Here is a 144,179-nt window from a genome sequence, read left to right as displayed (position 1 = left end):
GAGCAGGTCATGTTGGCAGTTGTCATGGCCTGTTATTGCTGTAGCACGAATGCAGGTTTCATGTTGCCAGTATCCGTGTGAAGAGATGGACCCACTGGAACTTCACGTGGGTGGTCAGGGCGGGCTGCAGAGTCTTGCTACAAATGGCCCTGTTTGCAGTGGCGAGAAGCCAGAACTTCAGGATTTACAACTTTTCTTTGGCAAGAGCACACTCCTATGCCAGGCAAAGGTCCATGACATGGGGAAGCACCTCTTGGGGATTAGAGACACCAGGGACTCCAGCAGGGCTCAGACAGGTCCATTTGCAGGTCTAAGCAGGTGCAGTTATGGAAAGTCAGCTGGACAGTTGCAGGGAGGCCTCTGAAGTGTGTTGTTTCCTTGTAGTTTAGACAGGAAGGTCAGGCAACTGACCAATGGAGTCACTTTGATTGGCCTGGGATGAAGACAAGCAGGTCCAGTCATCTTTCTCAAACAGGCAGTCCTTCAAGTAGCAGGGCAGTCCTTTACCTTCTGTAACTTTCACTGGTTCTGTTGAGTGGTTCAGGAGGTCCAATATTTATACTTGGTGCCAACCTTTGTGTGGATGGAATCCCTGTCCTAACCCCAAATTGTATTCTGGAAAGTTGCCCCCTTCCCCTGTCAAAGCTCCAAATAATTTGGGATGACAAAAGGCAGGGCAGGCCTGGTGTCAGTTCACTTTATGTGTGCAAGAGGCAAATCCCTTTGAAGTGTAAGTAGGGCTGGGTACAGACCATCCCCAGTCGTCTTGCCAGGATGTCCCATCTCGTCCACACCTAAGACCCTTTCTGTCTGGAAAGAAAACATAAACCCCCACAGCAGAGCCATTCATATTCAGGTGAACCAGGATACTGGCAGAAGGCACAAATGGTTGGGACAAGAAAATGTCAACCCTCTAAAAGTGTCATTTTCAGTACTGTCATTTAAAATCGGACTTTACAGTTAACGGGGACTTTAAATTGCAATTAATTTGAGTTAAAAAGAATACCTCTATCATCTCCCAATCCAAATTTAGCACTTATTAATGTAATAAGGTAACCCAGTGTTAGTCAATCGTAGAGATATGCCTTACAACAATGAAAAACAACTTTACGACTTTCACTGCCACGAGATGTAACACTTAAGTACAAGTGTCCTTACTATAAAATACAATGTATCCTGCACTGTGAGCATTTAGGACCTATCTTGGGAGTGGTCGATAAGTGTTAAAAGGTAAGGTTTAGACCTTGCAAAAACGTTTATTTTGCTAGGTTGAAATGACTGTTTAAAACTGCCTGAGACATGTTTTAAAATGCTACTTTGTTGGGTGGCACAATCTGTGCTGCAGGCCCATTAGTAACATTTAATCTACAGGTCCCAGGCACATGAAGCACCTTCTACTAGGAATCTACAAATAAATTAAATGCGATTATTAGCAGTAGGTCCATTTTACCATGTTTGTAGGAGAGAGCATAAACACTTCAGCACTGGTTAGCAGTGGCAAAGTGTACACAGCCCTTGCACCAACAAAAATGAAGTGAACAAAACATTCGCAATGAAAGCGAAAGGTTTAAGGGAATATCAGGCCCAGGATGTCAGGTCTAGCACATATGTTATAACATGCACTTTTAAAGCGAGCTAACACCAGCAAGGTTGAGCAGAAGTGTGCGTCTAGTCTTTCCTAGTGCAGGGTGTTTAATTGAACAGCCAGATCTTCAGCTTCTTGCAGAATGAAAGAAGGGAGGAGGCTCTACTGTGCAGTGAGAGCTTGGTCTACAACTTAGAAATTATGTAAAAGAAGGCCTGCCTTCCAAATCTCATTCTGTGCATGCATGGAATGTGGGTAAGAATACCTTCTCCTCGCACCAGCCTGACTATACTCGCACCTTCCTGATAGCCATCAAGAATTTCAGCAGCTGAATCATCATCGCATGCACTGACACCCTGGTTTCCCTCAAGAGCAACTCTCTGGTAAGAGCCCAATCACATGCCAGTTTGTACACAGAGGAACTCAGGCTGACAAAATATCACTGTAAGCAACTGGAGTGCAAGTGGAGAATGATCCAAGACACCAGAGACAAAAACAAATTTAAATCTGTCCTAAGACACTACAATAGGCGATCCCGCACATCAAGCACACAATAGTCTCTGATTGCATCAATGACAGCATGAACAGCAGCAAGGAGTTATTCCCCATCATCAAAGACTTGTACTGCACTTCCAGACACCGCCAGCAACAGCACCCCCTTTCAAGACCTCTTGCAACAAAATCACCTTCATATACTACAACTTTGACCCTTTAGTGGACATTGCCACCCTCCAAACTCAACTTCCTATTGTGGCCTAGGAACAAACCCTGACCACATAGCCCTCCATCTCTGCTGATGAAACCGCTACCACCATGAAATCTATGCGGTCTTGAAAGAACTAAATTTGAATCTCATGAGGTAGATTTATAGTATCTCATGTTTGTAATATTTCCAGTCTTAACCAATGCACACAAATATGTATCAGGTAAGAGTGGTCATCACATGGCAAAGTACAAATCAGCACTTTCCATTCACCCTGCACCAGTGGTGCTGAAATAATTTTTATAATGGGGGTACTTGCCAGTGATATCCCTTGCCTAAAGAGTTAGTGGAACTGTGCAAAAACATTTGCATGGCACTTATATATTTTCTTATCCACCTTATGAGAAATTGTGTTGTTGGTTGACTGGGGTGTGAGCCCTGGTCAAGCAACAGCCAAAATCCCTTGCAGGGTGAACCACAAAAAGTCAATAATTTAACCTGTGTTTAGCGCTGGGAAGCGTGGCACAAAAAGTAGTGAGGCTAAACGTAGAGCAAATGTGTTGAGTATTTATGCAGTACACAAGCAGCAACACATTGAAAACACAACATAATAAAAATCCCAAAACAATTTAGTAATATGGAGAAATGTGTAATAAACTATTTAATGCCAAGATCATCAAAATCCTAATAGTAGAACAGGAGGTAGGATTTTTTATAAGTTTAAACTTCGAAATAGCAAGTCTTCAGGTTAGACAATGGCCTTCTGGGTACCTTTAACAACACAACCAAGGGTCCAGGAGGGGATGGAGACCTCTTGGAGGTTCAAGACTCGCTCAGGCAGGGTCCATGTGTGGTTCAAGATGGTGAGAGTCTGCATGCCCCTGTGGCTTTGAACAGGTGGCCAGGTAAACTAGTGAAGTCACTTCTGAAGCCCAGGGTGCAGGTGAAGATGCAGGGCACCACAGAAAGTTCAACGCAGGCTCCAAGCAACACAGGAGTCATTCCAGATACAACAACTGTCTGGTAGAGTGCACAGCAGGTCACAGCAGCAGGCAGTCCTCTGAGAGTTCTTCCGCAGGTCCAGTAGTGAACCGATGAGTAGGTCTGTGAGCCTTATTTTTATACCCTGGTGTCCTGCTCCTACAATTTGTGAGAAGTTTCCAGAAAGGTTCTCTGAAGTACCAGGAGGCTCCTGTCTCCCCTGCCCTGGCTCCTGGCTGGCTGAACTGACAATACAGGATGGTTGAGCTAATTGTGTGGCCGCAGAACTCAGCCTATTCAGATGTAAGTGAGGCTGTGCTTAGCTCTGCCCACCCTCAAGTCAGTTAATGTCCCGTTCAGGCTCTGCTAATCCCACTGTTGTGTGACTGTCTGGGGTGAATTCACAAAGTCTCAACTGTCACTAACACCCAGCCATGCAACCTAAGGCAGGCTAAGACACAGAGGGCTGAGGGCAGGAAAATGCCAACTTTCTAAAAGTAGAAATATCAAACTTTTAATGGGAAATCTGACTTTACCATTAAAGAGGGTTTATCATTGCAGGTTCATAGATACCAAACATGACATATTAGTCACCTCAGGTTTAGGAATTAAGGCTTATAAAATATAAAAGGAATCCTCAATATTATCCTATTAGAGGGGTAGGCCTCACAGTAGTGAAAAAAAAAACGAATTCAGGAGTTTTTCACTACAAGAACATGTAAAGCGTAAAAGTATATGTCCTACATTTTAATTACAAAGCACCATGCCCTATGGGCTACCTAGGGCCTACTTTAGGGGTGACTTATTAGTAATAAAAGGGGAGCTTAATGCTTGGCAAGGGGCTTTAAATGCCAAGTTGACCTGGCAGTGTGGCCACTGCCTTCAGGCTGCAATGGCAGGCCTGGGACATGTTTAAGGTGCTATTTAAGTGGGTGGCTCAATAAATGCTGCAGGCCCACTGGTAGCATTTCATTTACAGGCCCTGTGTATATGTTATACCACTGCACAAGGGAATTACAAGTAAATTAAATATGCCAATCAGGTATATGCCAATCAAATCATGTTTATGGGGAGCGAACAAAAGCATGTTAGCACTAGTTAGCAGTGATAAAGCATACAGAGTTCTAAGGCCAACAGAGCAAAATTCCAGACACGATGGAGGCAAGGAGGCAAAAAGTTTGGGGAAAGACCACCCTAAGTCTAAAAGGTCTAACACAATCGAAACTCTTTCAAACTTTATGGGGCCGCTGCAGCACTTCCCGCACCTCTAGTTCCAGCACAGCTGGAGGAGACCCTATTCATGTGGCAATGGGAGCACTGATCCTAGATCCTCTTCATGGATCTAGTTTGAAACGAAGAATACAGTAACTAGGAAATACAATGAGAAATTCAAAATGAACAATTCACAAAATCAGACGTTTAATTATATATCAGGCTAGAATTAACAAACAGGTAATAAAGAATACCACTGTGAGAAAACTATGACAAGCCTTATCCTTAACCCTTCTCGTGATCGTAACACTGCATCAACACCTTCCTTTTCAGCTACGTGCACATCTAATTCTACACCTGTCTCTACATATGCACAAACCTTAAACATACTGCTACCTTTTCACCTACCTCTAATTCTACACCAAACTCTTTTGCTATACCTACCTCGTCCTCTCCATCTACATCTACCTGTATCAGCACATCTACACATAGTGGGTCATTCCGACCCGCCGGGGATGCGGGAGCACCGCCAACAGGCTGGCGGTGCCCCGCAGGGCATTCTGACTGCGGCGGTTTGGCCGCGGTCAGACCAGGAAAACCGGCGGTCTCCCGCCGGTTTTCCGCTGCCCTGGGAATCCCCCATGGCGGCACAGCTTGCTGCGCCGCCATGGGGGATTCCGACCCCCTCACCGCCATCCTGTTCCTGGCGGTTCCGACCGCCAGGAACAGGATGGCAGTGAGGGGTGTCATGGGGCCCCTGGGGGCCCCTGCAGTGCCCATGCCAATGGCATGGGCACTGCAGGGGCCCCCGTAAGAGGGCCCCACTTTGAATTCCAGTGTCTGCTCTGCAGACACTGGAATTCGAGATGGGTGCAACTGCACCCGTCGCACCTTCCCACTCCGCCGGCTCCATTCGGAGCCGGCTTCCTCGTGGGAAGGGGTTTCCCGCTGGGCTGGCGGGTGGCCTTCTGGCGGTCGCCCGCCAGCCCAGCGGGAAAGCCAGAATGGCCTCTGCGGTCTTTCGACCGCGGAGCGGCCATATGGCGGTTCCCTCCAGGCGGGCGGCTCCCGCCGCCCGCCGGGGTCTGAATGACCCCCATACTCTTTTACTTACCCTCACACCTACACTTACTTGTATCTGTTCACCTACATCTACCACTGTAATTACACCTATTTCTACTCCTACCTCCACACCGTCACCTACCACTACTACCTCATCTACCACTACCACTGTACATCTTTCTTACCACATCAATTCACATTTATAACTCAAAAAGTCTAATAGTCACATCTTCAGAACAACAGGTGGGAAATCCCAATAATGGGATTGAGGAAAAGCTCCTTTTATCACCTATTCTGACAGAGCATAGGAAAACAATGCTGTAACACCCCGGTAATACTGTACAATTCTGATTTTGTCCCCATAGTCCAGCACGATATTCTCTTTTCAGTTGGGATTATGACTCACATTTACCACTTACTTTCGGGGGAGTTAATAGATTGGCAGGGTGAACCATTACATGACCCTACAGTGCCGTCGCTGAGAGTCAGGCTAAGGAAGGAGAACGGGTCCAGGCTACAATGCAGACTATTACAAAAGCAATCTCACGGCCGGATTAACTATCAAGAAAATCTGGTCCCTTTCCCGTGTACTCGATAAATCCACTCCAGGAGCAGAATCAACAGCCAATTTATAATTAAATCGAATTCATTATGAAAATTCTGCTCCATTCAACTCATAATTAGGGCACTGGAGCAGTTCAGTGGCAGGAACAGAAAACAGTCCCAGAAGTCAGCTCCGGTACTATGCAAGCTTCTAAACGCGTTTCCCTCATATAACAGTCCAGGTATTTGGTAGGAGCGAAGTATGCAGAGGAGCAGTGTTCATCACTGTGCAGGATACGGAATATGGATTTAGCACTGCCGTGTTGATGTTATTAACTGTCTTTTGGGTCCTGTTCTTCATTCAGTTGTTTCGGTTTCGTGCCTTTACCCTCTGTGGGAACCAATGACAGTGCCCTATGAACAGATCCTGTCTTCCTCAGTTCACCTTGTATGTCATGACAAGCAATGAAAGTGAGTTAAGCTCTTGTACTATAAATTGCTGATATTGTTTGCTGCAGAGTTTGGCTGTCAAAATCAAACTATGCAAGGGCTTTTTGTCACTTGCTTTTTCATCTCGCTTTCATCAATGAGGCATTTGGGCGTGTGCCTGCACCTTTGTCCATTTCAAACCAAAGTGCTGATCTGTCTGGCAGGGTGCTTTATGTACTCCCTATTAGGCTGTGTGATCCCAGGGCACTTTTCTGTCACCCGTCTCCAGATTATGTCTTTAAATAATGGGTCAGGGAGCGTTTTCTTGGCAGATGCATCCGCGTTGAACCAACAGCGTGTTAGCACTTGCCAACAACCATCATGTGCTTAATCGAATTTACTGATGAAAAGGAATCTTGAAATAAATTCTGTGTTCCCTCAGTAAGTGAAATGGCTCAGTGGCAAACTCACCTGCCACAAAGTGCGGTCTGCAGCTTCACGTTTTTACTCTGGCTAAGCTGATGCTTAAAGTATCTCCTCTATTGAAGGGCAATTCGCTATGTAAGACTTAGGTGACTATTAATAAGAACTGGTATTTAAAGCATTGTGCAACTGCAGAATCATTGGCTGCGAGAGCTATTTTATTACTAAGCAATACAAGAAATGCAATGATTAAATCGTGTGATTAGTATTATTTACACCCAAGCTGTATAAAACAATAACTCACTTATCTCTCCTCTACGCACATCTTTCCTTATTGTTAACTCCAATAAATCACAGCTTATTGACTCAACCGCACTAAGAAAGAGAAGAACCAGTGTAGGTTTAGTTAACATAGCTGGAGAAACTCTACCTGTCATGGAAAAAAAGCAGGTTCCAATTTTCTGGACCTGAGAAGTTTGTTGCAGAGGGCATTCCTTTCCTGATCTGTGTGAAATGACACCTTCACGCAGCATAACTTTTGTGGGACTGGATGGGCTGGGGTAGGTCTAATAACTGGTATCAAAGCTAGTACTAATGGATGAACTTTAATTGTGTATGTGCATGAGGCTTGCCAAGGTACCATTATATCATATTAAGAGACTGTGCCTCAGGATGTATTTTAACCCTGTAATTCTTTATAAGGTTTGTACCTCATGTGCATTTTAATTAATTTAAAATGTTAAATCTTCATACATAATTTACCGGAGTCTTGTGGTAGTGAAGACATGATTTTCTCAATGTCTGCACAGATTGACATGAAATGTATAAGTCTACAGATAGATTTTAACATTAACTTTTAAATTAAAAAGAGTTCTGAAATGAACGGTTATAGATGCAGAAATTCATAAATATAATAATCTTTTTGGAATTGTAAAACGTCCAATAGCTAAACAAAAGGCACAGGCGTCAATAAAACGTTATCATTCTGGGCAGTATATGTGAATTACCTCTTTACAGAAACATTTTCAATTGGTAGTTCAAGAGAGAACTGCTGGCTTTGGGAACATGGCTTTGTTTGCTAGACACAATATGACTCGTGGTTTCAGGAAACATCTGCAGTAGTAAACAGGGATACCTTTCCTCATCATTCAAAAAGTGACAGTTGTCCCGCCCCAAACATGTGACCCTGAGGTCTATTAGCGGCATGGTGCCTAGTAACATATGTAGCGAGTGTAGTAGTATGTACACATAGTCAAAAGACAGCCTAATGTCCAACAATACCACACTATAAGATTTGTATCTAGAAATGTAAAGTATATAATTTTATTCCATGGTAATATTTTTTATGTTTATCAAAACAGCATTACATAAAACTGTTGTCTTTCATTTTATGGTTTGTAACAGTTGACAGCATGTCGAGTGATGGATTAAGGAAGCTTTCTTACGATACAAGTGGGGTCGGTAGATTCGGGGGCACCGAAGCACTGTTTAGAAGAGCTCTAGTTGAAAATGAACTGGTAAACAGAGCACTGGTGAAGACGTAGTTATCTGGGGAAGAGGCGTATTCACTCCATAAACCTGCCAGGAAACGTTTTAAGGGAAGACTTACAATTGTTAATGCGCAAGTAGATTATCAATGGCAGGCAGACACAATCAGTCTTCAAGATTTAGCAAAGCATAATAACGGTGTTTGATACATATTAACGGTTATAGATGTATTGTCCAAGTACGCCTATGCAGAAGCGCTAAGCGATAAAAGTGGTTCCGGTGTAACTGAAATCTTTAAAGCGATCTTCAAGGAAGGGCAAACCCCTCAAAAACTACAAACAGATGCAGGAAAATAAATTTTAAACCAAGCATTTTAGAAATTGTTAACACAGCATGATGTTAAACATTTTGTAACGCACACGGAGGTAAAAGCATTTGTTATAGAGCGTTTTAACAGAACCCTAAAGTCTAAGATGTGGAGATATTTCAAGGCTTACAACACCTACTGGTACGTGGATGTTCTGCATGCTTTTATAGATGTTTATAACGGCACTTACCACAGAATCATCAACATGGCCCCAGTAGATGTAACAGCTCATAATTCGTTAAAGGTGTGGCGAACTATGTATGGGAGTCGGATCGCTGCAGAGATAAAGAATTCTGTTTTAAAAGAAGGGGACCATGTTCGGGTTTCAAAACCGAAAGGGGTCTTTGCGAAGGGCTACCAACAGACTTAATGACGAGATATTCATAGTGGAAAGTGTGAAGCTTAAAGAGGATGTATATATTTATAGGCTAAAGGACTATGGCGGGGAAAAGGTGTCAGATGTCTTTTTTAAGGAGGCGCTACAGAAGGTACCTAATGATCCTCACAGGGTGTACAGGGGACAACCGGGGGATAAACGGGATTGCGGGGACTGTAGGGCTGGATTTAGAAACAACAGGCGTTGGAGTACTTGGAGGGCTGTAAGTAGGATCTTTCAAATTTTCAAACAGCCATCTGTGTTCAGCATTACCACTGATCATTGACGGAACATTGAGTAATGCAGTGGCCTGTAAAAACTGGTCCCAGCTTCTAGGCACTTTCTGAAATGATAGGGTTCTGGGGTGTGTGAAACCTTTGACGTGGTCATACATATAAGACCCAACAATAGGCCGTCCTTTGTAGAAGAATTCACCCCAATTGTTCCACGAGGTTAGATCTTTAGAAGCAGCCGTTTTGCTTAGTAGCATTTGTGCTTCACCTCTGTACCTCAGAATTATATTCTTCAACAAAGACGTCTGGGGGCGGTGGTGATGGGGCCGCCGGATGTAGGGGCTGTTGAGCCTGTGGCACTGCAGGGGCTGATGCTGACATATCAGAGTCAGAGGTATATAGAGTTAGTGCGTTTTTTTCTGACTGCCACTTCTTGTAATAATGTAGAAAGTTTTGAAGAACTCTGGAGTAAATATCAGCTTTGTTGTAAGGTTTTAAATCAGTACAATGTTTTTAATTTCGGCATCTAGGCGCTGTGTTTCATTTTTTTGTATATTCCAAGCGTCGTTCATAGAAGTGCCCAACTGTTGCAGCTGATGGCGCCGTACCAAGTACATCTTTTGGGTGTAATCCATTAGTTCCCGGCTAGGAGGTTTGTAATGAAAGGAAACGATATGCCCAGAAACGCTCCTAAAAAGCCGTCCAATTGTTTTACAAGTCGTTTCTTAGAAACAAGGGAAGCCTTTTTTTTTTTTAACTAACCTTTTCGATAAGGTTACGCCTCTTTTTCAGCATACGGAACTGACTCTCTGATGTAGGGACATTTCCTTTTAGGGTGTTTAGGACGATTTCTGAAATAGCAGCCACTAAGTCATCCGAAGCCATGCAAAGGATGGCCTTTCTTTGTTGGGGGCTAGCTGTGACCAACATTTTTAGGAGGGCTAAATTGCGGCGTAGATGTGCGATCATGGCCAGCACCTTATATTAAGGCTTAGAGTGTGAATGTTGCAAAAATCTTTTTAACAATTCTTTTTATATGATTTAGGTTTGGTTTTAGGTATGTAAGCGACAGAAAGGTCGGGTGAGAAAATATCAGCACGTAGTCTGTAGTCTTCTAGAGTGTTGGGTTTCAAGTTTACCAGCAGATAGCCCTGAGGTTTAGTGGTAGCATCGTTAAAGGCTTGCAAGATAAACTGGGCGTTTCCGGGATACATCTGTTTAGCGATGTTCGATATCTGCTGTTTGTCACGGGAGATTTAAATAGGACCAGGTATGAGGCATTTAGAGCTATAGAACGACTGCTCTCACCCTTGTAAAACAAGTTCTGCACGATGTAACATATGCTTAGATTACGATGGTGTGAATATTGGGTAAAAGCTTTTTCTATTTCGTAATGTTCCCCGCCCTCGCACATAAGATCATCTACAATCTCCATGTTTATAAGGTGTTTAGGTAACAAGGCATTGTCGTTGAGAGTGTCAGGTTTGCCTTCTATAAATTTAATGTGGGGGAACCTTAGGGATAGTTCTGTATAAAGATATTGCCAGCATGAATAAAGCCATACAATATTGTTCGGGGTGCGGGATAAAACCCCTGGGGCATTTTCTAAGAACTTCTTTATGAAAATAACTTTTACCGCAATTTGTGGGGCCTGCTAAAAAGCAGGAGAATGGGTGTTGCAATCTTATGTCCATAGTCATTGGGATTCAGTATTCTAATGCAACTTTAATAACCATACCGCAGGGTTTTGTAGTCTTCAGTAAAGACTCTTCTATCAAACACTACCCGTAAGGTTATGTGTAAAGGCTGGGTTGTAATTTCCCACCGCTTTTTGGACTGCACTATGCTGGGCTGTTGTACAACAATGGTTTTATTATTATCGCCATCCTTCGAAATAGCGTATTCGTTCACCAAATCCTTTAAACTGTCAAAATTGATTTTAACAGTGTTATTAACATTTTAGGTGATACCTTTTTACTTTCATACACACGGTGTTCTTAGTCGTTTTGTAGGAATAGGTCTTGAGTGCTAATGAAGTGAATTATGTAGTCATCCTTATCTAATTCGCTGGGCAAATCTCCTAGATAATGACCTGTGGGTGGGTCTTCATCACAGTTCTTACTCACAAAAATAACAGAGTCTGTATCGTGATACAGGCACCACTCCTGAAATTTATCCAACAACCTGTAAAGCTCTAAACGAGCGCAAGCCATTGTGAAGCAGGCTATGAAAATATTTATGTTGTTACATGTTGTGGGGTACTCTCTAGCATATTTCCAGCAGAAAGCGGTGGTCTCATCATCAATAAACTCACAGCTGGACATGTCATAACTAGGTGAAAAAAGGTACTTAAACAACTCGTCAGGATCTGTTATTATAGTAGTGTTTGGAAGGTTTGTATGTTGGGCAAATTTTCCCCATAAGGAGTTTAGGCAGAGCTTGGCCAACTAATGCCTGGGGGGATTGACTTCTATGAACTCGGGTCTCAATCTTATGTCTTCATAAGCGTGGTAATCATCGATGTACTTTTGCTTAGAGGACGCATTGAAACACCATTCAGGAAAGCCCGAAGCGTCCTATTTGTCTCTCAGAAACATGTTGATATAATTAGAAAAGAGATGTGTTGATCTTCTTTCAAAGTGCAATACCTCAACTATTTTACACAGTCTGTACCCTTTCTTAAGGGCCCTTTGTACCTCGATGCTACACCAAGTACTGATGATCATCCTCTGCTCGCCAGTGTGTCTACACTTGTTAGTCTCTTTCCTTTCGGCGCAGGTGCAACATAAGAGGAACATGAGCTTGCTGTCGACTCTGCACGGTAGCACTGGGAAGTAAAGCTGCTGTGGTGGGTAGATTTGGCACTTAATGAGCCCAAAATATTCACCTACAGGCTTAAAGTCCCAATAGATGATGGTGGGGTGGCCTATAAGGTATAACTTCTGTTTGTTCACAAACGGGTACAAGCTCGTGAAGTCATAGTAGTGTATTTTTCACCCTCCCCACAGCCCTGTACAGTTGAATAGCACTTGTATGACCGCCAAATAAGACGTCGCAGGGTTCCAAAGGCTCGGGTAACTGTCGCCTCTTAATAAAAGAGGCAAGTTCCGCATCCAAAGCTAACATGTCTAACCACTCGTGTTCCCATAAGGTTCTCAGCACAAAGCCACGGATTTTAACATATTCAGCCTTTATCAGAGTATGGTGGTGCAAGTGTTCATTCAAACTTGATGCCCAACAATCTGTTAAACTCCCGAGCCTTGTAACCTCGGGTGACAACCGTGGTAAAAACAACTGTTGTACTCAAAAGCCATAGGCACACCATTAATTATAGCGTAGCGGTCTAGATAAAAAGGCCCCATTCGGTATTCACCACCCTGTAATGCGTGTTGAATGAAGATGTTTTTCTTGTCAGAGATGTATATGAGCCATTGGATGGAGGGGGTAGAGTAGCGCTTCTGTTTACCGTTATATCTGGGACATTTCATACCTTTGCATTTATGCTCATAGGCGACGTAGCGCCCGCATCTTCTGCAGTCTACTTTAGAGACATAGCGAACAAGTCTGTTATGTACGCTCAAGCATTTTTGCGAGCGACAAAACATATTACACGTTCTGCACCATATCTTCTGCCCCGTGACCTCAATACACCCGTTTCTCTGGTACATTTTACAGTCCATTTCACATTGGTGCTCTGTGTGTGTGTTGTAAATATGGTCGCAATGGATGCACACGTACTTGGCTCCTAGAAAAACCCCCAGGTTCAAGATACCGTAAAAGTAATTTTCCTGATGGAGAACATACATGGTCTTATTTTTCTTCCGCTCCGCAGTTGTGAAGTACTTCCAGGAACCATTGTGGTAAAGAACGTTTACCGTAACGGCAAAATAGTTCTCAGAAAGACCATCCGGTTGTGTGGTATTTCAAGCACCCTATGGGCTTGAGCAGCACTAGACAGAATGAGAGCATCAGGCGTAGAGCGATCCATCAGAATCCCCGCTATGCTAGCAGCAAAACATGTGTTGGATGCCCCTGTGAGTAAGTTGAGCAACCATCTTTGTTTCTTTCCAATAATCTTACGATACAAGATGCTCTTTAAAGGTCTGGAACACCACCTTCGTGACCCGTGACATCTATTTCAGCCGTACTTTGTAGCAGGCTAGAGAGGTTTTCTAGAAATTCTACAGCGTCAAACATGTCACGGGGAGTTTAACAGGTGAACAAGGGACTATCAGTGCACTGCCCCTGGAAGCGTAGTTGAAGGAAATCATTGGGGCCCACATCTTGTGACAGCCTTTCTATGAATTTTTGTACGGCTTGAGGGATAGCTATAATGCCATGATCAGAAGAATTTATGCAATCCAGATTAACAAAACGGAATTCTTCATAATGCTCTGTAGCGTTAAACCTCTCTACAGTATGACTGTACCTTCTAACACTTTCTGAAAACACCTGCTCTGAATCCTCGGGTTGAGGATCGTCACAAGATGGGGAGCTCACAGATGTATCATTCACTGATGGCTGACTAAGGCTCAGTGCTGACGTATTTTCATACCTCCATTTAACACTTAGTTTGGCTTTCTTTAATTTCCTTATTAAGAGCTTACGGTTTCTAGCGCTACTAGCCCACTTCTGTTTCTTACAAGCCCAGCTGTTTTTAGGTAACCGACCGCAGTCTATTTGAACAATAGTTGATGTATTTACGAGCTGTGTCCTTGCCACTTCAACTACTATGGGCTGGGAACTTGCAGGTTGTTTGGGGGTAACCTTGCTCTGGACTCTAACCCCTGATGTCTTAAAAACCCCTATGTTTGTGATGTTTTCTCCTAACTTTATGTTGTGAGCTCTAGTGGGGGTAATTTTATATGTTGCAGGTGTTGATGTTTTTCGGGTTGTGTGGCTTTTGCGTTTTTTTGATTTTGACCACTTGTAAGAACCTTAGAGCTTTAGTGAGTATATCCAGGGTCCTCTTTTTATATTTAGACCTGTGGACACTAGTATTAATAAATGCGGGTCTTATGCTCCTTAGGCGACTCCGCACGCCTAGTCACGCCTGTATATTACTTATGTCTGCAGCGGCTGATTCACAGACTTGGACCACCTCCCTCCTACACAATGCCAACCTCTGGGTTAAAGCCCTGAGACCTGCTCTGGAGGACGAGGTATCGCAACCCCCCTGGCCAAGTTTTAAAGTCTTCAGGCATAATCTGAATTTTAGCTTTCGAACAGATTGGTGTATTTCTTTTATATAGGTATCCTGGACTCTAGTATGGTCCAAAGCACCATGTTCTGGGTCATTACTTGAGGCATTAGATGTGTGGTTTATATTTCCCTGAGCTATACCATCTGCAGTTTCTTTGTTAACAGCAATAAATGGTGATCGTAATAGCTTAGGGCCGCAGATGTGTGGGATGCGCAGGGGCTAGGATCGGGTGATTGCTGACCTGAAGATTGCTGCGGCTCTGCGTCTATGCTCGAAAGTCCTTGCGTTCACTGGCTCCTATTGTTTCAGAACCCTCAACCCCACCCACCAGTGCCCTGAGAAGCCCTATACAGGCGGCATAAGGGCCCTCTAAAGGATGATCATTTTCAAACCTAGAGTCCAAAATAGTTATAGGAGTTTTTGGGACCTGTCTGTTGGGAACCACCTCTTCATTACCTGTTTCAGCCTTAGACCTCTGTAGACTACGGGGTCCTGTCAGAGGCGGAACTGTGTTTTTAACTGAGAGATCTAGAGGTTCTGTTTGTAGCTCTGGGACATGTTGCTTCTTCTCACGATTCTTTAAGGAAAGACAGTTTATTTTAGGCTTGTTGCACTGTTTGGGATTCCCCTCAGCTGTTTTAAACAGTAGTTGATGTTGTATGCCTGCGTCTGTAACGCCTCAATCGTCTGTGTGTCCCAACCCTTGAAGAAATTTACTTTCAGTAGAAGAGGTTGTTGTACCAGTGGCAGTGTTTATTTGTAAAGTAGTGCAGTGTTTAAGGTCTGTACCTGGTCTATGTCGATTATCTGTAGACCCTGGTCCTTGTTTGTCTTGACGCCCTGCGCCGATCTCCATGGCTGTTGATGACTTTGTGTTATGCAAGACTCCTGTGACGTCCTTTAAAGGCGACACAGACCGCTTGGCTTTACAGCGGACGCCTTCTGAGATCATTTGTGATGGTTCTGTGATGTGAAAGATAAAAAATAAATTTTAGGTATTGCTAGAACCGCTATATCCTAGAGGGAGAAAGAAAATAGTTAGATAGAGAGAGAGAAAGAGAGAGGTTAGGATTCTTTAGGCTCTGCATTTTTAAAACACACTTGATGTGCTCCTGTGGTTGGGGCGTTTCTTTATAGGTGTTCCATGTTTAGGTGATGTAAGCTTCCTTTTCCTGCCTACCTTTTTAATGGCTTCTTCCACATTTTGCGCTGATGACGCGCTGCTCGTGCGTGCCCACAAGGGCTCTGTGCAGAAGTGGTGAAAAAATAAATAAATGTGACACTTACAATATAAACTCCATGACTATTACCGTTCTCTGAGGCATAGGATAGTTTTATTTACCTGTAAGAGCTGTATCTTTTTGCACTGAAGACTTTACATCTTGAGCCTCTAGGATCAGCTGTAGAACTTTCACAGCTGTCTGTACTTTGGTGTATATCCTGTATAAAGAAAGAAAAGTATCAGAAAACATTGTTAGAAATAAAAGCAAAATAGGTAATAAGAGTAGATAGTTGACACAGTTCTCTAACTATAAAACTACAGATAGCTGTACCTTGATGAAAGGCATCCATTTCCTCGCAGGTCGACGCTTGCTCTTGGAGATCCTATGTACAAAAAGATACACACTTGATTTTAGAACGCCATTCATTTTTATGGTGCCGTCATAACACAATCATAAATAAATATACTATAAGCCTGTAAAAACGTTTACTCCAATAATTACATACACAATTAAGTCAGCTCACTCAGAATGTTAGCTAATAAGTACACTATCATCCCTTTACATTGTTCTGAAGGTACAATACACAAAGTCTCTTGTTCACATTTCTCAAAAACCATACACTGTTTATTAAAAAAAAGTCCACAGGGCAGCGCTGCTGCACAACATAATATCTAGGAATCTCTCAATAAGGCATTATTTAAATAGTTCCAGGGACTCCGCAGCTTTCTTTTGCTCATATTACAATACCACCTCCAGTCTTTAAATTGCAGGCTGTGGAGGTAGCATGTGGGTCCCTGCATCTTTCTCAACACCTACCAGGACAACAGGACCCTGACCTAAGGTGAGTGGATGGGGGTTTGTGGGGCTTGAGCCTGCTGCTCAATGCCCCCACCATTGATACGTTGTGTGGTTGGGCTGGGGGGCTACAAGGAAGAGGACACAGAGCACAGAAGGACATACACACACAGTGTGCTCTGTGTCCTCTGCCCTGTAGCCACCCCAGTAATTGCTTTAAAAAAAAAAAAAAATTGTTATTATTATTATTATTTTATTTGTTATTGATTTTATTTTGTATTTATTTATTTATTTATTTTTTAATTAAAAAAACAACACTGCCAGGTGGGCCCCTGGGGACCCTGAGCCTCCTGCTTTGGGTCCAAGGGCCCCAACCTTATTTTATACTGTAAGGGCCTCAGGGCCCAAGTGTGCAAGGCTAGGGCCCCCAGGCTCGTACCTTGCGCCATCTGCTTTGTCCTCCTGCACCATATGGTGGCAGGAGGCCTTGCACCTTGCGCTAGAAACCCTCTAACCCAAAGGGGGGTTGGAGGGTGTCGAACACGAGGTGCGAGGCCTCCTGCCACTAACTTAGCAGGCCTGTTCTCAGAGGCTACAGGGTACATTAGGCGGCTCCTGCGAGCAAGTCTGCTAGGTTAATAACAAAGATCGCCGAGCTGCAAAACGCTCGGGGATCTCTGTTATTAACCTAACAGACTTGCTCTCAGAAGCCACGCGTGTAGCCTGCGACCTCTGAGAGCAGGCCTGCCAAGCTTATAATGAGAGTCCCGAGTGATTTGCAGCTCCGGGACCATGCCATTAACATAACAGATCTGCTCTCCGAGGTCGCGTGGTCTCTGAGAGCCGGGCTGTTAAGTTAACAACGGGGGTCGTCGTACCACATAGCACAGCGGGGACCCTCGTTATTAACTTAACAGACATGCTCTCAGAGACCACGTGGTCTCTGAGAGCCGAGCTCTTAAGTTAATAACAGGGTTCGCGGAGCCACATAGCGTTCGGGGACACCCCAACTTTATAAATACCTGTTCTCAGGGGGCCGTTGGCACACAGCCATCAGTCCCCTGAGAGCAGTTTTTCGTATTAATAACGAAGGGTGGCGAGCCTCACGTGCTCACCACCCAGTTCTTAGTTTGTAAAAAAAAAAAAAAAATGTGTCAATGGCCAAAGCCCTTCTCTTAAACACACAGCTACTGCACTTAAATGTGGGTACATAGAATACTGAGGCATCTTTAATACATTAAAGCCCCTCCCTGACCCTTCAGCTGACTCTACATGTTGCTGCTTTCTCCCATTGTAGCGCTTTTTTTCTTTTTTTTGTTCCACCATCTTTCCCAATTGTTATCTTTTTTACGCACAGCAAATTCTTAAGGCAGAAGAATAAGTGCCAGCCCTAAAAAAATAAGTGCAAAAGCTCAGCACCCGAACCAACAAGCACGAATGAAGAATTGCCTCCACTCTCCATCACGTAACTTTGCATGTGTTATCTCAGAGGGCCTTGGGCTCACAGCCTGTGGCCCCGTACAAAAGTCTTTTTGGCACCACCTACCCCACCAATAAAAACATTGTACCCCCACATCTCACCACAGTCCTCCTTGCACATACATTAATATCATTTTAAAAATCGTTTGTAGAGGCTGGCTTTACCTATCCGCTCAGCTATCCATATATAGTACAGTTCTTTGCAGCAAGCGTCTTAACCCTCGGCACTACTTTATGGAGAGTCAAAACTACAGCTCTCAGTAGGCACATTAATTATAAGAGGTATCTTGACAATTTTTGTTATTTCCAGAAGGCTGCATGCACAAGGAACTTTTCAGCATGTGCTTTTAAATGCCAAGCTTCCTCAGTTAGCCCCTCAAACCACCCCATAGGCTTCCCCCAGTCCTTTAGGGTGCTGGGGTCTGTAGTGATCCCCAAAGCGCTCAATAACGCAGGACACACCTATACCCCACCTTTAAGGTAATGGCCAGTTGGGGTGACCTGGTTCTGTGCGCCCACTGTCCATGAGCCTAGCCCCTGGGGCTGCTGAGGGTGCAAGGACTCATGATGGGTACCCCTAGCCCCTTTTATCATAATTAAAACACATTTGGCGAACCACATAAATAGAATACAATAATAATAATAATAATATATTAAAAGAAAACATGGCTTTAAATAATAGTATTCAAAGTACGTGGCACATATGCTCTGTGTGTCCTAGGGAAAGGGGCTAGAGACACCAGCAAGTTGGAATCACATTACAAGCAAAATATACAAGCAGGTCATAGGTATTCAATAGAAGCTGGTTTGCATTACCAGTTTGCGCTCTGCCCTTCATATTTTTCTCCTTAATGGTCTGGGGTAATCCTGCTGTCCGCAAGCTTCAATTTGCCGCTCACAAAATCAGTCTTGTGAGATGCCTGTGTGTATGATACCTATGGGGTGCTTTTATACTTGCTACACCAGGCTACTTGTGCATAGGCATTGTGAAGGGGTGGGCTCTGAAATATATTATGTTTTAAGGTTATGCTAGAATTTCATAACACTTCACCTGGTGGGCTACCTCTTTCTACGTGGACATCTAGTAAGCATGTATGGGTCAATCTGACTTGCAAAAAACAAGTTGAAAGTTCATTGCTTTACGTAGGCAGTAACAAGAAGGCCTGATAAGATAATAGGGGTGGTGGGCACCAGCTTCTCTAGGTACTACATATCGGACTGAACACCCTAGCCATGGCCTACAAGGCCTCACTTATCTTCCCCTTACACAGAGCTAACCTCCATAGGTAACTATGACTTGTGTTTTTAAAGGTTGTGCTCTATGTCCATATACCCCATGCTTGGCCCTTTCTATACCTGTAGGCTTCAAGATTTTTGTTTTTCAAAAAGGTCACCATCGTACATTCCCTCTAGGTTATGCAAGGCTTTGGGAGAGTTGGTGGGGGCTCTGCCCCTGTGCCTCCGTCTGAGGAGCCACACTGCAGCCCAACCAGCTTGTCGGCATGAACATGCCCAGACTTGTCCTCTTAGGTGCAGAAATACGGGGCACACCTGCAAGGCTGCCGTTTTACACAACAGGTCCACCTAAAAACTAGGGACAGCAACAGGGCGCATGACTAACATGTCATCACACTGTGTCACAACACACGTGACTCACCTACACATACATCAGTTCCGGGGTGGGCTCCCAGTGGTCACCGGTAATGGATGTGATGTCATTTCAGGGGCGGGACAACTGTCACTTTTGAATGATGAGGAAAGGTATCCCTGATTACTACAATGTGCTTTGTGAAGACAAGACTAGCTTTGCGAGTGCACAAACTCAGTTTAGGATGCAGTCCACCATGTACCATTGTTTGCAGGATCGGGCTATGATTTGATGCTCTGTAAAGAATCCACAGAATATGATACTGTGGTAAGAGAGGTATATTTTGTTTTGAAAAATCTATTAATTTATTAGTTTTCCTAATTCAGTGCATGGGAAGAAATTGTCCTAAATCTTCTGCAATCCACTTGTTCACTTTTCATGATTTTTATCCAGAAGCAGCACTGGACTACCCCTTCCACTTGCAGGATATATTAGGGGAGCTTCTCCAGTCTTGCACCTGATTTCTTCTAGTAGAGAAGCCTGGCTCTGAGACTGGACTCTATCGATCTCTTGTGTGACCTCTAGTATCATAAAGATCAAGTCTGCTTGAAAGGTTGTGGATCCCATTGGAGGCTTTTAGCGTCTTGAAGCTGTCACCTGAAAAAGGTCCAGTTAATCCTCCAAAAAAAAGGAAGGGATGGAATCCTGCAGGGGTCTGCACCCAAATCAGGGTGGGTGGGGTTGGGGGGGTCGGAGGGTGATCCGTTGGGGACTGTGTTATTTTTCAAGAAACCATTACACTGTTTTCTGCAAATGGATGCATTAACAGCTGAGTGCCTTCATTTCAAAACCTGTTTTCAAAATTGTTAAATCAGGCGCCTGTGGTTGAATGGGTCCTCTTGTGAATTGTATTCAGGGTCAATGGAGCCCAGAATAAGTATTTGTATGCTTTGTAAAATTTTGATGGTATCTTTATAATGAAGCCAGGTATCCTAATAGTGCCTTTTTATCTCATAGAGCCCAGATCATGCACATCCCCAAATTGGTTCTGGTCAACCTTATAGAAATCACTTTTTCGTTTCCAATACTTGTTTCTATTGTTTCCATTTTTTTTCAATATTTTCCACCATTTTCCTCAATTTTCCTTTTAGATATTGTGTTTTCCCTATTTATTTGCGGTGATGCCATTCATTTTTAATTTGAGACATATTTCATTAATCTTTGTTTTTTATGCAACCTTATGGTAAAACTTTTTAACTTTTATTTTTAAGATAATGTTTTTCATTGTTTTTGATATGAAACTAATTCTGGAAGTGACATCTTTTGTCACTTGTGCATTATGATAGTGCCTTCTCCATTTTATTTGAGTTCCATATTATCCATTCAATTAGAAAACCCAAACCTTGTAGGTAGGTAAAGTATTAACATTTTACAGTTTAATTTTGTACTGCGTTCTATTTTTAGTTTGCAAATCATGCTACCTATGTGCACTCAGGCCAGCTACAAAAGTAAGCAATGGTTTTCCTCATTAAAACCAGATTGTCTGTGAAAGCTGAGCGTGAGGAGTAGTAGGAAGGGATACCTTTAATCACCATATTAAAAATGACAGTTATCCCGCCCCGGATATGACGTCATATCCGGTGGCTGGGACTTCCGTTGTCCCTGAAAGCCCTCCCCGGAAGTGACGTGTGTGCATGGCGGTGTCAATTGGGATGGGCCCTCATGGTGCCATGTGTTAGCCCCCCCCCCTTTTTTTTTTTTTTTTTTTTTTTTAAATGTTGCATATAAGGAGCTGGTTAGAACCGGCTGTCAAACCGCGAACCAGGGCTGAAACAGTTTGGCAAGGTGCCATGAAGAGATACAATCCGATCGCAAGAAAAGCCGCCTCTTCAGGGGTCCTGAACACTCTTGGTAGATATTACCGGACCCTAGCCCCTCTTACGATGGATGAGAATGCACAACAGGATGTCCTTGCCAGATACCGATGTTACCGGTTTTGAAGAGGAACTTTGCTACCGGCTTGAAAAGCTCAACCTCAAGGATGTGTCGACCCAGATATCCCCTATTAAGGGGACCGACAGCGACAGCAATGCCTCGAAAGATGAATTAAGTGTTGCATCTAACTTCATAGACATCGAAGATGTTGAAGAATGTGTAGCACCACTGAATTCGCCCATCTATGAAGACATGGGCGTCATGGAGGCCACCGAGTCAGAGGCCGTTATTGTACAGCCATCAGGTGTAAGCTCCGACGATGTTTCTGCCCCAATGGACCTCTGCGACTCCCAGGATTTCAGAGGAGCCTCTGAGTGTGATGCGAATATGGAGGTTGGTAATGACAGTTTTGTTAATTTTTTTATTTTTATTTTTTATGTCTGTATACTCTAATGTCATACATTTAACTAATAATGTGCCTTGTGCTTTCTGTTTGAACCCTAGAATGTAGCTGAAGAAAGTGAGCCTCTAGAAGGGTCAACTCCAAAGGTTAACGCCGTAAATTTTTACTGCTTATGCTGTTCCAGACAGTCTGGAAGTGTTACAAGCCAGAACAAAGAGCCTCGTAAGAAATGTGTCTGCACCTACACTAGCCGCGATTTTGAAAAGAAAGCTCCGGGCGTACCCTGGGCCACCATATGGCCAGTTAAAGGTTTTGCAGTGGCCGCTGTGAACGCTTGTGTTAAACGGGATTATTATGATCTTTGTTACGGGCATAAAATTAATGCGCCTCAACAGGAGGCTCATGAATGTTTATACGATGCATACACAGCAAGAATAATTCGCCACATTTGTAGTCGGATAGACCCTTACCGGGTATATAAGTTGTTAAGGGTTGTGTATGGGCTGTCTGCTGTGAAGAAAGGTGTTCACAGTGATATGATTAAGGTCTTGGCTGCGGCTGTCAATGAGATCCGATACGCTGCTGAGCCCTGCTCAAAACTCGACCGCATGCATGGTATGTGTCCCCACTTTGACATAAGTATGTTAGAACGGGTTATAAAAAGACGAATGTGTGACATTTATTATAAAAACAGAAGAATGAAGTCTTTAGCCCCACGAAAGCTGTTTTAGAAAAATAAAATAAATTAATTAATTTAAAAAAAAAAAAGTAGACCATCAATGTGTTACTTAACGCTCCATACTTACTCACTTTTAGGCGGGGAATCCGGGTATCGAGATGCAAGATGCCTATGAGTTACAACCGGGCTACATCTGTATCGGGAGATTGATTTTTGTGCTGGTTAAAGAAAGAATAGCTGAAATACATCCTATGACTCTGCGGTATCTGAACATTTCGGAACCTTCAGCCTTGTTGCAATGTAGCAGTCATATGTGTATCGCCAAGTGGTGTATCAATGGGCGGCTAAACGCATCTGTTGAATGCCAGACCTCGGACAAAGACCACATTCGAGAGTTAAGACTTTCACCTGAGACGGGGATACACGAGGCGTTGGTGAACATGACTGAAGATTATGTCACAAATAAAGGTTCGGAATGGTCCTGGTTAGAACTGTATGAACTGTTGAATTCTGTCAGTATCCTGAGTGTTCAGAGTTATAGGCGTGGGGAGCGGGAAGTCCTGTCTAGAGCTATTGAGAGTATAGCTATAAAAATATCAAAGTTTGTGACGCTTAGCGTTTGTGAAAGGCCATACTCTGAGTAACATGTGTAGTGGGTGTTGTACTATGTATACGTTTGTAAAAAGACCACAGCGATCCAGCGTTATGACATCTATAAACTCTGTAGCACAAAATGTCAAATACACGATGGTTGTGTAGCCCAGCCGCATTTTTATGTTTTTCATGTTTAATAAAATGACCTTACACAAAACAGGCGTCTTTCATTTCGTGGTGTTGGTGGGAGACAACATGACGGATGCGGATTTAAGGAAGCTTTATTACGATAAACATGGGGTTGGAAGTTTCGGAGGCTCCGAAGCTCTATTTAGAAGGGCTCGAGCTGAAAATGAATCTGTAAAACGTGCCAGTGTGAAGACTTGGTTAGCTGGGGAAGAGGCTTATTCGCTGCACAAACCTGCCAGGAGACGCTTTAAGAGGCGGGCCACCGTTGTTAACGCACAGCTCGATTATCAGTGGCAGGCCGACATAATCAGTCTTCAAGATCTAGCAAAACATAACGATGGCGCCATGTATATATTAACCGTCATAGATGTCTTGTCCAAGTAGGCCTATGCAGAGGCATTAAACGATAAAAGTGGTACCAGCGTTACAGCTGCTTTTAAAGACATCTTCGCTAGCGGGCGTGTGCCCCAGAAACTACAAACAGACGCCGGAAAGGAATTTTTAAACAAACATTTCCAAAAATGATTAGACCTGCACGCTGTTCAACATTTTGTAACGCACACAGAGGTAAAGGCTGCTGTTGTAGAGCGTTTTAACCGTACTTTAAAGTCGAAGATGTGGCGATATTTCACCGCCAACAACACCTACAGATACGTGGATGTTCTAAAGGCTTTTATAGATGTTTATAACGCCACCTACCACAGGACAATCAAAATGGCCCCTGTTAAGGTAACAAGGGATAATTCGTTAACGGTGTGGAGAACGGTGTGCGGTGGGCGTCTCACGCCGAAGGTCAAGAAACCGAATTTAAAAGAAGGGGATCAAGTCAGGGTTTCAAAGTTGAAGGGGATCTTCACCAAAGGCTACCAGCAAACATTCAGCGATGAGATATTCATAGTGGAAAGTGTGCAGCTTAAAGAAGGGATATATATTTACAGGTTAAAAGACTACGCTGGGGAAGAGGTATCGGGTGTCTTTTACACCGAAGAGTTGCAAAAGGTGCCCTACGATCCGAACAGGGTGTACAGGGTTGAAAAGGTTCTGAAAAGGAAAGGGAGTGGTGCCCGGAGACAGGCGTTGGTCAAATGGTGTGGGTGGCCCGAGAAATTTAACAGTTGGGTCCTGGCCAGCTCATTTCACGGTGTGTGAGGTCAAGCTGTAAGCGCCATGATGGAGAACTCCCCTTTTTATATCACGCTGCCATCCAATGCTTCGAAGGACATGTTCCCAGACAATCAGATTTCGAGTTATACGGTGAAACTTGCAAAACCAGTGGATTTGAAAGGTCCGTGGGAGGTGGCACTAACGGAAATACAGTACCCTAGAACTTGGAATACCTTTACAAAGGCCGATGTTAAATTTCATATAAAGCGCCCTCAGGATACCCTGACCTATCACCTGTCTTTCCCACACGGCTATTACCCCACTGTAGCGGCGGTAGTCGAGGCCATCAACAAAACTATAGGCAGCATCGAGACGTATGCGAATATATATCTGGTGTTGGATTACGTTAGAAGAAAAGTGTTTCTTAAAGCCCCAGAGCTCAGTACTGTGTTTAAATGTAGTGGTAAATTACAGCGGGTTTTAGGGACCGTACAACATCAACAGAGGCAGGTGGATCCAGACCCTACATGTCCCGATATTAACGGAGGCTTTTATACACTCTACGTTTATAGCGATATTGTAGAGCCGCAGAGGGTCGGGGACAGTTATTCACCTTTGTTGAGGTGGGTCCCTGTGCAGGGCAAAAATAACACAATGGTTAATATACAACATCACAAACTCGACTATGTTGCAATTTCTAAAAACCATTTTGACACTATAACCATCATGGTGTACAACGATCAGTCGGAGCCGGTTGCCTTTAAATACGGGAAAGTTATTGTCAAGCTTCATTTAAGGCCACGGCCCGAAGGTGACTATTAGAGAGCTGCAATGGTCATCATGAAAACCTACGGGGATCCCTCTATGTACAGGGACTATTATAGAGTTCAGGCGGGGTATGGAGGCCCCCAGCCCTACTTTCAAGGGGCTCCGGTTATGTATGGGGCGGGATTGGGTGGTTTCTTCCGGAGCATGTTTAGGAGAGCCATGCCCTTTTTGAGAAGAGGGTTCGAAATTGCAAAACCTCATGTTAAAGCGGCTGCTACAAACATCGCCCAGGATGTCGTGGGTAGTGTAACGTCTGCGGTAGCTGAATGCATGAATAGACAGCCCCAAGAAGGAGCGGGGTTGCTGTATAAAGCGCATGGTGGTGTTAAAAGGAAGCGCAGGGCTTCGAGGCGTAGGGGTCCACCAAGGCCCTATAAGAAGCGCCGGACTACTTCAAAAGGCCCTCACAAAATAAGAGCCGTAAGACGGAAGAGATCGACCAGGAAGAAGAGAACTCGTTCTAGTGCGAATATTTTTTAAAACATCGATCATGGCCTTCGTACACTGTGCATCGGGTGAATGCGCCAAATCTGAGTTAGATCTGTTTTCTCTCAAACCCACACAGACTAGCATTGAAAACAGTTTTTTCATGGAAGTGTCGCCGATGGCCGCTCTGACACCCCTTGCACCGATAGAGTTTTATGTGTCGGGGTCCACGGATATGTACCTTGATCTCAACAACACTCTCCTGCACCTCGTCTGTAAAATAACCAAAGCGAACGGTGACAACATCGAGGATGATGCTAGAGTGGCCCCGATAGCCTATCCCATCGCAACAATGTTTAATCAAGTGGACATTAACCTAGGCGATCGCCTTGTCACACAGAGTGATAACATGTATGCCTACAGGGCATACATAGAGAGTATTCTAAATTATAGTCGCGATGCGCTGGACACACATCTTTCAGCGGGACTCTTCTACCGAGATACCGAAGCGCATTTGGAGAACACGGCTTTGGACGGTGACAATGAGGGATTTAAAAAAAGAGCCAGCTTCGTCGCCGGCAGTAGGCATTTTGACCTCCTGGGACGCGTACATTCAGACCTTTTCTTCCAGGACAAACTGTTAGTCAACGGTATCGATCTTAAGATCAAACTCAATCGTAACAAAGACGCTTTCTGTCTCATCAGCGGTGATGCATAGCAGTATAAACTGGTTATATTGTCAGCGAGCCTGTTTGTAAAGAGAGTGAAAGTGTCCCCAAGTGTCAGACTGGCCCATGCTGAAGCTTTACAATTATCGAACGCCAAGTATGCCATTGAAAGAGTTGCTCTGAAGATATTCAGCATCCCCGCCGGAACCCGATTAACGCAGCAGCAGAATCTATTTCTGGGGCAATTACCGAAACTCATCATCATAGGGTTTGTGGACAATACCGCTTTTAGTGGCGCCTACAACTCAAACCCTTTCAACTTCAAACACTATGATATCAACTATGCTGCTCTGGTTCACGAGGGCGCCGTGATCCCCGCAAAACCTTTCACGCCGAATTTTGGAACATCAAATTTTGTCCGGGAATATCTAGGACTGGTCTCGATAACGGGGAAACAGCTGAGGGACTCTGGAGTAGTTGTTTCAAGAGAAGGGTATGCTGCCGGCTACACTCTGTTTGCGTTCGACCTGACGCCGGACATGGAAGACGGCGACCATTACAACCTGATCAAAAACGGAAATCTAAAAGCGGAAATACGTTTTACACAGGCGCTGGCGGCCAATGTGAACATGGTTGTGTTCTCGGTATTCGACAGCGTTATCCAGGTCAACCACGCCCGTCAGCTTATGTTTGACTACCATTGAAAGAGTGTAAAAAAAAAAAAAAAAAATTTTTTTTTTTTTTAAATATATAAAATGGACACTACGGAGTTACGGGACTTCTTAAGTAGACATAAACATGCTAAGAAATACTTTCTAGTGGTATACCCTAGCGATGGACTACCTGAAAAGATAGGTCCAGAAAGGCCCTGCACCCTCGTCTTTAACACCGATCCCCATTACAGGGGTGGTGCACATTGGGCGGCTCTGTTTCTGGATGTGGACAAGGTTATAGTGTTTGATAGTTTAGCCGAATTCCCTGAGCATAGTATTTATACAAAGCCGATATTCAAATATGTAAAAAAAGCATCACCCACTGTTGTGTATAATAAACTTCGGGTACAGGATCCTATGGCCATCACATGTGGGGAACACTGTATATACTTTATTAGTAAAATGTCTGAAGGTATAACGTTTAGAATTTTTTTAAATCTGTACTCAGACGATCTAGTAAAGAACGATGATGTTGTTATGAAATATGTGAATGAAAACTCCAGGACAATGTCGCACGTTGTTAAAGCAGAATATGGTCTTTGTCAAAAGTGTAAGGTACTGTAAAGCTGTTATTTGTACTTATGTGTGCCTAAAATAAAAAAATAAAACATCTTAAACATACTTTCATCCGTTGCATTTTTTTTAAGTCACACTGCGCACATTTTCAAAGCATTTATAAACAAAAAGATGGCAGACTCCTCATGAAAATTTAAAAGTGTTTATTACAAGCATGTTTCAACACTAACATTTACAAGGTTAAACATATAAAATGAAGCATATTTTTCGAACCGTAAAAACTTTTAACAAAAACTGTACAAGTGTGCAAAATTAGAGCGGTAGCCAGGTGTTCATTTTGAATAGGCTCTTTTTAGGCTCCATAGAAAGAGCAGCACGGTTCCGAACGGGTGTTAGTTGTGGAAAGAAAGGTGATGTCGATATAGCGGGCTCCTTGTAAAAACAGCTGGGGCCGGATCTTTTAATCTTTCAAGCTTACGGCAGTTCTCTGCATTACCGATAATCGTGGAGGGAATGTTGAGTTCCGCAGCTGCACTTAGGAACTGCTCCCAGCCTCTAGGAGCGTCTTGTGTCGATAGGGTTTTACCATGTGTGAGACCCCGGACCAGATCATACATATGGGAACCAGGAATCGGCTGCCCTTTGTAAACGAATTCGCCCCGGTCGTTCCAGGTGGTCAAATCTTTAGTAGTAGTCATTTTACTGAGCAACATTTGAGCAGCCCCTCTATATTTCTGACTGATATTTTTTAAAAGGTCTAAGACAAAGGCATCCGTTGTGGTTGTGTGGCCTATGTCTTGAGACACCATAGAGGGTCCTGGCTGCTGTTCAGCATCTGGGGTATACAGCGTCAGTTTGTTTTTTTCAGAGGTTAGCTGCTTGTAGTATTGTAGAAAGTTTTGAAGGGCTCCTGAGTAAAGCCCTGCTTTGTCGTGGGGTTTTAAATCAGTTCGGTTCAAAATGGCTTTGATTTCAGCATCGAGACGCTGCGTTTCGTTTTTGCGTATGTCCCAGACATCCGTGTTAGAAGGGCCAAGATGTTCCAGTTGTTGCCGTGGTACGAGGTACATTTTGTGGGCGTGCTCCATCAGGACCTCGACAGTAACCCTGTGATTAGGGGTATAGCTATACCTAACAGCGACCCTATAAAGCCTCCTGACTGTTTGAACAGTTTTATTTTGGAAAGGAGCGATGCCCTCTTATTGCTGAGCTTCTTAATAATGTGGCGCTTCTTCTTCAGAACGCGGAACTGGCTCGTTGATATCGGGACATTACCTTTTAGGGTGTTTAGGGCTATTTCTGAAATGGCGGCCACTAGGTCATCCGAGGCAGCGCAAAGGATTGCTTTTCTTTTAGAGGGGCTGGCTGTGATCAACATTTTTAGAAGGCCTAAATTACGCCGCAACCTCGCAGACATTGTGGTGTCCTTATACAGTATTACAAGGTTTAGAGTGTAAATGTTATAAACATCTTTTTACTTGTTCTTTTTATAGGTTTTGGGCATTGTTTTAGGCGTGTAGGCGACTGGGAAGTCAGGTGGTAGTATGCTGGCTCGTAGTCTGTAGTCTTCAAGAGTGTTGGGTTTCAAATCCACCAGTAAGTAACCATGGGGTTTTGCTGTAGCATCGGTAAAGCCTCCATGAAAAACGGGGTGTTTCCGGGGTACATTTGTTTAGCTATAATTGAGATCTGAAGTTTGTCTCTGGGGTTTTTAAATAAGACCAGGTATGAGGCGTTGAGAGTTATGGATCGGCTGCTCTTGCCCTTGTAAAATAGGTTCTGCACTATATATCATATGCTCAGATTACGGTGGTGTGAATATTGCGTAAAAGCCCGCTCAATCTCGGGGTGGTCCCCGCCTTCACGCATGAGGTCATCCACCACGACCATGTTTACAAGTTGTTTTGGTAGCAAATCATCGTCGTTGAGATTATCGGGGATACCCTCTATAAACCGAATGTGGGGGAACTTTAGGGTGAGCTCCGTGTAAAGATCCTGCCAGCATGAATAAAGCCACACAATGTTGTTTGGGGTCTGAGATAAAACACCGGGAGCATTTTCTAGCAGTTTCTTTATAAAAAAACTTTTACCGCTGTTGGAGGGACCTGCTAAAACGCAGGAGAATGGGTGTTGTAGTCTAGTGTCCATGTCTGGGTGGAGTTCGCGCCTCTAATGTCATTTAGTAACCGTAAGGCAGTGTTTTGTAGTCAGATGTGAGGACCCGTTTGTCAAACACTACTCTTAAGGTTTTATACATCGGTTGGGTTGTAATTTCCCATTTTTTCTTGGACCTGACAATGCTCGGGTGGTTTACAACAATGGCTTTGCTATTTTTGTGATCGCTCGAGGCGGAGTATTCGTGCACCAGACCCTTCAGACTGTCAAAGTTTATTTTAATCGTATTGTTGACGTTTAAAGTGATACATTTGACTTTCATGCAAACCTTGTTGTTTGAGGTCTTATAACTGTACGTCTTAGGGCCTGATGAGGTAAATTCCTGTATATACTCCCCCTTTTCGAGCTCGCTGGTCAAATCCCCTAGATAATCACCCAGCGGAGGATCTTCATCACCCTCTTTACTCACAAAGATAACCGAGTCAGTGTCATGATACAAACACCGTTCCTGAAGCTTGTCCAGCAACCTGTAAAGCTCTAGCCTGGCGTGAGCGGTTGTGAAGCAGGCTATAAAGATGTTTATATTGTTACACGTTGTGGGGTACTCTTTGGAGTATTTCCAGCATAGAACGGCCGTCTCGTCGTCAATAAATTCACAACTGGATATGTCATAAACAGGTGTGAATATGTACTTAAAAAGCTCATCTGGATCTGTGACGATGGAAGTGTTTGACAAATTGGTACGTTGTGCGAACTTTCCCCACAAGGAATTGAGACAGAGCTTAGCTAGCTGACGGCGGGCTGGGTTAACCTTAATGAACGCCGGTCTCAGTTTAATATACTCGCGAGCTTTGTAATCAGCGATATACTTTTTCTTTGAGGGCTCATCGACACACCATTCTGGATACCCCGAGGCCTCCTGCTTGTCTCTGAGAAACAAGTTGATGTACTCAGAAAAGAGCTGGGTTGTTGTGTTTGGAAAGTGCCAGACTTCCAGGATTTTACCTAGGCGATACCCTTTCTCTAGGGCCGTCTGCACCTCGATGGTGCACCATGTCCCCTCCAGCACCCTCTGCTCATCACTATGCCGACACTCGCTAAGCTGTTTACTTTCAGCGCAGGTACGGCATAGGGGGAACATTAGCTTACCCTCGACTCTATAAGGGAGCACCGGAAAGTAAAGTTTCCGCGGTGGGTGAATCTGACACTTAATGATTCCAAAGTACTCTTTGAGAGGTTTAAAGTTCTGGTATATGATTGTAGGATGGCCCATAGGGTACAACTTCACCTTGTTCACAAACGGATACAGACTTGTGAAGTCGTAGTAATGTATTTTCTCACCAGGGCCAGCTACACGGTACGATTGAATGGCGTTTGTACGCCCACCGAATAAGGCGTCACAGGGTTCCAGCGGTGAAGGTAACTGCTGGCTCTTAATAAAAGTGCTCAGTTCACCATCTTTCGATAGCTCAGTTACCCAATCATGTTCCCATAGAGTTCTCAAAACAAACCCACAACTCTCAATATACTGCGCCTTCGCCATAGTCCTGCGGTGCAGATGTTCAAACGAGGTTCCCTGCAGTCTATTAAACTCATGGGGCTTGTAACACTGAGGGCAGCCATGGTAAAAACACCAGTTGAACTCAAAGGCCGTTGGTACGCCGTTAATTAATGCATACCCGTCTAAATAGTAGCGACCCAGCCGGTATTCGCCGCCCTGCAGAGCGTGCTGAATGAAGATGCTCTCACTCGCAGAGACGTACATGAGCCACTGAATAGAGGGGGTGGAGTAACGTTTCTGCTTGCCGTTATAGAGGTCGGGTGGTACTAAGGCGATAGTTTCAGGCAATAAAAACATGTGTTTATAAATAGACATGCACATTGAAGCCAGAGTAATGTTTTGAAATGGGTCCAGGTATACAGTTATTTTTTTTTTTAACTCTTGAGTGATTTGGTTTCAACAAACAGGACCCGCTTTGTCATCGCCACCACAACATCTCTGAAAAGGTTGCATGCTTTTCGCAATATCATAACATCCGCCTGACAGTATGCTTTCAATTCAGTTTGAAAATGAAACCATTTTTCACGGTTTTCATCGTACCACTGTAGAAAACTCTCTTTTTCAGAGGGCATCATGTACTCGCAACCATAACTGTCGGGCGGAGGCATAGGGCCGCTGTAATTCTGGTTAGCCCAGGTGTTAAAAAAGTGAGGGAAATAACCTTTACAGCCTTCAAACCCAAAGGCTTTTGGCAGTTTGCTCAACTTCATGGGCAGAAAATTCAAGGTGTCTATGAACCTAATGTCAAAAGGTCCAACCTTAAGCAGCATTAGTTTGGAACCTTGGGTTATGAGACTAATGGGCAACTTTTCATGTATCAGGTCACGGATAATGAAGAATGAGTCATATGCTTTGGAGTTGTGAGCCAGAAATGTATAATCCTGGTATCGAGGTTGCATGAACGTGATGAGGAAATCATTCACGCATGACCGTCCTTCAAACTCCCAGCTCTCATCACCTGTTAGATGGTGGGCGTAAATATAGTTTGGCTGGTGCACACCCGTCTCTTGCGTACACTCTATATCAAATACGATATAGTCTTCTGTTTTTTTTGGGTAGTGACTTCTGAGCATGTAACACTCATGTGTTGTTCCGGCTATAAAAGCAGCGGTACACCTAGGGCATTCCATGCCTTTACATTCATGGTCGACAGGTTTATAGCGACCGCACGCCCCACAGTCGGCTTTAAGAACACATTGGGCTAGGCCGATGTGCGTGATTAAGCAGTCTTGCGACCGACAAAACAGCTTACACTTTGTGCAGTTCACTTTCTGAGCACTGTCATTGACACAACCGTCCCTCTGACACATTTTACAGTGAAATTCACACTGGTGTTTGGTCCGATTGTTGTATATATGATCGCAATGCTCGCACACATACTTGGCCCCTAGAAAACCCTTCAGGTTCAAGACACCGTAAAAGTGGTTTTCATGTTGCAACACATACACGGTCTTGTTTTTCACACTTTCATTGGTAGTGAAGTACTTCCAAGAACCGTCATGGTATAGAACTTTAACCGTCACAGCAAAGTGGTTCTCAAAAAGGCCCAGATCCCCAAAACCGACCATTTTGTCAGTCGGTATCTGAAGTGCCTCATGTGCCGCTACAGCCATCGACATAATGACTGCGTCTGGGGTAGAGCGGTCCATCAATAAGCCCGCAATGCTTGCGGCCAGACACATGTTGGTAGCTCCGGTATTAAAATCGAGCAACCACCGAGATTTCTTGCCAATGATTTTACTGTACATAATGCTCTTTAAGGCTCTGGAAGCACCACCCTCGCGACCCCTAACAACGAGGGCGATGATTCTAAAGGACCCGTACGCCAATAATTCAGCCTTGCTCTGTAAAAGTTTAGATAGGTTTTCTAAAAACGTTACAGCGTCAAACACATCCCGAGATGACCGTCTGGTAAACAGGGGACTATTGAGACCCTGTCCCTGAAAACGCATCTGAAAGAAATCATTAGGACCCACATCGTGTAACAATCGTTCGATTAGCGCTTGCACAGCCTGATGTATAGCTATAATGCCATGATCTGAGGAGTGTAGGCGATCTAGGTTAACAAACCTAAACTCCTCATAGTTCTCTGTAGCGTTAAACCGCTCTACAACTCGACTATACCGTCTCACACTTTCCATAAATACTGGTTCTGAAGCCTCAGTTTGAGAATTACTGGTTGTTGGAGAGCTCACAGGGGTATGGTTAGATGTAGATGTGTTTTTAGACCTTCTGGTAACGCAGAGTCTGGCTTTCTTTAACTTTTTTATTACAGCCTTGCGTTTTCTAGAGCTACCAAGCCACTTTGGCTTCTTATGGGCCCATCTGGTTTTTGGTAACTGTCCCCCGCCGATCTGAACAATATTTGTGTTGTTTACAAATGGTGACACTGACCCTACACCTACTTCGGATGGGGCTCCTCCAGACTGCTTAAGGCTGAGACGGCTCGGACCGCCATCCCCAGAGGACCTGTAAAGACCATAAGCACCTCCTAACTCTATATTTTGAGGTCTTATGGGTGCTGGTTTTGGGGGTTGACATGACCTCTGACTATTGAGCGCTCGTAAAACTCTTAGAGCTCTACTAAGTAGGTGCTGTGGCTTCTTTTCATATTTAGACCTATGGCCCATTGTACTGGTAAAGGTACCTCTAACATTCCCCGTGTATGTACGCGCGCCTAGTCATGATGGTATGTTACCCAGGGCTATAACTGTTGAAGCGCAAGTTTGGGCCATTGTGTTTCTACACCGAGCCATCAGCTGTCTTAAAGCCTTTATGCTAGCTCTGGATGCCGCTATATTACCGCCGTTCTTACACAGTTTTAACGTTTTTAGACGGAGCTGGCATTTTAATTGTCTGAACGACTGATGGATTTCTTTAATGTAGCTGTCTAGAACTCTAGCACGGTTTGAAAGGTTGGATTCAAGGCCCGTACTTATGACATTAGAGGTATGATTGCCAACTCCCTGAGCCACCCCGGTTATAGGACAATGGCTGGCGTTATCACCACCACTCACTGTTGCTGGACCAGGGCGGGACGTAAAAACAGGGTTCCAGTGTGAACACCCAGGAGTTTGAGAGTCCTGATCATCGCTCGAGGGTGTTCCAAAACTCAGATTTTGCGTTCCGCTACACCCTATACTGCTGTCGGGGTATATTGATGAGGATGGTGAAGACCACTGCGCACGGGCACTTGGCGCAGGACTGGTGGGGTCGTATGCCCCCGGGGGTGTATCGGGGGACATCAGACATGGGGATGCCGGGGCTTCAGAACTTTGGGTAGTACCAGCTAGAGCCTTAAGAAGCTCTATACAGTGGGAGTAGGGATCCTCTGCAGGGTGATCATTTTCCAAGGAGGGGTCATATAACACAGAGGGGATAGTTGTACACCCTGTAGGGGTTGGGGTGTGGCCAGACACCCCGGTATTAGAACTCTGGGCCCTAGGGGGAGCCGGTTGTACCTTAACAACATTTTTAAAAGACAGGTCTAAAGGTCCAGATTGCAGCTCTGGGGTCTGGAACTTCTTCCTACGACTCTTTAAGGACAACCGATTTATTTTAGGACTGCTGCACTGTTTTGGGGACCCTCCAGAGACCTCACACGGTACAAACAGTTGGGCGTTTGGTGTTGTACGATTGATACTGTCCGTTTGTCCATGCCCCATCCCCGGGATAGCTGTTGCAGAAGTGTTCGCTGTACTAGGCATTCCCTTTATGACGGTTGGTGTGGGGCCGTTTACAGCCACCGATCATGGTCCAGGTACAACTCTTGAGAGGTTGCAGGGTGGGTCTTGATGTTCGGGTTGGTTCACGTGTACCGATGACGCGGTGGGGTTTTGAGCAGTCCCAGTGCAGACCTTTAAAGACGACATCCGCTGCTTAGGCTGAGGGCCGACGTCTCCGGAGCTCTGGGGTGATGATTCTAGGATGTAAAGATAGCAAAATACATATTAGGGTTAGTTATAGCTGGTATACCGGTGGGTGTGAAAGACGTTTAGACACACTAAGGACAGTATACATCAGACTCTACATTTTCTAAAAAATCACCTTTGGTTTTTCGGCTTGAGGGGCCCTTCTTAATGGGCGGGCCGTCCTTAGAACCAGGGGACCTCCTTTTGCAGGGCTGGCTTTTAGGCTTTGCATCCAAATTCCGGATCGCTTCATCCACAGGGACCCCTCGGAATAAAAAACATAAAAAATAATGTTATACATACAAGATAATACATAGACTATACGAACTCACTATGATGACCAAATATAGGTCTGATTGTAGGGCTTGTTAGGTTTTCAGAGGGGGTTACAAAAAGAACCCTAATATTTACCTGCCGAAACGTTATCCTGTGACAAGGTGTTTGACCCATCTTGAACATGAAGGATTTGTTGGAGAGAGGCAAGCGCACACCTGAGTTCAGCATCATAACCTATGCAAGCACATGGGTTCCCATTAGCAGTAAAATAAAAATAACATTCCTGACAACGTCGTTCAGAACGACCAAGGGCCTGTAACTCACCTTGCTGCACGGTTTCCATTTGCACATGGGGTTCCCCAGACTCTTGACAGTCCTGTGTACAAGAGAGACAGATTTACCTTTAAGCACCCCACAATTCATCTTCTAGGGCAGAACCCTTCATAAAAGCACACCGAGTGTTGACATTTTTATTTATTTTTTTTATTTTATTTTTTTAAATTTGAGAAAAAAAAAAAAAAAATAATAATAATAATTACAAAAATGTATATATATATACATATATATATCAAGATTCAAATTGTTGAATCCCTATGTTCTGTAAGTATAAATACATATTGACAACTGTAAAACTTTTCTCAAAAACTATACACGGTTTAATAAACAAATTCCACATGGTGGCGCTCTTGCATAATACGAGCTCTAAGATTGTCTCTATAAGACATAGCCAGGAAAATGGATCCTAGGAGCCATGCCTGGTTTTCACCTTAGCTGAACAAGGCTGTGAACCATGTGTGGGGGCGGAGCTCAGTCTAAACTCCTAGCTGAGCCAATTCCAACACCACACAGTCTTTGTTTAAAAAAAAAAAAAATGGCCGGATGTGGATGCAACATGTGTGAGGTCCTGGGTTTTTTCAAGGCAACAAAATCAGATCCAATGCCATCCTGAACTACGGTGAGTGGTGTGGGGTACTTGAGGGGTCTGAGGCCCCCTACCAGGGATAGTTATTTTTTAATCATTATTATTTTTTATTTATTTCAACAGCTTTTTTTTTTTTTTTAATTTATGTGATTTTCTATTTTTAAAATGTTCTAGACTTCAGGGTCTCCTAAACCCCTGGTCACACTTGCCATATATATATATATATATATATATATATATATATATTTTTATTATTTTTTATTTTTTTAAAGCATGCCTTATGGAGACCTGGGGTCTCTGAGCCTGGTGCTCAGGGCCCTCATGGCCACCCAAACTTTCATGTATTTTTTTTTTTTTTAAATGCTGCCCTAAGGTACCCTGGGAGCCCCAATCCCAAGGCCCCCAAAACGCTATTCATTTAAAAAAAAAAATATTTTATATATGTGTATGGGCCCTTAGGGCCCTAGCGCGCGTGGTCAGGGCCCCACAGACCTTGGCCACGCGCCATTAAACCTTCTTCTTTTAAAAAAAAAAAAAAATGCATTTCAAAATGCTTAGTAATGGCGCCCACGCGCCATTACTAAACATTTTTAAACTATTGCCGCACTTTGGTGGCTAGCGATCGGCTCTCAGAGACCCCAGGGAACACCCCGAGGTCTCTGTTAGCCAGTCAGAAGGTTTAATTAGAGAGAATGCCCCGCTGAAACACGCACGGCATTCTCTCTAATTAAACTTTCAACGCGACTCTCAGAAGCCGCGGGGGTGTTCCCCAGCGGCTTCTGAGAGCCGCGTTGTTAATAATCCCGTTTAAAAAAACAAAAATGCCGGTAGAGGTCTCCGAGGCTGTAAACGCTCGGAGACCTCGTTATCAAGTTAGGAGATCTCTTCTCGGAGGCAGCGCGACCTCCGAGAAGAGATCTCCTAACTTGATAACGCTGTCTCCGGGCGTTTACAGCCTCTGGAGACACGCGTTATTAACTTAACCAGAGCTGCTTTCAGAGACAGCCAGGTCTCTGGGAGCAGCTTTGTTAAGTTAATAACGCGGGTCCCCAGAGCCCAGGACGGCTTTGGGGACCCGCGTTATTAACCTAGCACAGCTGCTTTCAGAGACCTGCAGGTCTCTGGGAGCAGTTTTGTTAAGTTAATAACGCGGGTCCCCAAAGCCGTCCTGGGCTCTGGGGACCGGCGTTATTAACTCAACAAAGCTGCTTTCAGAGACCTGCAGGTCTCTGAAAGTAGTTTTGCTAGGTTAATAACGCGCGTCCCCAGAGCACAGACCGGCTCTGGGGACCCGAGTTATTAACTCAACAAAGCTGCTTTCAGAGACCTGGAGGTCTCTGGGAGCAGTTTTGCTGAGTTGATAACGCGGGCCCCCAGAGCGCAGTATGGCTCTGGGGCCCTAGTGATTAACTCAGCAAAACTGATCCCAGAGACATCCAGGTCTCTGAGAGCAGTTGTGCTGAGTTAATCACAAGGGCCGCAGAGCTCAGGCCTGCTCTGGGGGACCAGCGTTATTAACACAATAAAGCTGCTTTCAGAGACCTGGAGGTCTCTGGGAGCAGTTTTGCTGAGTTAATTACTCGGGCCCCAGAGCGCAGTATGGCTCTGGGGACCTAGTGATTAACTTAACAAAGCAGCTTTCAGAGACCTAGTGGCCTCTGAGAGCAGTTTTGCTAAGTTAATCACAAGGGCCCCAGAGCTCAGGCCTGCTCTGGGGGGCCCTTGCTATGAACATTTTGGCGCGGCTCTCAAGAGAGCCGCGCTGAAAAGTTCATAGCATGGGCACCCCAGAGCTATGGTTGACCCCTTGGAGCATAGTTATTAATTTTAGAGCTCTGCACCCCGGAACTCATTGCGCTGAGCTCTAAAATTAACAACTATGCCACCCCCAAAAGCTCACCACTTAAACACACTATTGCGGCCATATAATACTGGCCCATACCATAAAATACACATTAAAAAAAATACCTAAAGAGCCCCATAACATTTCCTGTACAAATTAAATACAGCCCCACCACTAATACCATTAGCTACACAACCCCTGAACCATGACGTACACAATAAGCCCACCATACAGCCATCAAAATAAGCGCAACCCCACAAAAATACCGGCCCTGACATAACACAAGACCCCACATGTACTAATTAAGCATGGCCCGTCGCCCCCAAAATAAGTGCAGACCCCCAAAAATACACGCCCATACACAACCCCTGAAACATCGAGTACAATTTAAGCCATGGCACCACTCCACAAAACAAGTGCAGCCCTTCAAAACTACATACAAATGCATAACCCCAGAACCCATAAGTACAAATTAAGCATGGCCATCAGCCCCCAAAATAAGTGCATACCCTCAAAAATACATGTCCATACATAGCCCCAGAACCACCATGTACATATTAAGCCGTCCCAATACACCCCACACCGCAAGTGCGCTCGCGCTGAAATACATGCCTATGCATAGCACATAACCCCCACAAGTACCAATTAAACAGCCCGACCCATAAAACAAGTGCAGACTTTAAAAAATACCTACAGATACACAAACCCAGAACTAGCATGTACAAATCAAGCAGTACCAACACAATCCCCAAAATAAGTGCGCCCCGCAAAAATACCTACAAATACATAGCACAAGCCCCTACAAGTACCAATTAAACAAAGCCAACCCATAAAGTAATTACAGTATCTCAAAAATACACTAATAGCTTTTAAATTTGTATTTGTTTTTTATTTATTTTTTTAAAAGCAGACATTTTACATATCTATGTATAGTTAAACAGGTTGGTGCTAATGTCATTGTTAAACTTTAGTAAAACACATACACACACCACACTGTTACAGACCTTAAGTAGAAGATGTTCAGCATCACCAGTCTGAGCTCTGCTCTTCATGTTTCCAACCATGATGTCCTGATACAGCCCTGCTTGCCACAACTGTCAGTATGTAGTTCAGAAAAAAGAGGTCTGTGAAGGTGGGGGGCTCTTATACCATGCTCACTGGGGTAATTATGCCTGTGCTCTATGTTTGGTGGGACCTGGAAATAGACATCTGTTATAGGTTAGCAATAGCTGGCCTTTGTTGTGTTTCAACTTTTAATTACTGGGTCTGTTTTCTAATTTAACCCCACCTCTGTCACCCCTGGAAAGAATGTAAGCCCATCTCTGTTTTAGATTAGCCATGCCACAACAACCTCTGTTGTGTTTCAAACTTTTAATTACAGGGTCAGTTTCTAATTTAACCCCACCTCTGTCACCCCTGGAAAGAATGTAGGCCCATCTCTGTTTTAGATTAGCCATGCCCCTCAACCTCTGTTGTGTTTCAAACTTTTAATTACCGTGTCAGTTTCTAATTTAACCCCACCTCTGTCACCCCTGGAAAGAATGTAGGCCCATCTCTGTTTTAGATTAGCCATGCCCCTCAACCTCTGTTGTGTTTCAAACTTTTAATTACCGGGTCAGTTTCTAATTTAACCCCACCTCTGTCACCCCTGGAAAGAATGTAGGCCCATCTCTGTTTTAGATTAGCCATGCCCCTCAACCTCTGTTGTGTTTCAAACTTTTAATTACCGGGTCAGTTTCTAATTTACCCCCACCTCTGTCACCCCTGGAAAGAATGTAGGCCCATCTCTGTTTTAGATTAGCCATGCCACAACAACCTCTGTTGTGTTTCAAACTTTTAATTACTGGGTCAGTTTTTAATTTAGACACCACTGTGTCCCTGGGAAAGAATGTAGACCCACATCTGTTTTAGATTAGCCATGCCCATCATCCTCTGTTGTGTTTCAAACTTTTAATTACTGGGCCAGTTTCCAATTTAGACCCCACTGTGTCCCTGGGAAAGGCTGTAGGCACACATCTGTTTTAGATTTACCTCTCTAAATTGATAGGCTGGCTCTAACAAAAGCAGCATTTGACCATTCCCACTTTTTTGGATTAGCCAACAGTGTGGAGGTTTGACCAGACCGCCCACTTTGCAGCCCTATGCAGAGGCACCCTAACAGTCACTTGGGCATGAATGTCTGACATGTCCAGACCTGTCCCTCTCCAGCTCTGAAACCACGTGCACATCACTAAGTCATACTTTTTACATATCTCATAGGCCAAAACCCAGGGGCTAGGACCCAGACACAGGGCTAACACGTGACACCATGAGGGCCCATCCCAATTGACACCCCCATGCACACATGTCACTTCCGGGGAGGGCTTTCAGGGACAACGGAAGTCCCAGCCACCGGATATGACGTCATATCCGGGGCGGGATAACTGTCATTTTTAATATGGTGATTAAAGGTATCCCTTCCTACTACTGTGAGGTCATTCAAAAAGGACAAGGTTCTTCTCACATTCTGAGTGTCCTGAAGGTTCAGTATAGTTCGTCATTGAACTGTGTTCTACTTCTATTGTGCTGTACCTTTCTTTACAGTGATAAGATTGCTGTGCTATGTCAGGAGTTACAGATAGTGATTCTGGAGACATCTCACAACTCTTACATGGATGTTGAAGACACCTGTAGATATACTTTCAGCTGGGGTATTGGATGACAAGGTTCCCTTTTTAGGGAGATGACGTTGCAAAGACAGTATTATCCATATCTTTCCCTCCTTCCATGGCTCCATTAATCACACATATAGAAAAATCAAAGCTAGGAGGAGAAAATCTTTTCTTCTCCGAGATGTTATTAGCAACCATGCAACTATGTAATAGTTTATTATCTAATTCAATCATCCACTTTGTCCAACCAACACATTTAAATACCAAAATCCATCTGAATCTCTCAAAATATTGATTTCCTTGTGAAGTGCAATTACTTTATTTACATGCCCTTGTTCCCGCTTTCTGTGTTTATAAATTTAATCAGGCTTGAATAAGCTTCCACTGACAGTATCACAGGCAGTGAGAAGCACAAAACAAAGGAGACCCGTTCTTCCTGTGATGAATTGCCTTCCTGTAAGTCTTTCGGTGCATTGGGGAGGGACTGGCTGTGATCTCCTGCAGCTTGCAGACGTTTTTGGTCTATAATGAGATTGGCCTAAATAGCAAAGCATGGACTCCCTGCCGAAAACTCGATGTCACAGTCTGATAGACTTGGAAACCATCGCTGCTAATTCATATCAATCACTAGAATGACCCAGGTGGAAGCTAAATTGGAAAGCAGCAGTGATCTGTCAAAAGAGCGATTATCTTAAGTAAAATTACCATCACCTGTCCTACTGGAATTCCCCGCACTTGAGCAAACATAGTGAGCTAAAAATGCTGCTCTGTCACTATACAACATTTCCATTGCATATAAATTTAGCATTTATAGTCAGTGATTAACAAATGACAAGGCAGGGATCACATCAGGGTCGTTCTCAAACACAACTACCTCCTCTTATGAGTACTATGAAGTGGCTGGAAGGCAAAGATTGCCTTCTGCATTCTAAATTAATTACGTGGGGTGAAATCAAATATCTTGGCCTTCACAGTTTTGATTATATAAAATGGCAGAGGCCTTATATTATCAGGACCCTATTATGGAAAGACATTGGTCCTTCATAACAACTTACGAGTCTATAAACGCTCCACATCCAGACTTGATAATTAGAGAAAGAAAATTTTATCTTATAACTCTTATTCTCTGCTTGCTGCACTGTTTCACTTTAGAGACCAGATCATTTTGTATGTTGACTTGCTAATCAAATGAGTAATTCTTCACATTTATACTCAATAGCTTGCCTCCATTTTGACAATCTGTCAAATTTCACAGTTGTAGAAATGGTGTCTTTGGGGTCTCAGGTTACCCCCTGTCCAAGCAAGGACCCTCACTTTAGTCAGGGTAAGTCACACACAATCCAAATTATCCTGTGCCCACCCTCTGGTAGCTTGGTACTGAGCAGTCAGGCTTAACCTAAAAGTCAATGTGTAAAGTATTTGTGCAATAAATCATGCAATAACACAGTATAAACCCCATAAAAATACACTAGACAGGTTTAGAAAAATATGTAATATTTATCTGATTAGATTGAGGTCAAAACAATCAAGATTTGCAATAAGTACAAGTTGAAATATGAATTTCAAGAGTTGTAAAATAGTCTTTGGATAAGAAACAGACAATTAATGCTTGGTTTTTCAAAGTACCAGGTGTGTGTCAAAAGATTACACTCCCGAGGATCACAGAGGAGGAGGTTCTGGGGAAAAAGAGATGGCATGCATCAGATTTTCCGGCGCCCACAGATGATGCATTGTTTCTTTTCCCGGAACACAGGACTTGTGTTGTTTCTTTGGCGTGAGGTCCAGATTCCTCACTGAGGTGTGGGGATCTTCGTTGCACCCAGGGACGCAGCATGGGAATCCTGGGCGTGCGGGGGTGAAGTCACAGGCTTGTGTCGTTCCAGTAGCACGATGCGTTGGATTTTCAGGTGCATGGCAGGTGCCGTGTCGATTCTCTGTCCAAGAAGTCATGCGGCATCGTTCTGGCTCGGCTCTGCGTCGATCCAATGGACTGTGTTGCAAATTTATGGTTGCAACGCAGGCGCTGCGTCGATCTTCACTCTGAAAGTTGGGCTGCGTCATTCTGGCTTGGCTGTGCTGCAATTTCTTGTTGCGGTGCAGGCTGTGTGTGGTTTCCAGCAGGCTGGGCATTGAATTTTCAGCACACAAGGATTTCTTTGCAGAAAGTGAAGTCTTTTTGGCCCTGAGACTTCAACAACAGGAGGCAAACTCAATCCAAGCACTTGGAGAGCACTTCTCAGCAGAGCCAGAGGCCAGCAAGGCGGCAGGGCAACAGCAAGGCAGCAGTCCTTTACAGCAAAGCAGTCCAGGTGAGTCCTTTGGGCAGCCAGGCAGCTTATCTTGGCAGGTTCAAGGTTCTGGTTCAGAATTTCTTTCCCAGGAGGTGTCTTGTCAAGAAGTGGCTTAGTTGGTAGGGTCAGGGACCCAGTTTATAAACCCAAATGTGCCTTTGAAGTAACATCCCAAATGTCATACTGCTCAGAAAACAGCATTGAGGGGGGGGGCACATGTAACTGGTCACTGAAATACACCTGCACAGTCAGAGGAGGAAATAGGACACTGATACGACAATCAGGTCAATCCAATGTACCACACATTCCCCAACATCAGCAGTACATATTACCAATGCCAACATCCATATCGTGTCATAACATTGCTATGCATAGGATATGCCACATGTCAAATACATTTAAGTGGATGTGAAAGATCAGAGAGTGGGGCAGGTCCAGATTGTTAAGTGTGCTGCCAGTGCCATCAGAGCACCCACAGCCATGAGAATGGATGTAGACGGAGGCTTGAGTAGACAAGAAGGTGTTGATTCTCGATTTGGCCAAAACCAACACCTAGAAGAGATGATGCCGACAAGTCTAATAACTCAATAACATACATGTGACATGCAGGTGGGCCATAGGCCTGGGAGAATGCCCATCTGAAGGACTGGAGCAATGAACACTAAACAAGATCACAATGTGAATTCATCACAAGGCAGGCATGTCACATCACTCATGCCACAACACAGACACACTAATTGTACCCTGTTTCATTGCAGAGAAAGATGGATCTCCTGCGGATATGCCTGTCCCAGATTACCCTGATGACATGGATGACGAGCCGATAAACATTCCCCAGGAGACTATCCAAAAGGTCCTTAAAACCCTCCAGACCCCACCTTCAGTCACAAGGAGGAGCACATAACAAGCAGCCATCGCAGAGGATCCACCCACCACCCCAATTGTAAGACCTGCCAGCTCCAATACAGCTGAGGACTCAGACGACACAGGCACCAGCTTTGAGAGAACTGTAGTTGGAGTACAGCGGGAGCTGGCCAAGGAGATGCGGGTGGGCATGAAAACTATGGCAGCCAGCCTTGAGGGGGTGTGTTCGTGCATGATGTCATCTGCAGATCAGGCAGCAGCTATGCAAGCCCTAACATCTATCTTGCAGGAACAGCAAAAAACCCAGAAGGAAATCAGCACAGCTGTAATACAGTTGACCCAACACCTACAACAGCAATCCTGTCAACGCATGCACGAATGCAACATTGAACCCCTCAGTGCCGACCTGGCTGCCTACCATCGTGATGTGGCTGCCATTCTCCAAAACCAGCAGATCCTCCTTGCTGCAGTACTGCCCTTAAGACCTTCACAGGTAGCAGCGACCGGGATGTCTGACTCCACGTCTTCTAACACTGAGGTATGTGTTGCCCCTTCACAACCACCACCACCAAGAATAGAGGAGGCAACACAAACATCAGAAAAAGAAGACATGGAACAGATCACATTCACAAGGAAAAGTACCCGGAAGCACTAGTCCCTGCCACATGGTCAACTATTACCAAGGTCCTGCGCTTTGTAACATGCCAGTCTTGCAACAACTCTACTTAATGACTGTTCTGCTTACCACTGTATATCTTGTCAGCCTGCCCAGTAATTGTCTCTCTCCTACTCAATGGCAAATCCTGTCCCTCTGCACTGTCTGAAACATCAACCCCAGCATGTCAAAAGCATTTCTGTAACCCCTTGTGTACGATCACAATGTAAGATGTCACTATAATGGACTCACAATCGTGGACAATGTACAGATAGCACTACAGCACTTTTCAATAAATAGCACTTACACAAGAAATCTGTCTCTGGGTAATGTGACATATCAACTGTGCAGTAGATAACTGAAATGTGCCTACTGTCAAATTACATAGCCTGTCAATACAACTGTCCTGATACAATGTAGTCAGATAAATCTGCACAGTGCCCATGATTGCATCATACTCTGCATCCTGAGGGACATATCTGATGAAGTGAGAAACCATACACCATCATGCTGTATTGGACAGAAAAATGCTTCCTCAAGGGTATATCTAAGTCATCAAATAGTGGCCACAAAATGTTGTCACCATGCAATACTAACACATGTAACAGTGCACACTAATCTAAGCAAACAGTACAAAAACTGCATAAATGAAGGTGTCTGAGTTTACATCCAATTAGGTAATCATGCTGAACTGTGTCACAAATTACGTATGAGAGTCATGAAGACAAGAATACAAGAGTGCCTACGAGAACTCCTCTTATAAGGGTGTCCTTGATCATCACACTGCAGTCAGACCTAAAACTGTTCCCCCAATACCAAGTCTGGAAGCACTGTTTGTGACGTAGAAAACACACTTATCAACAGAAACACGTTGTCATCCATATTAACTGTGATTGGTGGTTGCAACGAAGGGTGGACACTTTGCAAGGTAGCTCTGGGCTAGCTGCCAATCGTACAGCTCAGTTGGGATTTGTTTGTAGCATAGGACACAAATGTAATAGTACAAAGTTCATGTACACTGATTCCAAACCCAGGATCAAGTACCATTTAACACATACTGTTAAGGGTTAGCCAAATATTTATTAAATGCTAATCACAGAAGAGGAAACTGAGGGAAAAATCGTACCTACCCTAATCTACCCTGATTACTCATTACCCACAACTGTCCCTAACTAACCTAAGCTACACTTACTTATCACATGTAACGAAATGTCCTAAATATCCACCCCCACCCCCTTATGAGATGGGACACATGGAGGACAACACATACTAACCTAAACACATACTATACTATCCCAAACAAATATATATTTTTTTGTAATTGTTTTTTTAATGTATTTTTTTAATTAAACACACAAGAACCCCAACATAGACAACCCACCCACACACTTAATAAGTAAAAATAGAAAGAATGAGGACCCCCCCACCCACTAACACTAACTAAACTAACAGCCTATACTAACCTAACACTAAGCCCCCTAAGCCCACTAACTATAAGAACAAGGAAAGAGGAGGGAGGGGACGGAATCATGTTCATATAAAAAACTGTCTAGAGGTTGGCCCTGCAGAGGGTTCTCTTGATCGACTTCACACGCCGGTTAATGTGGCGCACATCCCGGCTCAGGTGGCTTAACTTGCGCAGCACACAGTCCATCTTCCGTTCCATGTTGTAGAAGGCTGCAGGGTCAACAGATGGAGCTGGGGCAGTCTGGGTACCAGTGGAGGAGGTCTGTGTGTGTGTGTAGCCAAGGCCAGTGGGCTGTCCTTCACCTATACCAATGCTGGGGCCTGGAAGTCCAGCAGATGTAGGCATAACAGTCCCAGCTGTGGGTGGGGCCACCTGTCTTGAAGTGGTGGTTGTGCTGGTGGTGGCTGTGGTGGGCAAAGTAGGGCCACCCTGTGGGAAGGCCCTCCATGCCCCGGAGGCCTGTTCATGGCGATATCGACGGGCCATCCTCCTGAACCCCGACTCCAACAGCAGGATGTGCTGGTATCTCATGGCCCGGCGCTGGAATTCACGGACCTGGTCTGGAGTCATGTTTGCAGCTGTGAAGACAAATGCAAATATTCTAAATTAGTAACTGCATTGTGTGAAATGGCACAAGAAGTAAATCAGACAATACATCTACTGTACTTGTAACAGCTCATATCACAATACAGATCATTGAATGTCCCTGAGGAAGTACATGGCAGGCCAGTCTACAAAGGTCACATCACACATAGCACATCCATAACCTACAAGATAGATGGTAAGTCAAAGCCGGTTGTTATCCGAGTGCTGCCAGTTATCAGCTAACAATCATGCTGCATATCCTCCGCCAAGACCTGGGCTACAAGTGTCAGTGTACAGAATGCAAAACTAAAGCCACATGGTCTGCAAGTTGTAAGCTGCCAGTATAGTACCAAGTGCCAAACCTGAGTGTGTATTCTAGGTTACTACCAAACAGTCACTTATTCACATGTATGTGAAACATACTGGTAGCATCAGTACTAGGTACCCCATTCACAAACCCATGCCTGTGCTTGAGGGTGGGGGGCTGGATAAACAACTATCAATTTCCAACAACATGTACACCGAGGAGTGTATAGAAAACTCCACACGTGTTTGGCTCTACACACACACCACAGGTAAGGTCTATCAACAATGAGGAGCCAGCAAACCCTAGACCAATCATAGGGCCACACATGTCAGAAAATGCAGAACTTGGTACACAACATATACTTCCAGTAAGGCCTGACTTACATCAGACACAGAGTTGCAAGAACACCCATGATCATGATTAGCATGCACACCTAGGCCATTGCACTCAAGTTCCACATACTTGTAGCACGACATGTGGAAGTACGTGCTGCTAGGAGGTTCTACCTACAGTTTCATAAGTACCTTGGTAAATAGGGAAGCAGAAGTCTATTGGAAAGCAATTTGCTGTACCAATCGTGGAGAATGTGGGTCTGACAGGCTGACTAAATCGGAGCTGACTTCCAGTGCGACTCTTGTTGATACAAGTGTCATCCACATGACTCATCCCAGTACTCACTGTGCGGCATACAAGAATGGCCTACAATCCCTAGATAATACCATTGGATACGCATTGGCCAACTCAAAACATTTGAGAAACTGAAATCCCACTCATGGCACAAGAGAAATGATTGCCCAACGCATCTCACCTTGCTATGCGTTCAACACACACGAGTCAATAACCAGCAAACACAACACATAACAGACATATCAACACTTACTGGAGTGGTCGGGGTCCTCAAATGTCGCCACCTCTCCCACAGTGTAGGGTGCCGGTCCACCTGTAAGGCATGGAAGGAAGAAATGTGCTCAAAATCTGTGCACAGAGCAACAATTTCATAAACACATACAATATGTAGGCTGAATAAGGAAATGGCAGCCATTCAGACATGATGATACTGCATCTGATATATCACGGCCAACTTGTACATAGCATGAGTCTCCTGTGACAGATAAACACATATCTGCACACATACATTGGCCCTAACTATCATGTGGTGGCAAACATGCCCCGTCATTGGTGACCAGAAAAAAATATGGAGTGTAATCGTCTCATCATGTGCATCCAAGAGAGACATCCAAAGCCTGGTTACTTGAGGACTGCATTACCAGTCAAACATGCTATGTGGCCATGACACATTTATGACACATAGGTACAATGTACAGAGGGAGGGGCAGGGACTTTTGTAAGCCCTCCTGTTGTTACATTTTATTCAATTGATGTGGCCCAGCTATGGTGATTTGCACCAACCATGGAGATGTGAACCCATGTGCATACCTTTGGACTGCCATCCATATTTGGAATGTGGCACAACTAACTCCAACAAACATTCTAAGATGTTAGCTGAGGGCAGTTTACACCTTTTCACAATGTTTTCAAATCCAGATCTGACATGTATCCAAAAAGATAAAGGACCACAATAATCCCAAACATTTATAGTACTTCCGTGAATGCTTTCCTTCCACACTCACCAGACACACATGAGACATATGTCTGAGCCACTTTGCTATAATCAATTGACGTGAAGCCAGCACTCATTTTCTGCATCACGTAGTGATTCTAAAGTCAGTCTAGCTATAGCGTCAACAAGGTTAGCCAATATGTTGGTACATCTTTACGTCTCTGGCAAAAGTGCCCTATATAGACATGATTGGCTCCTATTTTGTTTGATTGTCTGACACAAAGGCAGCACCAATTTACTTCATGGAAAAGTATCCTGTACGTTTGCTGAGCACGTGCTACCTGACAGCTAGCAATTGTGATCCTTACCATAGTGCATCAATTATCCCTGTATGTTTCCCCAGCATTACACACAGTCAGCAAGTTAGCTGGCAGACATAGTACAAATCATCTGATGTCACTACAGAGCATTTAATCGTGCACATTTACATGATTAGTACTCACCAACAGGGCCACCAATCATGATTCCCAGGTGGTCCAAGAGATCCTGCTCCCTGGTGATGAGGTCAGCCCACCGGTGCTTCAGCTGGTGGTCACTCCTCTGGCTGGCATACACATGCTGCAGGTGATGCAGCACCTTTCCCCACCGGATTCTGCGCGCCTCTGTGTGATACCCCTGTATCACTCTGCCCGCTGCCTCAGTCATCAGTGGCAAGAAATGGCACACAAGCCAGATGAAGCCCCCCAACTCCTCTTCACCCATCCTGCCAAGACGTGGCCTACCAGACATATTAAAAATGTGAAAGGGAATAGGGGTAAAGAAATAGAAAGGGGAAAAGGGGGAAAGTAGGGGTACAAAATACAGAAGAAAAGTAAACTTAACCACTAAAAGAGCACAACTATCCCCAAACTACCACTACCCACAACAGACTCCCACAAACAACAAAAACACTAGATACATGGACAAATGTACACAAAACACAGTAGGACAGTATACACCAACAATATTTATTTCACAAATTGACAATAGAGACAGCACACAGGACATAAAAGCACAAAATCTTAGGACACCACTCTCTACACAGCCACACAGTCTAGAAGAATCATAGACTGCAAAGTGAAATTGAAAGTACACCCACTGTACATGATCTGTAAACAGGATATCCTATTACATCACTTCTTGTATGAAATGTCCACCCTTTTTCGCGTTATGTGTCATTTTTTGTCCACCAATACTGTATTTGCGTAATTTTTTTTGGAATGCACAGTAGTGAAAATTAGCCTGCATCCAAATAATAGTACATGGCCTGTAAAAATATCTGGATGCGGCCTTAGGTTCACTCCTGTGCGTCAAAAAAAATGACACAAATACAGTATTGGTGGGCAAAAAATGACGCATAACGCTAGGAACGTCAAACTTTCTGTGCATTAACTGGTTTTGGGCATTTTTTCTGTTTTAATGTTATGTTACATTTGGGACACATCAGAGATAGGCTGATTGCACCCACTATGGTGTTGATGGTGTATGTTCACATGTGTGACATCATATTGCAGCCGACCATGATCCACTACTCCCTTCACAGTATTTTTACAGTTGGCTGACGCAATAGGTGGTCATAAGTATGGCCTACATGTATGTGTTGCACAAATTGGGCATGTTTGGCATAAGAAGAGGATAGCAATGTGACGCACATATGTACAATACCTAAATGCCTTTGGCTCAAAGTGTGTGCTTTGTCAACTAATGTATTTGTTGACCAAGTGTGTGTGTATCACATGAAGCATTATTGCACATATGCTTGTATGAATGTGACGTCCATGTGTCCAATCCTTAGATGCAAGTCATTGTGGAACTGAGAGAGGGCATGAGTTAGTCATACATGTAGCAACATCCGTAATGTGGACTTCCAAGATTTAGCGTAACGTAGACACCAAATGCGACAAAGCATACACTAGATAGATGGCAGACACTTGTTCATGTCAATGGTCCACATTTTCAACATCCTATGTCCTAGAGTTTTGGTAACAGCTTCCTAGGCACTAGTTGGTGAATCCCACAGTGAGTCATACACATGCATTGAGGAAGTGGGTACCATGTTGTTTGCCCAGACAGACAAAGGTGAATCACAAATGTATGATGACACCACAGTTGAGGTCATAGAAGTGAGCCACAACTCTCAAGTGGCTGTGGTGGACCAGCAGATGATGCAGCATGTGTCCACATATTTCCAGTGATCAATTTCACATAGGTGTCTTGTTCACGTGTGTGGTCCAATGATGATCATGTATATTGTTTGGGGTGTAATTTGTCACAGTTCGGTCCAGGACTCATCATGAGTCAGTGGCAGCTATTCCTGTATCTACTGAGTATCCTTGGTTGATCAATGTGAGTAAAGTGGATGAGGACATGAGAACCTACATGGGGATGGTCCCACCTGTCACTAAAGACGTGTAATGAGACAGTCAACAGGGAAACCTTGGTGTGCTGAGTGAGGTAATGTCTCAGGTGTCATGTTCCAGCAGGTGTCATTACAACATTTGTACACAGGTTAGTCTCTGCAATTCCCACTGCATCTGGGAACATCATAGCCTCTGTGCTGATTATTCTCACAGCTATTAACCACACACGGCCCATCAATATGTTGTGAGCACTGTGAATCTGTGTGTGAACTGCCAGGGTCCTGACGTGTGGATTTTCCATGGACATTATCAGAGGTTGCTGGTTCTGCTGAAGGCCCCGTACCCAATCCCTGCATACGGCCCTGGGACACTGTCACACTTTGTCATTCATGCATAAATGAGACCCAGGCAAGGGATGGGCCATGAATTTTGCTTTTCACAGAGGATTTAACTCAAATGGTACAGTTAAAAGGCAAATTATGCTATACAATGAATTTGGGTATGCATTGAAGAAGCCCATGCCCAATACCCCCTGATGAATGAAAGGTTTGCTAATGCAAGTGTGGTACATATGTAGATACAGGGTTACTTTAGTGTGACGCACAGACAGATGCCAGTCAGGCTGACAGAATGCAGGGTGATTCAGGATCCAGCAATTTGACAAGTTACATAATCAGTGGTCTGACTCAGACTGTTTGGAGGACGAACTAGACAGTTGACATGTCAAACTGTGTATGTCATGTGTTTTTGAAGGTGACAAATGAACCCAAGGGCTGTGTTACACGGCTTATTTAGTATCAATGCTTAACAGTGTATTTGACATAATGGCAACTCCTATGTTGTTCCAGGCATCAGCAGGGGCAGTGCTTGTTGAAATGAGTGGTGTGCTTGGAGGTGATCACAGGTGTGGGCTGCATCTGTTTCTCACAAGTCCTGTAGGTGAGATTTGCATTCTAAGGGCCAACATAGTTTTTCACATGGGAAGCAATCTACAGGTGCTAACAGGGCTTAGAAACTAGAAGACAGTGTATAAATTGACCTGACATCCATGCAGTCAGATGTTCTATGACAATGGCATACCATAGGAAAGGGTGTAGCACACTAGATTGCTATTGTTAGTCTGTGTGTGTAAAGGAGGGAATATCAGGGTACACATCTTAGTATTCCAGGGACCTCTTCAGACAGGCGGGTTGTGATCAGGTGCATGGGTGTGTCAGGAGTTAGGAAATGGGCTGACATGTACATGGAATGCCATGTGCGCAATGCTGCTCATCTGAGTGGCACTTATGCTGTCTATATTCTGCTTCTATGGGACTCTGGTCACAGATAGTCCTTGCAAATATTGGATGCAGTTGGACTTAATGCTGTCAAGGGTCTGGTCAGACATTCCTGTTACTGATGCAAAAGCACATTGACTGCCTCATGTATTATGCTTGTTTTCCCCTTATTGAGTGATGGTGTCTTAGTTGTCTGCCATATGCTGCGTTGGACCTTGATTTCAACATGTATGTGTGAAATAGGTGTGGTCCTCTGCTATTGGCCTTCAAAGAAGAAATGTACATGATATATGTCATTTACAGTGTGTATGTATGTGACCATTGTATGTTACGCATCACATTAGCTCTGGGATTTTCAGTGCCCTAATCAGTATATCAGCAATGCTCCATGAGGCAACACTCTCATTCTGATAAGTAGAGATGAAGGTGTGCAAAAATTATTAGCCAGACCATGATATGGTGATTATTATAGGTGTTTATTTAAATTAGTTCATTATAGTGGTGATGGAGATTATATTTAAAAGAAATTGTTGACGATATGTTGCCGTCTGCGTATACCAGCGGCTGTGTTCTGTAGTTCCCCCTCATGTTGCAGGCCAGCATCCTCCTCTTCCTCCTCTTCAGGCATGTGTGGCTCCGGTTCCAGGAGGGGAATGTTCCTTTTGATGCAAATGTTGTGCAATATTGCACATGTTAGGATGATCTTACAGACCATCTCCGGGGAATATAGGAGGCTACCACCAGTTATGTTGAGGCACCGGAACCTTGACTTGAGGATGCCGAAGGTCCTCTCGACTATGGTGCGTATCCTCCTATGTGCGTCGTTGTAGGCATGCTCTGCTGCAGTACTCGGGCTGGCAATAGGTGTCATTATCCATGGCTGGATGCCATACCCCTGATCAGCTGCAAGAGAAAATGAATGGGATCATGTTGATGTAGCTATCCCCATTGAAATCACCTTTCATGGCAGTAGTTGTCTTGTGTTGTCTGTGACTCCTTTGTGTTATAATGTTGCATCCTAGGCTTGTAGGATGTACCATCTGCATTGTGTTGTTTCCTTGGCTGAACAAGTGTTTGTCTGCTGACCATTTGTCAGCACTATGTTTTGGGATTTGCAGTACAGTGTGCCCTCCCTAGCATTGTGACTAGTGATACAGGTGTCCCTGTGTCTTCACTGGGGGTGAGATGACAGTTCCATACACAGGTTAAAATTGACAGTGTTGTTCACACGTTCATATAAATGTACCCTGGACATCCCATACCTTTAGACTTATGCAATGGATTAATGTAAATGTCATTGGGACACTTACATTTTGCAAGGTGACATTTAGGCAAACCACTCCACAAGTTGTGATCATTGACCTCTTAACATTAGACTGTACACTCATTTCAGATGTGTGACAGGTTCACTGCAGACCTAAGAAACATGGCTAGCGATGTCACGTCCTCAGTGTGTTCCTGTTCACATGTTGCTGTTGTGGTGTATGTGTTGTGTGTCCTAGAGGGTTGCTGTGCAGTGTGTATATAAGTAGGTTTTTGTACTTACCAACAAGTAGTCCAGTGCCATAACGTCCATCCTGGAAGTGTTCATTGATGGTGCAGTGACGGAAGATGAATGAGTCATGGACACTCCCAGGATATTTAGCCACGATGTTGGTGATCAATCCCTGGTGATCGACAATGGCCTGCACATTGATGGAATGTGTGTGCTTCCGGTTGCGGTAGAGGTGTTCAGTTGCAGCAGGTGGCACAAGGCATACATGTGTGCAGTCGATTGCACCAAGGACATGTGGGAAGCCACTAATGAGGTAGAACTCCTGTTTTGTTTCCTGCTGCTTCTGCAGTGTGTTAGAGAAGCAGATGTGTCGGGTGTAAGTCCAATGACGGCATCCAGTACTTTGGTCAAAAAGGCAGAGAATGATGGTTGTGAAATTCCGGCAACCAGGGCACCAGTTGTTTGAAAAGAGCCACTTGCCAGCATGTGAAGTACGGCAAGCAGCTTGGTTTCTGTTGGGATGGTGCGGGGTGTCAGCAAAGTGGGTGCCAACTGCGGTTCAATGTTTCGCAGCAGCTGCTGAATGGCCTGCCAGTTCAACCTGTACCTCTGGATGATGTTGTGTTCCCTGAGGCCATGAAGGGTTGTTCTGGGGCGGAATATTCTCTCCTCCCTTCTGCGCTGCCTTTGGGGTCCCTGCTGGTGTTGTTGTAGCTGCTGTTGTTGCTGCTGGGCTCTGCGTCTGCATGCACGCTGGATAAGAATCACCTCCATGTCTTTCTTTTGCTGCTCTGCTGTTGCTTCTGTGTGTTCTGATTAAATACAGGTGTGTTTGCCCCATTTTAATGCCTGCCCTGACCCAGGCGTTCATTTTTTACGCAAATTGGGCTGTGTGTCATTTTCCAGCTCCTCCTCCCGGCCGTGCGTAATTTTTGCCCGAAAGCATACATACGACGCACGGCTGTTTAAGTCATTTTTTGGACGGGAACGCCTACCTTGCATATTATTAACACAAGGCGGGTTGCCACATCCATAAAATTACGCACATGGTGGAACTTTGACGTCCGTGGGCTCGGGCGTCAAAGTTTAAATACGGGGCAACGTTTGCGCTGAATGTGCGTCAAAAATTTTGACGCACATTCGGCGCAGACGGAGTATTAATATGCCCCCTAGAGTCCTACAGCCAATAAAAACTGGTCTGATAAAATAGGAGGAAGGAGGCAAAAGGTTTGGGGATGACCTTGCAAAAAGGGCCAGGTCCAATAGTATCTGTCTCATATTGAAGAGTTCTGCATTTTGGTACAATGCCTTAGACATTGACAGTCCTGCCAAGCACGTTCAAGACCAGAACTATTACAAATTTGTGATCTGTGTTTAAAGCAGAGAAAAGAGCTCTAGGCAACAGTATTTTGGGTATTTTTGTGAATGTTTTTCACAAGAAGATATGTGTGTTCTTTGTGGAGGCAAAAGCAACAAAAAAGTTAATTGACAAATAATTAAGTTCCATCTGACATGAATCTGCTTCAAAGCAGTACAAACTACAATGGAAGTTGCAAGAAAACTTAGAAACATTAGAAATGTTTTTGGCTAATATATTTTAACATTTGAGTTTGCCAGTGCTACTAAAATATAAATATATTAGTAGAGATCAGTAAACAAGACTATTGTTATGCAGTTTCTACAGGACACATCAGATAGTTTATGAAAGTAAGCTGTTTTCTGTAATTTCTTCTCTGATGCAAAGATTTGGATAATATAAAAATTTTGGAGATGAATTAAAAATATACGCGTGTATGAGTATAAAGTTAAAACAATTTATTGAGGGCACTGAAAATGGCAGTATGACATTTAGCTTTCCCATCCAGCTGGAACAATACAAACAGTTTATTTCTATCCAATGATGTTCAACATTGGTATTGCTCTTTTATAGCATATGGATACATGTATTTGGTCAATTATACACACATGTGTACTCAGAGACAACATAGATACAGACATACATTGGCAAAACATGCATGTGCAAATTCACACATAGTCAAATTACATAAAGGCACATATGCATTCAAAGACAACAGAACAAGACTATAGAAACCATGCATATGGATATACATTCAACCACTTACATAACGTAAAGGCCCACATGCACACAACACATACAAGTCCATATGCACACAAAGACACATAAATAATATAAATACTTATCCATGTCCAAACAAGCACAAACAAACAGACTGCTACTCTCACCACATTCCATTTATGGATTATTTAATCTAATGAATAAATAATGAATGCTTCTAAAGGTAGTGGCATGTGTGTGAGTGGCAGAAATCGAAAGGGGAAGAGTAGAATTGAAAGGCACTTTTGATCAAACCAAAATGTGACAGGTATTGTTCCCCAGAAGTGATGCAGCTTAAAAGCCCCATGAGCATGGTTGGGTGTATGACTGCCGGGGGGCATGTGATCACCTGGGGGTTACATGACTGGTGACCATGATGTCACCATGGTCAGGTGACACAGGCTGGTCACATGCCTTAGACTGTGATGTCACTTACGAACTCTGACCCCCATAGATCATATGACCGAGGTTGTAATGTTAACTTTGAACCATGACCCCAGAAGATCATGTGATCCAGGTTGTGATTTCACCTACAAACCCTGACTGTGGAAGTTCATGTAATTGGGGTTGTGATTTCACCTGCAAACCCTGACCCCTAAATGATATGTGACCAGGATATGACGTAGAGGAGTTTGCCCCCTTTTTGTGTAGCAAATACATATAAAGAGACCCCTACACAGCTAACGCCAAACCCTGGAGCTCCTACAGGAAACAAAGCCCACCATCATTTTGGAGAGAAATAATTACATGACCAAAATGATGCCCAATACAGACTGTGTGAGCACTATTGATAAATATTACCCCAGCATGACATCTACGCCAGTGGCACAGGCCTCTTAGCAGAGTGGTTCTAAAGATGTGGTACACAATGTCACTAGTTTTAATAAGGACTTTAACAGCAGAGAAACCTGCAGTAATAAACTTTGGATGAAAACGATATCGCCAAAATGGAAGATGTAGAAGAATCTATTAAAGATTCTAACTTACAAGTGAATGAAAATAAGGAGTTTCTTGACAAACCAGCTTGTGATGTGGTCTTCATACCAGAGTAGAGCAGAAAAACTGATGTGTGTTATGTATTGATGCATCTGAAAACTTCTGTAGATTCTTTTTTGAACCACAGTAGGCATTTGCAAATATCGCTTGGGTAGAGGGCACACCACCAATGGTTAATGTGGTTAATTTTTACTGCTTATGCAGTTCAAAACAGATTTAGAATTGCTCAATCGGAAACAGACAGCAGCATAAGAAATACAGATTTATATCACCACTAGTGCCAGTTTTGGAAAGGATGCCCTGGTCGTATTCTTTGAGGACATATAGCTTGTCAATCGTTTTGTATTAGGTGTTGTGAGTGCCTGTTCCAAACATTACTTTTATACTCTTTTTTTATGGCCATAAAATCAATGATCCACAGCAGGAGGCTCACAGGTGTCTACGTGCCTCATACACATCAAGAACTATCCATCAAATGTGTTTTTATTGTTAGCCTTGCACAATGTATTTGCACTTTTATGGTTATAGTATGATTAGACAGTGGAAAAATGTCCATCCAGATATCAAACACATTCAGAGAGATCCAATGTGCATGGCACACATGTGATAAAAAGCTGTGCACATGCAAGAGCAATGTTAGGCTTTTTAAAAAAAAAAATCAACATATAAGCACATTACTCCCCTGAAAGCTGTATGAAAAAATGCTGTGGCTCCATTATAGCATTAAGCATCGTTATGTACTGATTAAATTTTAGAACAAGCAGCAGGATGCTGGTGTGAAATCTTATTCTGAAGTACCACCCGGATACTACTCAAAATTGATACAAGTGTTGCTAGAGAAAGAATAGCTAAAACACATCCTGCAATTCTGAGCTATTTCAACTAGCTGGTGTGTCAACATTTGGTTAACTACAACGGATGAATATTGTGATGCGTACAAGTAACATATGAGAAGATTCATTCAACTTCTGGTGATTAGCTTGTAAATAGCTTTCAAGGTTTTGGTTGAAGATTATTTCAATAAGAAAGGCAATGTAGAGAATTGTATGATGAATTACATACCACAACCTCTCCATACAAAGTTATAGGTTGAGTGATAAAGAAGACAAAAGGCCTGGTTTGGATCTTGGTGGATGGAATACTCCGTCATAAACATGACAGATCTCCTGTCCGCCGTATTACCATCTCCATAGAATATAATGGGATCTTGATATGACAGATGGGATATCAGTCACATTTGTGACAGAGTATTCCCCTCCACCAAGATCTAAATCAGGCCCTTATTTAGAGCCATTGATATCAAAATTCATGGCTCTGTGACAACTCATCTGCGCCACCAAAGTGATGTTTATAGTGCATTTCATACTATGTATACATAGTGAATATCTACATAATCTCAAATAACAACAAGCCTTATACCAAAATGCTGTAAAAATTATGTGGTCTTTGTGGTGATAACCTTCTTTGTTTAATAAAATTGTTGTTACATAAAACAATTCTCTCCGACATATATATTCTGATCCCTTTTTCTAAAATAATCTACTCATAAATGGTATCAACCTTAAGATGAAGCTTACTTGCAACAAAGATGCATTCTGCTTCATCAGCAGCAATGCTGAACAATATAAACTGGTGATACTGTCTGCTAGTTTATTTTAAAGAGAGTGAAAGTGTTACTTAACTGGCGCACACTGAAGCTTTTTGCTGACATACATTAAGTACACCATTGAAAGAGTTGCTCTGAACATATTCAGCATACCCTTCAGGACAAGGTTACCCTAACATTTTCCGCTGGATCCCCGCCGACACTAGAAAAACCGTGACCCACGCCCTCGTCACGAGCCGCCTGGACTACGGCAACACCCTCTACGCTGGGACCACCACCAAACTCCAAAATCGCCTGCAACGCATTCAAAACGCCTCGGCCCGCCTCATCCTCGACGTACCCCGCAACAGCCACATCTCCACACACCTGAGACACCTGCATTGGCTCCCAGTCAGCAAAAGGATTACCTTTCGACTTCTCACCCACGCACACAAAGCCCTCCACAACAAGGGACCGGAATACCTCAACCGACGCCTCAGCTTCTACGTCCCCACCCGCCTCTTCCGTTCCTCTGGGTGCCGTCCCTCGCATCTGCCGCTCCACGGCGGGTGGGAGGTCTTTCTCCTTCCTGGCAGCCAAGACCTGGAACTCCCTCCCCACCAGCCTCAGGACCACCCAGGACCACTCCGCATTCTGGAGACTCCTAAAAACCTGGCTTTTCAAGCAGCAGTAACCCCCCCCCCTTTCCCCTAGCGCCTTGAGACCCGCACGGGTGAGTAGTGCGCTTTATAAATGTTAATGATTTGATTTGATTTGATTTCTTTCATATCACGCTCCACACTTACAAAAAACATGGCTGATGATGCGTTTAGGAAGATTTATTAGGTTAAAAGCAGGGTTGGAAGTTTGGACATGCATAAGGCTTATTTAGGAAGGCCCAGGTGGAAAAAGAGCCACTAAGCAGAACACTGGTAAATGCATGGTTATCTGGGGTATTCTCTCCAGAAGGCTACTAAAAGCATTTTAAGAGAAGACAAGCCATTGTTAATATGCAAATAGATTATCAATGGCAGGCAGACATAATCAGTCTTCAGGATCGAGCCAAGCATATTAACTGAGTGCAATAAATATTGCTACTCATAGATGTATTGTCCAAGTACAGCTTTGCAAAAGTACTACACAATAATAGAGGTCATAGCATCAAAGCGGCCTTTAAGTTTATAGCCTACAGTGTACACATGCCTCAAAACCTACAAACCGACTCTGGCAAATACATTTTATATAAGACATTTCAGAAATTCATGTCATAATTTTGTAATGCACATTGAGATCAAAACTGCAGTGATAGATTTTAAAGTTCTGTTAAAACATTTTAAGACATGGAAATATGTTATGGCTTAAAACATAAACTGCTATGTTAATGTATTCGAAAGATTTATAAATCCTTATAGTGCAAGTAAAAATAGAACCATCAAAACAGCACACATGTGCAGAAAAACTGCATAATCTTTTCACAGTGTAGAGAATCATGTATGATAACTGGTTTGCATTCAAAGTAAAAAAGCCCTTGTAAAATAAGGTGATCATATCGGGGGGGGTGGCTGAGAGAGGCCTTTAAAAAAGCTACCAATTGACTTTCAGCAATTAAATTTTTATAGTGGTAAATGTAAAGCTTAAAAAGGAAATGTATATATTTACCATTTAAAATATTATGATGGTGAAGAGGTTTCGGGGAGCATTTACAATGAACAGTTAAAAAGAGTGCTGGTCAAGCCACAGACGGTTCTATTGACCTCAACAAGATTCTGAAATAAAAAGGTAAAGGGGCAAATAAACTGGCATTAGTCAAATGGAGGGGCTGGCCTAACACATTCACCAGTAGGGTGCTGGCCAGCACTCTAAAGAATGTGTAAGTATGGAGCTCTTTGAAGAAGAAAAAATATAGAAACAACATTATTTTATATCACATTGCCTTCCAATGGACATGTTCCGTAAAATTCTAATTTCTAATTTTACTGTGAAACTGACAGAAAGTTTTTTTTAGAACTCTTTGACTTGATACTGAGTTTATCTGTCTCTGTAAATTAAGTAGGGCTTAGGTACTGTACAACATATAAAAAGCACTGTATCACCAGATCCTATTTGCCCCAATAATAATGCTGGGTTCCATACTTTCTACTTATATAGTGACATTATAGAGCCACAGACGATCAGGAATATCTCTTCCACTTTGCTAAATGAGGACAGGTGATGAGGGAATATAACATGATTGTTAATATTCAATAGATTAAACCAGACTATGTGCTGATTTACAAGAATCACTTTGACAGCATCGTCATCATGACATTTGACATCCAGTCTGAGACAATGACCTTTATGTATGGGAAAGTGATTGTCAGGTTTCATTTAAGTTAAGGACAATCATGACAGCAAATATTAAGAGAGTCATCATGGATTTCTTAAAAACAAATGGCAGCCCCACCCTGTACAGGGAATATTATGGTAACCAGGCCAAATACAGCAGGCCCCCATTATATAATATGCCCTGTTACGAACGGCACACAATTGGGAGGTATTTTTAGAACAGCTATGCCTTCATTGAGAAGTGAATATGAAATTTCAGGACCCCCATGCTAAAGCAGCTGCTGCAAACATCGCCCAGGAGGTGGTGGCATCTTTGGCATCAACTGTGGCTAAATGAATGAACAGGCAGCCCCAAGATAAAGTGGGGCTTTCCTATAAGCAAACCACAGGTACTAAATGGAAGCAAAAGGCATCAAGGTGCAGATAATGCACAAAATTGGAGCAAGACTTGATTTAACTAAAACCTAGGCAGACCAGCATTGAAAACAGCGCTTCATAGCAGTCTTGTCTCTAGCTGTTTTAACACCACTAGCAGCAATATAGGTTTTGTGTCAGGGCCCACAGACATGTACCTGAATCTCAACAACACTTTATTGCATCTGGTCTGTAAAATCACAAAAGCTAAATTTGCAATGCTTGCTTATCCACAGCAACCATTTTTAATCAAATGGACATTATAGTCAGTGATGCTTCATCATGGAAAGTGATAACATGTAGCCCTACCGAGCTTTTATCAAGAATATTCTCATTCACAACAACAACACCACGGACACATAACTTTCAGATGTGCTCTTCTACATGGACATCTTCCCATATTTTGAAGACAAGGAGGTGGGAAGCGACAATAAAAACTTTACTTCCAGATGCAAAGCTTGCTCTGTGTACAAACAGTTGGACTCCTCGGACATATATATTCTGATCCCTTTTTCTAAAATAATCTACTCATAAATGGTATCAACCTTAAGATGAAGCTTACTTGCAACAAAGATGCATTCTGCTTCATCAGCAGCAATGCTGAACAATATAAACTGGTGATACTGTTTGCTAGTTTATTTTAAAGAGAGTGAAAGTGTTATTTAACTGGCGCACACTGAAGCTTTTTGCTGACATACATTAAGTACACCATTGAAAGAGTTGCTCTGAACATATTCAGCATACCCTTCAGGACAAGGTTACCCTAACAGCAAAATGTATTTTTAGGACAACTACTAAAAACTTAGCATTTGGTTTGTCTATAACAAGGCTTTCAGAAGTCATTATACCTCAAACCTTTTCAATTTCAATGACTATGACATCTACGAAGTGCTGTTCCACAAGGAGACTGTGATTCCAGCAAAACCTTACACACTCAGTTTTGAGGTTGATTATTTTATTAGGGAATATCTAGGATTGGTTTAAATAACAGAAAAGCACCTGTGAGACTCTTGAGTTGTTGAGTCAAAAGAACGATATGGGAAGGGGTACAAATTGTTTGCACATTTTGGAAGATGGCGACCACTATAACTTGATCAAAAACTGAAACCCAAAAGCTGAAATATATTTTAAGCAACTTCTGGTGGCAAATGTGATCATAGTTTCATTTTCTGTGTTTGACATTGTCACCGAAATCAATAAAGGCAGACAGATTGTGTTTAATTATCTTTACAATAGCATAAAAAATGACAATCATAAGCAAACATAAATACACCAAAAATACTTTTAAGGTGTTTTTTAATGACCACGCTGCCTATTGAATTCAGGATAGAAAGACAGTTCAATCTTGTTTTTAAGACGGATCTGCACTATACAAAACAATTTCTCTGCTCAGTTTTCCGACAAAGACAAGGTTACAAAGTTCAAAAGTGATGAGTCATTTCTCACACACAGCCTCTGTACAAATCATCTAATGGCATATTTTAAGAAAGCTATGAAAAGTATATAGTATAACAGAATACAAGTCCAGGATACTATCTGTGTCACATCTGTTGGGCATTGCATAGATCTTATTAATTCAAGGTTAGAGAGTATAAGGTTTAGACATTTTAAAAAACATATTCGAATGACCTAATGAACAATAACTGTCTTGTTATGAAATATCTAAAGAACATTTGTGCTCTACAACAAGTACGACTAAAAGCAGTTACACAGTTTATGAAAAGTGTAAAGTTGCATAATACATTTTTAATAATGTTGTATGTGTAAAATAAAGTTGTTAAATCTGAATACTAGGTCTGCTTCATTTATTCATATCTAAGTATGCATATGTGAAACGTGGTGAAAAGTCAAATAATTCTATATTCAACACAGTTTTTAGTACAAGTGACACTCAAATATAATTTACTAAAGAAATGAAAATGTAAAATGCTAACTGAAACATATCTGCATACACAAATATGTGGAGTTTAAAAATTCACTTATACATGAAAGCATATGATGAAATAGTAGACAAGAAGCCACATCTTCATTTTGATTAATTTAATCGCGGATAACAGAGGTAGATACTTAGCACACATTTCAGCTGATAGTTGTGGAAAGAAAGACAATGTGGATGTTTGAAGAATGGATGCAAAACAACCAGTGGTAGTTTCTTTGGAGGAATAAATGCTAAATCTTTCAAGCTTTTAAGGTGTTGTGTTTAGCAATACCCTACAGTCATAGAAGGAGTTTTCAGTTCTGCAGAGGCATGCAGAAATATTCCCATCCTCTCAAGTCTTCTAGTACAATAACGTTTTGGGGTGAGTAAGGACTTTGACTAGGTCGTATTTGTAGCAACCTACAATAGGGCACTCTCTGTAAAATAATTCTCCTTTCTCCTTCCAGGAAGCAATGTCTTTAATTCCAATAATATTATTTGGCAACATTAGGGTGGGTCTTCTGTACTCTTAGTCTTATATATTTTTGCAAGTTCTGGAACAGGAGGGCCTATTGTTGGTGGATGTTCTTGAGGCACTGGAGGCAGAGAATTTGAAGAGCTAGGGGCTTATAGGGTGAACCTAATACTTTCATCCTACCTTAACAATAATGTTTTTAAAACGTTTTGAAAATTGTTTAAATACAGTTTGGCTTTTTCATGAGATTTCAAATCTGTGTGATTCAAAATCATTTAAGTCCAAGGGCAGCATTTAATTGTTCCTAATGTCTTATCCATCGGATGGATGTGCTTAGCTGTTCCAGCTGATGCTGGGGTACCAAGTACATAGTTTAGGCATGCTCTATCAGTTCCTTCTCAGTATGCTAGTGATTAGTAGAATAGCAATGCCCAGCAAAGAATCTATTAACTAGCCTCACTGCTTCACCAGTCTTTTCTTCAAAAGGTGGGTGTTTAGAGTGATTTCTGAAATTTGGGCCACCAAATCTTCTGAAGCCACACACAGAATGGCCTATCTTTCTTGGGAATAGCCATAATTACTATCTTTACAAGGCTCAGCTTTCATGTAGACGCACTGAAATCACTGATTCATGTGTGCTATAAGGTCTAGACCATAAAAGTCATGGTGTACCTTTAACAAATCTTTTATAGGCTTTGGGATTGGTTTTGAGTGTATAAGCAATAGGGCGACAGGTAGAAAGAAATGATATGCAGGCTATAATATTTTTTTTTGCATATACTAGTAAGGCGATGAGGTTTCTGGGTAGTGGCATTAAAGGCCTTAAAGAAAACCTTTTTGTGTTTCCAGGGTACATTTATTTCATAGTAAAAATATCCACTGTTTGTTATGGAAATTTTTCAACAACACTAAGTGAAAGAAGTGGAGAGCTATAGAACAGATGCTGTTATCTTTGTAAAAGAAGTTCTGCCAAATGCATAATTTGGATCTCGGCAGTGAGAATATTGCATGAAGGCTATCTCTATCCCAGGATGAACCCCCACCTTTGCTGATAAGATTCCTGACAATTACTAGGTTTACACAGCTTGCAGGTAGCAAACCATTGTCATTAGGGCTAGTCGATATTTCTTCTATAAATTAAATGTGTGGGAACTTTAGGGATAGTTCTGTATAAAATTCTTGCCAGCCCAAATAAAGCCACAAAGTGTTGGTCAGGGTTTCTGGCTTTCTGTCTTTATTAGTTAAATGACTAAGAAAATCTAAAATGCTTTCTATAAAAGAGCTTTCATCGCTATTTAAACAGCTTGCTAAAGCGCATGAGAAATGGTGCTGCAGCCTGGTATCCAAGAATGGATCAAGGCACTTCTGCTCAGCAACATTCATGCCAAAGTGTTTTGTAGTCATCAGTCAGCACTCTTTTATCAAACACATGTACAAGGTTTTAAACAAAGGCACAGTTGTAAATTGACACCACTTTTTGCACCTGAAAACGATATGCTCTTATGCCAGAATAGGTTTATATGTTTCGTGGTCACTTGCAACAGACTATTCAACAGTAGGTCTTCTGAACTGTCAAAATGTATTTGGATGCTGCTGTGACCATTTTGGGTGAAACCATTAATTGTCACAGAAACAGAGAAAAATGTAAAGATTTGCAACTATAAAGCAACAGTATGAGAAGTGAAATGGGAGACTATAAATGGAAGTCAAGAATCTGCCCTTAAATCATTTCTGAGGTGCGGTGTCAACTGCAAAAGTCACCTTGAAGACACATGAATATGTAGGACCACATGAATAAAGGGCCATCAAAGCTCCATGACCTTTTGCTGGGTTTGCTCAGTCATTGGTGCCACGGTTATGGGTAAAAGGGACCTGAAAAGATGCTGCATTTTTAGTTATTGAAGTGTCTGAGAGAACACATCTGCCAGGGAGTTTACCAGTTTTGAGCCTGTAAAACCTGTGCTGTGAGGGATATCAAGAGTCTGTGTGTGTGTATATGCCCCCTGATAAGTAGGAACAGTGCTTCTCACCAATCCATGTTTGTGCTTTCATTCTCTGCTAAATGCAGAGAACCTTTTGCCCAGGTAATCTTCTGTAGCATGAATCTTAGTGTTCTCATCACAGTCCTTTATATTTTGATGTTTGCCTTATTGTACCCACAGAAATGGGTAGTCCCGACCAACTGAAGGGAGCCCTGTGCGAACCGAAGCAGTACAGCTTTACCTTCAACTTGCCTTCACCCTGCCTCTAGAAAGGACAGTGCTGGAAAGCTTTGCTCAGTTTAAGAATGGATGATTTCTCTTTTTCCTCCCCTAACAAAGTGAGAGCAGGATAATGACCCTCTTTTAGCCTACTTCCAATGAGATCATCAAGAATATGGAAGGTTGGAATATCTCCCATATAGAAAGCACTTTTTCAGACTTATAAACAAATGTTTTTATTGACAGTAAATGTTAAAAGTGCATCAATATAACATCATTTTTATGTTTCGGCTATATACCACTACTATCTGTGTGTTGTTAAAGACCTATTTTGTGCAGTACCAATGCTTACTTTGAGCTTTGGGACGGCCAATTGCTTACCATTGTTTGGCCTTTCTTGTCAATCTCATTGCTTCATCGTATTTGAAGGCTTTCCTTCCTCCTCTTGTCGTCCCTCCAAGAGCACGGGCCACTTCATCATCCTTTTCATTCTATGACGGGTATCCTTTTACTACTCACTCTTAAGGCACTAAGTTTTTTTAACTTTAGGCACTGGGAGTGTATGTGAATTCTCACTTTCTCCCTCATGTGTTGCTTCTCTCCTTAAAAAGAGCACCCCATGCTGCTGTCTCCTCCTGACCTGATTTATTTTTAATCTCACTCCTCTCCTGCCTTGAAATCCAAAGAACTCTTTCCAAACTCTTCCCTTCTCTATCCACCCCTTTACCCTATTATTCAATCTAGCAGGATCTCTGACTCACCCTAAACCTCTTTTACTTCTATGAACCCCTAAATTATCCTTTCTAAACTCTTCCCTTCGCTATCCATCCTCTATCATATTCATCCAACTACCAGAGTCACATGGTTACCACTGCCACAACTCTCAATAACTATTTATATTTCCATACTAATCCACCAGTAATCCTCCTTTGGGTTCCGGAGTAGCAGGTTACTCACCGAAAAGCACTTCAAAGCCTTGTCAGGGTTGGTAATCGCTATGTAAATACGACTCCCTGTTAGGAGGCCCAGAAAAATAGTGCAGTGAAATTTACGAGATTTCACTGTGCCATTTTTCCCGCCATTTTTAACTCCTGCCCAAGGCAGGCGTTAAAGTGGCGCTCACATTGTTTCCATTGGGCCTCACCACGAATTACTGGACTAACATAATCATTTTTGGTGCTAATCGACCAATGCGACACAAAAGCGTCAAAAGTTTGACGTTATTGTGCTACCGCGCGTCATAGTGCACCGTATTGTAAACACAGCGCTACGGTGACGTTAGCAGGGTACAGGGGTGTACAAGAAAAGTGGCACATCATAGCTGATGTGCTACTTTCTTGTAAATATGCCCCTCTGTTTGGCATCACGGCTTAAGACAGCTATTCCACTAACTATTGCTGTCAGCGATGAAGGAGGTGGGAGTGTCAGGACTTTTGGAAGCTTCAACATCTGCACATGAAGTAAGTTCAGGTGGCGAGTATGCATGTGGAGGTGTGTGAAGAGAAAGCATATGGCTGCAGCTCTCACTGCTGGCTCCAACATTCAAGATCTACAGCGATTTGTGAATCACACGGAATGAGAGTTGCTCGTGGGTGATTCTTGTAGTACACATGAAAATTCAGAATTTTAGGGGGTGATGCTGCGGAGAGGGTGTCTCAGAAAGCTAATCTGCTACAATTAGATATATGTATAAATAAGTAACAAAGGTTCTATGTTACACGCCTCTACATACACATATGTCAAAAACGATTTCTGGATGTGCTCAAACGCTATTAGCACACCTGTTTCCACGTGACAGTGCACCAAATCAACAGAACGAGCGCAAGTTTATTAAATAAATTTGTATAGCGGAGCACCAGATGATGTCAGAAAAAAAGAAACACCAATTGCTTCCAACTTCCAATGTATCCGTCAAGAACCAATACCAATGTATTTACAGTACTGTTAGAAAAAGAGAACAAAACCTATGTACAATATCAAGTATTGGTCATATAATTATTTACTCCAAAAGATGTTTACAATAAGTCCATGATTCATGTTTCACAAAAAACGAATTCTCCCAAATTCCCAAGATTGGGTATATTTCTTTCGTAAGCCAGTTAATATCTAATTTGGGAGCGTATGAGTGTGAGGTTATCTATTCTTGAGTGTATATACAGGGAGTGCAGAATTATTAGGCAAATGAGTATTTTGACCACATCATCCTCTTTATGCATGTTGTCTTACTCCAAGCTGTATAGGCTCGAAAGCCTACTACCAATTAAGCATATTAGGTGATGTGCATCTCTGTAATGAGAAGGGGTGTGGTCTAATGACATCAACACCCTATATCAGGTGTGCATAATTATTAGGCAACTTCCTTTCCTTTGGCAAAATGGGTCAAAAGAAGGACTTGACAGGCTCAGAAAAGTCAAAAATAGTGAGATATCTTGCAGAGGGATGCAGCACTCTTAAAATTGCAAAGCTTCTGAAGCGTGATCATCGAACAATCAAGCGTTTCATTCAAAATAGTCAACAGGGTCGCAAGAAGCGTGTGGAAAAACCAAGGCGCAAAATAACTGCCCATGAACTGAGAAAAGTCAAGCGTGCAGCTGCCACGATGCCACTTGCCACCAGTTTGGCCATACTTCAGAGCTGCAACATCACTGGAGTGCCCAAAAGCACAAGGTGTGCAATACTCAGAGACATGGCCAAGGTAAGAAAGGCTGAAAGACGACCACCACTGAACAAGACACACAAGCTGAAACGTCAAGACTGGGTCAAGAAATATCTCAAGACTGATTTTTCTAAGGTTTTATGGACTGATGAAATGAGAGTGAGTCTTGATGGGCCAGATGGATGGGCCCGTGGCTGGATTGGTAAAGGGCAGAGAGCTCCAGTCCGACTCAGACGCCAGCAAGGTGGAGGTGGAGTACTGGTTTGGGCTGGTATCATCAAAGATGAGCTTGTGGGGCCTTTTCGGGTTGAGGATGGAGTCAAGCTCAACTCCCAGTCCTACTGCCAGTTCCTGGAAGACACCTTCTTCAAGCAGTGGTACAGGAAGAAGTCTGCATCCTTCAAGAAAAACATGATTTTCATGCAGGGCAATGCTCCATCACACGCGTCCAAGTACTCCACAGCGTGGCTGGCAAGAAAGGGTATAAAAGAAGGAAATCTAATGACATGGCCTCCTTGTTCACCTGATCTGAACCCCATTGAGAACCTGTGGTCCATCATCAAATGTGAGATTTACAAGGAGGGAAAACAGTACACCTCTCTGAACAGTGTCTGGGAGGCTGTGGTTGCTGCTGCACGCATTGTTGATGGTGAACAGATCAAAACACTGACAGAATCCATGGATGGCAGGCTTTTGAGTGTCCTTGCAAAGAAAGGTGGCTATATTGGTCACTGATTTGTTTTTGTTTTGTTTTTGAATGTCAGAAATGTATATTTGTGAATGTTGAGATGTTATATTGGTTTCACTGGTAATAATAAATAATTGAAATGGGTATATATTTTTTTTTTGTTAAGTTGCCTAATAATTATGCACAGTAATAGTCACCTGCACACACAGATATCCCCCTAACATAGCTAAAACTAAAAACAAACTAAAAACTACTTCCAAAAATATTCAGCTTTGATATTAATGAGTTTTTTGGGTTCATTGAGAACATGGTTGTTGTTCAATAATAAAATTAATCCTCAAAAATACAACTTGCCTAATAATTCTGCACTCCCTGTAATTTGGTCATTTGCACCTGAACAAACAGAACATAATTGTCTCATAACTTCACGAACCACCATGAAATGCTTGTTTTACCATTTAAATATATTTTGATATGAAATACATTGTTGAGCTACTAAGTATTTTTACTATGATGTGAATATGTACTGTTACGGATAATGTAAAATTGATAAGTGGTATGTGCCTTCTCTAACTACCAGCTCAGTCTTATTGAGCCACACCATTTGAAAAACTGTTTTCTTTCATATATATATATATATATATATATATATATATATATATATATATATATATACACATACATACATATATATATATATATATGTATATATATATATATACACACACACATATATATATATATATATATATATATATATATATATATATATATATATATATATATTTATATGAGTGAGACATCAAAGTGAGAGGCATAAAGATGTTTAGCATATTATGCAATGCCCTTAATACGAAGAGTTGCCCCTTCAGGAAACAGTGTAAAGTAAGGCACACTTGTTCCACGTTGTACAATTGCCCTTTGAATATCGTGATCTCTTCACTTATATTAGATGTTTTGCTCAATATCTGCAAATTAGAAAAAATTGCATACTTTATTATACCACGGATAAAATAAATACATTAGATAAGTAAGGATTTCAACCAACATAAAAGTGCTACAACACCCAATATACCACTGTGTGTGTGCCCCGCACTACCCCCCAGAAAACGTTTCTTAAAGAACGTTTGGGGTTTCAAGAAAAACTCTTTTGCAGATTTTTAAAGTATAAAATAAACATGATTCATGTAAACCTCCTAAGGATTGTTTTAACCTGAGAGATAAAATGTGTGTGTCATGTCGTTTTTTGCTGTAGGGCTGCGTGCAACGTGTCTGTGCACTTGTCGAAACAGTCCCAGCAATCTAGCACTGTAATTCGTCTGCTTAACATAATTTACAGTTGGGTCTGTACTTGCATACGTATTTAAAAGGTACTTTTGTGTACTTTAAGCATGCCAGCATTATTTTATGGTATGTTCACTAAACCAAATTCAATGAAATTTAAAACAACCATCTCTACTTGTCGTTTCGTTTACTAAGAAGAATAAATGAGCCCGGTTGTTCCCTATGAAATGAACCTGCAGCAGGACATTATGCAGTTTGCTCTTGCCTGAAGATGAGAGCGATTGTAACGTTTGCTTTCCACTTAGATGCAAAGGAGAGTAGCGGTAATTACAATTTTCAGAACGCTTGCAGGACCACTGACTCATTAAATGAGTATGAGAGTAACAACTATAACTGATAAATTATTATTGAATATATTAAATTAACCTTTTCTGTTATGGAAATTAATAGGTACATATGAGGTAAATCTTTGATGTTCACTATCAAACACTGCAGATTTATGATTAAAGATTAAATTCTCTTTGCGTACCCTCACATTCAGTACATTATTTGTAAAAGAAAACTTGCCAGAACTCAAAACTTTGCTCAGTAGGCCGCGGCCAGCGCTGTCGAAGGTCGGGTGCTGAATACCTAGGCTGTGCTGTCTTGATTCCACCTCATGCGGGTTTAATCCACCACCACATATTCCCTGTCTCTTTTTCTCATTTTTGCAGGTTCTACTTCGTTGCTGCACTCGCCCTTTGCTACTATTTTCAACTCTCTCTTCTTCCTTCTTTTCACATTTTGTGTTTTTATCTCACTTACTCTAGATCAAAGTATGTTGAGGAAAAATAGATGCTGGTCCCCATAAATACATGCCAGTGAGCCCTACCAGTAACCACCAGCTCAAACTAAGCACTGTTTACCTGCTTATAAAGACAGTTTGTTAAGAGAGCCAAAAAGATTTCGGGGTAACAAAATGTTTTCTCCTCACTAGCTTCACCATTCCAATTGCATACGATGCCCCAGAATTGTGAAAGAATTCTCCATGCTGTGGTTGATGCCCTTCGTTTAAAATAGAAGGGCGTTTCCTGCTCCCTACTCCTACTGGATCTCTTTTCTGCATCTGATTCCACTGACATCGAGCCCTGATCAACATGCTGTAAATAAATTAAATGATTTCCTGACACAATCATAAGCTGGTTCTCCTCCCACCTCTCTTTCAAAATACACCTGCTGTGGCTTTTACAAATTCTAAATCTCAAATACCTACCACAAACAGAGCCACTCAAAGACTAAATGCATTCTCATTGCTAACAGCACCAAACAAGCTCAAATACAAGAATGAAAAGATTCATATACCAGCACTCAAGCAGACAATCATCCAAATTCCTCATTACAGCAATGTCACGTTAAGGGTGCACACTATTAAGCAAACAAAAAAATATAAATATCAAATCTGTAAACAAACAAACCAAATCCTGATATGGATGTGGGAGCCATCCTGCCATGTACCTTCCCTAACTGAACCATAGCAACATCCTACTTAGCCACACCCTGAACTCTTCATGTCCATCAAAGAGGGTGCAGTGTGCTGCTGCTTATCCAAATAAAGGGTTAAAAGTATTAACATGTTATGCTGTCTTTGATGGACCAGTGCTGGTTCTCCCTACATCCTTAGGAGGACTTTCTGCTTTAACACCACGGCATTAAAAGTCAATGTGTAACCCTCCCTGAAAGAGCATCTCACCATAACAAGACACTAGGGAGATAATAGTGGTGTGATGACAAAATCAGTCATCAATAATTGAAGGTTTTAGAGCTCGGCATAATAAAATGACATTCTTCGATTTGGATGATGCCTCTCAACGAGGGATGCTCTTGAAGTTTGTCAAAGTTAGTGTGAGCCTTCCTTTCGCTATACTTTTCCAGGTGGTTGTCCTGAAGCTTCTTCTGGTACTTTACTCAATACTGATGAGTTTTGTCTCATATGGGCTCCACTAATGGACCTATAATTCTTGAAAAACGAACTGGGGGGAGGGCGCTAGAACGCCACCAGGAAGATGGCCTCACTTTAGTGCGGCTCTGCTGGCCAGGGTTATTAATCAGCCCATAATCCTGAAATCGGACTGGCATTGACTGCTGTGAAAGGGTATTTATTGCCCTCCAATGCCCTGCAAACTGATACGAGTACAGAACTGACTCGAACAGGCTGGATTAGAGGAGAAAAATGCATTGCAGTGGAGACCACTGCGCTACCCAATGCAACAGAAAATGGTGCTGTCAGCCCGCTGCTGAGGCGTGAAATAACTTGTGGGGTGCTGCTCTCCCTGTTGCTGATTGGGGAGACAGGAGAGTGTGCCTGCAACCCGGCCCTGGTCGGAGAAGATCGCAGAGTGGCATCTCTGAAACTCAGTGCCCGGCTACTACTGTGCTGCTCCACTGTGGACAGGATGTGAGTACTGCCGAGAGAGAGCCAGGGAACTGCCTGTGGGAGTTGAAAGAAGACGTGGAAGACCCAGGCACAGCTCTGCGCTACTCTTGGACAATTGTGCCCAGATCTGACAGAGGTCTCTGCAGAGGACAAGCCGCCGCTGCAATGACATGGCACAGTGCCGGATGCCAAGATATGATTCCAGCTGTGAGCGTGGGCCACGTTACTGAGGAGCTTGTGGTCGGGCTACTGTGCTACATCACCAGAGCACCAATTGGACAGTATCGCTTGTAAACAAATGATTGTGTTGAAGGCCCACCATGTGTACGGGTGGCAGCCCCTGGCTCTGGTGTGTATGCATGATCATTGCTGCAGGAGATACTGAACATTACATTTCATTTGGGCCCTGCTATAACTGTGTGCTGACAGAAGATATTCAATTGAGGCTGTATTGAACCATTCGAAATTGTAAGTGTAGGCTTAAGATAAGTTTGACCAACAGATTGAAATTCTGCCCAGGAACATCACAACACGATACAATACTGCAAAACAGCTCATGGGAGATCAACTATAGGCCAGACACTACACCCCAGGTTAATGTGTGACTACCTTGACGAATTAGAGTGACTGTGAAGAGGCATTGAATGGTAAACTTGAGCTATGTCTGGCTCCCCGGGAGAGTATATAAGTAATGCTGATAAGGCCTACACGCATGAGAGTAGGCTACATAGCCATGGGCTGTGGTGGAGACGCTGGATGCCAGGATTGTCTGCTTCGGCCCCCAGATCATATTGGATCTCCACCAGAGATGGCCCTAATCCTTGTCTGGACATGTGCCACTTACCAACGTTCAGGAAAGGCACAGACAGAATGGTTATTACTACATCACGGTCACCAGCACGGGATTTAGGGAGGAAATACTACTAACCAGCACCTTAGAGGAATGCAGCGGCCTGGCTGACCCACGGGCTCTAAATTGGTGCTGAGGGGTTCAGTGGGCCGAGGTGCGCAACCTCTAGATGGGGAAAATCAACAAACAACAATTGCAGCTCATGTTTGAGTCTTGGTGCTCCACGAAGGTCAGTGCTGTCAGATTCACAACATGACCTGCTATACAAGGGCAACATGCCACTAGACAATAAACTGCTGGTCCTGCAGCAAAATCAATTGATGGCAAAATTGACTCACTGAATCTGCATATGGACCATACGGCAACCAAACTGGATAAGCAGGGCACTCACATTACTGAAACCAAACCACGCATTTCCACAGCAGAGGATGGGCTGAGCTCTTTTAGCATCAAATGTCTAAATATGGAGAGGGTGCTAGCAGTTATTCAGGTCAAAAATTAGAATTTAGAAGCTAGATCATGCCAGAATAGTCTACTGATCACAGGCGTACCGGAATCCAGAAAGACAGGCAGGCTAGAACATTACATGGAAAACATGCTGAAAGAGATGTTTGGTGTGGAACACTTCTCTGCAATTTTGATTGTCGAACAAGCACAGAGATTGCTCACAGTCAGGCCAGTCCCAGGAGCACCTCCCTGTCCCATTGTCGCTAAACTACTGACTTACTGTGATCGTAACACAATGCTTTGTCTGGTGTGTGAAACGCAAAACATGACATATCAAGGAAATGAGGTGGCGTTTTACCCTGATTTTACAGCAGCAGTCCATTCACAAGACATGAGTTCTGTTAGCGCGTCTGACCTTAATAAGTAAACTTACAAGCAGACGCGAATAGGTCGATGAACCTTTTGACTCGCAATTAAGATGTTCTTTCCATAACTCCAGTACAACATCAATAATCAATACACAATGATCAATCATTAGCAATCAATAAAATCAATAATCAATGGAGTCAGTAATTTTCACACACCATGACCTTTCAGTCATGAATAACCACACCTTTTAGTAAAAGTTTAGAATGTTTATTTCCCTAAATTAACAATGCTAGGGTCATGTAGATGAATCTCAAAATCAGATGAAACACATGCAGAAACAATACTGATTGTCCAAAGTGGCTGAAAAAACGCAATCTAATCAAAGCTTGAACTACAACACATTTGAAGGTTATGGTGCAAATCAATAGCAACGTCAGTTGTGTCAATGTAATGATGTACATGAAGTTTAGCAGAGAAATTCACCAAAACATTAGTCCTGGTTATCACAATTCCATTAGTGAGAATTCTTAACTAACATCGAATTAGCATCAGCATTTTGGGCTTCATGCAAAACAATTTAGTAACACAAATTTGGAAAAACATCTAACTATGGCTCTTATAAAATAGCGCAGTTGGTACCTGGGGAAAAAAAAGCAAATATGCATAATAATCACGGTTAGGTTACAGTACCTATCCTCAGTATGGATCAGCAAAGCAGAGTCAGTCTTTGTCCTCAGGACATCAGTTGAATAGCAAAGCATCATCAAAGTTCAGGAAAGGCAGAGTCTCTAAGCAATAAAGTTAAGCACGTCTCTTGTCAAGACGCATAAGAAAGTAGTAACCTTTCGGTCAGGAATAAAATGGGCAATGGGCAGAATGCATGTCTTCTCTCCGTGTACTCTTGTTAAGTCAAAACTGTCAAAAATACCCCCCAAATCCCTATTGGTCAGTTAATCGTATGTTCACACTTTGTCCAATAAAACTAAAATCCCAAATCTATGAATTCTAACATTACTCTGTTCACATGTCATTGATTGGTGTGTCTTGCAATGTCCTCATCATCCGGCTTTTAAGGTAACAATATTGTTGCAGCTTCTACTTTAGTCAGTATCTTCATTGTCCTTGTCCTGGGAAAGTCAGTCTCACACACATTAAACATAAAATGTTGCATTAGCAGGAACATCATCTCCTAGCAGCCAGTTCTCATGAGAAGCATCCATTTTGAGCACATTTAAACAATACAATAGAAATTCACAGTTTACTTTCTTTGGAACATCCATTTTATTGAACGCTAAGAAATACAGCTTTTACATGAGGCCTGGTAAGTAGGCCAAGACACTTGCCAAGTTAAGGCCTAGAATTAAAAAAACTAAAGCTTAATTCATCAATCAATCATTAAATTTATAGAGCGCGCTATGTACCAGTTAGGGTTTCGAGGCGCTGGGGGGGGGGTAGCTGCTATCGGTCGAAGAGCCATGTCTTGAGGAGTCTCCTGAAGGTGAGGAGGTCTTGGGTCTGGCGTAGGGAGGTCAGGAGTGAGTTCCAGGTCTTGGCAGCGAGGTAGGAGAAGGATCTGCCGCCGGAGGTCTTGCGCTGGATTCGGGGAACAATGGCGAGGGAAAGGTTGGCAGAGCGGAGTTGGCGGGAGGGGACGTAGAAGTTGAGTCTGTTGTTCAGGTAGGTGGGTCCAGCGTTGTGTAGTGCCTTGTGCGCGTGGGTGAGAAGTTTAAAGGTGATCCTCTTGTCCACGGGGAGCCAGTGGAGGTCCTTCAGGTGGTGGGAGATGTGGCATCGGCGGGGTATGTCGAGGATCAGGCGGGCGGATGCGTTATGGATGCGTTGGAGTCGTTGGATGTCTTTTGTTGGGATGCCTGTGTAGAGTGCGTTGCCGTAGTCAAGTCTGCTACTGACGAGGGCTTGGGTCACCGTCTTTCTGGTTTCCGTCGGGATCCACTTGAAGATTCTGCGGAGCATGCGGAGGGTGTTGAAACAGGAGGAGGAGACTGCGTTGACCTGTTTGGACATGGTGAGAGCGGAGTCGAGGATGAAGCCGAGGTTGCGTGCGTGGTTGGCTGGAGTGGGTGGGGGGCCCATCACCCTTAATATGACATATTACTGCATTAGTCTAACATACATTCAACATTTCATAAGTAATAAATCATTGATTAGTACATTTCATTAACATTGGTGGCCATTCTTTGTAATCACATTTTCAAATGTGTGCATTCTTTTTCTACGTTATTATATTTTCTACATTAACTTATTATTCAAAATACCTAAACATTCATTAACAGTTTTTTATAAAAACACCAACGCTAGCAGTTCCTACCAGTTAAAAAGAAATTGCAAGCCTCAAATGTGCAGTATGCAATGCTGTACCCAGCCTGCTTACAGATCCAGCACAAAGGCAAGCCCAAAATTTTCACAACATCGAAAGAAGACACGAACTTCATCAAAACGTTGGCCCGCCCTGACAGAAGTCCCCATGAGTCAGGCTCAGACGACAATGCAATTTACGCAAGATGGTGGTCAGCCATGCAGGTTTCTAAGTAGCAAGAGAGCATGGGAAATGGTAAGGCCTAGGAACTGAGACATTGGGCCCGGCACCTGTTGATACCCCCACACATTGACTTGCATTGATTTTCAGTAAAGTTTAACTTTTATGATATAAATTGTTGCCAATTAAGCAACATGGTGGCTTATTGTTAAATGCCAATTGTGCGTAATAAACCATGATCTAATGTAAGGGTTTGAACTATTATCCACATGTGTTACACCCTGCTCTGTCATCTGGCCACCTCCACTCTTGGGGAGGAGACTTGGCCTCTAGCGACCTTCAGAGGGTGCTACTCAAATGTTTCCAACTTACGTTTTACTCGGTTGTGTAATCATGATTTGCCATTTTGAATATGGTGTAAGTTGGTTGTTGATTGCAAATGGGGACAGCTTCAGCATGACTGGAATGCTGAAGTGGGTGGGGTGGAAGTTTGTATTGCCCAACTGTTTTGCCATTATGCTGATGCATTACCAAGAATATTATATTTTCACGGCAACATTACTACATTTCTTGCTTATTGTTATTGGCTAAGTCAACACCACACTAACTGTGGATGCAGGTCACATTGCCCTCATTACATGAAACGTCAGAGGATTTAAAAACCCAATCAAAAAGGGCTTAACAACCCTCCCCCCCCCCCAAAAAAAAAACATCTAGATAGACACAAGATACAAGTTGCACTAATGCAGGAAACAAATCTCACTCGGCACACAGAAGGCAACATAGGCCCCAGATGGCCTGGTGTCAAAGGGACTTTATGGTACTCATGATACTGACAAGCGGAGCAATGCTGATGATTAAAAAGGTTGTGACCTTTAACCTGACACTCTCAGAGAACAGCGACCAGGAGAGATGTATAATAATGCAGGAACAGCTCACTGATAGCCAGCGTTAACGTGTACAGGCCCAATACAGACGATCCCAAGTTTTATGTCCGAATCTGTCATCGTCTGCATACACTGACATCATCTGTTGTTATCTGAGAGGGGACTTAAACTTGTATCTAGACCCCCACAAAGACCAATGAGTCACTGTGAAGTGAAGTCATAAGCAGGAAGCAAAAGTGATATGCGAAGGAATGCAGGACAATGGTCTCTTTGAGTTTTGTAAGTTAAGGAATCCAGAGGGTAAAGAGGGCACCTTTAAATCAACTGTTCACACCACATGGTCTAGACTAGACTACTGGTTAGTGAAGAGAGAAGTGAAAGTATGGATGAGTGCCATGAACACATGCCCAAAACCCTATCTGACGACGTACTTGTCCTTTTGGATGCCACTATAACTACACTCACAGATTAGAGTTTACAGGCCACATCCCTATTAGATCAAGCCTTCAAAGAGGAAGTGAAGACAGCGGTAGTTGAATAATTTGAACACAATGTGGGCCCAGTGGAAGATGCTGAAATTATATAGACCTGTTTAAGGTGACCATTACATGAGTATGCATAGGTCTCCAGATAGGGGTCATGAAATGCATACGCACTCAACTCAAGATCATAGAAACCTCACTCATAAAGCTAGAAAGAGTGTGTGAAATTAATATGAGGATAGCTATCCTAGCAGAGATATGGAAGCAGGTAACTAATAACAATGATACAGCTGAACAGGAGGTTCAAAACATTTCCAGGCATTGGAAGAATAGAGCATGTGGGGAGTGGGGCAGACCCGGCCGAAGCCTAGTTACCACAGTTTAAGAACCCTGGGAATGGTGGCATGTGGTGGAGACAGTGGCTAAGTATGGTACAGTGTGTCATGATACTCTGGGAATACTTACTTCTTTTGTACATTTTTATGAACGTCTATACGCAGACAGCACGTCTGCAGAAGAGGCTGAAACTGCAAAATATCTAGATGACATTGCTATAGCATGGCTCTCTCTCAGACACAGAGAATTTCTGGTACAGTATATCATGGTTGAGGAAATTAAAGAGGCTATCCACACATTACTCAATGGAAAGGCTTCTGAGAGCGATAGATTGCTGAGCAAATGTTATTAAGAATATGCAAGGTTACTAGCCCCACATCTGCATGCAATGTATCATGAGGCCTATCAAAAGCAAATGCTTCCCTGGACCTTAAAAGAGGCCTTTATAATCGCACTATTGAAACCTGGCAAGCCCCCAGAGAAATGTGAATCTTATTGACCACTGTCACTCATTAATAAGGATGCCAAAATACTAGACAAAATGATGGCTGCCAGGTTGAGACATCTACTCCAAAACATAGTATTGCCGGACCAGTCAGGCTTTATGCCGGCACCTTCCACCACTCAAAACCTACCCACATTATTTGCAGTACTTCATCAGCCTAAACCAGCACTCCTGGTTGCAGTGGTTCTTTTAGATGCCCCCAAAGCATTTGATTTCATCCACTGGAAATATATATTTGGTACACTACCTTGAATGAGAATCCCCCAGGCTCTTTCACGTTGGATAAAATTACTATACACTGCCCCTGCAGCTAGAGTGAGAGTAAATCGACACATGTCTGAGGCCTTTCCCATCTATAGGGGCATGCGTCAGAGGTGCCCCATATCGCTACTCCTTTTACTGTGGCATTGGAGCCCATGGCCTGTACAATATGACAGAAACATGCCGATTTAGCGCTATGTTTCTATCAGCAGCCTCTGGCTGTTTCGTTATACACAGATAACAGGAACCTATATGTCAGGACCCCACCCCTAATCTGGAACACCTTAATATGCAAATATATACAATACAAATGGTACTTGGGGCTAGGCATTAACTGGTCTAAGTCGACGGTTTTCCCTTTAGCACAAATCACCGCACGCCACACGCTGGAATACCCTGTTAGGTGGTGATGAAGCAGAAAAATGAAGGTTTTACATTTATTAGCGCATAAACGTAGTGTGAAATAATCATGTGTGACTTTAACCGAACTAATAAAGATTGTACGGGGACAAAATGTGCCCTCAGAGTAGTTTGCCGACATTTATAAGCGGGCTTTATATAACGTGATGTATTAGAATTGCACTAATCCGACATAATTATAAACGTGTGCTACGATTTGCTTGCTTGAAATGTTTTAGCTTAGCATTACTTTAGTGCAGGCTTTGGCCTAGTTGCCTGGTCTCACGGTTTAGATGCTCGTATTTTTCCAATGTGCTATTAAACGTGTATTTCTGCTTGAAGCTGTACTTTTCCATTGAGATCGTTCACATGCTTATCTTAAGGTTTCGTGCCAGCCTGGCATATTTTCTCTTTACTCCAAGGTCGATCTGCAGGTGCGGACAATGGAAGCTCTGAAAGTGAGTTAATTGGTATAAAATGTTGCAACTTGCGTACCCATCTCCAAGGATAATGTATGCTTAAGTAAAAGCTTGAGAACTGTTGTTTTTGATTGGACAATTTGAAGCTAACCTATGAACCCTCCAATAGAAGACCCTACTGGATTTGAACTGTTGTCTATAAAACCCAGGTGCACGAGAAGAAGGTAGCTTTTTGAAGCCATTACCAGCTATTGCCCGACATTGCGTCATTCCGTAGCTATTATGGCCCACCTTGCTGCGACGCCATTTTGAAAGAGACTTTGATGCTTTGTCTAATCGAGAGAAAGAGACTTTAAATGATTCTTGCCCTAGAGACTTTAACTTTGATCCCTTTGCATGAAGTAGTAGTTTTATTTTGCCGCCGTGAGGCAATTGCCCCGTTCACCCCTGCCCCTTTGCCCCGTCCCATGCTGATTGAAACGGTACCCACGCTGATCGAGAAACGGTACCTGTGAGACGAAGACTTCCTTGAATGCTGATCGTAATTGGTAAATATGAAAGGAAATTGTAAAATTGCATTGTGTTTCTTTTAGGTGACCAACTGCTGATTTTTTTTTGACAAGATCCCTAGCTAGGAGATTTTCTAAATTAATGTTGCTAAATTGTTTTTGCATGAAGTCCCACATGCCGATGCTAATTCGAGGTTAGATGAGGATTCCTTTTGTTGCACGATGCAATCTGAGACCTTGTTATGCTGACTAAATGTATGAAATTAGCTCATTACAGATTATAGTTCTAGTGATTTGCATTGCTATTATCGAATGCCTTGTTATTCAAATGCTACATAGATTGCACCTCTTTCGCCGTTATGGACAGCTATTAATGTTCATATATGTTTATCATTTGGTGTTGAGACACATCTATATTGTGCTAGCTTTGTTAATATAGGGAAATAAATTCACTAACTTTGAATAAACTGGTGTGGTTATTCCTGACTGAAAGGTCAGGGTTCGCCGAAATGTATTCTGGATTAATTGTTAAGTGTTATGTTGATCAGGGAATTGCTTATGTTCGTTATTGATTATTGATTTAATGAAATTGACTGATTAAGGGTGCCGAGGGTCCCACTTAGCCAAAAGATTCATCGGCCTAAAGAGCGTCCCAATACAGGTAAAATTATTAGTACGGACCGCTCTATCAGTAGATGGTAGCAGAGGACGGTTTCGTCTTTTGGGACCCCGTACTCTTAAAGTACATGGTGTTGAATTAACGGTTACGCCCTTTGAGACCCCATTCGAGAAGTTGAATTAGATTTTTCTTGAATAAAACTGATTGGGAAAATGATGATGGGCTAGGTCCACCACGACTTTCCCGGGATCTCGGAGCTTGCGAATGGAGAGAACGGAGATGTGGAATCGGCGTTGGCGGTACTAGTGATGGTATGAGTGAAGCTAGGGTTTTGCGCTTGCACAGCTTATTGCCGCAGATTGTGTGAAAAGGTTGCGAGGAATTTTTTTTTTTTCTCTTTTTAGAGGATAGCGGAGGTGCGACTCCGAGTGTAGAAGTAGGGAAGTCGTCGAACTTCATAGAAATAGCGGAGGTGCGACTCCGAGTGTGAGAGTAGGGAAGTCGTCGAACTTCACGTGTATGTGGCGCTTTGTGCATAAAAAGGTCCACGTGGTTGTTGTTGTTGAGACGGGCCCTGCGAGGTCAAGAGACTCCGGAGTATGTTGTTTTATGTTGTGGTCTGGGCGGTTTAGTAGGTTGATCGGGCGTGGTCAACGGGTCGGTACGTGTGTTAAGGGAGTGAAAGGAACTTCGACTTCGGGCTTTGACAAAATTCTAAGTGCACTAGAATAGATCACTGACAAGTTGAGAGTAGGTCTGCGGGTCAGATTTGCTTGCGAACGTGGGGACCGAGAAAGATGGAATAACTGCTGAGGCTAGTGAAAAATCCCTAAGGTCCTGAAGCGATTGTGTTACCCTTCCTGTAGTAAACCGACAGATCTGTTTTATATTTTTGGTAGCTCGCGATACATGCAAGAAGTTGTTACGAGAGGAGCTGAGTGAAGGAAGACTAGCCGCGAGGCTTTGTCAGCCGCAGTGTGTGTGAGTGTGACGTCACTAGGAGCCGCGCTGGGATAGGTTGGTTGCAGAGAAGGGTCGCGCACGGATTGGACGCAGTCCGTGGGGCTTGATTGGAAGGGGGAAAGGCAAGCGAAGAGTATTCCGGGAATTAAAGTCACCTATTGATTACAAACTTTGTGAAATAAAAAATAAAAAGACGAGAAAATGAAATTTTTTAAAGCATTCAAGAGTGCGATGAAGGGGGAGTCTTACATTAAAGCGAGCGTAGGAGAGGAGACGCAGCCTGAAGGTACACCAGCTTACATTGTAATGGAGGAAAAAGGGGTAGCACCGTGCCTCTGGCTAAAGCAATGGCACAAGCTGACAGAGAAACATGGGAGCGTAGCGTTCCCGATCCATGGGACATTCAATATAAGGATCCTAGAGAATTTGAGATTTGCGATGTACGACATGAAGGTACCTCCAAGGCCAGCTCAGTTTGAGGCTCTAGCAATTTGGGAACTAATGGCTAGACAAAGGCAGCAAAATAAGTTCGAGACCAGGATAAGGAAGGTAGAAAAAACACTAGCGGACGCTAGGTGGGATAATGCACAGAAGGTGTGGAGGTCAGATGTATTGCAGGGGATAAAATTGTTTCCCGCAATTACTAAGGAAGAAGAGGAGACAGGTAAGAAAGCTACTTGTAAGACAAACAGGAGGTGTTCCAAGGATAGGGAGGACGAGGAAAAGTTGAGAAGAGAAGAGGAGTTAGAGGATGAGGAGTTAATCATGCAATTGCTGAACGACCGTCCACCACCTTATGCAGAGAGTGGACAAGGTCCAAGTACCAGTTCTGCCCCTCCGGCACCGGTACAGAACGGTGAAACTCAGAGTTCAAGAGCATCATCGGGATCTAAGGACCCGAGTTTACTGTTCACCCCGCAGATACCGCAGGTTAGGAGAATATATCCAGATGTGCCCATGTTGAAACCAGCAGAAAATTATCAGCCGCAGATGGCAGGGTACTACAGCAGTGACAATAATACGGGAATGATTCTAGATCCAACCACAATGGGAGGACAGAATGGTCACAACCCAACATTGGCACAAGCTGAATCAACTCAGTTTTTGATGCCTCAAAAGCAGATGCAGGGGGGAAACGCACATGCTCAGATGACGGGGAGTCAGATGGGCATGCCGGCAATGATGACCCATAGTGTGGGAATGAACGTGCCTCAGAACATGGGAAATAGACAAAACCCAGATGCGATATCACTACCCATTACTGTAGGTCCACCGGTACCTTTGTACAGTCAGCCTAACCTGGGTATGAGCAGTCAAGGATCAATGCTGCAGAATGGGACAGAAAGGAGGTGCATAGAAAACACTCCAGGGATAACTCCGATAGCGGCTCAGCCAACTGGATCTGGGTCACTGATGGAGTTTAGTCCCATATGTGCTCAGTCAACACTGGTGAGGTCGAGTCCCCCACTGATAATACCTCTAACATCGAACACTGAAAAGTTGCCGCAACCATCAATGGCAGTCGATGTGAACGCTACACTGATGGGGTTGAATGCGCAACAGCTGACACAGTGGTTCAACAGTCTGAATTCCACACAAAGCTCGGACAGTGGGAAGGGAGAAGATTATATGAATAGGATGAGGTTGAACATGGAAGCACAAGAATTGGTGGAAGGGACTATGGGTGTGAATAGGTTAGAGTCCTACTCGGAAGAAGAGCTGAGATATCTATGTCCCAGGATTACAAGAGAAGTGAACAAAGTACATAAAAGCTTGCAAGAAATAGCTGACAAGAACGGGGTGAATATAGGCAAGACGAAACACTTGAGCAGGAGCTATAGGTTGGATTTCGGGACCACAGATTTCGAACACATGAGGTCAGCAGGCATGAAGGCGCACCTTAGAGAATTGCTGCAGAGTGCACAAGTGTGGAGGTGTTTGGACAAGTGGGAAAGCAGGTGGGTAAAGAGAAAGGAAAAGAGGAGGGACAGTGCTACAGAGCTCAACGAGAAAAGACCACAGAGTAGTGATACAGTAACTATGTTACCAATGAGGGAGACAGCAGGGGGAAAATTAATACATGTACCATGGCACAGAAGCGACATTCAGTCTTTTACGGATGATTTTCCTAAACTGAGAGAGAAACCGATTGAATGGTATCAACAGACTGACAGGTTTGTGAAGCTTGCAAAATGTCTCTGGGAAGACCTGAACACTCTCTTTGAGATTGTGGTTCCGGCAGATTTGTGGGAGGATTGCAAAAGAGCTGTAGGTTGGCCGACAAGTGAACCGGAGAGAGACAGGGATACGAGTGCACCATCACCTATGGTGATGAGCTTGTACTATAAGGTGATTGAGCATTTGAAGACGAAGGTTGCCGCGAAAAATGTGGATTGGCAGAAGATAGATCGAACTGCCCAAGAGGCTAAAGAGTCGATTCATAGTTACTATGAGAGGTTGTTGAAGGCGTTCAAGAACTACAGTGGCACGGAAACAATAGAGGCGAAGGACATGCTTCATTTTGTGTTTAGATTTGTGGAAGGGCTGAGACCAGAGATAAGTCAGATGATAAAGTCGCATTTGATTTGCTGGCAGTCGAAACCAATTGACGAAGTGTTGAATTATGCGAAATACTGTAGCGACGAAATTGAAGTGAAACAGAAAAGGTTGAAGGAGAAAGTGATGATGATGCAGCTTAAAGCAGCTCAGACAGGTTTGCAAGGTCTGCAAGGGTTGCAAGGGTTCCAACAGCAGGTACCGCAACCACAGCCGCAGTTGCAGGGAAACATGGCGTTTCAGCCACAGGCGAGAGGCAGAGGCAGAGGAGGTTTTGTGAATAATGGTCCGGATTTGAACACTGTTGTGAATGGTGTGCAGGCAATGAAGAAGGTGATGCCGTGTCACGTGTGCGGAATTGTCGGTCATTGGAAACGCGAGTGCCCGATGGTGGTGCAGGAAGGTGCAGGTGCAGGTGTTGGTCAGCAAAACAATGATGTCAATGCATTTCAGACAATGAGGGGACCGAAAATGAGAGGTCCAAACCCAAATTTTCAGACCATAAATCAATTGCAGGGATTACAACCTATGCAGCCGCAGCAGATGCAGATGCCTCGTATGCAGATGACGCAAATGCAGCCAATGCAGCAGCAGTTACCCATGGTACCTAATCAGCAAATGCAAATACCTTTGGCACCAATGAGTCAGCAGCAAGTGATGGTTCCTCCACAGGTCTCGGGTCAGGTAATGAGTACAAATGGCACCGTACAACAGTTCCCATTACACAGTGAGAGTGGAATAAACAATGTATGGGAGAGTGAAAGTTCAGGAGAGGAAGGAGATTGTGTGCTTGCAGCATCCTTGGAAGTTGATCAAAAGGGTCCGTACGTAGAGGGAAGAGTAATGGGTCATCGTGTCTCATTCTTGGTTGACATGGGAGCCACACGTTCAACAGTTAAGAGCAGTGAAGTACCAAATTTGCCACTCTCAGGGAGTACAGTTCAAGTGGTGGGAGTAGCAAACAGGCTCCTGACAAACCCAATAACAGATCCGGTACCAGTCAGCATTGGCAACTATCAAGGGTTACACAAATTTGTGGTATGTGACTCAAGCCCGATAGCACTGTTAGGGAGAGACCTATTGTGCAAATTGGGATGTTCGATTATGTGTTCGAACGAGGGAATAAAAATTCAGACGAGCAGTGATGGGGAAGAAGAGGACAGTGTAGAGGGGGATGAGATGGAGACTGTCGATGAAGACTATCCTCTGATTTGTCTTTTCCCGATGATAACTGAAGAAGATATTCCAGCTGAATTACGGGAAACAGTCGGAAAGGAAGTGTGGGATATGACAGGGAAAGAGGTGGGATTGATGAAAGGAGTGGAACCAGTGAAAATGACTGTAAAGCCCAATGCGATCTTTCCCCAGACCCCACAATACCACATGGCACAGGACACCCTCATGAAAGTTGCCCAACTCATTGACGAATTTGTAAAACAGGGAGTACTGAAAGAAGTGTTAAGCAGTCCATGTAATTCACCAATCATGGGACTAATAAAGCCGAGTGGAAAGGTCCGACTCGTGCAGGACTTGAGGAAAATAAATGACATCATAGTCAAATGCTGCCCTGTCGTACCGAATCCAGCTGTGATAATGTTTCAAGTCCCTTGCGATGCTGAGTGGTTCTCAGTCATCGACTTGTCACAAGCATTCTTCTCGGTGCCTCTTCATGAGGACAGCCAATTTCTCTTTTGTTTCAAATTCTTAGACAGAGTGTACAGTTGGTGTCGAATTCCTCAAGGGTTTTCTGAGTCACCGTCAATATTCAATCAGATTCTAAAGAAGGACTTGGAAGCATTAGAATTGCCATTCGAGTCAACCCTAGTGCAGTACATCGACGACTTACTGATTGCGTCAAAGACAGAAAGTGGCTGCACAGCCGATACCATTGCTCTGTTGAACCATTTGGGAAGGAATGGACACAAGGGCCCGTATTTATACTCCGTTTGCGCCGAATTTGTGTCGTTTTTTTCGACGCAAATTCGGCGCAAAACTAACGCCATATTTATACTTTGGCGTTAGACGCGTCTAGCACCAAAGTATTGGCAAATAGCGTCATTTTTTGGCGTGAACGCCTTCCTTGCGTTAATGAGATGCAAGGAAGGCGTTCCCGTCTAAAAAAATGACGGCGACGCAAATGCGTCGTATTTATACTCCCGTGCAAAAATCACGCCCGGGAGTTGGCGGGTCAAAAAAAATGCGGATTTGCGCCACTATTTAACGCCTGGGTCAGGGTAGGCGTTAAGGGGCCTGTGGGCTCAAAATGAGCCCACAGGTGCCCTCCCCTGCCCCCAGGGACCCCCCCTGCCACCCCTGCCCACCCCAGGAGGACACCCAAGGATGGAGGGACCCACCCCAGGGACATTCAGGTAAGTTCAGGTAAGTATAATTTTTTATATATTTTTTTTTTTTTTGGCTGGCATAGGGGGGCCTTATTTGTGCCCCCCTACATGCCACTATGCCCAATGACCATGCCCAGGGGACACAAGTCCCCTGGGCATGGCCATTGGGCAAGGGGGCATGACTCCTGTCTTTACTAAGACAGGAGTCATGAAATGGCGTCTGGGTGTCGTAAAAAAATGGCGCAAATCGGGTTGAGGCGATTTTTTTGCCTCAACCTGACTTGCCCCATTTTAAGACGCCCTAACGTCATTTTTGCCCAACGCCGGCGCTGCCTGGTATACGTGGTTTTTTTCCACGCACACCAGGCAGCGCCGGTCTGCTTGCGCCGGCTAACGCCATTCCATAAATACGGCGCCCGCATGGCGCTTCAGAATGGCGTTAGACGGCGCTAAATTTTTTGACGCTAAACTGCGTTAGCGCAGTTTAGCGTCAAAAAGTATAAATATGGGCCAAGGTGTCTCCTTCCAAATTACAGTTCTGTCAGAAGAAAGTTAAATACTTGGGTCACCAAATAGAGAAAGGGTCACGGAGAATAATGAAGGAAAGAATAACAAGCGTACTTCAAATGAGTCCACCAAAGACAAGGAGGGAGGTGAGGAAGTTTTTGGGAATGGTGGGCTACTGTCGCCAGTGGATTCCCAACTTCTCCACTCTGGCAAAGCCTTTACTGAAACTGACCCAGAAGGATGCCTTGGATCAAATTGAGTTGAAAGGAGATGAGATGGATGCTTTTATTGAATTAAAGGAATGCATGTGTAGGGCTCCAGCTTTAGGTATGCCTGATTACACAAAGCCTTTCACATTGTTTTGTCATGAACGTGATGCATGTTCTTTGTCTGTCTTGACTCAAGCCCACGGTGGCATAAACAGACCAGTAGCGTATTTTTCAGCTACTTTGGATCCGGTCGCAGCAGCACTTCCAGGGTGTTTGCGCGCCGTAGCAGCAGTTGGTATCAGCCTCACTCAGAGTGAAGGAATAGTGATGGGACACCCAGTAACAGTCATGGTCCCTCACTCAGTTGAGATACTTTTGAGCCGCTCCCGAACGCAACACATGACTGGAGCAAGGCTCACAAGGTATGAAACGGTAATTCTGGGCTCACCGAATGTGCAGCTGAAAAGGTGCACCACGTTGAATCCAGCAACCTTGCTTCCTGGAGAAAATGCTGAAGTTGAGAACGCTGAAGACGTCGAGCATGACTGCCTTCAGGTGACTGAATTTTGCACCAAACCCGACCTGACATTAAGGATACTAAGCTTGATGAAAATGACCAAATTGTTTTTGTTGATGGTTCATGTCTAAGAGATGGGATGGGAATTTTGAAAGCAGGATATGCTGTATGTACTGTAACCGGTGTTTTGGAAGCGGGCTGGCTTCAAGGAGTCTATTCTGCACAAGTAGCAGAACTTGTAGCCCTTACAAGAGCATGTCAACTGTCTGCATTGATGAAAGTCACCATTTACACTGATAGTCAGTATGGGTTTGGGATTGTGCATGACTTTGGACAACTGTGGTCACAGAGAGGTTTTCTGACTTCTTCAGGATCCCCAGTGAAAAAAGGGGAGAGAATAAGGGAATTGTTACACGCCATTCAAATGCCAGCTGAAGTTGCAGTGGTAAAATGTAGTGCTCATACAAAAGGACAGGATTATGTCTCTCTGGGAAATGCATATGCGGATCAAGTCGCAAGATTTTGTGCCTTGAACTGTATATTACTCAGAGATGAATGGAATTCGATAAGTGAACCAGAACTCGAACAAGCTGAAGCATTTGCCTTGAAGGTCGTAGATACAATAGATGAATTAAAAGAATTACAGAATAACGTCAGGGAGGATGAAAGAGATTCCTGGATTAAATCACAATGTATAAAGAGACAAGATGAGTTATGGGTTTCAAATGAGGGAAAATTTGTTTTGCCAGATAGTCTCTTATCACAGCTTGCGCGGTTCTATCATGGACAAGCTCACCTAGGGAGAGATGCCATGATAAGATTGTTCAAAACTGATTGGTTTAACCCCAGATTTCGTCAAGCTGCAGAAGCAGTTTGCCATCGATGTGTCACTTGCCAGCAGATGAACACAGGAAAGGGAACAGTTGTGAACGCGAGCCACATTGGCAGAGCCAGTGGCCCGTTTAGTCGAATGCAGATGGACTTCATTGAGATGCCTGTGCATGGAGGATTGAAGTATGTGTTGGTGATTGTGTGCATTTTTAGTCACTGGATTGAGGCATACCCCACACGTAGAAATGACAGCCTTACAGTTGCAAAACTATTGTTGAGGGAGTTAATACCACGTTTCGGATTCCCGATCTCTTTAGAATCAGATAGGGGAAGTCACTTCAATAACGAGGTGATAAAGTTACTTTGCGAAGCGCTGAACATTGAGCAAAAACTGCATTGTAGCTATCGCCCTGAAGCATCAGGACTGGTGGAGCAGATGAATGGTACACTGAAATCAAGAATGGCGAAAACATGTGCATCAACAAATTTGAAATGGCCTGACGCATTGCCCTTGGTGTTAATGTCAATGAGAAACACCCCTGACAGAAAGACTGGATTGTCCCCGCACGAAATTCTCATGGGCAGAGCTATGAGGCTTCCTGCAGTTCCCACAAATGCGCTTTTGAATATTACAGATGATATGGTGTTAGACTACTGCAAAGGTCTAGCTGACGTGGTTCGCTCTTTCTCTCACCAGGTGGAAGCGACCACCTTGCCACCGATCCAAGGTCCAGGACACGCACTGAAAGCAGGTGACTGGGTTGTGGTAAAGAAGCACGTGAGAAAGTCGTGTTTGGAACCCCGTTGGAAAGGCCCTTTCCAAGTGATCCTGACGACAACTACCGCTGTGAAGTGTGCGGGAGTTCCCAACTGGATTCACGCCAGTCACACAAAGAAAGTGTTGTGTCCCACAGATGATGAAGTAGAAGCGCTGAAACTGCCAGTGCCTGATAAAACAGTGCTGAGTGCTGAGACAGAGCAAAACCGAACTGAAAGCGAACAGGCAGAAACAGAGGAGAGAGAAATATTCTCTGGGGACGAAGCAGACTCACTTGGGGAAGACCAAGGGGAAAGTTCAGACAGTGACGAAGCAGCTGAAGGTGACAAAGATCCTGAAGCAGCTGAGGGTAGCAAAGAGCCTGAAGCAGCTGAAGGTGACAAAGAGCCTGAAGCAGCTGAAAGCGATAAAGAGCCTGACGAAAGTAACGGTGACGAAGGGCTCGAAAGAGGTGAAAAAGCAGGAGAGCCTGATCAGAGGAGGGCTTTCCCAGAAGCAGACGATACAGAAAAAGAAAAGGAGAACGTGATTGATTCCCCAGAAGGAGGGGACAAGGCAGAGCAGAACGAAAAAGTTCAAGCTCCCACAGAAAAGATCGCAGGTCCATCAAATGGACATGGTGCAAAGAGGAGACTAAGCATATCACCAATAAAAGAAAGGATTAAAGAAAGTTTGAACGACGGAGAAAGGCCGAAAGTGAAAGAGAAAAGAAAGGAAGCGACTGTCGTGGTACCATCCTCAAGTGAAGGAAAAGACTTGGCCAAAGAGGAAAGTACCAGTGAGGCAGAATCAAAAAGAGAAGCAAAATTGAAAAGGAAAAGGATACCGAACAGGAGATATTCCGGTCCAGAATGGGCATATGTAGCCAATGACGATTGGACTGACGAGTTTGTATCTCTAAGCCTCGAGAACGAAGAAGAAGAGATACCAATAGAAAATAAAAGTTTTATGGACTCTGTTGATTGAAAGGGTGATAAATGACATTGCTCGCTACAATCTAACGTGATACAAACAACCAGCTGAGACATTGCTAAACCGGATGAGACACTTGCTGAACTGATAAAAGACTGAGTTATTGCCGAATTGAGACAAATGCTGCTAACCGATAAGTGACTGGCCTCTTGAAGAAAACTGTGTGAACATTGCGCTCGTTCAGCTTTGTAACTGAATTGCTAAATAGTTTTATAGGTGCTTCTAGCTCTCTGATTCTATACAGATCATGACGCAAAACAGTAGAAAGAGATATTGCAAATATGTGTGTATAGGCTTGGTAATTGCATGTGTACTAATAATAATGGCAATTGTGCTTGGAATGCATGGAAAGGGTGAGAATGAGAGAATTGCTGCTTCTACTTTTGCTCCTGTTACTGTCACTGAACTAACCGCATTGAAAAGACTAGAATTGGATGAGAGGCTCTTGCATGATAAGAAAGAGCTTTCGTATAATGTTTTCTATCGCTTGCTAACAGAATATGTTGAGACTATGGATGCGAAAGATTGTTATGTGTGTACACAGATACCGACATCGGTAATGGAAGGGGTGACTTATCACCACATGCCTCTTACATACGGGATCACGTGTAGTATAGTAATGTCTAGGTTTTATGGTCAAACTAACATACAGTATTTTTACTCAAATTATGATGTTACCTTTGCATATGTTCCTATAATAGCGCAGCTAAGTCAGATTGCTAAAGATTGGGATGCAAAAATAATGAGGGAATTTTTCGAGCCAATGCAACCTTTTGAAACGGCTCACGCTCATAGGGAAAACCTTACCTGCTCGCTCTCAGCAGTAGAAATAAGCTTTTTAGATCGCACAGATGATAGAAGGGCACAAATGAATGCGAAGTTAGAAAAAGAGCTACATAAGAGGACTTCAGTAGATAATTATGATTTTGCCGCAATAAAGACACAAGGGAGAATAGCTTTAGATGCTTGGCATGTAGGGAAATTTTGTATATATAGAGGTGAATCTTATTATGACAACATTTTTGTAGGAGCGAGTGAGTGTAGACATACGTTTATCTTTAAGGCCAAATGGACATTCATGATGAACGGACTTGACCCTGTCATTCCAGGTGTATATTACATTTGTGGGTATAATGCCTATTATCGTCTTCCAAAGGGATGGTGGGGGAGATGTTATTTGGGTATAGTGTTCCCAAAGGTTTATCAACTGGATGACCTATCGATGATTCCAAAGACATCTGGATCCCATCGTATCCAGAAAAGAGAGACCGCAGCTGCTGTGGTAGGAGATATATTTGGAGCCATGATTCCTTCGTTGGGAGTTGTGTTGAATTCCATCAAAATACGAAAGTTGTCTACTATAGTGGATAACATGTTGACAAAGTTTTCAGGTGCTATAATCCTGATAGATGCTGAACTTGCAGCGGAAAGAGCTATGACTCTTCAAAATAGGCTTGCTTTAGACATTCTTTTAGCAAAGGATGGCGGCGTTTGCAAAATGCTTGGTGCACGACACTGTTGTACGTATATTCCAGACAATAGTGTGAAGATTAAAACTATGCTTGCTAATCTAACAAAAGAGAGTGCAGATTTGAAGGAACTGAAAGAACCAGGAGTGTGGGAGAAGGTTGGAAAAGGACTTGCTTCAGTGGGAAATTGGCTTGGTGGAATTTGGAATGGAATATTGCTAAAAATAATAGAGGGAATTCTAATAGTTATAATTTGCATATTTGGAATTTGGGGAATAAAAAGGGGAATAATAATGATTATGGAAAGAATTAAGAGAAGAAAGGAAGAGAAAATTATGAAAAGAATGGCAGAAGAATACAAAGCGAAAACTAGGGGAATTAAAAGGAAAAGAGAACTGACAGAATTTTAATGGAATAAAATTTGTGGGCATGGTTTGGTGTGATGACAAGTAGTCATCAGAGGAGGGATTGATGAAGCAGAAAAATGAAGGTTTTACATTTATTAGCGCATAAACGTAGTGTGAAATAATCATGTGTGACTTTAACCGAACTAATAAAGATTGTACGGGGACAAAATGTGCCCTCAGAGTAGTTTGCCGACATTTATAAGCGGGCTTTATATAACGTGATGTATTAGAATTGCACTAATCCGACATAATTATAAACGTGTGCTACGATTTGCTTGCTTGAAATGTTTTAGCTTAGCATTACTTTAGTGCAGGCTTTGGCCTAGTTGCCTGGTCTCACGGTTTAGATGCTCGTATTTTTCCAATGTGCTATTAAACGTGTATTTCTGCTTGAAGCTGTACTTTTCCATTGAGATCGTTCACATGCTTATCTTAAGGTTTCGTGCCAGCCAGGCATATTTTCTCTTTACTCCAAGGTCGATCTGCAGGTGCGGACAATGGAAGCTCTGAAAGTGAGTTAATTGGTATAAAATGTTGCAACTTGCGTACCCATCTCCAAGGATAATGTCTGCTTAAGTAAAAGCTTGAGAACTGTTGTTTTTGATTGGACAATTTGAAGCTAACCTATGAACCCTCCAATGGAAGACCCTACTGGATTTGAACTGTTGTCTATAAAACCCAGGTGCACGAGAAGAAGGTAGCTTTTTGCAGCCATTACCAGCTATTGCCCGACATTGCGTCATTCCGTAGCTATTATGGCCCACCTTGCTGCGACGCCATTTTGAAAGAGACTTTGATGCTTTCTCTAATCGAGAGAAAGAGACTTTAAATGATTCTTGCCCTAGAGACTTTAACTTTGATCCCTTTGCATGAAGTAGTAGTTTTATTTTGCCGCCGTGAGGCAATTGCCCCGTTCACCCCTGCCCCTTTGCCCCGTCCCATGCTGATTGAAACGGTACCCACGCTGATCGAGAAACGGTACCTGTGAGACGAAGACTTCCTTGAATGCTGATCGTAATTGGTAAATATGAAAGGAAATTGTAAAATTGCATTGTGTTTCTTTTAGGTGACCAACTGCTGATTTTTTTTTGACAAGATCCCTAGCTAGGAGATTTTCTAAATTAATGTTGCTAAATTGTTTTTGCATGAAGTCCCACATGCCGATGCTAATTCGAGGTTAGATGAGGATTCCTTTTGTTGCACGATGCAATCTGAGACCTTGTTATGCTGACTAAATGTATGAAATTAGCTCATTACAGATTATAGTTCTAGTGATTTGCATTGCTATTATCGAATGCCTTGTTATTCAAATGCTACATAGATTGCACCTCTTTCGCCGTTATGGACAGCTATTAATGTTCATATAGGTTTATCATTTGGTGTTGAGACACATCTATATTGTGCTAGCTTTGTTAATATAGGGAAATAAATTCACTAACTTTGAATAAACTGGTGTGGTTATTCCTGACTGAAAGGTCAGGGTTCGCCGAAATGTATTCTGGATTAATTGTTAAGTGTTATGTTGATCAGGGAATTGCTTATGTTCGTTATTGATTATTGATTTAATGAAATTGACTGATTAAGGGTGCCGAGGGTCCCACTTAGCCAAAAGATTCATCGGCCTAAAGAGCGTCCCAATACAGGTAAAATTATTAGTACGGACCGCTCTATCAGTGGTGTGAAGAACCCTTTCAAATACTTGGGTGTGCGCGTGAATGAGATCCCGATCTAGTTATAATCATGGCAGAGCCGCCCAAGCTTGAAGACCAGGTATTATAATGGGCCAGGCTTCGATTGTCTTTCGCAGATATAGGGACACTTATGAAAATGACAGCATTTCCGAACTTCCTCTACCTCCTCATGAATATCCCTGTATCTCTAACCCAGGCTTTCCCTTTTCACGCGCTACGCTCACTGCTAATTAAGCTGGCCTTGGCAGGCAAACAGCCTAGAGTCACTTGGGGGTACTCTCACACTGCAATACCATCAGGGAGGGTTTGGAGCCCCTGATTTGTAATTGTACTATCTCTGCGCACAAGCCCACTATTGTCACTCCCGACCGTGATACACCGCGCATGTGGTAATAGAAAGCAAAGGTGCATATCCAATCCCACTTAAAGCGATGAATCTTCACAGATGCACAGATATCCCTCACAATGAAATAAACACAATACACTGTATCACCCAAGCATGGAAGAGAGTTTACAAGCGAGCAATGGTGGAGCCGATCTATACACCAGCTTTGCCTCTTACACTACCCAGCTGTCTAGGTGATGCAGGAACCTGGGGTGTTAGTCATACTGGAGCAAGCAGGTCTGACATCACTGGGCAATGTATACCCCAAGGGGAATTTCCTATCCCTTCTAGAATTACAGCAGAATAGCCGTGCATCCCCAATGCTGACTTTTATATACAATAAGCTTTGTGCAGCTCTCTGAAACCTATATTCACAGTTCCCTGCAGCACCCCAGACTCTAGGAGCACTACAAATAATACAACTGATTTACGAAAGAAACTAGGGCCATATGTACGAACACATTTTCCCATAAACATAGTATGGGGAAAACCCTTTCCTACACCTGGCCCATAGTCACAAACTTGCACAATGCACCACAAATGGATAGGGGCTGGACCCAGACAGGGCCACTTGACAAATAGAGCAACAAACTTGAGACACCGCTTAGTTTAGAGGACTGGGGCTTCTGCTGCACATTAAGCTCACGTCCAATTGTAATCTCAGAATTATATATTTTAAATATTTGCATCAAAAGTACTACACTCCTGTTCAGCTGTGTAATGTTGGTCCCCGAGAAGGAGCAAACTGTAGTAGATGTGGGGCACCTTCAGCTGACCTCATACATATAGCATGGAACTGTCCTCCAAAACGCCAATATTGGAAAGAAGTGACACAAACGCTCACAGCCATAATAATGGAAAGAGTAGAGAGAAACACTCAGATGTGTTTAATAGACCTTGTTAAGTCTCTGCAACCAGTTAATCGTAAACTGGTGGCAATAGCGCTGCTCCTGGCAGAGAGAAGAATCTCCATGCCCCGGGGTAAAACCACCAACACTGGTTACATAATATGGCATATTGCCGTTATCAACTTAATTGTAATGCAGTGGAACTCCCCCAAGCGTCCGGACCAAAAGACATTTTGAGCCCTTTCGCCACCTATCTGCTTACGATCCAAAAATAATTTTAAAATTACTGTATCTGATAACACTCCCAAAAATGGGTAATTGTCCTGTATTGATTAATTCATTAACTGTGACTTTATACCAACAATACGTTTTGGTAATGAGATTAGTACCGATGGTATTGTATGTTGTTTTGTTATTTATCTGGAAAATTCATAAATAAACTGATAAAAAAAAGAAAATCTTTCTTTCATCCAAGAATGCATGTATTTTCCTGATAATTGCTAAATGTTCTCTTGGTCGTCCAGTGGAGGCCTAAAAAAGATTAGGAATATCAGCTTAGTGATAAAAATTTAGTTTACCATAAAGATAAAGGCACATTAGTAAAGCTGTTTTTTTTAGATCATCAGTACTGGCGTCAGCAAATCCAACACATCCAAAGATAGCTGGGCAGAAGGCTTTCTCTGATGTAGGATTTTTTAACATACAGGAAGCTCTGAACGTGGATCTCGAGATAGGCTATAGCTTTCCAAAAGGGGAGACTACATTCCAACTGGAAGTAAAATTAGTGTTTGCTCTCAGTGGCCTGGGAATAGATGCTTCAATAACAAAAGTCAAATGCAGGCGTGGCCAGCTCTCTTAGGATTTTCTCAAGCAGGTGAAACGTGTTCATGTGACCCCTCTCTTCTTTAGGCTCGAACCAGGCATCAATGTGTCCAGCAATTGCTTTGTAAACAGAACAGGCTAGGAATTTTTTTTTAGGTACAAAAAATAATACTTAGATGTCACTTAGAGTTACATTCCCACATTTGTAATACAATTGTGAACTATAGAGCAGCTCCACTCACTCATTTGAAAATAGTCATGATGCCACTTGTAGTTCATGCAGAATCCCACTTTTAAACCAGGAAGGAGTTCATATTCAGTGCAAGCCTCTTTCATGTGTTCCACACAAGACTGAGAAATTCTTCTCCTATCGCTGACTAAGAAACATATCTATCTATGATGGTAGTCAAATATCTGGCAAGGTGAGTGAATTTCTCTCTCCCATGTGTTAGAGATGGCCCTTTTCACAGGATTTCCCTGAAATGTTTTGCCTTTTACTCATGGTCTTTTGCTGACTCTCTTTGCGTGGCCTTATGACTCTGGGAACTTTCCCACTGTATTCCAGTGGTAAAGTACGTTTGCCTTGCCTACACATGTTAGGAGGGGGCGATTACGTGATTGGTTCAGGTGCTGTACCCTGGAGGGCCCTATAAAAAGGTTAAACTACATACCCAGGGCGGGTAAAGCCCTGGCTTCTAGTGGGACGTTGCACTGAGTGTGTCACCCACCAGAATAGCCTGTAAAGCACAAGGCGGGCCAGCCAATGCAGGCCTGTGGAGGCGCAGTTGTGTCTAGGCTTAGGTTGGCACTTCTAACGCCATAGTCAATACTGAGGGGACCCTCTGCTAAACTTAGAGCATCACCTGGAGGGAAGGGTAGGTGGTAGATGGGAGGCTGGGCAGGTACACATGGGTGTTCCACGCCCAGTAGGGAAGAACCCCCACTTAGAGGGGGTTAGTTCTTCAATAGGTTTTTGCTGATTCCGTACATGGTGGCCTTAGAGCCCTGGGCCCTATCCCTTGTCAATACAGTGTGAAGGTGGGTGCACCTTCCTACATATATGAGGATGTGGTACTGGCCAGTGTATGCGCACATGCCTACCGGTGCGCCAAACATGTGCTGGGCCTGTCAAGGCAGGCCTGGGTGTGTACTTGTAGCTATGGCATGTTTAAATATGTATCCAGAGTGTCATAACAGACCTGGGTGTGCATGGTAGCAGCTATGGTGCTTTAAACCTGTATCCAGCCTGTCGTAACAGCCCTGTGAAAGTGCACTAGCACCTAGGGGATATTAAATATGTATCCAGCCAGTCATAGCAGGCCTAGGTGTGTGCACTAGCACCTATGTGCTTTAAACATGTAAGTGGCCTAACGTAGGAGGCCTGGGTGCGCACTTGCACCTTTGGTGCTTTTAAACATGTGTCCAGTCTGCCAATGCAGCCACGTACGTGTGCAAGGGCAGATATGTCTAGAGACTGAAGAATACCTGTGCATGTTTTCACTGCATAGGAGAGCTGCTCAGTCCATAGGTATTACAGGTACTCCAAGCGGTAACAGTGGATTACAAAAGAGCAGCCTCATGTTGTTAACTCTCAATGGATGTATCCTGCCCATTTCTATGGTTAAGGTGGTTTCGTCAATAATCATGGAGAAATACCACTTCTAGAAAGTGGAAGTTTTTCTGCCCTAAAAACATTCTGTGTGCCTTTTAATTCAACTCGAGTCCACACTCGGGGATGGAGGAGCCCATCTGTGCATTACCTAGCGACAGCTATAAAAACTTGATCACACAACTGGAATGAAAACCTCTGCCATTTGTGGGCCTGGCTGGATATATTGGAGAAAGAGGTTCTGACACTTAGCCTTTCGGAACCAGATCATGGCCCCATTAAAGAATGAGATCCGCATTCCACAGCTCCTTGGCATGCAGGACTGAAATTTAGGGAAGACATCAGTGGTCCAAAGGGGAACCCTCTGAACCTCTCAGAACTTCAAAGGCACACTACAGTATAACTAATGGTGCCCCACTGCAGCAAAGTTGAAATACACTTACAGGAACACGGTGCACACTGCCAGAAGAATCTGTTGTGCACAAAGAGTAATTACTGCCCTAGGAAGCCACTTCCTGCATAGTGGTTGTCCTGGGCAAACTGGTTGTTGCTGAGTGGCACTCTGAGGTTTGCTCTCCAAGGGCTTGTTGGCTCGACTTCTGTTCTCTGTGGAGTTCTCCAGGACATCAAAGATCTCCCTCAAGGGACCTACACCTTTTACCTGTATCATCTGGAGAGCGGTGCCCTACATTGTCTGCTGGACTTCATCTGGTAGCAGTGGTGTGGGCATGGAAATAATTATTGCATCTGGAGACCGTATTTGCCTGGTGCAGAGCCTTCAAAGTACTACCTGCATTCAAGGAGTGTGGCCCTTCATTGTGGGGCCACAGCACGCGCAAGCGTCTTGTTGGTAGTGAGTGGAGTTAACAGTTGTGGGACCCTGCATGGCCTGCCTTTGTCGAGCGTGCCACATTCCTCTTGTGCGACACCTGACTGCATGCTGATTGCATGTGGTGTCTGATTCACTGGTTCCTCGGAGGAGTGGGTGTATCCAGAGCAGTTGCATTCTACCTTGTGTGGCACAGCTGAACTTGCATCTGTGGGTGTGTCACCAGATTTGTCTGGCGTGACTCAAGTCATCACACACCAGACGTGCCTCATTCCAGGGAGGTACGGCATTGGCTACTTTCAGTGTGCGATCAGATTTGTCTGGTGCGACTAAAGTCATCATACACTAGACATTGTGCCTTAATCTAGGGAGGTACAGCATTCATAACATTCTGTGTGTCATCGGATTTGTGTGGGGCGACTCAAGTCATCATGCACCAGATGCTGTGCCTCAGTCAAGGGAGGTACACCATTGGTAACTTTCCGTGTGGGATCTGACTGGTCTGGTGCCAGTCAAGTCATTGCGTACTGGACGTTGTGCCTTATTCCAGGTAGTCCCGACATTAGTAACTTTTGGTATGATACCAGAAATGTCTGGTGCAACTCAAGTCAAATGTGTGCAAGACGTTGTGCCTCATCCGAGGGAGGTACGACGTTTGGTAACTATTCCTGTGCGTCCAGAATTGTCTGGTGTAACTCAAATCATCACACACCAGACCTGGGGGCATATTTATACTCCATTTGCGCCAAATTTGCTTTTCTTTTTACACAAATTTGGCGCAAAACTAACTCTATATTTAAATTTTGACTTTAGACATCTAACTTAAAAATATTGGAGTTTGCACCATTTTTTAGATGCGTGAACCTACCTTGCGTCAATGAGACAAAAGGTAGGCAATCCCATCTAAAAAATGGTGTTAACCCCAGAGCCCCATATTTACACCCCTGTGCTAGAATGACGCAGAGGTGGGAGGAGGGGATAAATAATGGGGCAAAGCTTGGGTCAGACTAGGCGTTAGGGAACCTGTGGACCCATTTCCATTGTTAAACACCATGGAATAGGTCCACAAGTGCCCTCCTTAAACCTCAGGAACACCTCCACCCTCACCAGAGGGACACCGGAGGATGGGGGACCCTTTCCCAGGTAAGTAGGGTAACTATTTTATGTTTTAAATCAAAGTGCCACTGGGGTCCCAAATTGGGGCCCCCTGCATGCCACAGGGTGCAATGGCCATGTCCAAGGGACACTGGTCCTCTGTGCTGGCCATTGGGGTGGTGGGCTTGACTCCTGTCTTTTCTAAGACAGGAGTCATGTGGTATGGATGGTTTTGCGTCAGAAAATGACACTAGGCTGGTTAGAGGCATTTCTTTTGCCACTCACCAGCCTAACATCATTTTTTGGTGCAAAACCTCCTTTTCCCATACCGCCACCCCCACTCGGCTAATGTATTTTCTTTTTTACAATAGCCCACCATTTGAGCCGGCTTGCACCATTTCATAAATATGGCGCCTGGCTGGTGTTCAGGAATGGCACAAGCCGGTACTAAACATTTTGTGCAAAACAGTGTTAGTGCAGTTTTGCATCAAAAAATATAAATACGCCCCATTGTGCCTTACTTTAGGGAGGTGTAGATTTTTTTTGCCATGTCTTGCTATTCATTTTTCACAGTTATAACATTAGCATGACTATTTTCATACATATTATGAAAACAACCATAACTCAATCCCCACCCCTCCCTGCCCAGACCTCCACTCAGTCCATAGACTATGGTGTGCCAATCGATCCATTCCCATTTCCCCATGTCCATTTTATCCATAAGCATGCTAGTGTCTATAATAGCAGTCCCCTCTGTTGAGGGGGGGTGAAGGTATTCATAACTGAGTCCATGTTCTCTGTACCCACAGGTTATTCCCGCTAAATTCCCCATTCGCCCCACATTTTCTCAAATTTTTGTGCACATCCTCTTCCTTTATATATATCTCTTTCCAGCACCCTACATAACTCCATTCCCCTTTCCCACTCTCTAAGTGTGTGGGGGGGGGGTTTGTTACCCACTTCTGTGTCACGTCTTGCTTCGCCACAACATATCCCAGGTTTATCAGGTGTTTTTGATAGCTTGTGTGATCTGTGTCCTCCCATACACCCAACAGCGCCGTCTTTGGTGTTAGGTCTAGTGCCTTACCGGTGGCTGCTTCCAAGGTTTGACTCACTCCCTCCCAAACGGGCCAGATGCGAGGGCAGGCCAAAAGAGTATGCAGGAAAGTGCCCTCCGAACCACATGCTCTTAAGCAGTGCGTGGCTGTTATTTTACCCATCTTATAGAACAGGGTATGGGTATAGTACATTCTGTGTAGAACTTTCAGTTGGATCAATCAAAGCTGGCTTTAATGGCTACCCCAGCCGGGTGTGCCAGCGACTCCTGCCATTCCTCCTCCTCTAGCTCCTCTAGTTCCCTACTCCATTTTGCTTGTAAAGAAAAAACTGGTTTTTGCGTGTTACTGATGAGGGTGCGGTATGTCAGCGGTTATTTCCCCATTAAGGAGTCTGGTTTCCAGAGGGGATTCTTCCTGTGTTTCAGTATCAAGTGATATGCATGTCCTGAGTGCGTGACAGAGTGCTGCGTATTGTAACCATTGTGTTTCAGGCATCTTATATGTTAGTTGTAAGTGCGTAAAAGGTACCACCCGGTTTGTGTACCACACGTTGGCTAAACTCGATATTCCAATGGCTGATAATCCCTTCAATGCCACAACCTGCTTTAGTCTAGATCCCCTCCCACAGTGGTGTTCTGGAGGTGAGTCTACTCTTCCAACCATCTCCAGCTTTAGCCCCTCGCACATTGCCACTACTGTTTTGATTGTCGGGCATGCGTACAGTGATAATTTACCAGCATAGAGTGCATGCATATATCTGTTCTCCCCAAGCATTCTCCTGTCCTGTCTAAATTCCGGGTTGTCCCAATCCGTGTGTGCCCATTCATTTAACACGTTAACATGTGCCGCCTCATAATATTTTTTAATGTTCAGCAAGGCTATACCTCCCTCATATTTGGATCTCTGCAAAGCTCTCAGATTGATTGTAGGCTGTCACCGAGCCCATAGTAGGTTGCGAAGCAGGGAGTACACCCTGCCAGAGAAGTGTTCTGGCAGCCGGTATGGGTAGTTTTGTAGGAGCCACCATCTTGCAGCTTTGCCTAGCAGCGAGAGTGGGAGTGTCCGCCATTGTCCCACCTCCTGCTCCAATCGTTTAATCTGGGGTACAAGGTTTGCCTTGCATGACATGTCTGGGTCCCGGGCGATCCATGTACCTAGGTATTTGAACTGCTGTGTATCCACCCTCAATGGAAGTCGCAGGTCACGGTGCCATGTCCCCACTCCCAGCGGAAGCAGGAGAGACTTCTCCCCATTCATGGCTAAGCCAGAATGGTCCCCAAATAACCTAAAAAAAAACCTTCCTGTAGATTGGTGCACCTTAGAAAAATATAACAGGATATTATCTGCATATCAGGAGATAATCTCCTCCTTCTCCCCTCCGCCTGGCCACCCCTACACCAGCTGATCCGTTCCCACCCAAGCCACCAGCGCCTCAATAGCAAGAGTGAATAACATCAGGGATCTTGTGTACCCCTGCCTCGGGCATCTACCAATAATAAATTACCTCAATAAGTGTCCATTGACCATGACTCTTGATAAAAGTTTGACCCACTGAATATAGTTGGGTCCAAATCCCATTTTAGCCAGTATCCCAAAGAGGTAGGGCCATTCGATGGAGTCCACGCAAAAACCCTACCCTTCAGTGAGTCTCCAATCGTGGCCAAATTGTTGTTTAGCCGGTATAAATCTGGTTTGATACGGATGTATCAAGTTGTGGATTACTACCCATAACCTCTTAGCCAACACTTTGGCTATGATTTTGATATTGGCATTTAATAAGGATATGGGTCTGTAAGAGTCTCAGTTGTCCAAATCTTGCCTGCCATCAGGACCCACTTGCCAGGCCTAAACCTTCCCTTTTCTTACATATAAGACACCCCTAAGGTAGACCCTAGGAAGCCCCAAGGGCAGGGTGCAGTGTATGGTTAAGGTAAGACATTAAGGCCCTCATTATGACCTTGGATCTGAGCGCCGGGCGGCCGCCAATGCGGCCGCACTCCCACTGCGGTCATTTTGAGATCCCCGCTGGGCCGGCGGGAGGAAACCTGGTTTCCACCCGCCAGCCCAGCGGGGATATTGGCCGCAACACAGGAGCCGGCTCCAAACGGAGCCGGCGGTGTTGCGGCCGTGCAAGGGTGCAGTTGCACCCATCGTGCTTTTCACTGTCTGTATAGCAGGCAGTGAATAGCTGCACGGGGCCCTGTCAGGGGGCCCCTGCACTGCCCATGCCAGTGGCATGGGCAGTGCAGGGGCCCCGCGACTCCCCATACAGCCAGCCTTTTCCTGGTGGTTCACACTGCCAGGAAAAGGCTGGCAATACGGGGACTCGTAATCCCCTGGTGGATTAGAACCGCCGGGGCCAATATGGCGAAAAACCACCGGCCCTGGCGGTGCGACCGTGGCACATCTGCTGCGGTCGTAATGACCCGGAATGCACCGCCAGCCTGTTGGCGGTGCTTCCATCACAACAGCCCTGCGGTCTTGGACCGCCAGGGTTGTAATGACCCCCATAGTAATGTGTTTTATATGTCCTGACAGTGAAATATTGCAAAATTCATTTTTCACTGTTGCAAGGCCTGTAGTTTAACATGGGGGCTACCTTTAAATCTGATTAAAGAGTGGATTCCCTTTGGGAGCGGATGGACATATGGAGTTTCGGGTCTCTGAGCTCACAATTTAAAAATACACCTTTCTGTAAAGTTGATTTTAAGATTCTGTGTTTGAAAATGCCACTTTTAGAAAGTGAGCATTTTCTTGCTGATACCATTTCTGTGACTCTGCCTGTTTGTGGATTCCCTGTCTGGGTCAGTTTGACAGTTGGGCTGGTTGCACCTCACAGTAGATAGTGACAGAAAGGGAGCTGGAGTGTAGCCTGCATTTCCTGATGAGCCATCTGTGCTAGGAGGGAGGGGATGAGTGGTCACGAACACTTGAAAGGGCTGTGCCTGCCCTCACACAATGCAGTCTCCAGCCCCCTGGTGTGTGTCTGGGGCCTGGCCTGGGCACGGCAGGATTTCACAATCAAGAGAGACTTTCCTTTGAAGTAGGCCTACTTCAAAGGGCAAAATGGGTATAAGAAGGGCACCCTAAACCACAGACTTTAGAACAGTTCTGGAAACCAAAAGGAACCTCTGCCTGGAGAATAGCTGAAGAGCTGAGGAAGAAGAGCTGCCCTGCCTGTGACTGTGCTTTGTGGAGCTATCCTGCAGTTGCTGCTTCTACCAGAGTAAGAGGGCAAAGACTGGACTTTGTGTGCCTTCAATCTTGTGAAGAAATCTCCAAGGGCTTGATTTTGAGCTTGCCTCCTGTTGCTTGAAGTCTCAGGGACAGCAAAGACTTCTCTCTGCAGCACCTGGAGTCTCTGGAGACACTCCTACTCTGCCCTGTAGTGCCCATCCAGTTCCTGGGACACTGAAAGGAGAAGCTGGCAGCCTAAGAGGAAGAAATCCACGCACAGAACGTTGTGCGGGGAAAAGATTGACGCAACTCCGATCTGCGGCTGAAAAATCGATATGCCGCCGGCTTCACAGCTGAAAGTCGACGCTCGCCTGCAACGCAACCAAAGAATCGATACACGGAGCTGGAGAAATGATGCACAGCATCGCTGACCGAGGCTGGGAGATCGTAACCCTCGCTGCGTGGTTTTCAGATCATTGTGCGGCTGGATTTCTAATGTAAAAACCGCTGGGCGTGTAAAAACAACGCAAGGCCTGCCTGGATCCAAGAGTGCTGAGCGGATTGATGCATCGCTCTCCTGCGGAGAGAAGAAACTACGCGCCCGACCCAACAGAAGGAGAAATGATGCAAGGTCTTGCCTGTGAGTGAAATCGACGCATCGCAAGCCCTTTTTGACGCACACTCACCTGTGCGGGGTTAGTGTTGATGCACCCAAGTTAAATTTTCACACTAACAGTGTTATTGTGTGTTTAGAACTACATGAAGACTCTTTTTGCTTTTTAATTGATAACTTGACTTGTGTATTGTGGATTTTTGTCGTTCTGGTCTTGTTTTGTTTAGATAAATGTTTTCAAATTTTCTAAACCTGTGTTGTGTCATTTTGTAGTGATTTCATTAAGTTACTTTCTGTGTTGGTATAAATACTTTACACTTAGCACTCTGAAGTTAAGCCTACTGCTCGTGACAAGCTACCAAGGGGGTAAGCAGGGGTTAGCTGAGGGTGATTCTCTTTTATCCTGACTAGAGTGTGGGTCCTTGATTGGACAGGGGGTAACCTGACTGCCAACCAGAGACCCCGTTTCTAACAGTGGCCTTTTGTCGACTATTGCCTGATCAGCCATTATCTGATAGTGCTGTAACAATGCTTTGCACATTGCCCCCGTGATAAATCTGACTGCTCTATGCCAAGCTACCCACGGGTGAGCGCAGGTTATACATTGTATGTTATCACCCACCCCTGATAGGAGTGGTAGAGTCTGCCAGGCTAAGGCCTCGCCTCAGCCAACCAGGACGTGCTGCCTCCAACACCATCCCAAAGGTATGATTAAACCATTAAGCCACTACCTGATTAGATCAATCAATCAGGTTTTTTAACGTGCAGCTAATCACCCGATAGTGTATCTAGGCACTTTTAAATAGCCCATTTGAATAGTTGATTTGATTGACTTAGCTGAAATGTGTTTTCAGATGTAATGGTTTTGGATCAACTCTGTAAACCTTAAGAATTTTTAAGTGATAGCCAACATCAGAGCAGTAATAGTGATACATTATTAAATAGTTAAATTCCGAAGAGAGCCAACTGCAGATGGAGGCATCACAGTCTCCTGTGATGAATGCAAGGCAAATATGTGACACATTTAGCTATTGAGGAAATCCATATTCTCATAATCCAAGTGGACATCTGACCTGACATGGTTGGTTCTGTGCAGTACTACCAAGTTTAAGTTAATATTTGACACCTCACAGCACAGCATTATGCCCAACCAAAGTGGCAGAAAAGACACTAACCTCTGGGGCAGCAAGCATAGGGACTCGACTTTTGGAGCATATTTTAGGTGAGGCTTTGTTTTCACAACTTGGGCAACAACACAGTTTAAAATTCTGATAAAACTCTGAAGGGACACCTTAAGCACATAGAATGTGCTACAAGAAGATTAGGAGAACAACATATCTTCACATTCTCTTTAGACTCCCGAAGTTTCTTCTCTTGTCAGGGCACAGGGGACCGTTTAAGAGACATTTCAAAATAACACTTACTCACTTCTTTATCCATAGGGCAGTGAGAATAACACATCCAGGTCACAATTATGTCAAAGGATATATCCAGCTTAGGTTCATTTGACCATACAAGACTTACAAATTCGAAATTGTGCCCACAATATGTACATTTTAATATTATGTACCGACTCCATGTACCGACTCCATGATAGCTACCAACATGTTGTCAAGGTAAGTAGATAGGGAGTTAAAATAGTAAACCTATACTATATATAGGCTCTCATTACAACCCTGGCGGTCGGTGTTAAATCGGCGGTAAGACTGCCAACAGGCCGGCAGAAAAAGAAAATGGAATCACGACCGTGGCGGAAACCGCCAACATAGACAGCCATTTTAACACTCCGACCGCCACGGTGGTACAAACACACACTGCGGCGGTAACCGCCAACAGACAGGCAGAAGACAATGTACCGCCCACAGTATTAAAACAGTCCAATCCACCACCTTTTCCGGGGCGGATTCACAGCGAACAAAAACACGGCTGAAACAGGACTTGGAAAGGAAAACGTTCACCTCTACACACCCCACGAGGAACCAGGACACCATGGAACCGGAACTCCAGATTCTCCCTGCCTTTTTCTTCCTGCTCTTCTAAAAGGAGCATGAACGACGGCGGCGAAGACCACGGTGAGTACTGCATCTACGACACAGGAGAGGGGGGAGGGAAATAAGAGTGACACACACATGCAACACCCCCACCCCCACCCTCACCCACTACAACACACACACCAATACATCTTGATACATTACAGTTACACCCCCCCAAACCCCCTGGGAGAATGCAAAGACAAAAGGAAATTATTTGAATGTCTGTAATCTATTAATATCCAGTACTCAAAAATATATATACAATATAAACAAATATATACACCAAGAATACAAGTCCAAGGTATTCCACCATTAAAGTCCGTGGACCACTGGGCCCAAAATGCATGGGCGAGGCCCACACAAGATACCCGATCAAAACAGAGAGAACACTGCTGGGGCATCAGATAGAAATACAACAGGCACTTCAGGGGGAAGGGAAGGGGGGGCACCTCAGCCGGATGAGGGCACAGCGCCAGATCCACAAAGGGGCTCCATGCCCACTGCTGTATCCTGGGGAGTGCAAAGCCACAGTCTCTCAAGTCTCTCCAGTGGGTGGTTTGCACACTGCTTTATCCTTGGGAGTGCAAAGCCACAGTCTCTCAAGTCTCTCCAGTGGGTGGTTTGCCCACTGCTGTATCCTGGGCAGTGCAAAGCCACAGTCTCTCAAGTCTTTCCAGTGGGTGGTTTGCCCACTGCTTTATCCTGGGGAGTGCAAAGCCACAGTCTCTCAAGTGGATAACAGTCTCCACTGGTTCTGGAGGGGGCTTTGTGCCCAGAGTGCTTCATCCTGCCAAGGACCGAGGTAGTGGATGTGAATCTCCAATGGTTCTGGAGGGGGCTTGGTGCCCAGAGTGCTTCATCCTGCCAAGGACAGAGGTAGTGGATGTGAATCTCCACTGGTTCTGGAGGGGACTTTGTGCCCAGAGTGCTTCATCCTGTCAAGGACAGAGGTAGTGGATGTGAATCTCCAATGGTTCTGGAGGGGGCTTGGTGCCCAGAGTGCTTCATCCTGCCAAGGACAGAGGTAGTGGATGTGAATATCCACTGGTTCTGGTGGGGGCTTGGTACCCAGAGTGCTTCATCCAGCTTGTGGCATCCTCAGTAGCGTCTGAGCTTTTGGCGCTCATTGGCCTGCGGTGCATGTGGCGGTGGTGTCCTGTGAAGCGGTGCTGGTGGCGGCGGTGTCCTTGGCAGCGTGCTTGTCTTTCTGTGCCCCTTCCCCACCTTGGATGGTGGTGCAGCTGTCTTCCGACTCCATACTGTACTCTTGGGAGAGGTTTTGGTGGTAGATGTTTTGCCTTTCTCCCGCTGGGCAGTGGGCAACTTTTTATGCTTTTGAGGTGGGGGACTGTCCGTGGTCTGGCTCCTTGGCACACTGGCTGCCCTGCTGCTTGGCGCACTCCAGAAGCCGGTTACTGCTGGCACCACTTTTCCCGCTGATGTTGTGGCTGAGGTGCTGGGTTGGGACCTGGAAAGGCGGGCCCTAGGGGACTGGAGGGGTGGGGGAGGTGAGGGGAAGAGGTCAAGGTTGGACAGGAAAAGTTTTTTAGATACACTGGGACGGTTAGATGGAGGGGGTTTGGGAGTGGAGGAAGAGGTAGTGGTTGTCGGAGGTGTATGTTTGCTGACTTTGGGTGAAGGTGCATGGGCTGGAGGCTGTTGTGAGGTGGATGGCTGCGTTTGTGTACCTTGGGAGATGGGCTCACAGACACACTGGGAGAGGACACAGGGGATGTGTGAATGGTAGTGGGGGTGGAGAGTGCAAGTGAGCGGGGTGTGGTGATGGGTGTGCTGGTGATGGACGTAGTGGCTGAAGATGTAGTGCATGCAGGTGTGAGTGGAGACAAGACAGGGAGGGAGTAGGGAGACAGGGAGGGAGTAGGGAGACGAGGAGGAGGGGGACACAGTGGAAGCAGTGGATGTTGGTATGTGTGCATCGTTATGATGCTTGTGTGAGTGCCTGTGGGATGTGTGGTGCTTATGTGTGCCTGAGCTTCCCTTGTGTGTTGAGGTGTGTGCATGTTGGTCTGAGGGTGTGCTTGGGATAGGCTGAGATACAGGTGTCTGGGTCTGGGTGGAGGAAGCTGGAGGGGGAGGCTGGACACAGGGACTATGGCTGCCATCAGTGCTGAGGCCAGAGTCTGAAAAGCCTGCTGTTGGGCTGCCTGACCAGAATGAATGCCCTCCAGGTATGCATTGGTCTGTTGCAACTGCCTCTCTACACCCTGGATGGCATTCAAAATGGTAGACTGCCCAACAGTGAGGGACTTGAGGAGGTCAGTGGCCTCCTCACTGAGGGCAGCAGGGCTGACTGGGGCAGGGCCTGAGGTGCCTGGGGTGAAGGAGATGCCCACCCTCCTAGGTGAGCGGAGACGGGGCACACGCTAAGGGGCTGCTGGGAGGGCGGTGCTGGTAGGGGGGGTGCCGGCTGTACCTGTAGATGCCAAGGGAGCTCCCATCAGAGGAGGATGCGCAAGGGAGCTCCCATCAGAGGAGGAGTCCGTGTCGCTGGTCTCAACTCCTGTCCCTGCTGTGGACTCAGTTGTGTCACCCTCCATGGCCATGTGGGATGCAGCTCCCTCCTGCTCTGGTGCCACTGCTCCTCCGCCTGATGATGCTAATGCACACAAGAACAGGGAGACCACAAAAAGGGGGGGGGGAGACAGGAGAAAGACATGCTGAGTGCATGCAATACTGCTACAGTTGGCGGACACTACAGGCACAGAAGCCCCCTGCACTACGCCGTGCACATTGAGTTCCCTAATTAATCACAGTGACATGGTGTACAAGGCCTATGCCCGATTGCTGCACACATGGAAGTCACAGGGGCCTGATTAGGTGTAGTTGACTCTGAACACAGGTGGGGTGAGGTGCCACATGGCCTGCCTTATGAAGGGACCTTGCCTACTAAACTCGCCCTAGCCTAGGGGAACCCACAGCCACCCTCCCCCACCCAGACACCTCCAATGCGCACAGAATCAGCTGAATGAGAGTGTACTTACCCCTTGTGGCTGCTGTGATGCTCTCAAGCGCCCATCCAACTCCGGATATGCCACAGCCAGGATCAGGAACATCAGGGGGCTCATGGTGCGACAGGCACCCCTCCCACGTTGGGAGGCCATCCCCGGCTGGGCCTCCGCCGTCTTCTTGCTCCAGCGGCGAATGTCCTCCCATCTTTTCCGGCAGTGGGTGCTCCATCTGTGGTGGACCCCCAGGGTCCGGACTTCCTTGGCGATGGCACGCCAAATATCCTTCTTCTGGTGGGCGCTGACCTACAGGAATAGTACAGGGGAAAAGGAGAAGATATAACCGTCCGCACCGTCACAGTCATTGGCCTGCATCCCTACCCTTGCCATGACGCACATGCACTCACCGTCGTTTCATGCACGCCTCATTCTCACCCCCCATCTTCCATCCACACCACCCCACACAGGCATTGCCCATTCGGCATGCTCACAATGTACTTACCTGTTTGTCTGGAGGACCGTAGAGTAGCGTGTACTGAGGTAGGACCCCGTCCACGAGTTTCTCTAACTCCTCCTATGTGAAGGCAGGGGCCCTTTCCCCAGACACATGAGCCGTTGTCTCTTCCAGACTGAGGTCACAGCAGCACTTGCAGTGTAGGTCCTCTCCTGTCGAAGATCAGATATCAAGTGAGTGAATAGGTAGAAAATGACGGTCACGACCACAGCGGTGCGTACCGTCACCGCCGGCGTACATCATCATTGGCTCCTGGGACCCATAAGGTCCAATGTTAACCAATGCAGGATTGCGCCGCGGTCTTCGACCGCCTACCGCGCCGGTGCACAACACCAGCGCAGATACCTCACACCCCTTTGACCCACGTTACAGGTCAGGCAGACGCCATTTCAGGGGGCCACATGGCATTAATTTTAAATGTGTCACACGTATCTAGGCCTTGCATACACACTAATACAGGCACATAGCGGTTTTTAAAAATTGTGTAATAAAGTTGTGTTTACGTACCTCAGTGTTGCTTGACTCTCTGATCGCTGTTCTCCGCCATAGAGCACGTCCGCTGTGGCAGGTGAGGATATTGCGGCATCCTCCGGGGTACAGACCGCTGGTGGACCTGTCGACAATGGAGGAGAGACATGTAATTGTCACCTACAGACTTGATCGTGCCACAATCCTGGAACTGTGTGCCCAGTTGGAGCCAGACCTGATGTCAGCTATCCGCCATCCCACAGGAATCCCCCCTCTAGTGCAGGTGCTGTCAGCACTCCATTTCCTGGCGAGTGGGTCTTTTCAGACAACAGTGGCCATAGCATCAGGGATGTCCCACCCTATGTTCTCAAACGTGTTGTCTGCCCTGCTGAAAGACATGCGCAGCTACATCGTTTTCCCTCAGGTGGAGGATTTGCCCACAGTGAAAGGTGACTTCTATGCCCTGGGACATATCCCCAACATAATAGGTGCCATTGAGGGGACACATGTGGCCTTGGTCGCCCCCCCACCCCCCGCAGGAGTGAACAGGTGTACAGAAACCGGAAGAGTTACCATTCAATGAATGTGCAGATGGTGTGTTTGGCTGACCAGTACATCTCCCATGTGAACGCCAAGTTTCCTGGCTCAGTGCATGACGCTTGCATTCTGAGGAATAGCAGAATCCCTTATGTGATGGGGCAACTCCAGAGGCACCGTGTGTGGCTATTAGGTGAGGACATGGACCCTATACAGTGTGACTAGGTGTCTGGGGATGTCCCTAAGAGTTAGTGTGTGTCTAACAGTTGTCCATCGACATTTGCAGGTGACTCTGGTTACCCCAACCTGTCATGGCTACTGACCCCAGTATGGAATCCCAGGACAAGGGCAGAGGAACGCTACAATAAGGCACATGGGCGGCGAACTAGGAGGGTTATAGAGAGGACCTTCGGCCTCCTGAAGGCCAGGTTCCGGTGCCTCCATATGGCAGGTGGTTCCCTATTCTACTCACCAAAGAAGGTGTGCCAGATCATTGTGGCCTGCTGTATGCTTCACAACTTGGCTTTGCGACGACAGCTTCCTTTTCTGCAGGAGGATGGTCCAGGTGGAGGTGGTGTGGCAGCTGTGGAGCCTGTGGACAGTGAAGACGAGGAAGCAGAAGAAGAGGATATCGAAAACTGAAATACGGTGATTCATCAATACTTCCAGTGAGACACAGGTAAGAAGACATCACTGCCTGCTACATCTGATATAATTGTTCTACCTCTCATCTGTCTGTCACTCTCACCCAGTGTATGGACCCTGAGTTGTCACTTATAGCATTTTTCCACAGTTATCGCAAATACACATTTTCGAAAGTACAGACTGACTCCAGATTGTTTTGTGCTTTAAGGGTGTTTATTTCAGTGCTAAATATTGGAGGGTGTTGTAAAATGGTCAGGGTTGATGGTGGAGGAATGCCCATGGCAGACTCCAGTCTATTAGTCTCACAGGTGCATTGTCCAAAGGGGAAAAGGAAGTGGAGCTGGGGCAGTTTAAGGATGGACAGGGTGACAAAGTGGGGCAGAAGGATGACAATCAGGGTGGTATCATTTCTTGGCGGGGGTCTTGGCATTGTTCTCTGTCTTTGTCCTGGATCTCAGAGACCGTTTGCAGGGTGGTTCTCCATCTGCAGGGGGTGGGGTGATGGTGTCGTGGTCCTGTGGTGGTGCCTCCTGTCCACTAGCGCCGGCAGAGGTAGTGGGCAGTTCATCATCCACGCTAGTGTCAGGGGCCCCTTGTTGTGCCACAGTGTCCCTCCTTGTGTTGACGAGTCCCTTCAGCACCCCTACAATGGTGCCCAGGGTGGTATTGATGGATTTGAGTTCCTCCCTGAACCCCAAATACTGTTCCTCCTGCAGCCGCTGGGTCTCCTGAAACTTGGCCAGTACTGTTGCCATCATCTCCTGGGAATGGTGGTAGGCTCCCATGATGTTGGAGAGTGCCTCGTGGAGAGTGGGTTCCCTGGGCCTGTCCTCCCCATGTCGCACAGCAGCCCGCCCAGTTCCCCTGTGTTCCTGGGCCTCTGTCCCCTGAACTGTGTGCCCACTACCACTGCCCCCAGGTCCCTGGTGTTGTTGGGGTGGTGGGCACACTGCTGCTTGACGTGTCCTGGGGACAGAGGTATGGGCCGCTGGGTGGGTGCTGTGCTGGTGTTTCCAGAGGGGGGAGGCTCTGTGGTGGCTTGTGCCAGTGTGAGGGGAACCGACTGTCCCGAGGTCCCAGATGGACCAGGCTGGTCATCTAGATCCAGTTGGACAGAGCTGCTGTCATCACTGTGGGCCTCTTCTGTGGGTGGAGTGGACATGTCTAGACCCTCCTGTCCGGTGACGTTGGGTAGGGTTCCTGCAGCGGCTTAAAGGCATGATTATTGCATCTGTGTGTGCCATGGTGTGCAATGGGTGGGTGACCCTGTACCGCATTGCTTGCATTCTTGTGTGGGACCTTGTGTGATAATTGTTTAGGGTCTGTGTGGGTATGTGCAGTGGCCATGCATTGGTGATGGGTGTCCATGTTTTGGTGTTGGAGAGTGTGGGTTGTGATAGTGGGACATATGTGAGGAGTTGGAGTGATGGGGGTAAGGGCGAGGGTGGGGGTATGTGATAGCATGCATGTAGGGTGCGGGATATAATAGGATTTGACCTACCAGAGTCCATTCCTCCAGCTACTCCTGCGAGGCCCTCAGGATGCAGTATAGCCAAGACCTGCTCCTCACATGTTGTTAGTTCTGGGGGAGGAGGTGGGGGTCCGCCGCCAGTCCTCTGAACTGCAATCTGGTGTCTTGAGACCACGGAACGCACCTTCCCCCCGTAGGTCGTTCCACCTCTTCCTGATGTCATCCCTAGTTCTTGGATGCTGTCCCACTGCATTGACCCTGTCTATGATTCTGCGCCATAGCTCCATCTTCCTAGCTATGGTGGTGTGCTGCAACGGTGATCCGAATAGCTGTGGCTCTACCTGAATCAAATCAAATCAAATCATTAACATTTATAAAGCGCGCTACTCACCCGTGCGGGTCTCAAGGCGCTAGGGGGATGGGGGGTTACTGCTGCTCGAAAAGCCAGGTCTTGAGGAGTCTCCGGAATGCGGAGTGGTCCTGGGTGGTCCTGAGGCTGGTGGGGAGGGTGTTCCAGGTCTTGGCTGCCAGGTAGGAGAAGGACCTCCCACCCGCCGTGGAGCGGCAGATGCGAAGGACGGCAGCGAGCGCGAGGCCAGAGGAACGGAGGAGACGGGTGGGAGCGTAGAAGCTGAGGCGAATGAGGTATTCAGGTCCCTTGTTGTGGAGGGCTTTGTGTGCGTGGGTGAGAAGTCGGAAGGTGATCCTTTTGCTGACTGGGAGCCAATGCAGGTGTCTCAGGTGTGCGGAGATGTGGCTGTTGCGGGGTATGTCGAGGATGAGGGGGGCCGAGGCGTTTTGAATACGTTGCAGGCGTTTTTGGAGTTTAGCGGTGGTCCCAGCATAGAGGGTGTTGCCGTAGTCCAGGCGGCTCGTGACGAGGGCGTGGGCCACAGTTTTTCTGGTGTCGGTGGGGATCCAGCGGAAGATCTTGCGGAGCATGCGGAGGGTGAGGAAGCAGGCGGAGGAAACGGCGTTGACTTGTTTGGTCATGGTGAGAAGAGGGTCCAAGATGAAGCCGAGGTTGCGGGCGTGGTCTGAGGGGGTCGGTGCGGTGCCAAGGGCCGTGGGCCACCAGGAGTCGTCCCATGCGGTCGGGGTGTTGCTGAGGATGAGGACTACCGTTTTGTCAGAGTTCAGTTTTAGACGGCTGAGCCTCATCCAATCTGCGACGTCCTTCATGCCATCTTGTAGGTTGGTCTTAGCGCTGGCGGGGTCCTTGGTGAGGGAGAGTATAAGTTGGGTGTCGTCGGCGTAGGAAGTGATGATGATGTTGTGCTTGCGTACGATGTCGGCGAGGGGGCTCATGTAGACATTGAAGAGTGTCAGGCTGAGCGAGGAGCCTTGAGGTACGCCGCAGATGATCTCGGTGGGGTCTGAGCGAAAAGGTGGGAGGTAAACTCTTTGAGAGCGGTTCGAGAGGAAGGAGGCGATCCAGTCCAGGGCCTGGCCTTGGATCCTGGTGGAGCGGAGGCGGGTTATTAGGGTGCGGTGAGAGACAGTGTCGAAGACAGCCGAGAGGTCGAGGAGGATGAGGGCGACTGTTTCACTGTTGTCCATCAGGGTTCTGATGTTGTCTGTGACTGAGATGAGGGCGGTTTCAGTGCTGTGGTTGGTTCGGAATTCGGTTTGTGAAGGGTTGAGAAGGTTGTTGTCTTCCAGGAAGTTGGTAAGCTGTTTGTTGACGGTCTTCTCTATTACCTTGGCAGGGAAGGGGAGGAGCGAGATGAGGCGGAAGTTTTTCAGGTCGCTTGGGTCAGCCGTAGGTTTCTTTAGTAGGGCGTTGACTTCGGCGTGTTTCCAGCTTTCGGGGAAGGTAGAAGAAGAAAATGAAGAGTTGATGATGGTCTGGAGGTGCGGGGCGATGATGTCGTCGGCTTTATTGAAGATGAAGTAAGGGCAGGGGTCCGAGGGGGCGCCGGAGTGGATAGAGTTCATGGTGGTTTTGGTTTCTTCAGTGTTGATGTGGGTCCAGGCGTTGAGGGTGATGGCCGGGGGTGTGGGTTCGGTGATGCTTGGTTGGGTCTGGTGTCCGAAGCTGTCGTGGAGGTCGATGATCTTGCGATGGAAGAAGGTGGCGAGGGAGTTGCACAGGTCTTGTGAGGGCGTGATGTGGTTGGCGTTGGGGTTGGAGAACTCTTTAACGATGCTGAAGAGTTCTCTGCTGTTGTGGCTGTTTTTGTCCAGTCTGTCAGTGAAGAAATTCCTTTTGGCTGCGCGGATCAGGTCGTGGTGTTCGCGGGTTGTGTTTTTGAGGGCGGTCATGTTGTCAGCGGTGTGGTCCTTGCGCCAGGCTTTCTCGAGGGTGCAACAGGTTTTCTTCGATTCCTTAAGGGTGTCAGAGAACCAGAGAGGTTTTTTGGTGATGGCCTGTCGATGCGTGCGTCTGAGGGGAGCAAGGTTGTCTGCGCAGTTGGAGATCCAGTTCGAGAGGCTGAGGGCTGCGTCGTTGGGGTCGGTGGTGAGGGTAGGTTGGTTGACGGTGAGTGCGGAGAAGAGCTGTTCTTTGGGGATTTTGTTTCACTGTCGACGAGGGATGGGTTGAGTGCGGAGGTGGCGGGTCTCGCATCTGAATGTGAAGTGGACACAGCTGTGGTCGGTCCAGTGTAGAGCGGAGGCGTGGCTGAAGGAGACGTGTTTGCTGGCGGAGAAGATGGGGTCAAGCGTGTGTCCGGCGATGTGGGTGGCGGTGTTCACCAGTTGCTTGAGGCCGAGGTTGGCGAGGTTGTCGAGCAGGGCGGTGGTGTTGGGGTCGTTGTTCTGTTCCAGATGGAAGTTGAGGTCGCCTAGGAGGATGTAGTCCGGCGAGGCGAGGGCGTGCGGGGAGACGAAGTCGGCGATGGAGTCGCTGAAAGGGGCGCGCGGTCTGGGAGGACGGTAGATGAGGGATCCTCTGGGGGTGGTCCTGGGGTCGGTGCGAATCTGGAATCTGGATGATTTCCTCCACCATGACCCTTAGCTCCTCCTCAGAGAACCTGGGGTGTCTTTGCAGTGCCATGGGGTGGTGTGGGTGATGTGTGGGGTGGTGTGTGTTGTGATGTGTGGGGTGATGTTTAGGGGTGTGTGGTGTTTTGTGCGTGGATGTTGTGTGAGTGATGGTGTTCAGTGCCTGTAGATGCTAGTGTTGTTTCTGGTGGTGTCTCTCTCTGGCCTTCAGTCGCAATTGTGGTTGTAAGGATTTGTGGGTGATGTGGGTGTGTGTTTTATATTGTATTGAGTGTGTGGGAGCGGTGTGTGTATGTGTATCAGGTGTGTGTATTTCAAATTGTCCAATGTGGATGTGGATGTGTTTTGTACATGTGTGTGTATTTTGAGCGCGCGGTGTGTACAGCCAATGGATTACCGCGGTCGAAAGACCGCCGCGTGGATTCGTGGGCCATGATAGTGTGGGCGTATTCCTGTTGGCGTGACGGTGGAGGTTTTTTATCGCCAGTTTATCACTGACCTTTGGTGTGGCGGACTTGTGTGGGTGTCTAACTTTTGGCAGATTCCGAGCTGTGGGTCATAATAGCTGTGGCTGAATTCCGCGGCCGCGGCGGTGTGTTGGCGGTCTTCTGCACGGCAGTAAGCGTCATTTACCGCCAATGTTGTAATGACCTTTATAATCTCACCTTAGTGATATGCTGATAGTCCATATTGTTCAGTAAATATTTGTGTGCGTACTTTTATTGACCTTAATATTGTGATATTATTGGCTTAATATCATAGAATTCAACCAAAAAGCAGCTTTCTCAAAAGGCCCAATATCTACCACACATTGACTAGATCCCTTCCAGATTTGAACCATCTAAAAACACTTGTGCCAAAACTTAGAATGTGTTCATATCACCATGTGCATGATTGGGTCCTTGTTAAAATTCTTCAATGCTTTCCTATTACCTCAATGTTGGACCTGGCCCGTTCTGCAGGGTCAGCACAGTTTTTGCCTTCCATTTCCAAACCTTTTTTGTTGGCATTTGAGGCTATGCACATTTTACTCCTGCTAACAAGTGGTAAAGTTCTTGTACTTTTGATTCTAAACATGGTCAGTTAGTGTAGACATGATTGGTCTACTTAATTTACTTATTAGTCCATAGTAAATGGTATTACATGTACCTAGGGTCTGTAAATTAAATGATACAAGGGGGCTGCAACACTCATGTCTTAAGTATGTCACCGCAGCATGTAGTGCAGTATTAAACTTCCATATTGACCAGGCAAAATAACTCCTTAACAAAAACTAAACCTTAATTTTTAATACCTATATGTGAAACATAAGGTAGGTCCTAAAGACTTAATGAGCATTTTTACATGTCCTGGAAGGGAAGAACTCCCAGAGTCGTTTTTAACTGTAACAAACCTAGTTATACCGTAGTTTAATGCAGGGTTACTTTATTCCATTTAATAAGTGATAAATTCAGTTTGGCATACAGTAGAGAAATACTTCCACTCATTTGCATTGTAATTTAAAACCCTCTTTAATGCTAAATTGGGATTTTAAATTATTATTCCGAAAACGCCAATTAGAAAGTGTGTCTTTCTACCAGTGTCTGGGGTTGCATGACTGTTAATGATCCTCCTGGTCTTTGATGTGTACTGCTTCCAGACAGTGGACTAAAGGGATTTGGTTTGGGGAACGGTGTTGATCTACTGAGCAGGGTGGCCTGAGGGTTGTACTCAGCCCTTCCTGAACTTCAAAGGGTATCACAAGAGCTGTATCCAGCCCCTTCCTGTCTTCTGAAGATGCCTGCACTATTACTGGCAAATACAGCTCACACCCAGGCTGGCCAGCCCTTTTTTACCCTAGACCAATTTTAGCCAGGCTCAGAGAAAAGGGATGAACTGACCAGAGACAATTTAGAGTTAGTCTAAGGGGGTGACCCCTACACACAAGCTAGCACTGGGTAAAAACATGGCACCCTCAGAACCTCTCATCAGAAACCTCCTGGAATCAGAAGGAGTACCCTGCTGTTTGAAGCCTTCAGGAAGACTGGATTAGCTTTCCTTGCATCCAGGACCCCAGATGTGACTCCAAAGTTCAGTTTATTGACCTCTTTTTTAAGCTCTGGGGACACAACAACCTTCAATAGGCCTTCCCTGCAACCAATGGACCTGCCTGGACCCTGCTGCTGGCCTCTGCTGCGGTGAATCTTGACCTCCAAGATGGGCCTTCATGGATCCTGGACCTTTGGCTAGTGTCTCAGTGTGCACTCCTGAAACCTAACAACTGCAAGAACTGGATTCCACATGCAAATCCAGAGTTCCTGTGTACTTCTTGTTGAAAAACAACTGTCCCCACTCACCTCATGAACACAAGCGAATGTCGCAGAGGCCAGTGAAGGACCAGCATTTGACTGCTGATGCCACCTTTCCTGCTACAGACTCTGAATTTTACTAGCACAATGCTCTCTGTGACAGCATGACTACCGTGCATTTCCTGCTAATGTGAAGCACCGACTGACAACTAGCTCTTCGTGCCAACAGCGATGTCCTCACGATCCCCTATTGTTAGACCTGGCATCCTAATGTTTTGCCTACAGTCCTTTTGTTTGCTGACCTAGTTTTTGCTGGTTGTAGGACTCTAGTACTGGTTAGCAGTGGTAAATAGCACAAAGAGCTTGTTCTCTCTCCTTAAAACATAGTAAAATTGGCTTATATTGGAATATTTAATTCACTGGTAAGTCCACAGTAAAGTGGGACTACCTGTTCCCAGGTCCTGTAAATTAAATGTTACTAGTAGGACTACAGCACTGATTGTACCACCCACATAGGTAGCACTGAAAACGTATGCCAGACCCGCCATTGCAGGCTGTGTGTGGAGTTTTAAACTGCCATTTCGACCTCACAAAATAAACCTTTTTCCAGGCCCAAACATTCCATTTTATTACATGTATGCTAACCCTAGGGTAGGTCACTCCCTACATTAAAATATTGGCATATTTCCCCAATGTGCATATTTATTTTACCGATAAGTCCCTAGTAACAAGCACTGCAAGTGCCCAGGCCTGTAAATTAAATGCTACTACTGGGCCTGCAGCACTGATTGTGCCACCCACATCAGTTGCTCTTTTTCCAGACCCAACCCTTCTTCTTTTATGTACTTATATCACCCCTAGAGTAGGCCCTGGACAGCCCAGAGGGTAGGGTGCAATGTTTTTTAAAAAGTAGAACATGTACATTTTAGTTTTACATGCCCTGACAGTGAAAAACCCTTAAATCTGTTTTTTTACTACTACAAGGCCTACCTCTCCTATAGGATAACATTGGAGTTACCTTGAGACATTCGATAAGTTGTAAATTTCAAATGAAAACAGGTAAGTCATTCATGTTTGCTGTCTTTAGGACAGAATTAAAAACCCCAATTTATGGTGAAGTCGAATTCTAAATTACAATTAAAAAATGGTACTTTTAGACACTTGGCATTTTGCTGCATTATGCTGCAGGCATCAAATGGCTGTCTCTGGGTCACATGGCTAGGTGTAGTTGACAGTTGGTCTTTGTGTATTCTTCCTAGACAGCCACACAGACAGCTTAGGTGTGCCAGGATGGGTCATCACTGACACATTGGGAGGTGGAGGAGCTGGGCACAGCCCCACTTACACTTGAGTAGGCTGTGTCCTGCTTCCATACAAAGGACGGCATACCCCAGTAGTTAGTCTAGCAGCATGGCATTTGTGCTCTTCAAAGCTAAGCCTCTAGAAGCTTGTTCCACTTCAAAGTCACAACTGGGTATAAATATTGGCCCTCAGACACTAACTCTTCAGTATACATCTGTACCTGTGGATACTCGGTGGAAGGACTGTTGTGCTGCTGAAATGACTGCCACTCTGCTGGACTGCTGCTCTGAAGCACTGCTGCCTTGCTGTGCTGACCTGCTGCCTGCTGCCCATTTGCCTGGATGAGAAGGACTAGAATTGCATCTGCTGAACCCAGGAAACCAGAGTAACTCCAAGGGCTAGTTGGCTGCCCTCCTGACTTTAGCTGCAGGTACAGAAGGCCCGACTCATCTCAACTCCTACACTTGCAGTCTGCCATCTATGAGTCTATCCTACCAAATAGTCCCTCTCTAAGTCCTGGACCCCAGGAAGTAGGCCTAAGATGTTCTGCCAGCCTCTGTGTATCCAGCAGAACCGGCACATGTTCTCTGCTGCATGGCGCAACCACGAGCAGAACTGATGCATCGTCACCTCTGTGTGGGTCTTCCTCATCGCAAAGTTTTTCATCACAAGACTCATTGGAACTGCTGCTGTGAATTGTAAGCTCACACCCCAACGGAACCGACACATCGCCCCAAATGTTCGATACATCCATGACTCCAGACCTTGCCTCACAAGCCCCTGTCATTGAGATCTTCGACAATGATGCAAACCCTCTTATTGCAGCTTCGCAATAACCGAGAACTGATGCAACACTTTGGCAGTGCGATGTGTCTTTGATACGGATCCTCATAACATATTGTTTCTTTATTTTATTTATAAATAACATATATACAGTGCGCTATTACCAAACTGGTATTCTGGTGTTGAGAGCTTAAGTTTGAGCTCGAGATGTATTGCTGAGTGTAATGCACATGTACAGGCAATTGTGGTTACTTCAGAAAAAGCCAGATCTTCTAGGCTTTCCTAAATTACAGCAAGTCTGTGAACGACCTGAGAGTATGTGGAAGCGTATTCCACATCTGAGCAACATTGACTTGTCTTGTTTTACGGAACCTGTTTACACAAATGAGGTTTGCAGCTGCTGAGCTCAGACATCTCCCCAGAGTGTATCTTTTCAACCTGTGTTGCAACTGCACAGGGCCCTTGCTCTGAAGGCCCTTAAACATGATGCACATTGACTTAAAATTAATCCTCTGCTTCACAGAGAGCCAATAGAATTCCTTCAGGACAGTGGAAGCAGAGGATCTTTGGGATCTGTTTAGTGCCAATTTGGCCACTGCTACCTGGACTCGATATAACCTATTGATCAGGTAGTCCGGGCCTCCAAGGAGTGGAGCTTCAAAATTGTTCAATTTGCTGAGTATAACACTGCACACAAAGACATACTTTGCGTGTGCAGACAGAACAGGAAACAACTTCCTCAGGCCAGGAACCTGGGCAAAACAAATGCCTGAAACTTTATTAACATGCTGCTCCAAAGACAATTTATCATCACATGTGACTCCAAAAATTGTGTACTGTTTTAGATGGATGCAGCTTCTCCTCTTTTGACAGAGGCCAGAAATTAAGGGGCAATATCATGGGGATTTTGCCTGCTGAGCAGCAAAGAAATTCTGTTTTATCTCTGTCCAACTTGAGGGAGTTTATATTTATCCACTTTACAATATCAGCTGGGCAGATCTGAAAGATCTCGACTGTAGCCTGCTGACTATTGTTGAGAGACAAAATCAGCTATCATCCACATAGTTGATTAAAATGATTTCATACGTTTTTACCAAAGAGATTAGTGGACTCTTACATTTTGAACAACACAGGGCTAAGCACCGAGCCCTTATGGACTCTGTGTGGAAGCCTCTGAAGTCAGAGCAGTAGAATGGTAGAGTCAACGCCTGGCAAATCTTGAAAACAGAATTCCATCCACTTCAAAATGGTACCATCAACAACAAATGAGGCTAATTTAGCCAGCAGGATGTGGTGATTGACCGTGTCAAAGGCGGCGGACAAATCGAGCAGGATCAACACTGTCGACTGCACACAATTGACCCTCATCTGGAGTTTGTCCATGGCAATCAAATAAAGTTGACTCTATATCATGCCCAGCTCTAAAGTCAAACTGTTCCTCCTGTGCAAAAGAGTGAGACTCCAAATATTGAGACAATTTCCTAACATAGTGTTCCAGTATTTCAAACTGCAGAAGGGAGGAGTGATATAGGCCTGCAGTTGGTTATAACCAGTGGGTCTGATGAGGAATTTTCAGAAGGAGCGTGATTATGGCCCTCTTCCACATCCGAGGTACCAAGCCTAATTCCACGGATTGACTGAATAACTGCAGGGTAGGCAACATTACTTAGTCTGCCCATTTTTCCCACTGCCTAGGTGGGAAAGGATCTAGAAGAGAGTCAGGGGAAGTGGACTTGGCAATGGTATGAAAGCTCTCCTCAGAGATTGGTTCCAAAGAATCAAATGTACACATAGAATTCTCAGGAGAGTCTGACCTGTCAATTTTGTTTAAAATTACAAATCTCTGACATATCTATTTTGCACGGGGAGCCTATATCCATGGCAATACTTCCATTAGAATGTAAGTGGTCCAGCCCAGGAACCATTGGTTATGAAAGACCTCCAATATTCTCCAAAATCTTGCTGATCTTATTTTCGAAGAACACTGCCAAATTACCACAAAAGTCTTACAAAGGTATTATTTTTTGTTTCAAGCATTGGGGATTAGATAAATCTCGAAAGATGTCAAAGACCTTTTAGCACAGTTTGAAGCTGCTAAAATGGTATTCACATAAAAATCAGTGTTTGCTTTGCAGACCTCTCTCTTATATTCATTAAGAGCAATCTTGAGAAATTGTTTATCTTCCTCTGTATAGTGCAGACGCCATTTTCTATCCAATTTCCTGCACACTTGTTTTGTAGCTTTTAATAATTCACTGTCCATTGCAAACCAGGATTTAAGGTACTTTGTGCACCAGGCCTAACTGGGTCCATGGAGATGTCCCACACTCCATCGCTGTCAGCCTGAACTCGGGACTTTAACCTGGACTGGCAATACATGGTAGGCTCAGTTGGTGCTAATTACTTTTTGGGAAGTATGTTTACTGATATCTGTGAAACTGCAAATCTCCCATTCTACTTATTGGATTTTTGTTGTTTTTAGTCTTATTTTATTTATTAAAAATAACTTTTTCTAATATGGTGTATGGTCTTTTTGTGTGATGCTCTTTACTACTGTTTGAAGTATTGCACAAATACTTTACATATTGTCTTTAAATTAAGCCTGACTGCTCTGTGCCAAGCTATAAGAGGGTTGAGCACAGGTCAATTTAGGGCAGGCTATTCCTTACCCTGACAAGGACTGTGGTGCGCCTGACCATGGCTCACACCCCAGTCAACCAGCAACCCAATTTCTTACACTTGACAACCAGATGTTTTCAGCAACAGCTCCATATCGATATGGCTGCTCTGTTTGCTTCTTCTGATTGATGGCTCACACCCCAGTCAACCAACAACCCAATTTCTCAGACCCCCCCAACACAAAGCTCAAACTGAGGCTCCTCACATAGGACTCAACTAAATTAGATGGTAAACTTTCCTCCGGTACGAACCTGGACCCTGTGTCTGACTTGCAGTCCATCACAGTCAGCCGGAAAGTTTGACTTTGACCTGGTACAGTGACCAGATGACCGTGATTGCCATTTTGTTCTTCTTTGTGCTATTTTTACTTAATATTTTAGAAATGCATCACTCTGGTTCTGCTTGATTTTTTGTGTAATTTTATTTATTAAAATGTACCCTATTTTTCTAAATTAGTTTGGAATGTTTTTTGTGTGGTGTTTTTAATTTATTACTGTTTGAGTGTTGCAGAAATACTTTACAAATTGCCTCTAAGTTAAGCCTGACTGCTGTTGGGCCAAGCTCCCAGAGGGTTAAGCACAGGTTTATTTACTAACTTTTGTGGTTCACCATGACAAGGCTTGTGTTTAATTTGTGAGTGGTAATTTCATTTCTCTTAAGTAATAACCCAGATTTTTACACTTAGGATATTCAAACCTACTTTAAACGTTAATGTATAGTTGATTCTATTCAATATATTCATATTCACTTTAGAGCACTTGAGGAAAGGGTGATTTAAAAAGCCTTAGAAGGTCATAGACTCACTTTTATGAATGGTTAGGTGGTTATGGAAGTTCAGATGTCACAATATATGAATCATTGAGTTACATCTTCCTCTACCAAGTCTTCATACCGCTAACGTAGCATCTCTCAAAGTGGTATCTGGTTGCTGTTCATATTATAAAGGCAATGCAAAATCAAATTACCATTTCCTCCTAATCATTACTCCTCAGCCTAGCTGATGAGGCTCTGGCCCAAGACAGTGCCTTTCCACTTTTCAAAGGTCTTCCAGAGTAGTTATCTTTCAGTTTCTCATTACTCCTTAAAGATCCTCCCCTCTCTGAGTACTTCCTGCTCATCACTGGTTGCACCCTCATCCATGAAGATCAGGGTAAGGTTTAAAGAACGTTTTATTGTGGCCAGCTGGGCTGTAAGGCTACCCAGTGAAAGTGGAACCTGTTGCTCACCCCGCTTATGTCCTGGGATGTCAAAGGCATCGTTATTGTACACAACGGACTCCATGCTTTGTGATAGCTGTGCCCCCACTGCCCCTCTATGCAAGTCACTGTGTTCAGCGCATGTAGTGATTAAGTAAATGGCTGGGGGATGGGTTCAAAGAGTTTTATACTTATTGAGCATTATTTGGATGTAATTAAGCCATTTTGCCCCTTTATATATGCTAGCAAACTGCAACTCAGCTGGCAAACAAATCCAATGGTCTGGCAATGGCTCTAGTCTCAGGGGAATCTATGCAGCCTTAAAAGAGTGTACACAAGAGGAACCATTGTGATCAAGCTACAGTGGCAGATCCGGAGGAGGTGGTGTCATTATAAAATCAGAGTGGGAATCGCTGATCAGAGAGGTGGTGAACATACCTTTGATGTACCTGCATGACCAAAGGCAAAGGCCAGATTTGCAGCAAGGCATGGATAAGGACTCAAAAGGGAAGTAGGTCCAAGGGTGACAACTGTTTGAAGAGATTGTGCAATATTAGTGGAGAAAAAACACAGCAGGAAGAAGAGTTTTTTTAGCTGTACACAGAATTAAAGATGCTTTACCATACCATGAACGAGAAAAAAACGTAGGGGCATATTTACAAGCCCCACAGCGCCAGCGGAACACCACACTCTTTGTGACACTCCGGTGGTGCTGTGCATAATGCATATTTACAAGGCTGCGTAAAGCCACTTTTTGTGGATTAATGCTGCCTTGTAAATATGGGCCCCCTGATGCAGTTGTCTCTGGCAGAGGGGTGTGCAATGGGTGTTTCTGTGGGTGTTCCACCACAACACCCATTGCGTTTGACGCTGACCCTGATTTACAAGAATCTGTAAATCTGTGGCAGCGCCAAAATCTAACGCCACCCAAAAGGTGGCATTAGCAAGGCACACCAAAGACAACTGCTTTCATTTTTCCTCGTTTTTGCTTTTTCTATGTGTGCTGCCTTCTGCAGCACACATATAAAGAGCAAAACCATCTGTAGGAGGCTGGCCTGGTTTGTAGTGGGTACCTTTGGTATTTACACTTTATACCAGGTCTAGTTATCCCTTATTAGTGAAGTAGTAGTGTTCTAGCAGCTTAGGCTGATAGAGGTACCTATAGCAGAGCAGCTTAGGCTGAACTAGGAGACATCGAAATCTCCTGCAATACCACTTATATTTACACAGTACTTATACACAAGTAAAGACTATACTCAGTGTTACCAAAAATACAGGTACTTATTTGGGTGACACAGTACCAAAAATATTTTAGAGACAATACTTCTTCTGGAGGTAAGTGTTATACACAATATATACACTAGACACCAAAATTAGACAAGTAAATAGTCATAGAACAATGCAAACAGTAGGAAATCCTATAGACTGCAATGGGAGAAAATAGGTATAGGGGCAACACAAACCATATACTAAAAAGGTGGAATGTGAATCATGAATTCCCCCTTGACAAGTGTAGTGTGTGCAGAATCGCTGGGAGAGTAAGAATACAGTAAAGGTAAGTAAATTACCCCACCCCAGAGCCCAGAAAAGCAGGACTAAAGTACTGCAAATTTCCTTAGGACACACTACACATCGTTTTTGGGATTTTGCAGCAGCCAACCAAGTCTGCAAAGAACAACTGCTGGATTATTGGACCTGAAGATCTGAAAAGGAAGGGGACCAAGTCCAGAAGTCGAAAGAAGTTCCAGGAACGACAGGAGCCCCTGTCAACCCAGAAGAGGGTGCAAAAGAACAGTCCCCAGTTAGTCAAAGACTGCAGAGATGCACTCTGGGAAGATGCCAGAAGGTTCCTGCATAATACAAAAGATGTCCCACGGTATGAAGATCGTTGCAGATGAGATTTCGTGTTGGAAGGCACCAACAAGCCTTGGCTACGATAAAAGTAAGTTTTGCATCAAAATAGCACTGGATGGACCCATGAGGGACCTGGGGGCCTCAACCCTGTGTGAGGAAGAAGAGGGAACTCTCAGCACTTTAGAGAGCACTCAGGATGCCCACCAACACCCCCAGAAGTGGCAGGATCCAGGTTCAAAGGAGGTGCAGAACACAGTTGATGCAGCACAACAAAAGAAGGTCCCACGCTGCCGGAGAACAACTCAGCAAGTTGAGCATCACAGGGTTCAGTGCTGGGGACCTAGGCCAGGGTGTGCATGGAGGAATTTTGCAAAGAGTGCACAGAGGCCTCAGGAGGTGAAGAAGACACAGTACACAGGGGTACCATCGTTCTCGGGGAAGGCAAGGTCTTACCTCCTCCAAATTGCAGGACAGTCTATGTCGATGATGTCCACCCTCTGAGTCCTTAGGAGCACGCTCGTTGCTGTGAGAGGAGTCCCAGGATACCAGTCATTGCCTTGGAAGGTGCCTGCTCTGAGCAGGGGAGTGACTTTGTCACTCCACAGAAGATTTATTCGGTCCTTCTGGTGCAGGATGAAGACAAGGAGTCCTGAGAGCATGCACAATGTGGAAACTGTTGCAGTTGCTGACTTGGAGCTGAGGTTGCTGAAGAAAAGTGTCTCTTGTAGACACTTTGTTGCAGTTACAGGGTTTCTTGGAGCAGGCTGCAGTTGATCCGAGGTCACAAGAGTCTGAAGTTGTTGAAGAGGATTCCTGAAGGAATCTTACAAGCAGAATCTCAAGAGAACCCACAGGAGAGACCCTAAATAGCCCTGAGAGGGGGATTGGCTACCTTATCAGGTACGGACCTATCAGGAGGGGTCTCTGACGTCACCTGCTAGCACTGGTGACTCAGAGCCCTCCAGAATGCCCCCACACCTTGCAAAACAAGAGGGCTGAAGTCTGGGACACACTGGAGGAGCTCTGGGCACCACCACTGGGTGGTGATGGACAGGGGAGTGGTCACCCCCCTTTCCTTTGTCCAGTTTCCTGCCAGAGCAGGGGACAAGGGATCTCTGAACCGGTGTAGACAGGTTTGTGCAAGGAGGGCACCATCTGTGCCCTTCAAAGCATTCCCAGAGGTTTGGGGAGGCTACCCCTCCCCAGCTTGTAACACCTATTTCCAAAGAGAGAGGATGTAACACCCAGCTCTCAGAGGAAATGCTTTGTTCTGCCTTCCTGGGACTGGCCTGCCCAGATCCCAGGAGGGCAGAACCCTGTCTGTGAGGTGGCAGCAGCTGTAGCTGCAGTGCAAGCCTTAGGGAGCTGGGTTGGCAGTACTGGGGGTCCATGGTGGAGCACCCAGGATGCATGGAATTGGCTCCCCAATACCAGATTTAGAATGGGGGAACAATTCCATAACCTTAGACATGTTACATGGCCATATTCGGAGTTACCATTGTTAAGCTACATATAGGTATTGACCTATATGTAGCGCACGCGTGTAATGGTCCCCGCACTCACAAAGTCTGGGGAAATGGCCCTGAACTATGTGGGGGCTACTTTGCACCTAACATTCAGCAAGTGAAGGTTAGACAGATAGGTGAGTTGTAAGTTACTAAAGTGCAGTGAAAATGGCTGTGAAATAGTGTGTGCACTATTTCAGGCAGGCTACAGTGGCAGTCCTGTGTAAGGGTTTGTCTGAGCTCCCTATGGGTGGCAAAAGAAATGCTGCAGCCCATATGGATCTCCTGGAACCCCAATGCCCTGGGTAGCTAGGAACCATATACCACAGACTTATAAGACTGTTCCAGGGTGCCAATTGAAATTGGTAAAAGTGCTCACTAGCCTATAGTGACAAATTTAGAAGGCAGAGAGAGCATAAGCACTGAGGTTCTGATTAGCAGAGCCTCAGTGACACAGTTAGGCACTACACAGGTATACACATTAGGCCACAAACTATGAACACTGTGGTCCTAGCTAGCAGGATCCCAGTGAGACAGGCAAAATATACTGACATATAGGTTTACATCTATGAGCACTGGGGTCCTGGCTAGCAGGATCCCAGTGACACGGTAAAAACACAATGACACACACTCACAAACAGGCCAAAAGTGGGGTAACCATGCTACTTTCTCACACCACCATGAATGGTTGTTTGTGTGCAGGAAGGTGTCCCTTCTGCAAATAAGCAATCATTCTAAAGTGACTTTTGGTACTTCTATGTGTGCTGCATTATACAGCACACATAATAGTGCCAAATCACCATTGTAGATTGTTTATGTGCAGGAAAGGGTACCTTCCTGTACATAAACAATCAATCCCCTCAAGGCAGACACACTTGCACTATGGTGCAAGGATGCCTGTATTGGCGCCAGGCAGCTGAATTTAGTGCGGGCGGAGGAAATGGAGGGGTGCACCGTATTCTTGTAAATATGGTGCCTCCCGGCATTTCAAAAGTGGCGCGGCACTGCTGATTTTGGCGCAGCACTATGCTGCTCTAGTTTGTTGTAAATCTGCCCGATAGTCTTGAAGGATTAGAACGATTTGGAAAATTTGTCTTTTCTTTAATACCTTGCTAAGAAATATTCGTTTGAATAACTTGATGTTAATATTTCTCAAGTTCCCAATCTAAATACCACGATGGCCAGTATGACATCTACTTCATTCTTAGCACTCGTGGAGGCTTCTCTTTTGGATGTAATGGACAGGATGGTAGCGATGGTAGAGGGTGCCTTCAAAATGAGACATGCAATGTTGCATTTTGGATTAAAAGCTAATATCTACCCAGAATATGCCTTGCAGACAATGCTGAAAGACTTTCAGATTTTCTTTGATTACTTGCAAGATGGTAAAGATCTTAAGAAGTTCCTTCCAGTTTTTGTCAGATGCAGTCTTTGACTCTAAAAGGGGAAAAATAACAACAACAAGGGCATCAGTAGCTGGTAGAAGGCTCTTATGGCTCCAGCTCTGGAAAGCTGAGTAGTCACAATGTTCTTAGATTGACCACCTTCCTTTTTTGGCAGATCCACTTTTTGATATGAATCCAGATGAGATGGTGAAAAATTCAGCTGAGGAGAGGAAGAGGCTTTTTCCATTTCATGTGCCTGCGGCAAAGAAGTTGGTTTTTCAGAGAAAGCCAGGGCAGACATGTTATGATACAAAGGGGCATATTAACAAGGAAATGGTGCAGTGCAGTGCTCCAAGCAATCTTGCTGCACTGAACTGTGTCATTTCCAGAATGCAGGGATATGCTATATTTACAAGAATCTGGCATATCCCTGTGTTCTCTCTTGCACCACCACTAAATTAGCTGCCTAGCGTCAACACAGTCACCCTTGCACTATGGTGCAAGGGTGCCTGAGTTGCGAAGGTGATTGTTTTTGTGCAGGAAGGGGCACCTTCCTGCACAAAAACAATCACTAATGGCCACTTGCTACTTTTATGCGTGCTGCAGGATGCAGCATACACAGAAAGAGCAAAAATGAAGGAGAAATAAAGGTATTTCCCCACATTGCACCACTCTAATGCCACCTCTAGGGTGGAGTTAGTTTTTGGCACTGCCTCAGATTTATATTTCATTGTAAATCTGGGGCAGGGTAAAAAAGCTATGGGTGTTGTATGGATGCGCACATAGCAACACCCATTGCACTCCCCTTTGCCTCAGAAAACTGTGTCAGGCGGTCCATATTTACAAGGCAATGTTAAGCCACAAAAGTATGGCACAGGGCATTGCACAACCAAAGCATCACAAAAAGTGACGCTCCAGTGGCGAAAGGAGTTCATAAATATGACCCAAAATGTCCCTTTCAGGATTGGTCTCGAAGTTGGGGGCTGCAGCCTTCCCCATACCTAGCCACACTCTCACACCCAGCAAACCAATAAGTCCTTATTATTTAGAGGGGTCAGCATGAACCAGGCTGAAGAGATTTTATCCCACGAGGGCTCAAGTTATAAGATCGATGGGTGTTGCAATTCAGAATGACTGATTATTCCAACGTGTAATCCTCCAGAGCATTATTTTTGGGCCTCTCCAATTCCATAAGACCCTGCCAAGAAGCAAACAATGTTGGCGGGGGTTGAGACTTTAATATAGAAATGCACTGTAGTTCCAGAGCCAGATTCGCAGAAAGGGTGTGGAGTATATTCGATTACTACTTGTGCTAGATCTAAAATGGCTCAACAAATTTTGCGCTACACACCATTCAGAATGTTAATCCTGCAAAGTGATTTCTATGTTGGTAAACTAGGACTTTCTAGCAACCTTGAAGATGTCTTTTCTTAATGTTCTAATAACAGAGGACTGTCAGCAATGTCTGAAGTTTGTGATTCAGGAGAAACATTTCCAGTTCTCCGAAAGTATTAGCATCATGTGTTTCTGTAAGAAATTGGGTTGTTGGTTGACCGGTGTGTGAGCCCTTGTCATGCAGCACCCACAATCCTTGTCAGGGTGAGGCACAAAAAAAACCAAATTAACCTTTGCTCACCCTTCTGGTAGCTTAGCAAAGTATAGTCAGACTTAACTTAGGGGCAATGTATAAAGTATTTGTGCAACACTTCAAACAGTAAAACAGTGAAAACACACCACAAAAGGAGCCCACAACAGTATTAAAAAACTACAATGATTTGTAATAAATAAGACAAGACCGAAACAACAAAAATCCAATTAGTAGAACCGGAGATATTGAATTTTAGAGTTTGTTAAGAAATAGCACCAAAAGGCATAAAGCTCCAACTGGAAATATCTGGTCACACAGGGCCAGGACAACTTCACAAATTCAGGCCAATCACGATGAAGCGCAGGCCAGCTACAGGTACCCAGTAAGCCCCTCTGAACATAGTACCTTAAATTCTGGTTTGCAGAACGTTGTGTGGATCTGCATTAAAGATACACTGCACGGCCAAAGCAATGTGTTGGTTCCGAGATGCAGCGTGGCAGTGGTGTGAAGTATTGTTGCATCGGTGACAAGGATGCCATCTATGAGGGTGTGCAATGAAGAGCTGAGGCAACGTGCCGGTTCTGACTGATGTTGCACCGGGGGGTTTGTTGTTGTCTTCAAACTGAAATAAAAAAGGGGTCTGTATGTGAATGACTTGACACTTTCACAGTCCATGGAAAGGTAGGCATTAACAGCATTTTGTCAAAGGCAAACATGTTGATGATTCTGCATATTTGAGGAAAAATGGCAGCATCTATTACCTAGGAAGGACTTGGGGCCAAAGGTTAACAAGTTGGACAGGCTCAGTAAAATGGAAACTATGGCTAAAATGGACCCAGTCCTGCATGTGCTTCAGAACCGAACACTAAAATAAAAAAAAACTAAAAGGCGATGAAAATAATAGAATTATGGAGCGAAACAGTCACCTATGATATTGCTGGAATAATTCCTAAGCTAAATAGTTACTAAATTATCACTGAGGGGGTCATTCTGACTCCGGCAGGCGGCAGTTGCCGCCCGCCTGGCGGGAACCGCCATTTGGCCGCTCCGCGGTCAAAAGACCGCTGCCGGCATTCCGACCTTCCCGCTGGGCCAGCGGGCGCTAACAATGTTAGCGCCCGCCGGCCCAGCGGGAAGGGGGCCTGCAACACTGAAGCCGGCTCCGAATGGAGCCGGCGGTGTTGCAGGTGTGCGACGGGTGCAGTTGCACCCGTCACACTTTTCACTGTCTGCCAGGCAGACAGTGAAAAGCAGGCTGGGGCCCTGTTAGGGGGCCCCTGCACTGCCCATGCCAGTGGCATGGGCAATGCAGGGGCCCCCAGAGGCCCCAGGACACCCGTTCCCGCCAGCCTCTTCCTAGCGGTGAAAACCGCCAGAAACAGGCTGGCGGGAAGGGGGTCAGAATCCCCAAGGCAGCGCTGCTTGCAGCGCTGCCCTGGCGGATTCGCCCAGCCGGGGTTAAACAGGCGGGAAACCGCCGGCCACGGTTTTCTGACTGCGGCTTTAACACCGCGGTCAGAATGGGCATGGAAGCACCGCCAGCCTGTTGGCGGTGCTTCCGTCATTCGCGGCCCTGGCGGTCTTTGACCGCCAGGGTCGGAATGACCCCCTGAATGTTTTTTGTTTGATCTTGCTAGTCAGACATATTCATTAAATATTTACAGAATAAAATCACATGTCACAAAAGTGCATTTGATGAGATATCAATTAATCACTTGTCAAATATTCAATAGCATGTCTTCAAACTGAAATAAAAAAGGGGTCTCTGCACTTGAAGACATGATCCTTACAACTTAACGACTTTGATGAGGAGAAACAATGAGAAGGTAATAGCACTATTACTTACCAGAAAAAATTGTTACTCCTATCCAGGAGCTCCTCGTACCAGTCTGCATCTCTTCTTTCCCTCTCTTGGCACAAGCAACTTTGGCTTGTAAATGCAGGAAGTTCTGAGGGAGGTTAGGATCTATAAACAGAAGCCAGAAACTGAGGTAGGACTACTTGCAAAGTCCTTTGGGGAGTGGAATGGTGCTTTCTGTGGTTTGAGCTTCATCGGTTATGATTGGAACGAGGAGCTCCCAAATCTGAATAATGAAGACTACTGGTAAGTAATAGGTTAATTTCTAAGGGGCTGATTCTAACCCCGGCGGTCTTCGACCGCCGGGGCGAGGGTCGGCGGGAGCACCGCCGACAGGCCGGCGGTGCCCCGCAGGGCATTCTGACCGCGGCGCTTTGGCCGCGGTCAGAAAGGGTAAACCGGCGGTCTCCCGCCGGTTTACCGCTGCCCTCAGAATCCCCCATGGCGGCGCAGCTTGCTGCGCCGCCATGGGGGATTCTGACCCCCCCTACCGCCATCCTGTTCATGGCGGGAAAGCCGCCATGAACAGGATGGCGGTAGGGGGGGGTCGCGGGGCCCCTGGGGGCCCCTGCCGTGCCCATGCCAATGGCATGGGCACGGCAGGGGCCCCCGTAAGAGGGCCCCGCAAGGTATTTCAGTGTCTGCCTTGCAGACACTGAAATACGCGACGGGTGCTACTGCACCCGTCGCACCTTCCCACTCCGCCGGCTCGATTACGAGCCGGCATCCTCGTGGGAAGGGAGTTTTTCCCTGGGCTGGCGGGCGGTCTTTTGGAGACCGCCCGCCAGCCCAGGGAAAAACTCATAATACCCTCCGCGGTCTTCTGACCGCGGAGCGGTATTATGGGGGCGGAATTCTGGCGGGCGGCCTCCGCCGCCCGCCAGAATTAGAATCACCCCCTAAGTGTTCTGACCCTCATGTAGTAGTATAAGAAGAAAGTAGTTTTAGTCAGTTAAGTTAAACTACTGGAGACTTAAGTGGTATGGGGAATGGCAGGTATTAATTCAACTACCATTCATGCAGACACCTTTGCTATTGCTAGACGTATAAAGATGGTATGAAGGGCATGGCAAAGCCATTTGATAGATTCTGTATGCCAAGTTTCGATAGGATGCCATGCTGTATACAACTTCTCTATAAACAAATACCTTTGACCTGTATCTTTTGTCTAACTGAGTTCCTTTCTAGTTGTTCACAGAATGCTTTTCTTTTTTCATATCTATATATCCCCCATGTTTCTTGAAAATGAATTAATGGATTGTATTAATTAGAAAATTTCTAGGAGTTGTTTATATATTTCATTGCTGACATGTATCTGTTTTATCCTCACTCTGCACTGTTTTTAAGGGTTTCAGTGCTGAAAATAAATATGATTGGCTGATTGATTTGTCAATATAGTCCAAAGAATGTGCCCGTTTTACACTCCGAGCAACGCAAAAGAGGCCCTTGTCTTTTGGACAATAGGCCCGCTAAGGGCACATACGCACATAAACCAGTGCTTAATTTGAGCTTGTTGATTCCGGTGCTGAGCACCGGCACTTATTTTTGAGGGCCGGGGCTTACTCTTATGCCCCAAGCATTTGCTGCGAGCAAAAGACACATATGTGAAAGACGGAAGAAGGAAAAACTAAAAAAGACCATAAAGGGAGAAAGTAGAAAGTTGCAAGATGAGCTGAAGAGGCAGGGGTGGCCGTTAATGGATTGAAGCGGCCAGAGATGGCTTCAGTATTACGCTGCCTCAGTATTCTGTGCTGGCAGGGCTGGCTACAGCAGCCTTGTGTTTAAGAGAAGGGCTTTGAGCACCGGCATCTTTTAATTTACAAATTAAGCACTGACATAAATATCAGATAAAGTTTACCATGACTTGTGTACACTTGCTAGGGCAGACATTGGGTAAAACATGTAAAGCTTTAATAATAGGACAAAGCAAAATTAGAGAAGTGTTGATGAGCATGATGCAGGGCAGAGTAAATACTAGTGGTTAGAGATACAGATGGTGTCTCCCATTTTACAGTGAATTTTGAAATCAGGTGAACCTTCTTTGAGGACTTTGGGACAGAGTACTGGTAAACACAGTACACAGGGGAGGGATTATGTGAGCATAATATTGATCACTTACTTTAGAGCCTGTGCAGGTCTTATGTGCTAAAGGTGGATGGCCAGATAAAGGAGCTTTGGACTTCTGTCTAAATTTGGAAATTCTTTCCATTTCAAAAGCATGATTCCTGTTGGAAAATTGCTATTTGAAAATGTGTGTATTGTCAGACTCCCTTCAGAGAGCTACACGCCAGACAGAGGATCGTAGGTCCCAACAGTGGTGGTTGAGCGTCTTTGCCACTGGTACCCTGGTGGCTGTCCTAATGTGGCTCTACAAATTGGGCCAAGTACATCATTTTCTACAAATGACTCTTAGGGTAGTGAGGACATACAAGCAAAGTCTTCTCAGGGAGATAGTGCTGGGAACAAGAGCCCGGTACTCAACAGTGAACCAACAGACACAATGACAAATTGAACTAAAAGATAAGCACATGTTTGACCAAAGTATACTTCTATCTCACAGCAAAAATTAAATATTGCACAGTTCAATGGGGAATGCAAGTATAGGTTTATAATCTCAGTTACAGTCCTCAGTAAGGTACTATATGCCATCCTTCTCTTGAAATACCACTTTGGGCAAATGTGTCACTTAGTTCAGCATTTGTTTACCACTTGGATTTGCTTGCCAAAAAGTCTTAAGCCCGTTCACCAGACGTGTCTGCATGATCTAGGTTTCTGTAATAGTTGTAGGCTAAACTTCACTTTTATCTTGCTGGTCGGTGTTACAGTTGTGTTTTGGTGGTATGTACGGTTTGGATACCCAACCTCAGAGCAGTTACTTCATTTCTGAGGGGGCCTAATGGTAGCAACATAATATCAGAAAACAGACCACTGGAAGAAGTCAGCATGGCAAGCCTGTGCAGCAGCTCTTGTTTACAGGGGCGGCAGACTCCTCAGCATGGTTCAGATCGGGTGCCCATCTATTGGATTTACACCCTCCAGGCTGATGAAGGTTTTCTGCTTCAGCTGTGATGAGGCTTCTCTCCCTGACCTTGGTAGTGGCAGCACTAGTCACTTGAGCTCATAGTGGATTGCCGGTCAACACAATTATACTAGTTCTTGCAAAAGTCTTGGCACAGGTCACACAGGAACCAGACAGACCAGGGGACTTTTTTACAAAATGTGCCTGTTCTGTCTTTGTTCTCTGTGGTAGCCTACTTTCTCAGGGTGATCTCTACATTGAAAAGAGACTGGATTTCTCCTCCTGGAGAGTCTCCCTCCTGCAGGACCAGATACACTCCATTCCTCTCTCCGAAGGCAGAAGGTGTCCAAGCATGTTAGCAGACTTTAGTTAATGTTCCCTAATCTCTGGGAGACGTCAACCATAGTAACACAGCAGCCCTTCGAGAAATCTGTGGAGCATTCCCTTTCTTGGTCAAAAATAACTTGGGACTGGAACAAAGGGAGGTAGTTTGGATCCCATTTTTGTACACATTTTGCCTAGAGGGGACGTGGAACAAGTGTATAATTTTTCTGAACCAGTATTTGTTGGTTCTCTTTGAAATGTCATTTGTGTCTCTTCATCAGACACAGCCTTTTTGTAAAGTAATTATTCCACAGCAGGCCGTAATGTTGCTGGCTCCAGTCAGGCGAATCTAAAACATGGTCACAAAGAAGTGTGAGATCTCCTCTACTTCTGGCTGGCATTATCCTTCCTGAAAAAGTAATCAGAGAAAGACAAAAGGGTATACCCTGCCTAGAAAGTGTCTTACCTTGAGCAACAGATTAATTTCTAAGGGGAGCAGAGTCTCCACCCTCATTCCCTTCAGCCACAGGAACGCAGGCAATACACTTACAATGTCTAGGGAAGCTGTCTCCATTCTCCATTTTGTGCCATGCTAAACCAGGGGCATCCCAACTAGTTACCAGTTGGCCTAGTATTCAGACACATATAACACACAGACTTCTACATCAATACATGTGCTAAACATCCTCTAAACCACACACTCAACATGCACATGATATATCAGTGCAAGATTCTAAGTTTAAAATAACAGTGGAGCTTTAGACAAGAGGACTCAGTTGGCTCACATCCCCTTGACACAGAGGAAAAGCTCTGGTAATATTACAGATTCACAAACGACTGCCATCACTGATTTATAGTTCTCATTCCTGGTATGAACAAAAATTAGGATCCCAGTTTCACAGGTAGTTGAATACTCAGGGCATGGGTATGCATCCCTTTACCAAGCAGGGAACAGTCCTGTATAACAATTACATGTTTTTAATGCTGATTTTAATATATTATATTAGGAATGTCAAAATTATAGTTCCTCACATTTAAACCTCATGTTAAACATATGCAACTTCAAATATATCTTTTTGAAATGTTTTCATTCAAAAGTATTGTTTTTACTTATTCTTATTGTTGCACTTAATTTTTTTAACTGGCATTGGACATACTGCCTAACTTTTCAACAGCAGAATCTCCAATTATCTTTTTTTACATACTATCCTCACATTTGTTTCTCACTGCTAGCCGATGGTCTGTTTATGGCTCCCACTCATTAGAGTTATTTCAAATCTCTTGGCAAATGTAAAAGAAATGTGTGCTCTCCCCTCATGTTTTTTTATTGGTTATATGTCCTTCCGGGTGGACCTTCTTTACTCCTTTGGGTTTGCTTTTTTATTAAACAGCTGCCGAAATGATCTTGAAAATTAAAGCAATGTGTTTGCTAGTCATCTCGCTACTTCGCTGTTTTTACTTTAGTAAAGTCCTGGTCCATCCAGCCCTCTAAAGTCAGCAAAGATCATTTGTCTAGAATATCCCTCTCACTGTTATTGCAGTTCATCCTTGCGGGAGGACTTCCTTTGTTCGTAAAAAAAATGCTTTCTGGATAGTAAGATGATCAAAACACGATTTAGACAACCATCATCTAGGGTTTTCCTGGCTCTGACTAAAATTGCTTATATGAATACTTCTAAGTCTTACTTGCATTTATTTATGTTCTTATGAGCACTTGTATTGTGCAATGCAACACAAAAGACAGCACCTATTTATTATACGTCTGTCATAACGGCCTGTGAGAGCATCAACAAATTGCATGCCCAACAGCAGGGCAACTGTTAATAAATCTAACCCCGTTTTATTTATTTTTAATAGAAAATGAACATCCCATGCAGCCCATGATAAGAATAATTCTATGTCAGGACCGAAGGCTCCGAATATGCTTTCTCTTTCTTTACTGACTTAAACAGCAGCCAATCAAATACAAGTAACAGAAAAAACTACAACACACAGGATGCCTAACATCCTGTCACATGGTCCAATCACCGTCCATGTCCTCTGCTATGAGTTCTTTGACCTATGATGTCACTTCCTCTTTCTTTGCTGCTTCGCAGCAGATAAGTACACGTTTATTTTCTCTCCTGTATTCTTAATGTATTACGAGTGTTTTAGATTGTGTAACTTGCCTAAATAAGCGTCGCGATTCAGCGCGCTTTCATGTTATTTGTTTAAGCGCCCTCGCGCTTAGTATTATTGGCGTTTTGCCAATTGATGCAGCCCGACTTTTTGTGGAGCGGGAGCGGGAGCTAAGCTGCCCTCGGACAGTCTCTTTTCTATTTTTAGCACGCACATGCGCGCGCGTACGCATTATCGAGCCGATCTCTTTCCAGATTTGGAAATTGATCGGCTTGTGTGTGCTGCGTGGTAATCTGTGCCTATTCCCTTAACTAAAACTTGCTCCCTGACACCCAGCAGATTAAAAAAGCTGACTGGGTTGTAAAATAAGGAACAGACTTCTGCCTAGAGTGCATTTCAGGTTGCTCCCTCCACACTTTAACTTCCTTTTGCTGGCCTGAATTTGGGGTTTTTGCGCTCCCCGGTTGGACTCTTGATTTAAAATAATTTAAAATATTTTTTCCTCCTCAATACTGTTGCTGCCCTTGAACCATGCCTCAATGGGATGAGCAAGAAGCCAAGTACTACACGGAGGAGTTGGGCAATCAACTTGAAGTTGATCTGATGGGAGCCCTTGATACCAGGGTCCAACAATCAGTTAATGATGCTCTAGTGAGAGCTCTGGGCCCTTTTTCTGGGCAAATATTTTACCTCACCCGATCACAGGGTTGGTCTCAGGGACAACAAGAACCCAAAAAAGTAAAAGATAAAGCCAAAAATCTGGAACCAGGAGCAGAGGTCAGTGCTATTCACGCTTTTGAGAAACTGTGGAAAAAAAGCAGTGGCGAACACAATTACAGTTTGAAAAAAGGAACAATCCCTTTCTTCCTCTTCCTCTGATAAGACTTCCTCCTCTGACGATTCAGATGTTAGAAAAGTAAGAAAACGACCCCCAGTTCCAGGTTCTGGACTTTGATCCTACAGAAATTATTCATCCCAGGTCCTCCAATTGGGTTCCCCCTCCCGAAATAGCGCAATCTGTTCAAGCCAATTTGCGAAAAAGTTTTGATAAAGAAGTTAGGTCACGCCTGAAGGCGGAGTGCCCCAGACCTGACCTGGAGGGCAAGGTTTCTGAGACTTCAGAGATAGACCCCACCATGGTCACCTTCATGAAAAAATTTGCTAAAGATCCCAAAAAAGGCTTAGACCGCTCATGGCGTAGCTGCCAAGACAAACTATTGGACATTTCAGGACCCTTGACTAAGATCCTGGAATTGGCGTATGTAGCCAAAGAATCTGGTTCTCCGGTGGTCACCAATATCCTTATCGGGTGGGCACAAAGAGCTGTGTGCCTATTAGGAAATTCTAACTGTGCCATTTCAGCAGAACGAAGGAAATCGGTGCTTATGCGCATTGATCCCAAATTATCGGATCTTGCGTCTTCAGAAGCGGGACCTTCGGCCGAAGTACTGCATTTTTGGATCCTCATTCATCAAAGACCTAGCCAAGTTCTGCTCCACTTTTTCTTCTCTTGACAAAACACAAATGTCACTCAAGAAGGTTTTCAAACGAGGCCTTTTTGGCAGGGCTGGTTGTTACGGGGGACGTATGTCCGGCCGCAGCTCCTTTAACAGTCCCCAAAACTACTACCCAAGAGGCAGAGGTGGTTGGTACGGAGATCAAGACTCCACCATCTACCCCACGCAACCCAGAGGGGGTCGACCCCGCTTCCGCAGGGGGCAACAAGGAGCCATTCAAGACTCAAGTTTCACAGGTGAGCATTATTCATTTTTCTCAGGTCAGACTTGGGGGCAGAATTGCATCTTGCTGAACAAATTGAAAACGGATATCCAGAGATCCATGGGTTCTCCAAATGGTAGAGGGATTTCGACTGGAGTTTGTCAGTACCCCCAAACAACTCTCTCCCCCATTACTAATGTGTTTTTCCCAAGCAAATCAAGATTTTATAGACAAAGAAATGCAAGCTCTCTTAGACAAAGGAGCCGTACAATTTGCTTCCCCTCATCCTTTCGGTTTCCTCAGCCCTATTTTTGTAGTAGACAAAAAGGGAGGAGGTCACCGCTTAGTCTTGAACCTAAAGGATTTCAACCAGTGGATCCTATACAGACATTTCAAGATGGAGGGTATCCACATGCTAAGGGACATCCTGTTAGAAGGGGATTGGATGGTGCGTCTGGATCTAAAAGATGCCTTTTTGTCGATTCCAATTTTTCCTCCCCACAGGAGATTTCTACAATTTCAGTGGAAGGGTTAATGCCTGGAGTTCCTGGCACTCCCATTCGGTCTATTGTCAGCCCCTTGGTGCTTCACAAAGTTACTGAGACCAGTGATGGAATGCCTCAGAACCAAGGGAGTCAGATTGATTATATATCTGGACGATATTCTGCTGATGGCTCAGTCCCCTCAAGTCCTAATCTCGCACTTGGATTGGACCATCAGTCTCCTACAGGATTTAGGTTTCCTGATCAATGTACAGAAGTCATTGTTGAAACCCTCTCAGATAATAGAGTTTCTGGGATTCCAGATAAATTCCACTTTATGTCAACTTCTCCTTCCCTCTCAGAAGATATGCACCATCAAGAGGGAATTGAGATCGGTTTTAACCTGCCAGACCGTATCATTGAGGACTATAGCCAGAATAGTGGGCTTATTAACTTCATCTATTCAGGCGATATTCCCTGCACCCCTACATTATCGAGCACTTCAAAGGCTCAAGATCAGACATTTACTACAGGGTCTAAGTTACTCAGAACAAATCCCATTGACTACCGAAGTAAGATCAGAAATTCAATGGTGGCTTCATCACATGGAAGCTTGGAACGGCAGGGCGATTTTCGGCTCTCGCCCGGAGGTAGTGATAGAATCCGATGCCAGCAGATGGGGTTGGGGAGCTTGTTGCAACTCTCTAGTGACGGGGGGCAGATGGTAAGAATGGGAACAATCCCTTCACATCAATTGTCTGGAACTTCTAATGGGTTCCTTTGCCATAAAGAGCCTCTCCCCGCAGAAAACAGATTGTTGCATACTATTACGGATGGACAATATATCAGCAGTGAGGTATGTCAACAAATTGGGAGGCACGAAGTCCGGGATCCTGGCAGCGATTGCCAAGGACTTCTGGCATTATTGCCTAACTCAGCGTTTAGTAGTCATAGCGGAATACCTGCCTGGGGACCAGAATATCATAGCAGACTGGAACTCCAGATACCTATCAGACTCCAGCGATTGGAAGTTAGATCCTCTGATTTTTGCTCAGTTAGTCAAGGAATGGGGCAATTGCGAAGTGGACCTGTTTGCATCATGACTCAATTGTCAAATTCAAATATTTTACAGTTGGTGTCCACACCGTTATGCATTAAAGACAGATGCCTTTCTTCAGGACTGGTCCAAGTTTCGAGGTTATGCGTTTCCTCCTTTTCTGATGATTGCCAGAGTTCTGGCTCAAGTGCGGAGACAGAAAACAGAGATTGTTCTGGTGACTCCGTTTGGAGAGCACAGCCTTGGTTCCCCAGTGCTCTTCATTTAGCCTGTGCCTCTCCTCTTCTGATTCCTCCTCGTCCGAATCTTCTCTTGAGTTTGAGGGCCTTCAACATCCTCTGATCTTGTCAGGGAAGTTAACACTTCTAGTCTGGTTAATTTCAGGTCGAGATGGAATACCCCAGATGTTTCGCAACAAGCTGAAGAAGAAAGAAGAAGTGACTTCATAGGTCAAAGGACTCATAGCAGAGGACATGGACGGTGATTGGACCATGTGACAGGATGTTAGGCATCCTGGGTGTTGTAGTTTTTTCTGTTACTTGTATTTGATTGGCTGCTGTTTAAGTCAGTAAAGAAAGAGAAAGCATAATCCTCGCCTCCGTGTCCTTAATAGAATTGAAAATTCTTGACGCGATAGCTAGAATTTGTTTTATTTTAAATAACACCTTGTTTCGATCATATTTCGCTCATACTGCTGGTATTTCATTTCCTTCTTGCTGGAAAATGTGTCATTTTCTAGACCCCAAACATTTTTACATATTCTTGTTAAGCCTCTATGGCCCATATGTACAAAAAGCTCAGGTCACAAAGGAGTCTGTGCGGAGGAATGCTTGATAACAGGCTGTCGATCTTGTTAAAGGCCCCTAGATTGTTAGAGTTGTGCACAGCATCAGTCCTACACACACTTCTGCCCTAATAAGATAGATTGGGAGTTAGCTAAAATGACTCAAATTCGTTTCCCTCCTAAGAGAGTGTGGCATGTTGTGTTAGACAGAAATGGTTACTACTAGAAGAGTCTGTGAGTATAGGATGGTTGTTGCTCGTATGCTCCTACACAAGAGGTTTAGAGGAATGCGGATCTTTCCTTTATTTTATACAAGTCCCTATATTTTATGCGCCAGCATATCATCGAGTCATATTTGATTTATTTTAAGGATGTGAAAACAAAGAAGAGTTATCATTAGTTGATAATTCCAGCATCTACATAAGGTAATGTTTTCTTACAGACAGTTGTGTGAAGAGATATCGCACTGAAAACATTCCATGTCTCAATAGTCATTTACTGTTGCATAATGATAGTTTAAAGGACACGTATGACAGTCTGTACAATGAACTGTCTCTTGTTCTAATTCTGGCTTGATGTGCCCTCTAGTGAGGTAGCTTAGAGTCAAAAACTATTGGAATCCTGCAGAATGTGATACTAATATGGCACTTGGCATAGTGTTAGGTAGTCGTATGAACAATTACTTTTGATATAAAACCCAAAAATCTGACCCTCCATTTGAGGTGTGTGATGTCATACTATAAAATGGCCACTGCAAGGACCAGTAATTTCTCATAAATGTCATATTAGTCTTCCAGCACATAATTGTGATTTTTTTAGCGAAGGATTTAAAAAGTGTTGCAATTTAATTGACTTATACACTATGATAAGTATGTAGATATATGGTAGATATACAGGGTGTTCCACATAATTTGCTTACCCCCCTTAACTTTTGAACGGCTAAAGATGGAAATTTCGAACAAAAATCATGGTTCATCAAAAATATTTAGTTTATGATGTTACTATTTTAGGGGTCCATGGGCCTCATATACAGGATGTACCTAAAGTCTATTACAACATTTTAAATGACACCCTGCATATTTTTGCTATATTTTTTTTTAATAATATGAAAACGGATTTTGTATCATTTAAACATTAAAATATTTTTATTGAAAAAGGATAAAGATACAAATGATATTGTTATTTATGTGTATTATTACTTCAGTCAACAGTTTTTTTAAAGGTTACAATTGGGTCAGTCATCTAAAACATGTCCTCCTGATTGCATTTTCCATCACAATTACAAAGGCTAGTACATGGAAGAGACAATTGATTATATTTACAAGCATGGGTACACAATGCTTTATATCCTCACTTAGGAAGTTCCTTGCAGTTTTCTGAAGCATCAGGCAAAAGTGACCACA

General features: G+C 44.5%; 1 long non-coding RNA gene across 1 annotated transcript; it reads right to left on the bottom strand.

Annotated features, from left to right (window-relative positions):
- Nucleotides 1-35,756: 35,756 nt before the first annotated feature.
- LOC138247324 (uncharacterized) lies at nt 35,757-132,053 on the bottom strand. Its single transcript, XR_011194439.1, has 3 exons — nt 131,821-132,053; nt 35,933-35,984; nt 35,757-35,842 (listed from the first exon to the last, which is right to left on the bottom strand). It is a non-coding gene; the product is annotated as an uncharacterized lncRNA (long non-coding RNA).
- Between the last annotated feature and the right edge of the window lie 12,126 nt (nt 132,054-144,179).

This window comes from Pleurodeles waltl, chromosome 7 (genome assembly GCF_031143425.1).
Source record: "Pleurodeles waltl isolate 20211129_DDA chromosome 7, aPleWal1.hap1.20221129, whole genome shotgun sequence".
Classification (NCBI taxonomy): Eukaryota; Metazoa; Chordata; class Amphibia; order Caudata; family Salamandridae; genus Pleurodeles; species Pleurodeles waltl.
The sequence above is the reverse complement of the archived record's forward strand: the minus strand, read 5'-3'. Positions and strand labels throughout refer to the sequence as shown.